Below are 121,896 nucleotides of genomic sequence, written 5' to 3'. Positions count from 1 at the left end.
TCCTTTAATCCTCTGTCAGGAAGCAACATGCTTCATCAATGGACTTCTTGGAATAGTGGTTTGGTCAATGCATTGACCAGAGTTCCTAAAACTTTCAAAGCTGCCTTTAAAATGTTGTTATAGTGATAATATTGATGGTGACATTAATAATAATTGCATTTATATAGCACTTAAGATTTGGAAGAGGAAAGATAAAAAATAAATAAATAAAAATAAATAATAAAATAATAATAGTAAATAAAAAATAAATTAAAAAAATAAAAGTAGTGATGGGAGGAACCCTCTTCATCATCTCCTCCCCAATCCCTACCTCAGTCTTTCTCTTCTACCCTGTATAGTGATAGAGTGAATAAAACCCCAGATATTCACTTCCTATAGATAGATATTCAGAAATTGCTGCAGCAGCTGAATGTTCATTTGGAACAGGAGTCTAGATGTCAACCAAAAGTCTATGACTGAAACTAATTGAATCTGCTCATAATAATGGTCTTGGATGACTGCAAGGCTGAGGGTCTTTGACATGAAAGACCTTATTAACCTAACTCAGTTCTTTGGTTTGTTTTTCTCTAGCTGTGAATTTAGTAGACATATTTCCTTTATTATTATTATTATTATAACTTTTTATTTACAAGAATATGCATGGATAATTTTTTAGCACTGACCCTCGCAAAACCTTCTGTTTATTAGACACATTTCTATCCATAATGAAGGTATATCCCAAATATCTTGGATGTGTAGGATTAGGTTGCTTCTGTCTGGCTATGAAATGGACAGAGGAAGAGAGAAATGTCCCATTAGCTACTTATTTGATCCGAATAAGCTAATACAAATTCAGCTTCTGATCTGATGAGAATGGAAAAAGTTCTATTAGAGAAAGTGTGTGGCAAAGTTAAAACTACTCCCATCTTTCTTTCTTTCTTTCTTTTTTTTTTTTTTCATAATTATAACTTTTTATTGACAGAACCCATTGCCTGGATAATTTTTTACAGCATTGTCCCTTGCACTCACTTCTGTTCTGACTTTTCCCTTCCTTCCCTCCACCCCCTCCCCCAGATGGCAAGCAGTCCTATACATGTTAAATATGTCACAGTATATCCTAGATACAATATATGTGTGCAGAACCGAACAGTTCTCTTGTTGCACAGGAAGAATTGGATTCAGAAGGTAAAAATAACCTGGGAAGAAAAACAAAAATGCAAACAGTTTCCATTCATTTCCCAGTGTTTTTTCTTTGGGTGTAGCTGCTTCTGTCCATCATTGATCAGTTGGAACTGAGTTAGGTCTCTTTGTCGAAGAAATCCTCCATCAGAATACATCCTCATACAATATTGTTGTTGAAGTATATAATGATCTCCTGGTTCTGCTCATTTCACTCACCATTAGTTCATACAAGTCTCTCCAAGCCTCTCTGTATTCATCCTATTGGTCATTTCTTACAGAACAATAATATTCCATAATATTCATATATCACAATTTATTCAGCCATTCTCCAATTGATGGGTATCCATTTATTTTCCAGTTTCTTGCCACTACAAAAAAGGCTGCCACAAACATTTTGGCACATACAGGTCCCTTTCCCTTCTTTAGTATCTCTTTGGGGTATAAGCCCAGTAGAAACACTGCTAGATCAAAGGGTATGCACAGTTTGATAACTTTTTGGGCATAGTTCCAAATTGCTCTCCAGAATGGCTGGATGTGTTCACAATTCCACCAACAATGTATCAGTGTCCCTGTTTTCCCACATCCCCTCCAACATTCCACATTATCTTTCCCTGTCACTCTAGCCAATCTGACAGGTGTGTAGTGGTATCTCAGAGTTGTCTTAATTTGCATTTCTCTGATTAATAATGACTTGGAGTATCTTTTCATATGGCTATAAATAGTTTCAATTTCTTCATCCGGGAATTGTCTGTTCATATCCTTTAACCATTTATCAGTTGGAGAATTACTCCCGTCTTTCAGTTTCTACATTTCTATTATTCACTCATTCACGAAAATTTTTCAGATTTTGAAAGACTGGAAGCTCAGCTTAAGACATGCTATTGTGTTCTAAGCAAAGCCTTTTTTCTATATATCCTTAATTGCAGCGGAGATTCAAGCACAGAAACATATAGAATTGACAGGAGTAGACTATCTTCAGAAACATTCCAAGATAAATTGCAGAGATCTGACCTTCTGGCAGGAACTTGTAGCAAAGTGCCTAACTGAACACTCATCAAACGAGTGTTCCAAACCAAATGTTCAGAAGTTGAAATAGACTGTGTCTGAACATACTGCATGTCAGTTGAAGCATAGTTATTACAAAATCGCTCATCTTCCAACAATCTTAATAGGATTCTTATAGTGAAGAAATTCAACTATTTGGAAGGCTTATTTTACATCAGAACTGTGGACTCCAATATTAGAATGGATTTAAACTGTGAAGCCTGAAACAGAGCAACTAGGTTAGCAATGATGTTTTCAGACTTAAGGGAAAACAGGCTATAGCTGAAAATTGATTATGTGTGCTGCAGCTGGAAGTGTGTTCAGGACTAAATTATGATCTTCTTTGAGGCAAGTTTGTAAAAACTAAAATTCAAATGTGAAATCCTAACATAGAATCAGAATGGGAGATTATGCTGTGAATTTATAGTTAATATTGATCTAATCTAGTAATATCTGGATTGGTATACTGATTATAGGTAGCATTGATAGCAAGATGTGATTGACTTTAATTGATGTTATTTGGATTGTGAAGCAAGTTCATATCAAGACAGATCAATTTCAGAAAAATGGTATGATACACTTTAGATAGTATGATTTTCTGTCTGACTGAAGTGAATTGTCTGTCCAGATTCAAGTAAACAGCAATTTAATTTACCAATTATGTGATAGTTGGAGCACTTAAGGCTAGTTTTAAGTTAATGAATCTAAATGAACATATTGGGTTGAGAAAGCTTATACAGCCTTTAGTTAATCAGGGCAATATATAGCTTTCACAATATATAATTTTCACAATAGCTGTAACTTGTTCAAATTTCTCTTTGACATCATATTCGGAAAAAACTTCCTTTTAAAGGTAAACTAAAAAACCACAGTATATATCTCGTCTTGTGCTTCATCATGTAAAGAATTTTTCAAATTCATTATTCAGTTACTTCCAAACATTTGATTCAATGAAGAATTTCCTTTCTAATTTATCAATCCAAACTTAAATTGGCTGAAATAATTTAAGAAAATACCATTATGTTCTGTAAGAAAATGATCTTTCAATAAAACTATTAAAATGCAAAAACAATAGCAGCAGCAACAAACAGTTGGTCAAATACCCAAGAGACACAAAAGTTCACTGAAGAAAATTTCCTTAACGATTAGAATTGATATGCCCAAAAAGTTATCAAACTGTGCGTACCCTTTGATCCAGCAGTGTTACTTCTGGGCTTATATCCCAACGAGATACTAAAGAAGGGAAAGGGACCTGTATGTGCCAAAATGTTTGTGGCAGCCCTGTTTGTAGAGGCTAGAAACTGGAAATTGAATGGATGCCCATCAATTGGAGAATGGTTGGGTAAATTGTGGTATATGAATGTTATGGAATATTATTGTTCTGTAAGAAATGACCAGCAGGATGAATACAGAGAGGACTGGCGAGACTTACATGACCTGATGCTAAGTGAAATGAGCAGAACCAGGAGATCATTATACACTTCAACAATGATACTGTATTAGGATTTATTCTGATGGAAGTGGATTTCTTTGACAAAGAGACCTAACTCAGTTTCAATTGATAAATGATGGACAGAAGCAGCTACACCCAAAGAAAGAACACTGGGTTGTCTTCCCGGGTTATTTTTACCTTTTGAATCCAATTCTCCCTGTGCAACAAGAGAACTGTTTGGTTCTGCAAACATATATTGTATCTAGGATATACTGCAACATATTTAACATATATAGGACTGCTTTGTCTGGGGGAGAGGTGGAGAGAGGGAGGGGAAAAATCGGAACAGAAGCGAGTGCAAGGGATAATGTTGTAAAAAAAAATTACCCTGGCATGGGTTCTGTCAATAAAAAGTTATTATAAAATAAAATAAAAAACAAAAGCAAAAAACCAAAGTGGTAACCCCCCCAAAAAAAAATTAGAATTGAGCAAATAAAAGCCAATGACTCCATGAGACTTCAAGAAATAATTAAAACAAAGTCAAAAGAAAAAAAAAATAGAAGAAAATATGAAATATCTCCCTTCACAGAAAAACAAATGACCTGGAAAATAGATTGAGGAGAGATAATTTAAGTTTATTGATTTTTAAAAAGAGCTTAGACATCATATTTCAAGAAAATATAAAAGATATATATTTCAAGAAAATATAAAGGAAAACTGTCCTGCTATTTTGGGTCCAGATGGGAAAATAGAAATTCAAAAACTACCAATCATCTGAGAGAGACCCTCAAATAAAAATTCTCAGGAATATTAGCTCCAATACCCATTTTTATATGAGATTTTTCCTGATTGCTATTATCTTAACTTTAAAATTACCTAGTATCAATTTTATATTGATGCCTGAATCTTGATTTTAACCTTCCTGTCTCTTTAGAATGTAAGCTCCTTGAGGGTAAAGCTATTTTATGTTTATCTTTAAGCCTGATAGACAGTAGGAACAAATATTTGATTTTAAAAAAATTGCAATGCTTTGTTTTATCATTTGATCCTCACAATAAGCCTGTGAGGAAGGTGATAGATATTATTATCCTCATTTTACAGATGAGGAAACTGAAGCAGAGAGGTTGTGCCCAAAGTCAAACAGCTATTAAGTGTTTGAGGCAGGACTAGAACTCAGGTCTTACTGAGTAGTCTTACTGACTACTGCTCTAACAACTTTCCAATTAGTTCTCTGCTCATTTCACTCTGTATCAGTTCATACAAGTCTTCCTAGGTGTCTCTGAAACCGTCCCCTTTGTCATTTTTTATAATACGATAGGATTCCATTACAAATGCCCAAATTGTCATTGCCCAAATACTGGTCATCCCTTTAGTTTCCAGTTTTTTAGCACCACAAATTTAACTGCTATAAATATTTCTGTATATATGGGTCCTTTTCCCTCTTTGATCTTTTTTGGGGTATATATTTATTAGTAGTGAGTCAAAGGGTATCCATAATTTAGTAAATTTTTATTCACACTTTCATATTATTTTCCAGAATGCCTGTGCCAACTTATAGCTCTATCAACAAAGCATTAATGTGACTGTTTTCCTGAAGCTCCTCCAACAATTATTTTTTTAAATTAATTTTGTCTTGAAGCAGAATTTCAGGATTGCTTTAGTTTGTATTTCCCCAATTAGTGTCTCAGACTATTTTTTCATATGGATATTGAAAACTTGAATTTCTTCCTATAAAACCTGCCTGTTGGATGTCTTTTGCTCATTTGTTAATTGGGAAATTATGAAAATATGAAGCAATCAAGTACTGGATTCTAGGAATACTTCTTTTGTCCTGCTGACCTAGTTTTAAAAAAATCAGATTGGTCATTAATTTGCTAAAATGAAATGTCTTTCTGGTGTAACTTCCTCACTACAGAAATGTCTCCCAGGTAAGCTCTAATTACATTAGAATTACTACAATCAAGCTGGAATTCTTCCTTTTTATGTACAACAGGACAAGAAAGAATTTCTTCCTAGCTTTGCTAAATCCAGGTGACAGCTTAAAGACCATTTCACCTGGAACATTTGAAAGCCTGCTAAGCTTTTCTACCTCCTTCAGGTGGGCAGCTTAGCAACAGTCCAAAACAGTCTTAATTAAGAGATAAACATCTTCATTTTTCAGAGTCCCAAGGGAGTTATGCATTTAGTTATTTGAGTAGAAACAAAGTGTTTTGTATTTGTGGATCTAACAGCATGTAGGTTTGTAATGATTGGACCATGATACCGCCATGTTACTATTTTCTTAATCTCCTCTAGTGTAGACTTTGCTAAGTGTTTATAGGGAAAGACAGTGTGACAGTGTAGAGAACCAGATTTGGATTCTAGAAAATCTTTCTTGGGTCCAAGTCTCATTTCAATAGAAACTAGCTGTGTTGAACATGGACAAAGCTCTTGGTATCCTGGTAACTCAATGTTGAGGGAGGAGATACCCCAACAGTGATGGGGGTCTCCAGTCTGGTGTCACAGGTTTTGTGAAAGAATTTGTAGTCCCAATATCCAGGCGAGATTTTTGGCAAAAAAAAAAAAAAAAAAGAAAGAAAGAAAGAAAGAAAGAAAGAAAGAAAGAAAGAAAGAAAGAAAGAAAGAAAAAAAGGGTTTATTTTCACTGAGACGCCTCAGTAGGCTAGTTCCTGGTTATGAAATTAGCAAAGGTTGGGATACAGGGTCTTGATTTTATTTAACCTTTTATGGCTCAGGGCTAGGGAACGATTGAGGGGCTAATTTTCAAATCAATAAGGGTGGTGATTGTTTGCCAGATTCAATTTCCCAGATCAAATGGAGGTGGGAGTTTCCTATGGAAACTAAGTAGTTTTCTCAGAGCTAGGAGGGGTTGAGATTGAGGGTTTTTCTAATCCAGGTTCTTCGCCCTTCCAAAGATCAAGGGGACACAGTTCTATTACATCATTAAGATTACAGGAGGTAGAACTAATGCAGATTTGCTATGGTAAAGCAAATTAGTTATCTAGACCAATGAAGAATTCACAAAAAAAAAAAAAAAAAAAAAAAAAAAAGAATTCTTACATAGTAGTTGAATACTATATTTAGTCAGGAAGAGCTAAGTAAAATCTGCCTGACACTAGCTGTGTGACTATGGCAAAGTTTTAATCTCTGTTTCATTTTCTTCATCTATACAATGAGACAGTTGGAACAGATAGCTCCAGGTCCTTTTCAAGACTATATATTCCATGTCTTTTAAACTTTTTCTGAGTGTACCCGTACTTACATCACTTAAGTCAATAAGACATTGAAAGAATCAACTAAAATTTACAGTGAAAAATAAGACTTAATGAATCTAACACTGGCAAAATGGGCACACATCCATTTGGCACTTAACCTTAGTCAAAAAGACCATTCTCTACTAAAATACGTACAGGTCGAGGTCTCTTAAAGAGATGAGTAAACCAACAAAGACAGAATAACTCCATAGTAAGTACAAGCAGAGATTTAAAAGGAAAAAGAACTATAAGGACTATACAAATACCTGGAATGAAGCAAAAGATCAAGAAAATAATTGTAAAATAAAACTTTGAAATACAAACACAAATCAAGAGAAACTGAGAAAGGTAAATTTATTTCAACAGTTAGGAGTTGTGATGTAGTGGTAACATTCTAATAGAAGGAAAAGAAATGAATCTCTACAGAGTCTGAATGTCTTCCAAGGAAAATGCGGCTATTAAGAAAAAAGATCCAGAGGTATAGGTTTGGTTCTGAGAAAGCAAAAGAGGACAAAGGAGAATATATGTAAAACAAATTTTACAATTCTGAAGAGGAAAAAAAAGAGGGATTGTAATTTAAATGGGGTGAGGTGGAGTTTCTTAAATTCTATTTTAAGACAATTGGGGAATAGTTGAACAAATTATGGTAAGAAGAAAACAAACATTAAGTACCAATTATGTGCCAGGCACTATATTAGGTGCTTTATAAATATTATCTTATTTGATCCTCCTGACAATCTCTATGAAGTAGGAATCCCCATTTTAGAGTTGAAGAAACTGAAGTGGAGGGTAACTTGTCTAGCATCACAAAGATAATGTGTGAGGCTGGATTTGAACTCTATGATGAAGTCAAATGGTCTATACACTGTGCTCCTAGCTGTCTCCTGGTATATGAATGCAATAGAATGTTATTATGCTATAAAGCAATGACAAAAGAAACAATTTCAACAATTTTTGTGGGTAGTTATAAACCGATGCAGAGTGAAACGAGTAGAACCAGGACAATTTGCATAAGGACAGAAATGCTACAAAGAAAAGTTACTTTTAAAAACTTGAGAATGCTTTTCTTTTTTTTTTTTTTTTCTTTTTTTATTAAAGCTTTTTATTTACAAAACATATGCATCGGTAATTTTTCAACATTGACCCTTGCAAAATCTGTTCCAAATTTTTCCCTCTTTCCTCCTACTCCCTCCCCTAGATAGTAGATAGTCCAATACATGTTAAATATGTTAAAATGTTAAATCCAATATGTGTGTATGTATTTATAGTTATCTTGCTGCACAAGAAAAATCGGATCAAGAAGGAAAAAAAAAACTGGGAAAGAAAACAAAATGCAAACGAACAACAACAGAAAGAGTGAGAATGTTATGTTGTGATCCACACTCAGTTCCCAGTTATCTCTCTGGGTATAGATGGCTCTCATCATCACTGCACAAGGGAACTGGTTTGAGTCACCTCATGTTGAAGAGAGCCACACCCATCAGAATTGATCATTGTATAGTTTTGTTGTTGCTGTGTATAATAAACTCCTGGTTCTGCTCATTTCACTTAGTTCAGGACTCTCTGAAATCATCCTGCTGGTCATTTCTTACAGAACAGTGATATTCCATGACATTCATATACCACAATTTATTCAGTCATTCTCCACCTGATGGGCATCCATTCAGTTTTCATTTTCTTGCACTACAAAGAGACCTGCCACAAACATTTTTGCACATACAGGTCCCTTTCCCTTCTTTAGTATCTCTTTGGGGTATAAGCCCAGGAGTAGCACTGCTGGGTCAAAGGGTATGCACAGTTTGATAACTTTTGGGCATAATTCCAGATTGCTCTCCAGAATGGCTGGATGTATTCACACTTCCATCAATAATGTATCAGTGTCCCAGTTTTTCCACATCCCCTCCAACATTCAGGATTATATTTTCCTGTCATCTTAGCCAATCTGACAGGTGTGTAGTGCTATCTTAGAGTTGTCTTAATTTGCATTTCTCTGATCAATAGTGATTTGGAGCACTTTTTCATACGACTACAGATAGTTTCAATTTCTTCATCTGAAAATTGTTCATATCCTTTGATCATTTGTCAATTGGAGAATGGCTTGATCTATTATAAATTTGAGTCAATTCTCTATATATTTTAGAAATGAGCCCTTTATCAGAATCTTTGGATGTAAAAATGTTTTCCCAGTTTATTGCTTCCCTTCTAAACTTGTCTGCATTAATTTTGTTTGTATAAAACCTTTTTAACTTTCATAATCAAAATTATTTTGTGATCAATAATGATCTCTAGTTCTTTGGTCACAAATTCCTTCTTCCTCCACAGATCTGAGAGGTAAACTATCCTATGTTCTTCTAATTTGTTTATATAATATAATCATTCTTTATATCCATTTCGACCATATCTTGTTAGATGTGGGTCAGTGCCTAGTTTGTGCCACACTAGTTTCGTTTTCCCAACAGTTTTTGTCAAATAGTGAGTTCTTATCCCCAAAGCTGGGGTCTTTGGGTTTGTCAGACACTAGACTATTATAGTCATTGGCTATTTTGTCCTGTGAACCTAACTTATTGCACTGATCAACCACTCTATTTCTTAGGCTGTACCAAATGATTTTGGTGACCGCTGCTTTATAATATAGTTTTAGATCAGGTACAGCGAGGCCACCTTCATTTGCTTTGCTTTTCATTAATTCCCTGAAGTACTTTTATTCTTCCAGATGAATTTTGTTATTTTTCCTAGGTCATTAAAATAGTTTCTTGGGAGTCTGATTGGTATAGCACTAAATAGGTTAGTTAGGGAGTATTGTCATTGTTATATTCATTCAACCTATCCAAGAGCACTTAATATTTTTCCAGTTGGGAATTATGCCCAAAAAATTATCAAATTGTGCATACCCTTTGATCCAGCAGTATTTCTATTGGGCTTATATCCCAAAGAAATACTAAAGGGAAAGGGACCTGTATGTGCCAAAATGTTTGTAGCAGCACTATTTGTAGTGGCTAGAAACTGGAAAATGAATGGATGCCCATCAATTGGAGAATGGCTGGGTAAATTGTGGTATATGAATGTTATGGAATATTATTGTTCTGTAAGAAATGACCAGCAGTACATTCAACAAAAAAGCAGGGGGAAGTAGACCAAAAAATAATTGGAAACTAAATAATCTCATACTAAAGAATGATTGGGTGAAACAGCAAATCATAGACATAATTAATAACTTCACCCAAGAAAACGATAATAATGAGACATCATACCAAAATGTATGGGATGCAGCCAAAGCGGTAATAAGGGGAAATTTCATATCTCTAGAGGCCTATTTGTATAAAATAGAGAAAGAGAAGGTCAATGAATTGGGTTTGCAATTAAAAATGCTAGAAAAGGAACAAATTAAAAACCCCCAGTCAAACACTAAACTTGAAATTCTAAAAGTAAAAGGTGAGATCAATAAAATTGAAAGTAAAAAAACTATTGAATTGATTAATAAAACTAAGAGTTGGTTCTATGAAAAAACCAACAAAATAGACAAACCCTTAGTAAATCTGATTAAAAAAAGGAAAGAGGAAAATCAAATTGTTAGTCTTAAAAATGAAAAGGGAGAACTCACCACTAACGAAGAGGAAATTAGAGCAATAATTAGGAGTTACTTTGCCCAACTTTATGCCAATAAATTCGACAACTTAAATGAAATAGAAAAATACCTCCAAAAATACAGCTTGCCCAAACTAACAGAGGAAGAAGTAAATATCCTAAACAGTCCCATCTCAGAAAAAGAAATAGAACAAACTATCAATCAACTCCCTAAGAAAAAATCCCCAGGACCAGATGGATTTACATGTGAATTCTACCAAACATTTAAAGAACAATTAACTCCAATGTTATATAAACTATTTGAAAAAATAGGGATTGAAGGAGTCCTACCAAACTCCTTTTATGACACAGATATGGTACTGATACCTAAACCAGGTAGGCTGAAAACAGAGAAAGAAAATTATAGACCAATCTCCCTAATGAATATTGATGCTAAAATCTTAAATAAAATATTAGCAAAAAGATTACAGAAAATTGTCACCAGGATAATACACTATGACCAAGTAGGATTTATACCAGGAATGCAGGGCTGGTTCAATATTAGGAAAACTATTAGCATAATTGACTATATCAATAACCAAACAAACAAAAACCACATGATCATCTCAATAGATGCAGAAAAAGCATTTGATAAAATCCAACATCCATTCCTAATAAAAACACTTGAGAGCATAGGAATAAATGGACTTTTCCTTAAAATAGTCAGGAGCATATATTTAAAACCATCAGTAAGCATCGTATGCAATGAGGAAAAACTGGAACCTTTCCCAGTAAGATCTGGAGTGAAGCAAGGCTGCCCACTATCACCATTATTATTTAATATCGTATTAGAAACACTAGCCTCGGCAATAAGAGTCGAGAAAGATATAAAAGGAATTAGAGTAGGCAATGAGGAAACCAAACTATCACTCTTTGCAGATGATATGATGGTATACCTAGAGAATCCCAGAGATTCTACCAAAAAGCTATTGGAAATAATTCATAATTTTAGCAAAGTAGCTGGCTACAAAATAAATCCCCATAAATCCTCAGCATTTTTATACATCACCAACAAAACCCAACAGCAAGAGATACAAAGAGAAATTCCATTCAGAATAACTGTTGATACCATAAAATATTTGGGAATCTATCTACCAAAGGAAAGTCAGGAATTATATGAGCAAAATTATAAAAAAGTCTCCACACAAATAAAGTCAGTCTTAAATAATTGGAAAAATATTAAGTGCTCCTGGATCGGCCGAGCGAACATAATAAAGATGACAATACTCCCTAAACTAATCTATTTATTTAGTGCTATACCAATCAGACTTCCAAGAAAATATTTTATTGATCTAGAAAAAATAACAACAAAATTCATATGGAACAATAAAAAGTCGAGAATCTCAAGGGAATTAATGAAAAAAAAATCAAATGAAGGTGGCCTAGCTGTACCTGATCTAAAATTATATTATAAAGCAGCAGTCACCAAAACCATTTGGTATTGGCTAAGAAATAGATTAGTGGATCAGTGGAAAAGGCTAGGCTCACAAGACAGAATAGTCAATTATAGCAATCTAGTGTTTGACAAACCCAAAGCCCCTAACTTCTGGGAAAAGAATTCATTATTTGATAAAAACTGCTGGGATAATTGGAAATTAGTATGGCAGAAATTAGGCATGGACCCACACTTAACACCATATACCAAGATAAGATCAAAATGGGTCTATGACCTAGGCATAAAGAACGAGACTATAAATAAATTAGAGGAACATAGAATAGTTTATCTCTCAGACTTGTGGAGGAGAAAGAAATTTGTGACCAAAGATGAACTAGAGACCATTACTGATCACAGAATAGAAAATTTCGATTACATCAAATTAAAAAGCTTTTGTACAAATAAAACTAATGCAAACAAGATTAGAAGGGAAGCAACAAACTGGGAAAACATTTTCACAGTTAAAGGTTCTGATAAAGGCCTCATTTCCAAAATATATAGAGAACTGACTCAAATTTATAAGAAATCAAGCCATTCTCCAATTGATAAATGGTCAAAGGATATGAACAGACAATTTTCAGAGGATGAGATTGAAACTATTACCACTCATATGAAAGTGTTCCAAATCATTATTGATCAGAGAAATGCAAATTAAGACAACTCTGAGATACCACTACACACCTGTCAGATTGGCTAAGATGACAGGAAAAAATAATGATGAATGTTGGAGGGGATGCGGGAAAACTGGGACACTAATGCATTGTTGGTGGAGTTGTGAACGAATCCAACCATTCTGGAGAGCAATCTGGAATTATGCCCAAAAAATTATCAAATTGTGCATACCCTTTGATCCAGCAGTGTTTCTATTGGGCTTATATCCCAAAGAAATACTAAAGAAGGGAAAGGGACCTGTATGTGCCAAAATGTTTGTAGCAGCCCTGTTTGTAGTGGCTAGAAACTGGAAAATGAATGGATGCCCATCAATTGGAGAATGGCTGGGTAAATTGTGGTATATGAATGTTATTGTTCTGTAAGAAATGACCAGCAGGATGAATACAGAGAGGACTGGCGAGACTTACATGAACTGATGCTAAGTGAAATGAGCAGAACCAGGAGATCATTATACACTTCGACAACGATATTGTATGAGGACATATTTTGATGGAAGTGGATTTCTTTGACAAAGAGACCTGAGTTTCAATTGATAAATGACGGACAAAAGCAGCTACACCCAAAGAAAGAACACTGGGAAACGAATGTAAACTATCTGCATTTTTGTTTTTCTTCCCGGATTATTTATACCTTCTGAATCCAATTCTCCCTACGCAACAAGAGATCTGTTCGGTTCTGCAAACATATATTGTATCTAGGATATACTGCAACATATCCAACATATAAAGGACTGCTTGCCATCTAGGGGAGGGGGTGGAGGGAGGAAGGGGGAAAAAAATCGGAACAGAAACGAGTGTCAATATAATGTAATTATTAAATAAAAATTAAAAAAAAAAAAAAAAAAAAAGAAATGACCAGCAGGATGAATACAGAGAGGACTGGCGAGACTTACATGAACTGATGCTAAGTGAAATGAGCAGAACCAGGAGATCATTATACACTTCGACAACGATATTGTATGAGGACATATTTTGATGGAAGTGGATTTCTTTGACAAAGAGACCTGAGTTTCAATTGATAAATGACGGACAAAAGCAGCTACACCCAAAGAAAGAACACTGGGAAACGAATGTAAACTATCTGCATTTTTGTTTTTCTTCCCGGATTATTTATACCTTCTGAATCCAATTCTCCCTACGCAACAAGAGATCTGTTCGGTTCTGCAAACATATATTGTATCTAGGATATACTGCAACATATCCAACATATAAAGGACTGCTTGCCATCTAGGGGAGGGGGTGGAGGGAGGAAGGGGGAAAAAAATCGGAACAGAAACGAGTGTCAATATAATGTAATTATTAAATAAAAATTAAAAAAAAAAAAAAAAAAAAAAGAAATGACCAGCAGGATGAATACAGAGAGGACTGGCGAGACTTACATGAACTGATGCTAAGTGAAATGAGCAGAACCAGGAGATCATTATACACTTCGACAACGATATTGTATGAGGACATATTTTGATGGAAGTGGATTTCTTTGACAAAGAGACCTGAGTTTCAATTGATAAATGATGGACAAAAGCAGCTACACCCAAAGAAAGAACACTGGGAAACGAATGTGAACTATCTGCATTTTTGTTTTTCTTCCCGGGTTATTTATACCTTCTGAATCCAATTCTCCCTAAGCAACAAGAGAACTGTTCGGCTCTGCAAACATATATTGTATCTAGGATATACTGCAACATATCCAACATCTAGGGAAGGGGGTGGAGGGAGGGAGGGAAAAAAAATTTGGAACAGAAATGAGTGTCAATATAAAGTAATTATTAAATAAAAATTAAAAAATATATATTTTTCCAGTTGGTTAGATCTGACTTTATGTGGAAAGTGTTTAGTACTTTTGCTCATATAGTTCCTGACTCTCCCTTGGCAGATACATTCCCAAATATTTTATCTTATCGACAGTTATTTTAGATGGAATTTTTGAGAATGCTTTTTAATGCCATGACCTATGTCTTCAGAGTATACACGATGAAGCCTGATGTTCACCCCCAGAATGGGAAGCACAAAAGTGACATAATTTTTGGACAAGGCTACTGTATGGATTCATTTTGCTTGACTATATTTATTACAAAGACTGTTCTTCACACCTCCACCCCACCTATTTTCCTTGGCTTTTAATTAGGTTGAGAGCTAACAATAGTGAATTTTAAGGAAGAGAACAGATGGAGGTTCAGAAGGAAATTACAAACAGCACTGGTGTGTGTGTGTAATATAAATAAATATATATTTAAATTAACAAATGTTTGTATTTTGTTTCTTTCCCATTTTCCTTTTCTCTAATGAAAAAACAAAACCAAATAGAACTCTTCTAACAAATATACATAGTCAAGCTAAACAAATTCCCATATTGGCTATGTCCAAAAACCTTAACTCTCATTTTGCATCTAAGCAGGACAGTTTTAAAAGTAACATGTAGAATTTATTATATGCTTAATAACAAAAAAAAAAAAAAAAGCAAGCAGCATGGAGATTCATTGTTTCATATAGAATCTTCTTTTTTTGTTCTACTCTATATAAAGAAAAAATGCTCTTTTTTTTGGTTAAGTTCAGAATAAAAATATAATTATTTTTTAAAAATTCACCAGATGGCAGGAGGTAATTTATGTTTGCTTTTTACAACAGTAAAGCAATAACTTTACATGTCAAGGCAGTACACAGGATCATAGTATTTAGAGTTGGAAGCTTCAGAAATCATCTAACCCAAACCTTTCAATTTATAGATGAGGAAACTGAGCCCCAGAGAGTTATTAAGAGGTTAAAGTACTAAGTGGCAAAATTGGGACTTAAATCCACATCTTCTGTTTGTAAATCCAGTGTTCTTCCCATGATACCAAGTGGCTATAAAGAATAATAAAAAGGGCTAACATAACTGTATATAGATGTAAATTTTATCACAAAAATTTACAAATGTGAGAAAATATATGCATTTGTATTTGAATTTTCCTTAATAATGCCTTCAAGGTCATACCACCTTTTTGGAACCTAATCTATCTCTATAAACATATTTATGTACAAACACATTCCTGAATTATTTCTAGTTCTGATATAAACATTCTGACTTTTCTAGTAATCATACCTAGGTAATAGTTGTCCGTTACTGTTTTAAATATGTTCTAAATGGCCATATAAGATTTTGTCAGTGCCCTGGCAAACCTCAACATTGGCAAAAACTGTGAAACATCTCTGCCTCTGATGGATTATGCCTCCATGCTGCCTTTTGGCTGGCTAAAAAGTATTAAGCACTTACTATATTCCAAGCTTTGTGCTAAATGTTGGGATATATCTAGAAAATAAAGTTACTTCCTACTCTCATGGGCTCACACTCTTATTTGAGGGAGACAACACATTGCAATAATCCAGCTGCACAAGGTGGATGTCAAGGCTGAGAAATCTTAAGGGCCATGGTAGACAATAAGTCCCAGGGGTTTTGAGGTTACATTGTTGGGTTAGATGGCAGCAGAGGATGAAGATGGAGTCTGGAGGGTTATAGAAGTGGAACAGATGGTGGGATCTAGTTGTCCTCCCTTGACTAGAAGGAATAGTGATTTCCATCTTATCCAAGCTGTGTGAGCTCTCAGCCTGGATGGATTGTGGGCAACCTAGGTGGGGAAGCAAAGGGGTGGTAAATATTCAATTCAACAAACATTAAATACCTATCCCAGTGGAAGGCTCTAGGGATAATAAGGGGGGAAAACCCAGCGGGCCGACTTATACGTGTCCTACCTACAAAATAGTTCATGAGTTAAAATTATCCTTATTCCTTTTTCTCCCAGTAAAAATTTCCATTCTAAGGCTACCCACTCACTTATCCACCCACAGAAAAATGAGGTATTTCTACAAAGTTGCTGATTTTTGCTTTAAACTATCTATTTATGTCATATTCTTAAACTATAGGCTCCCAAAGCAGCAGCATTCTTTTGAGTTTGCATCAATAAAAATTGAAATAAATATTGAGATGGCCAGAGGGGTAAATTAAAGGGATTTTGCTATGAATTCTTGGCAAAATGTAAGAAACTGGGCTTTAAGTAAAATGTTTGTTATCTATACTTCAGCATGCTAATTAAACATTTCCTAATACCTAAAGCAGTAACAGGTACTCATTGGGATCCTGTCAGAAGAACTTTCAGAGCTTGGGATAGATGTAATGATAGTCTACTTTTATGAAAGTGTTTTAACTTATACAAAGTACTTCCTCATAACCACCCTGTGAACTAGGTAGTGTTGGCAATATTACTTGCATTTTATAGATGAGAAAACAGAAAGGGATTAAGTGCCTTACATGTCTGAATCAGTTCTCCATCCAAGTCTGCTGACTTCAAGTCCAGTGTTTTCCAAGTTGACTTTAAATTTATAGATTATAATTTGTAATGGTCAAAGTACCAATTACCTTCATAGCTATGGCATGGATTTTATTACCTAGTAAAGGCAAATTAAAACTTGAGGCATTGAAGTACCAAATGAAATTTTATTTTTACAAAACAAACAATGATCATTAGTAAAAGGAACAGGGATACCTAAGGTGAAGTCAGGTAAAAGATATCCATATGCATTTTTAAAACCAAGAAACTTTTAAAAAGTTCTAAAAAAAAGAAAAAAGAAAAAAGCCAACATTGGCGACATCATTGTATCAAAAAATACCAGGTAACTAGGAGTATACCTCTAAAAAAAAAAAAAAAAAAAGAAAAAAGAAAAAAAAAAAAGGACCAAAGTGTTACCAGTGCAGTAGAACATATCCCAAAAGTAAATCATATTACAGTTTGTATTCTCCTTAGTAAAGTTAACCTTTATCTCTAGGGAGAAGAATGGGGGGGAGACAGTGACTGACCACCAGTTTGGGAGAGCAAAGCCCCTGAGTTAATCAGTTTTTCTATTTTCCATATAGCTCTGTCCAGGTGACTTTGAAAAGAGTCATCAAACATTCTACTTGTTTCTTCTTTAAGCTCTCTCAAAACAGACATAGTAGATTCATCACTGGCATTTAGAATCTGCCCAAAGAACTTGCTCCACAATTCGCTGTCTCTTAGCCTAAAAACACAAAAAGACTGTCAGTAAGATCAGATACACAACAGAGTTCAATTAAGATTTTTTTTGTATTTAGCCAACAGAATCTCTCCCCCTCCGCCCCCACTAAGATGTAAGAGAAAAAAAAAAAGTTACCAGGGTTGGATGCCAAAAATGAAAACAACAAAATATTAGTTTATCAAGCTGCTAGAATTCTATCTTTTGCTACAATAGGCCTATACACAGAGAATAATTAAAACAGTCCATCGAAAGCTCATATCCATAGATATACATAAATTTGAAGAGACCATCTGAAGAAAGAAACATAATGTACTTAAAGGGAAAGAAACTCTTCCATTGCAGTCTATAATCTCCTTTTCTGTTCATTGAGATGAGAACCATAGATACATTATAATGGGCCAAATGTAAGAAAATGGATCTTGTTTCCTCTTTTTTTTTTTTTTTTTTTTGAGCCCAATGAAAAGAACACTGAAAGCTCCTTTACTGCCTTCCCACTGTTTTACCATCTCCATTTTTATCATATTTTTTACCATAATTTTAGCAGAAACAGAAACCTATCACTAAAGGAAATCCCTCCTAGTATTGTATAAAATTGAATTGTCAGGAGACAAAGACTGACCCAACTTGTCTCTGGTTGTGTCAGCTGTGTCAATAATCAATTTGAGAATCACAGGAATCTCAAAGACAGCAAAAGATAAAAGACAGATCACCCAATCATTTTACAGATGAAGAAACTACAGCCCAGAGATTTGCTCAAAAGTACATAGCTAGCTAACTAACAAGAAAGAACTAGAATCCATAGCTGAGAGACCAATCCTATATATTTTAAATATTTTTGTCTACATACTAAAATAAAAAGAATACATATGGTCAAACTGTAAAACAAGAGCACTCTAATGGACTTGAGTATGCAATACCAGCCAATTATAAAAGTACTATTAACACTAGCCAATTACAATTACTTTCATTACTTCATTTAATCTTTAGAAATTTAAATTCAACAAGCATTTTATTGTTTATTTATATGTACAAGACATTTTGCCAGTTGTTGGGAATATAAAGACAAAAACAGTCCCTGCCCTGAAAGAGCTTATATTTTACTGCATTATACAACAAACAGATGATAGATACAAGAGAGATCAGGGAAAAAATTCCCTACAAAATGGCACCCAGGTTCTACCTTGGAGGAAACTAGGAGTAGAATTCTAGAAGGTAAAAAGAGAGCTATTATGTCTAGGAAGCAGCTTTTACCACATGTTGCTGCAGGAGACAGAAAGCTGAACAGCAAGTGTTTGATTGGAAAGAAAGTACATGAAAGGAAAAATAGGAATGAGTCTGGAAACATGGGTCAGAGCCAAAGAAGCAATAGAAGATCACAGAAAAATCATGGTCAGGAGAATGGGTTTTGTGATCTAAGTGAAGGGTAAATTGGAGAGGAGAAACAAATGAAAGCTAGGATGCCATCATTGAAATAGTCCAGATGAGAGGTGAGGTGATGAGGGTCTGTGTAAGCAGAGAAAAGAAAATGTATATATGATAATGAGAAGGGAGAATAAGAATAAGCAACTGGATATACACAATGAAGGAAGGGGAAGAGTGAAAAATGAGGATGGCCTCAGCAGAAAGAGGCAAAGGAAGGTAGGTTAAGGAGGAAAGAAGATAATCAGTTTCAATTTGGACATGTGGAGACTATGGAACACCCATGAAAATGTCTAAGAGGAAGTTAGTAATGCATGATTGGAACTAATGTTTTCTTTCCCAGTTCCAATTTAGTTAAGTATACAGAAAGAAAAATACAAAACATATTCTCAATCCTATATGGCCCACTCTTTCCACTTCTGCAATGATGGCTGAAGAACAGTGGGAAAAGGAACAAAGGATGCTATAACATTTGCTCATAAATGGTTTTGTCCTGAGTCAACAAGCTTTTTTCTGCTTATAGCTGCTTTAAAAAGACCATTCATAATAGGAACCTCTTATCTCTTCTCACTGTCTTAACTCCTTATAGTCTGACTTCTGACCTTATAATTCCACCAAAGCTATTCTGTCCAAAGTTATTAGTGATCTGTTGCCAAATTCAAATGCCCTTTCTCAGTCTTTATTCTCCTTGACCTTCCTGCAGTCTTTGTCATTATTAATCACTCTCTTTCCTCTTTGATATGTTCTTTAGTTTTTTGGGGAACATTCTCTGCTGGTTTTCCTCCTATCTATGTCTCTTTTGCTGGAACCCCCTTCAGACTATGTTCTCCAATCACAGGTGCTCCCCAGGATTTCTGATCCAATTCACTTCAAGATCTTATCAGCTTCCATGGATTTGATCATTTCTATGCTAATCATTCTCAAAATCTTGCCCTTACCTCTCTGCTGACCTCCAATCTCATGTCTCCAAGATGTCAGTAGACATCTTCCACTCCACATGTGCAAAACTAATTTATTTTCTTTCTCCCTATATCCTCCCTGCTTTTTAATGTCTCTATTATTATGGAGGATACCACTATCCTCTCATATCTTCAAGCTTGCAACCTAGGTGTCATCTTTGACTCCTCTCTACCTCTCACTCTATATATTGCTTCTTTGCAACATTTTTCTCAAAGAAACACACTCCCTTTCTCTCCTCTGACTCTGCCATCATCCTGGTACAGGCCCTCATCATCTCATACCTGGATTACTGCAAAAGCCCGTCTTAAGTCTCTCCCCACTTCAATCCATCATTCATTTAGCCATAAATTTCTCTAAAGTGCAGATCTGAATATCACCAATAATATTATCTCCAGGCTCAAACACAAAATGTTCTATTTGGCATTCAAAGCCCTTCATAACCTATCTCCTTTCTACCTTTCCAATCTTATATACACTTTGATTTGCTAACAATAACCTCCCCTGTTGTTCCATGAACAAGATACTCCATGTCTCCAACTAAGAGCATTTTCTCTGGTCACTGTGCCTAGTCCAGAGTAGGCACTTAATAAACGTTACTGACTGTTCTCTTATATATTGTGCTTTACATACAGTGAAATATCCATGTTTCTTATAACCTCCCCCCCATATTGTCTCATATAATCCTTATAACAACCCTATGAGGTATGCATTATTATGTTTGTTTTAAAAGAGAACACTAGGTTCAAAGAGGTCAGATAACTTGCCTGAGGTTATATATCCAAGGGATTAAAGAGATAGCTCAAAAAGAAAGACACTTGTATTTGGTAATACTTACTTGGAAAGGTTCTGAAGGAGTTTCCAGTGAGAACCATCCCAGGCAACTTGTAAATGCTCCTTAAACAACAGTAAATGTGCTAAATCGGCAATACCAATCAGGTCAACCTGAAATTACCAAAAAGATCTATCAACTAAAATAATTTCCTACTCATTAACATGGTAGCTAATTAAAAGAAAAAGAATTTCACGATCACTATTTCAATAGTCTAAGGCTAGTGCCCTACCCACCCCATCCCAAATGACCTTATATTTAATTACCTTAAACTTACATTTATGTCATTTAAAAAAGAGGTACTCGTATTTCTCATTAGAGTTTAATTTTCTAGCAAATAAAGCTTGTCTCATTCTTTGTCCCTGTATTGCGAGTGCTTTGCACAGTTTCTGACTAGTAAGTACTTAAGAAATACTTGATTGAGCCCTCCACGGAACTGAGTAGCATAAACAACTCCAGGGACTGGCCTTAAAAACAAGGACAAATACTTAAATTGCCAAACTTAAGAATTTCATATTCCAGATGATTTATATGCTTGGCAGCTGACATCTAGAAGCAGTACACACCATTATTGTTACAGGTTAGTTCATTAATTATAAATACCCAGGACATAACTAACAGAAATTAACATAACAGTAATAATGCCTTAATTTCTATATCACATTATTATTATCATCCTTATTTCTAATATACTTTCACATAGAGTAGATCTTTTGAGATAATAACAAAGTTTACTTTCATTTTATAGTAAAAGAAATAAGGTTCAGAAGTTATGGCTTGATCATGGTTACAAGACTTAACTGGCATAGGGGAAAAGAATTCATGCTCACTTGTATATGGTGGTGGGGAGAGGTGGGAAAGGAGTCTGTATGGTTGTATCCCTTAGTGAAATATTTAAACAGCCATGTTATATTTCACTTTATTTTATAATACAAGAACAGAGATAAAGAACAATAAATAAAGAGCTAGGTCATTTAGCTCTTACAGCATGCTCAAAAGAGGAAGAATCTAAGAAATTAGCTCTATTTTTGTTCATGACCATTTTATACACTTACTTGGTAAGGAGAAACACAGTTGGCAAAAATTTTTTGTTCTTCTAAGATCTGTACAGTCCGAAAGCCTTGTAGGGTAGGAAGTTCTGGCTGTACCTTCAGGTCTACACTGTAGGAGAAGTCCACTATCTTCAAAGCCTGGTCATTTTCATTACAGACACAGGCACTAATAATCCTGAGCACAGATTTCAAAAGGAAGAAAAGTGCTAAGTTATAGCATCCCCAAGTTGCCTAGGGGAGAAAACATAGAACAAAACAAAACTTATACTGCAGTTACTTAGCCATGCCTAAGGCCCCCTCCAATGGTTAGTTCAGAAACTACATCTCTAAGAGTATTCCAATGAAGAGCAAAAGGTTACTTGAAGAGGACAGTAAGAAAACCATTTCAAAAGGAACATTTAGATCATTACACAATTATTTGGAAACATTTTTACTAAGCTGCTACAGCACAATGGACAATGGGGGCAGTGTGTGGACAGTGTGTAGCAGTGTTCTCCACTGGACTTGAGTGACAACAAATTTCATAGGCTGATTAAGAGTTGTGACAGAGGAAATGAAAATGCATATAAAAGTAAGCCATGATTGTGTTCACAGCAATCGTACAGTATTTTCTAAGAATTGTTCACATTCTTCCTTCTTGAAATTATCCAGAAACAAAAGAAAGATGTTTTTCTTAAAAGTTAAATAGATGGAAGTTTTAGATGCTCACACTGTGAAACTTACTGGATTTTCTATTAATTTGACATTGTACATATCTTTGTTCTAAAATGAAGCATCCTAATATATTTTACTAGAAATAAAGATTTATTATAATGACTTCCTAACACTCAAATAATTGACTTATCTATATATCTATACTCATCTAAGGTATATATAGCTGTTCTCCAAATAGAGAAGCTTTCATGAAAACTTAAAAGTAGCTATTAACTCCTGATAGAAACAAATGAACTATGTTTCACCTTCAATTTGTTCTCTTCTTTTTATACAACTAGGAAATATCATATTTTCAAATAATTTGCATTTGTAGATCCAATTGCATATTTAGTTTCACTTAAAACCAGGACAGGCTCTTTCACTTTAAAGTTATTAACTGCAGAAGTTTTTATTGAGTATAGAACTTCACTTTTTAAAAATTATTAGAGTGAAATTCCGAAACACTTTTGGAATTGAAAGAGCTAGGGGGTTTAAAAAAAAAAAAAAAAAAAAGCTTTACAATGTTAATTCAGTTTCTTTATGGATCCATCTATGTATTTTACTGATGCCCCCTGGTGGCTTGGGGAAGAATTTCCTGTACCTGGCTAAGTTCAAATGCTATTTAAGCAAGGAGAGCTGTAGAAAGCTTACACAATTGTCATTAGCTGAGATCCTCAGCTTTGCATTGCAGTCCTGGCTGACTTGTAGGGCTACTTAGGATGAGCTGACACTGCCTATTTCATTCAAGGGTTTTATTATCTTGCTCTGGATTCTAGGGGTTCTTTAGATATCCACTTTATAGATATAGGCACATAACTGAAGGCTCTTCCCTCCTTTATGGTTATGATCATCTAGTCCAATCTCCATCCAAGAACACCAAAATCAATAACCTTCCCATAGATTAGAGTTCTATTGATTGTTATGTAATGTTGTGCCTTATTTATTTGAGGACATGGCCATATTTCTTTATTTCTTGAGACTCAAAATATTAATCTCAGACAGAAAAATAAGAAATTTCTAGAGGTGGTCCCAAATAGACTGTTCTTAACCATCACTGATTTTTAGTAAGCAGAAATTTTATTCTTAAATGCATTCACGTTCATCAAAAGACATGAGAAAGTAGCAAGAATTTCAAGTCTTAAGGCAGAGCACAAGTGAAACACAATGAAAAACAGTATCCAACCTGTTTCCAAGTATCAGACTTTGAGGACCCAAATCTCCATGTACTATTTCTGCTTTGTGCAGCTTCTCCACTAATGCCAAGAGATTGTGAATAAACAAAATTGCTACTCTAGAATCAACGGATTCACTGTGCTGCAGGAGATCCTGGAAACAGAAAACAGAAAACTAATGGGAACATGCCATAAGCTAAATTCTTGTTTCAGATATATACACCATGCATAAATTAAGAGTACACCTATCGATATTTCTAATAAGTTCAGAATTTGAACAAAAGTTTAAATTCCCAGGACATCTATCAATCATCCTCTCCCTTTCATCTTTCTTCAACTCCTTCCCTTATCTACAAACATCACTCAAAAAAACTCTGCTAAATCCTTCCCCTCCACTTCTCCCTCAGCATCAAGTTCTTCTTTTAACCCTTTGCAATCTGACTTCAATTCTAATCAGGATTTTCTAATGACCAACCCAATGATGTTTTCTTGGTATTTCTTCTCAAACCTTTGAACCTAATTCTTTTTGAAATACTTTCTAACACTTGATTCATGTGACACTCAACTCTACTGGTTCTTTCTGTCTGCTCCTCTCTTCTGTGAGCTCTCTTTTCTCCCAAAACCTAAATATGGGCTTTCTCCAAAGTTCTATCTCCTCTCTTCTCACAACTTTCTTTGCAATCTCATCTACTTCTAATGGCTTCAATTATCATCTTCCTGTGGATAACTTCTTGAAGTATAGCTCTAGCTTCAATCCTTCTTTCAAGATCCAGTCTGTATTTCCATTCACCTGTTGAACAGGTTATCAAATCCCACTGCTTCCTCAAAAACATGCTCAAAACCAAATTTAACATCCCTGCATTACCCTCTTGAATCACCACCTCCTCCTAACAATCTTACTTTTCTTATCACCATTTCGCCAGAAAGCAAAGTTCAAATCTTTAGTCATTCACTTTTCCCCACATAAAACCTAAGTCTACCCTGGTTGACAAGTCTTATATTTACCTCTTTTTCCATTCTTACTTCCATCATCCTAGGTTAGAAATTTTTTTTTTTGCCTAAACTATTATAATAACCCAAGTGGTTTCTCTATTCCAATTCATGCTAAACAAAACTGCCAGATGAATATTCCTAAAGTACAACATTGATCATCTTTTTTTGGCTTAAAAAAATTCAGAAATTTCTTCACTGTTTAAGTCCAAACTCATTATTCGGATATTCAAAGCTCCTTCAAACATGACTCTAATCTATCTTCCCAGTTTTACCTTGTATTACTTTCCTGTAAGTATTCTATGATCTAGGCAAACTGGATAACAGTAGAAATGTGGTATAATGGGGGAAAATTGAACTTGGAGTCTATAGACATGGATACAAAATTCAGTTTTGCTGCTCACTACTATATAATTAAATAACTATAAGTTATTTAATCTCCCTAGGCCTTAATTTTCCTGCCTGAAATTAGAAAGTTAGAATGGATAATTTCTAACATCCTTTTCAATTCTGCATCTTAGGATTTTATGGATCTTTTGCTCCCAAATATACTCCAAGAACTTTGACTCATTTTCTTTTCTCAACTGTGAATATTGTCCCACAACCCCATTGGACTACTAAGATCCTGCTCTATTCTTGAAGCCTGACATATAAACTCCTGAGGAATACTATACTCATCTCTGAATCCTCTGCAGCAGCCAGTATAGTAGGTTACATTCATAATACGTGCTAAACAAGTGACAGCTAAATTGAATGAAACTTCATTCCAATCAAACTCATATGCTTTTCCTGATGAATGTATATGCCAAATAGAAAAGAAACAGAACTAGTATCAGACACTTAATTAACAAAAACCTCTGCAGGTCATATTTCACTATATTTACTTGAGAAATATATACATGTTACAGTTTTAAAGAAAGTAATCCAACAAACCCAAAGTGTGAAAAAATTTATATTCTGATGCAAAATAATACAGCCATCTTGGTATAGATAACAGCTGCAGTCAGCACTGAAATTGTGATCAAACTCTTCATTCAGACGCTCTCTTAAGTTGAAGATGATATAATAATCCCATGGTACAGGCTGAGAATACACCTGAAAATGATTGTTTAAAAATAAAAAGACTAATTGTATCAATTAAATTAAATTCAAAGTCCCAACCTTTCCCTTCTTTCTTTTCTTCCCTCTACAGAAGTGGTGACTACAGATGAATAATGACAGATAATGTCAATAGTGGTTGGTTTTTATGAACTGCTTCCCTACCCTCTCCCCCCCGCACCTCCCCACACACTCTCTTTTATTCTATTATAAAGGAACTCCATTATAATTTATTCCCTTTTGGAAGCTACTCCTTTTGGGAGGGTGAAAAGCTATAAAAACAAAAGAAGCCAATCAAATTTATTTGAAATATATAAACAAATCAGTCTGTCTTAATTCCAACAGGGCTATGACCCAGAAATTTCAAGTCCTACAAACAACTGCAACAAAGATGTGGCCATAGCTAAGTCACTTCTATGATAGTTTCACTTCTAGAATGAACTAAATTTTGCTGATTCATTTGGAAAGGCAGATCAAAAAGTCAGTCAAGTGAAATCTTTTAGCATTCTAATGCTAATTATAAAAGTCTGGCATCTAAATTACTTAAGTACTGTTCATATACAAAAATGTATTATTTGAACCCCACTATGTCTATAAAGCTACATGGGGGCAACTCGGTGGCAATGTAGGGACAGAATTCACATCTGGTCTCAGACACTCACTTGTGTGTGACCCTGAGCATGTCCCTCAACCCTATGTGCTTCAAGTTTCCTCATCTGGGAAATGAGATGGAGAAGAAAATGGCCAATCACTCTAGTTTTCTTTGCTAAGAAAAGCCTAAGTGGGATCATGAAGAGTCAGGCAGGACTGAAAACTGAACAACAGCAGCAACACATTTGTAAGGATAAATTATGATTATTGATATGATCATCAAAACTCAGTGACCCAAGAGGTGCAGAGCAGAAAAGTAGCATCCTACTTCACCTCTTAGCCCATAACCTTAGTATTTCTGGGTATGCTGGGGTGGAGAGAAGGGTAGAGGAAACACTCCTGCAGCTTTTCTTTTGGTATATAGATAAAATTTTGGTATAAAAAGAGAAATTTTGTTTCCTTATAACTTGGTGAGCCAGTGGTTGGATTACTAACTAAATTACATTTCCTTCTTCAGCATACCTAAAAGTTAATGAAGCTCTTCTGAAATACTAATCTGAGCTAAATTCAAGTTTTCTTTTTTGTTTTCTACTTCCCAGGCTAGTGATGGGAATTTTTATCTAGCTTACAAGTCTCTGTGACATTGCCAGTTCCAAAATCTGGTAACTTAAAAGCTGAGAGGCTGACATTATCCTGACACATTTTGCTTGATGTCTAATTCCTATGATACTCAATTCCTGACTCCTATCCGCGAATCTCTAATTCTTTTTATTTGACCCCAATCTCACTCAAAATTGGTCTTTTTATCTATCCATGGACTTTGAGGAAAGGGAATTCTATACATTTCTGGAGAAGCTAAAAGCACCAAGTATCCCATATAATTACTAATGCTAGAAAAATCTATTCACATAAAATATTTAAGTTGAAATGGAGAATATAAACACTTTTTTCTTACCTTTATTAGAGTTAATTTTTCAGAGTTGCTAGGAACTATCCAAAATATCCTGTAATCTTCACCGATCAAGTTTTCCTGCTTGATATAGTAATCCTCATTGCCTGTTAAGAAATTTTTTACTTTTATGAATTACACTAAGCATTGCTACACTTAGCCTTAGTGTCTACCTTAAGTGTAAGAAATATCATATTCATATCAAGTAGCATTTAGAATAACTTTCAAAATCTTTTTTAATAGTACTTTTCCCACCAATTGCATATCAAAACAATTCAGTTTCTATCATTATATAATGCTGCTACCATGTACAATATTTTACTGATTCTGTTCATATCATTTTGCCACCACAAAAAGGGCTACTATAAATATTTCTGTACACAGTCCTTTTCCCTTTATGATTTCTTTGGGATACAGATAGTATTGGTATTGTTAGATCAAAAGATATGCAAAGTTTGGTTGTACTTTATAAATTGCTTCAAATTGCTCTCCAGAATGACTGGATCAATTCACAATTCCACCGACAGTGTATTAGTGTCACATTTTCCCCCATATCCTCTACGATTATCATTTTCCTTTTTTGTCATATTAGCCAATTTGATAAGCGTGAGATAGTACTTCAAAGTTGTTTCAATTTGTATTTCTCTAATTAGGATTCTCAGCACTTCTTCATATGCCTATAGAAAGCTTTGATTTCTTCACTGGAAAATTTCATTTATATCTTTTGACTTCTTATCAATTGGGGAATTGTTTGTATTCTCATTTATTTGATTCAATTCTCTATATTTAATAAATGAAGCTTTTAGCAGAGACACTTGCTGACAAAATTATTTCTCAGCTTTGTTTTCCTTCTAATCTTGGCTGGATTAATTTGTGCAAAAAGCTTTTAAATATAATCGAATTTGTCTGTTTTAAATTTCATAATGTTTTCCATCTCCTTTGGTTATGAACCTGTTACTTAATTTTTCCTTTTAGAATCTGGATGCTATACCAGTTAGTTGGTTCTTATGTTTTTTGTATTGCTATTACTTCATTTCCTTTGATAACTTTTAGCAAGATGTAATTTCCTTCCTTATCTCTTTTAATTAGATCTATTTTTTTTTTTGCTTTGCCTAACATCACAACTGCTAATCCTGCTTTTTTTTATTTCAGCTGAAGCATAGTAGATTCTTCTCTAGCCCACATGTTGTAAGATTCTGATTTTTGTTCCCTTCCACACTTTCCAGTTCCTTTTTATGAGATTCTTCATCCCATTCACTTTTACTTATGATAACTATTTCCCTCCATTCTATTTTCCCTCCTGTTTGCTTTGTTTTCTTTCACTCTTTCCCTCCTCAATAGTACTTTGTTTCTGCTACCACCTCCCCCAATCTGTCCTTTCTTCTGTTAGTCACTCTCCTCCTCTTTTTATCTTCACCACCTCTTATTTTCCTGTTGGGTAATATAGGTTTCTTTTTTCAATTAATTATGTATATTATTCCCTTTTTGAGCCAATACTGATGAGTAAGGTTCAAGGAATGGCTGGCTATCACAAATTCTCCCATCTTTCCCTCTACTATAATAGGTTTTTCTGCACTTCTTCATGTGAATAATTTACTCCATTCTACTGCTTCCTTCCTTCTGCATCCAGTGTATTCTTCTTTCTCATACCTTATTTTTTTTAATGTCACTTTAATTCACTCTATATCAAAACCTTTGATGTACTATCTGTACTAAATTTTAAAAAAATTTAAATTATTATAAGTATCATCTTCCCATGTAGGGATGTAAATAGCTCAACTCCATTGAAGTCTATGTTTTCTATTCTCTTTTTAACTTTTTAGGCTTCTCTTGGGTCTTAATACTGGAGATCCTATTTTTTGTTCAACTCTGGTCTTCTTATGAAAGCTTGAAATCTTCCTATTTCACTGAAGTACCATTTTTTCCCCTTGACATATTATGCTTAATTTTGCTGGATAGGTGATGCTTGGTTGTAGTCCTACTCCTTTGTCTTCTGGAATATAATTTTTCATGATCTCTGACACTTTGCTATTTTTATTTTATTTTTTCCTAATTATATTTTTTCTTTTTATTGAATAAGAAAAAACAGAATAGAAAAAAGACAGAAAAAGAAAATGTCTTGGGCCCAGCAGAACATCAGGGAGGATTCAAAGTATATAACAATAAATTTCTACTTCAAGAAAGCATATATAATAGAAGAAATAATATTAATGAGTATCCTTTTTTTTTTTTTTGTGCTTCCTTGTAGGTCATTATTTTGTTCTCTGCTGAGTACTTTTTATTCTTTTTCCCCCTTTTATTTGCTCCCTCTCCTAAGCAAGCTATAAGTTAAGCATAAAAATATTTATATAGACATATATACATATTCACACAGACCCAAACACATATACATATATCTATAAACATACATTTATAAACATAAACAATAACTATATGCCAACATACTCACATATATTCATACATATGCATCTAAAATAATATGGCTGACATATAATGTAGATTTCTTTCTTGACTCAATCTTTAATTTTGACTTTGTCTAATATAAACGATTACTATTCATAATAACAGTATTATCATGATACTATTTAGAGCAAAAATAGTAAATAAATTCTTAACTATTGTAGCTCCTTAAAGTCCTGTGTAATCCTTACTGTGGCTCCCTGATATCTGAATTATTTCTTTCTGCCTACCAGCAGTATTTATTCCTTAATATTCCTTGGAGTTTTTATTTTAGATCTCTTTCCCAAGGTGATTGGTAGATTCTTTCAATGCCTATTTTGTCCTCTAGTTCAAGAATATGAGAACGTTTTCCTTGATAAATTTCTTGAAAGATGCTGTGCAGACAAGAGAACTGCTCGGTTCTGCAAACATATATTGTATCTAGGCTATACTGCAACATATCCAACATATATAGGACTGCTTGCCATCTAGGGGAGGGGGTGGAGGGAGGGAGGGGAAAAATTGGAACAGAAATGAGTGCAAGGGATAATGTTGTAAAAAAAATTACCCTGGCATGGATTCTGTCAATATAAAGTAATTATTAAATAAAAATTAAAAAAAAAAAAAAAAGAAAGATGCTGTGCAGATCCTCCTTTTGATTATGGCATCAGGTAGCCCAATGATTCTGACATTGTCTCTCCTGTATCTATTTTCCAATGAAATATTTTACTTGATCTTCTGGGGGTTTTTTCATTCTTTTGAATTTAATTCTCATAGAGTCATTAGCTTTCATTTGCCCAATTTTAACTTTTTTAAGGAATTGTTTTTCTCAGTTAACTTTTGTACTTTTAACTTATTGGAGACAATAAAAGATCTGAACTTTTATCACCTGGCTGAGTTTTGGGTGATTATAACTCTTAACTGATACTAAGACTGCCTCCAGAAAATCTGCTTTCTCCCAGAGAGAACCACCATTATATTATTTTAAAGAAAAAGAACATCACAATCTTCCAAGGAGGATCAAATGAGTTAATATTTATAAAAATCTTTTTAAACCTTAAAGCATTACATAAAGGCTGACTATTATTATTATTATTATTATTATTATATCCATTTGACATGTAAGAAACAGATTGTGAATGATTGTAGAACATATTTGTGTTTACCTATCTAGCAAATATTAGATGAGGAATATTACAAAGCAGTACTTTTCCATTTGGCCAATTGTATTCAAGGAGTTGTTTTTGTCAATGGATTTTTGTATCCCTTTTTCCATTTGGTCCATTCTACTTTTTAAACAATTCTTTTTTCAAGCTATTGACCTTTTCCCCCATAACTCCTCTTGCATCACTTTCATTTCTTTTCCCATTTTTTCTTCTAATGTGATTTTTAAATTCCTTTTTGAGCTTCCATGAGTTCTGGGCCTGAGACCATTTCCTATTTTTCTCTGGGGTTTTGCCCATAGGTTGATACTGTTGTCCTCCTCTGAAGTTTGTGTCTCAGTCTTCCTTGTCACCATAATAACTTTCTATGTCAGATTCTTTTTTTGTTATTTTTGCTCATCTTTTTGGCCATTTCCCTTTCTCTTAAATTTAAGGCCTCTGCTCTCAAAATGAAAAGGGTACTCTCTCAGTACCCCTAGTGTGCTAGGGGATATCTATAAGCCCTTGGCTACTTACATGGTGCTGCACTGATATTACCCTGAGGGCCACCTTCATGTCTGGTGCTATATTGATAGGAGTATCATGGGGGGTGGTTGGTACTGCTGGAAGCTGTAGGAGTTTAGCAGCTTTCCTAAGGCTGAGCTGGGATCCCAATGCTGAGGTGAATGAGGTATTTCTGTGTTTGTCTGGGGCTACACTAAAACATGTGGTGGTTCTTGGAGCAGAAGTTTGGCTTTGCTGAGGCATGTGAGGGGGTTCTGGTGTTGGCATCTGCCTGCTCCATCTCACTGGGATGCTTCCTGTCCTGGATTGTGTTCCCCTTTGACCCAAGCAAGACAGACTTTCTTGCTGACCTTCCAAGTTTCTTTGGGCTAAAAGATTGGCTCACCCTGTGATTTATTTTATTTTTTGCAGAATGTGTTGTTCCAGAATGTAACTTGAGGCATGCATTTGAGTTGTTTGTAAGTGAAAACGGGAGAGTTATGGTGATTTACTGCTTACTCCACCACTTTGACTCCCAGAAGTCTGAGGATCATAATTTCTAATTAATTCATCAAAATCATGTTTTAATTAAAGAAGCTTACAGGATAAATGACAAACTGTTGTTGATTAAGCCCTGGTTCACCATTATTTTTTATTTCTATAGGTTTCTATAGGTTTTGTTTTCCTGTCCAAAAACTTCTAAGATATTTGCTATAGCATCCAAGTGTACCCAATCATCTCCAAGAGTTAAAAAGGGATGTAGGCTTTTAATGATACTTACCTAACTCAATCTCTTTTTCTACTTCTAACTCAGGCATGGATCTCTCCTCTAAATAGAATTCTGGAGAGGCCCTTAACTCTGGCAGTGAGTCAAGCAGTTGCTTACGTTGCTGTAAGCACCAGGGTGAAAGGGAAGAATTATCTGTAGGGGCAGAAGTGAAAGTGTTATCCAATACATCTGAAATTAAAAGAGAAATTTCAAATGAAAAAAAGAACAGAGTATGTTACCAATATTCACTTAACAAAGTGATTTCCCAGATTAAATCAGGGCCATGCTATACACTTTAGATATTTCAGGATTCATGGCCATTTCTTCATAACACATGCTAGAACTACTAAGATAGGTTTTTATTAGGCTTAGGAATCACTTACCCAAAGGATGAATGATACTCTCATCATTAGTAAGTTCTAATTTCTCAGGAATCTGAAGGTATTTAGTTGAGGAAATACTTCTAATTGAGGAAGCAGAAGAACCTGAGAATCCAGAGGAGTAGGTGTTTTCTTGACTGTTTTCCACAATTGGGCTGTAAGAAATACAGTAAGTCAACCTCCAGCAGAAGGAATAAATGCTAATTCTTTCTCATTTAAATGAAATTCATTAGTTAAAAAAAGAGGAAAGAATTCAACTCTAATTTCAATGGCCTTTAAAAAAAATTGTTTTCAACACTACCCCAAGTTATTAACAACATAAATTATTTCCAGATATACACTCTCAATGCCCTCCCTAAGTGAAACTTCCTTTATAATAAAGAAAAACAGTTAAGAAAAAAAGAATTGGCAAAACAACCATACACTTAGTCCCTCACCTCTACAAGGAAAAGGAGTTTCTCATCCCTTATCTAAGTTATCTTATAACAGTTATTTCTGAATTATACATCATTCAGCTTTACTTTAGTAGGAATTTCTTTTTACATTATTGTAGCTGTTGTATATGCTGTTTTTCACTCTGTATCCATTGACACAAATCTTCCCATTTTTTCCTCTAGATGCCTCATAATTTTAATGTCTTAAGGCCCAATTCAATTGGCTTGCAACTGGATTCCGATTCAACAGCAATTATTTCGCCATTTTAACATGACAAGCAAAGTTTGGATTTTTGAATAAACATTCAATTGTATTTATGGACCTTAATGATATTAAATACATTTTCAAAGGGCTCGTGATGAAAAATGCTATCCACCTCCAGAGAGAGAACTGATGAATTGTGAGTATATTATTTTTTACTGTTTTTCTTTCCTATTTTGGGGACAACATAGCTAATACAAAAATAAGTTTTGCATGACTTCACATATATGACGAGTATCATATTGCTTGCCTTGTCAATGAATGGAGGAGGGAATGGAAGAAAGAGAGGAATTTGGAATTCAAAATTAGAAAAAAAAAGAATTATGAAAATAAAAATTTGGCTCCCTATTAACATACATGAAAATAATTAGGTTTTTTGAATAATCTTCAGATTGTTGTTTCTGCAGCTAAGGAAGCAGAATTAGTCTTGGGCTTCCCACTGAGTTTGGTGCATCCTTAAATAAGGATGTACCTTTCTCCAAACCTCAAGAAATAAATTTCTTCCTTCCCATGTTATTTTCCTCTCCCCATTTTGGCTTAGTAGTCTCCTGAAGGCTGATTGTCATGAATTCCCATTTTGCTGCATAATTTCTATTTCTCCACAAATTTCCCTACTAACATGGTCTGAGCCCAAGCTTTATTATTTCCTCCTATTCCTTCATCTGTATTCCAATCAGATCTATTTCTTTTCCAGGTCAACTCAACCTGTATTACTCAGCTCCTAAATCCATTCTACTGATTCCTTTAGACTCCTACCCCAAACTTAACAGCCTTGAACTTTTCAACTACCACTTTCCACATTTATTCTCTCCTCAAATAACACCATATCTCTTGTAAACTTCACTGAAAATCATTCTTTTTCTAATTTTCCTTCAATTTACAAAACTAAGGAGAGGATGACACTGTTTCTCCACTTTCATACTATTCTTTTACCACTCTTTTCTCCTTGAGTTCACTCAGTGTTAACATCTTCTCTCCATCCTTGTGGCTGGCACCCTGAGTTACTTTCCAAAATTGTTCTGTAACTTTTGTACCTTATTTTTCCCTCATATCATTTCCTGCCATCACCCTCAGAGATCTCAATTTGAGAGTTAATTTTGGGGAGGAATGGGATGCATCAAATAGTTAAAATTACTGATATACCCACCAAAGAATAAAAGAATTTCTAACACTTTGGTTTACTCCTGATGAGAATATTTAAAGGCTTCTGGGTTTTCTTACTCTCTATCAGTGCTTCTCAAGTTATGGTATGCAGACCTCCAGAGGTCCCTAAGACCCTTGCAGGTTGTTAAAGTTATTTTCATAATAGCACCAAGATGTTGTTTGTCTATTAAAATACTCCTTCTTCTACCTACTTATCTGTGAGGTCCAATTTTTTCTATATATTCCCAACTAAAATGACATATTATAATACACTGAAAGCAGAAGCAGATTTGAGAAAACAACTATATTCTATTAGGTTATTTATTAAAGAGACTTGCAAAAATATCTAAAACAATGTCACTCTTGTTAATTTTTTTTTGTTTTGGAAGTTATTTTTTATGTAAATATGATAGTCATGTTAACATGTAATAGGTTTATTATTTTAAATGAATTAATGTTTTCCAAAAATTATCTCTTAATATATATCTCTTTTATACCATAAACATTAGCATAGCCACAAGAACAAAAGCCTTTTGGGGTCTTCTATAATTTTTAAGAATGCAAAGGAGTTCTGAGATCAAAAAGTTTGAGAACTGCACAACATGTACACTCTTATAAATGCTATTAATGCTTAGCCCAGGACCTCACACATATTAGGCATTTAACATTTATTGACTGATTGGTACCAGTGACCTCTCTCTCTATTCCTGAGAATAAAACCATGTAAATTCCCAAATTCAGTATACATAGTCATAATGTGATCCTGGTAAAACTAGCTATCTCCTCCTTGGATCTCACTTGGGCTAAGTTACGTCTCAGAAGAAAGATGTATAGAATCCAGGGGCCTACACCTCAAATGGGTATATGTTATCCTTTGTAGTGACAAATTAGAACTAGCTAAATTCCTTGTAAAGTTGAGCTTTACCTTTCCTTCCTCAAATCTTGAACTGAAAAGTATACATATTCACAATGACTCATTTAGTAGCCTTACAAATGCCAATGATTTCTCTATCAATTTCAGTTACAAACCTGACTTCTCTATCTACAATTTCAGCTCCTTTTTATATGCTGTCCTTCTCCCTTAGTATGTATACTCCTTGAAGGCCTGGGCTCTTTCCTTTTGCTAGTATTTACATTCCCATTATTTAGCACAATGTTTGGCATACAGTAAACGCTGAATAAAACTTTGTTGACTAAGATTCTATGATCTTTATTGCAAAGTTTCTTAACCTTTTATCTGTCCCTGACAACTTTGACAATCTATAAAGACATAATTATTTTCCCACCCAAGTCCTCAGATCCCAGATTAGGAATCTCTCTTGGAATAGGTACTTTGAAATAATACTTTCCCACTATAGCTTAGTTTCTTTCTCCCATTTACTCACACATTAAATTTTTTGTCCCTGACCATGATTTATTATCGCAGATCACCTCTCTCTTGTCAGTTATATTTGTCTCTCTAAATCAGCCTCATGATCTACCACTTTACTATTTCACAGCCTTTAATAACTCTCATAGGACAGCTCAGTGGCACAGTAGAGTTAGGAAGACTCATCTTCCCGAATTCTAATTCACCCTCATATACTTACTAGCTTTGCGATGCTGGGCAAGTTACTTAACCTTGTTTGCCTTAGTTTCCTCATCAATAAAATGAGCTGGAAAAGTAAATGACAAACCACTCCAATGACTTTGTCAAGCAAATTCCAAATGGAATCACAATACTGAAAGGACTAAATAATAACAAACTACTCTCATAGATCTTTGGGCTTTCTTGACATTCACTATTTCAACTCCTTACATATGAATAACCCTGCCACCTTATTTCTCTGCTCTTATCTCCATCTGCCAACCATCATTGAATAAAGTCATGAGATTAGTATAATCTCATCTACAACAAATTAGTCTACAGACTCAGCTAGGCCCTTTGCTATGACTCAACAATTTTTTTACTCTTTCCACTATTTACTTTTTATTTAATTTTCTACAGAAACTTTCAAATCTCCTTTTTGGTCTTACCACTTCCCTTTTCTTAACATTTATAGCAGCTGATTTATGCTTCCTACTTCACCAAGGGGATTAAGAAATACAACATGGCTTCTCCCGGGACCCCACCTCCTTTTCTCAAACTTCTTGGAGTTATTACTCTCTTTCTCTCCACTTTTTTCCTGATCACACTCATTCCAAGTCTTCTAAATGTGCCTTCATTTTATTTCCTGCCCATTTATGTTCCAGTTTTTAATCATCTCCTCCCTCTTTCATATAACTTATGTTACAAAATGAAGCATACATTGTCAAAGGGGCACACAAGTGTTGGTTTTGCTTAACTATGCTTCTCTGTTATAAGGGAGAACTGCACTTTTGGTCATGAAGGTGATAGATATTAGGAAGCAATAAAAAGTGTTTTTAAAAATACTAGATTTATCTCAAAATGCCTGCCTTTGACACTAGCTATGTAAGTTACTTAAACTTTGTAAACCTCAGTGTCCTAATTTGTAAAAGAGAAATTAATACCTGAAGTATTAAAACCTCATATTGTTGCTGGAAAGGTAAAGTAAGATAATGTATGTGAAACGCTTGTTAAATCTTAAATCACATACTGCAACATATCTAACATATATAGGACTGCTTGCCATCTTGGGGAGGGGGTGGAGGAGGGAGGGGAAAAATCGAAATATAAGCGAGTGCAAGGGATAATGTTGTAAAAAATTACCCTGGCATGGATTCTGTCAATATAAAGTTATTATTAAATAAAATTAAATTTAAAAAAATCTTAAATCACAGTCATCAACTGTTATTACTACAGGATAATGACAATACTATTATCAAGAATCTTCAGTAGCTTTCTACTAACTGTAAGAAAAACAACAGATTGCTGGGCTTGTTAGTCAAAGCCTACCCATGTATCCTTATTTCCCATTATTCTTTTTCATACATTCTATATCCTAGTCTATTTAATTTGCTTGATGATCCCAAACCTTTTCTCTCTTCATGCCAGTATGCTAACTGCCCCTTGTATCTGGAATGTACTTTTTCCTCACTTCTGTTTGGAAGCCTAACTGATGGACCACATCTCATTGAAAACTTATTTGATACCACTGGTTAATGATAACTAATCTCTTATTTAATTAGTTTGTATTTATCTGATACATGTTGTAAGCCTTAAGTGTAAGGCACTTAAATTCCATTGTTATTTTGAAATCACTGTCTCTTTCCCACATGATCATATGGTCAGAGTAATCCCATACTTTATGTTTGGGTCTCCTTAATTCTGAAATACCTGTTACTTGACTCATTTACTTTCTGCACCCACTGTCCCGTCTCTACTCTCCTTTGCCAAACGTCACAAAGTTGTCCATTTCTGTGGCTGTTAATCAATCAGTAAACATTTACTAAGTGCTTACTATGTGCCAGGTATCGTGCTAAGCCTTGGCGTTATGAGAAACTCATAATCTAGTGGGAGAGATAACAAACAAACAAACAAGATACAAACAAACTATATGGAAGATGAAAGCACTAGAGTTAAGGGGCTGGGAAGGTTTACTGGAGAAGATGGAATTTTAGTTGGGGTAAAGGAAGCTGGGGAAGGTAGTAGGCCAAGACGAGGAAGGAGAGAATTTTAGACATGGGAGACAATCAGAGAAAATGCCCATAGATGAGATGCAAAGTATCTTGTTCATGAAACAGCAAAGTGGCCATTGTTAGTGGCTCAGGGCCTATATCAGGGTAATGGCAGAGTCAGAGGAGGGAAAGGGAACATCTTTCTTTCTTGTCTGAGAGACAAGTTGCAAAGAGGAAACTAACTATGCCTTGACAACTGACTAGATATATGGGGTAAGAGAAGGGCAAGTCAAAGATAATGCCCAGATTGCAAGTCTGAAGGACTGGGAGGGTGTTCTTGTCTTCAACAATAATAGGGAAATTAGGAAGTAGGGAGGAGTTAGAGAAGGGGATAATGAGTTCAGTTTTGCATATGCCGAGTTGAAAATCCGTACTGGACATCTAGTTTGAGATGTCCCAAAGGCACATGGAGACGCAAGGCCTGCTGGGGAGTTGTTTCAGCCTGTTCTGACTCTTTGGGACCCCATCTATAGGACAGAGATTCTAGCAGTAATTTGCTGTTTCCTTTTTCACTCATTCTTAGAGTCCAAAACTTGAGGAAAACATAAATAGCTTAGGTCCTCCTGCCTCCAGACTTGGTGCTTAGCCCACAGCAGCACCAGCAGAGAGGTTAGGGAAGATAGATAGACTTGGGAGTGGTCGGTGGAGTAATGAAATCCATGAGAGCTGATGAAAGATCATTGAGTGAAACAGGATGGAGGGGCTGGGGCAGAGTCCTGAGAGACACCCAAGAGCAGAAGGCCTGAGCTGGGTGGGGACCCAAAGATTGACCAGTGGTTAGGAAGGCAAACTGGAAATATTGTCCCCCAAACTGAGATGGAAGTGTCACAGAGCTGAGATTAATCAGAAGTGAAAGAGGCTGCCGAGGGGTCGAGAAGGAGGCGGAAACAAGACCCTGGATTGAGCAATTAAGACATCCCAGGTAATCCCGAGGAGAGCAGTTTCAGGGGGATGGCGAGACCAGAAATCAGACTGTAAGAGGGGTGGGAGCCTGTAGGCAGCCTTCTCAAGGAATTTAGCTACAAGGGTAGAGGAGGTGTGGGACAATTGTTAGAGGGACCAAGGGAGGGTTTTCTGAGGCTGGAACAGTCATGGGCATGTTGGAGGCACAAGGAAAGAAGCCAAGAGACAACGAGAGATTGAAGATAGGTGAAAGCATGAGGATGGCATTTCCCTTATCACCCACTCTCTGATCTACTTGTTGCAATCTGACTTTCAGCTCCATCTACTTTCACTGCAATGGCTTTCTAAAGTGACCAATCACTACCTACCTGCCACCTACATGAGCTTTTTCTAGCTCATCCTCCCTGATTTTCTTCAACTTTTGAAAAACTCCTTAAACTGTAGATTTTATCTTTTCTAGTTTTAACAGAAATAGTTCCTCATAGGTCTGTTCTTGGTTTTCTTCTCTCTAATCATCCCCTAGACAATCTCACTCTTCACCTATTGCTTCTATATCTCCAGTTCTAGCCTTTCTTCTGAGTCCTAGACTAGAACTCCAAATACCTACACTCTGTCACTGTGACAGTCTCCTAGAATCTCCATCTCAGAATTTCCAAAAGTATGAATCATACTTTTCTGACTTCAATATTCCTATTAATAATATTAGCATTCACTCAGTCTCTTTATGAAATTTTACTGTTTTGATTCTTCTGTTTCTCACTTCTCATATCTAACTAGTAACCAAATCTTGTTCATTTTACTTGTGTAACATTTCTCAAATCCACCCTCTCCTGTCTATTCCCACTTCTCACATCCTAGTACAATTCCTCATTACCATTTGCCTAAACAATTTCAACAACCTTGTAAGAAATCTTCTTAGCTCTACTCTAATGCATTCATTATGCCATTGTCAGACTAACATAAACAGATATGATCACATCACCCCTCTACTCACTAGAAAAAGTATTGAATATTGGAGTCCACCAAAGTACTATTGGAGCTTTAAAATAATTCAAACATTTTAGAAAATAATTTGGAAATATATCCCAGAAGTCATTAAACTACAAATCCTTCGATGCAGCCATACCACTATACTAAGTATATATTGTCAGATATAAATAAGAGACAAAACAATATGAGAAGCACATTGTTGTAGCAAAAAACTGGGAAGGAAGTGCCCATCAATTGGAAAAAGATCAAATAAAAAATGGCATATGGATATAATAGAATATTATTACACCATATTAAATGATGAAAGGGATAGATTCAAATAAACCTGGAAGAACTTATATAAAAATGATACAAAACTGAAGTAAAGAGAACCAGAAGAACAATGTATACAGTGGCTAAAATACTGTTAAAAAGAAAGTACTCTGAAAGACAAAATAAGCTCTCTGTTAAATGAGATGGCCAATCATGTTTCTAGGGAATCTATGAAGAAATATGCTATTCATTTTCTAAAAGGGGATGGACTAAGATATGGAACAAAACATATCACAGGGCTAATATGTGGATTTGTTTTGCTTAATTATGCATTTTGTAATAAGGGACAAGTTTGGGGGTGGGATGGGTAGAGATAAGCCTGGGAGGTCAAGTAAGAATAGTAATAATATAGTCATGCAAAAAAACGAAAAAAGTTAAAAGGAACAGAACACAAAAAAAAGATCAGAAAAAAAAATTTCCCTACAGATAAACAGGCAGGATGGTTTTAAAACTAAGATGCTGAATCTTTATATTTTTTAGATATATGATCTTTAGGATAAACTTTAGCTTGACATTCAAAGTTCTCCACAATCTGGTTCTGCTTCTATCTTTTCATGCACATTCCTCCTCTGCAGTCCAGTTGAATTATCCTTTCTCCAAGAATATGTCCTATTATCCTTGTCTCTATATTACTGCTGTTCTACAACTTAACTTCCTCCTCCTCCTTTTGCAGCTGACTGACATAGTGAGTCCACTTTATTTCCTTGCTGGCCCTGGACAACCAATCACACTTGGCTTCAAATTCCAGTCAGCAGGTATTCTTCCCATCTGTCTGTTGCTCTCCAATGGGCCTTTAATTAGGAAAATAGTAAATGTTTGCTGAATGAATAACACTTGATTTTCCAAAGCTCCAAACCTATTTAGCTCACCTAGCTCAGGCTTTGATTTCCATTTCCATTTCTGCTTTCTGACTCCTACTTTGGTAATATTTCCCTTTCTCATACCTTAAGGAACTACTATTCCAATGTAGGGGGGAACTACTATTCCTCCCTTTCCCTATTACTAGTACAGGGAAAATGTGCTGAGGAAAATTCCTTCTACCAATGTAGATCATTCAATCAATCAATAAACATTTTTCAAACTCCAGCTCAGTGCCAAGTACTTACTGGATACTCTGGCACGACTGTTGTGACTACCTTTGCTAGTGACCTAAATTATCTTTGGTCAATGGTGATGAGTGTTTTTCAGTATCTCAGCATGTGTTGGGTAGACTAGGACACAGGTTTTAGATGACAAGCCAGGGCACAGGTCATTCTCTATGGTGACACAATTATAGACCCCTGTCTTTTTTACTAGATCCTGGTGCAAGCTCCTATCTTCCTGGCTCTGATCACAGCTTCACGCTTCCTTAACCTAACCCTAGTTCCTAAGCTTAGCTAGCCTTTTCTCTCTGAACACCTTCCCCAGTACTCATCTGCTGGCTGTCTCTGTGTAGATGTGGGCTGGCAAAATGCACTTACTTTTTCTTTAGATTTTTTTAAAAAATAATTTCTTCAGTCTTTTTTAAACTTCTTGTTGGAGTACTTGTGGGAGAACTGAACTGTTGTCGTCCCACTCATTCCATCATATTGAGTAGAGTTCCTCTTCACTCTATTTATATAATGAGTCTAAGTGTTGAACTGAAAGTTTAATTTTCTCTTAAGCTCCAGGACCACTAAGGAAATCTACTGCCTATTTCTCTAGCTCCTCCTCCTACTTCAGGTTTATCTGGACCTATTTTCCTAATTTCTCTGACTTTCTAAATAGGGACAAACAAATTAGTCTCTGACTACCACAAAAAAATGTTCCATTAAATTAATTGAATTTAGTCTTATCCTAATGCCAAAGTATTCAGTACTGCTAGGAAGGCATCTTTCAATCTCTCCTAGCCACTTGATTACCCATTAGCAATTAACTCCTAACAATTACTCTAGTCATTAGAATGTATAGTTATTTAAAATGATACACAAGAAGCAGTGAAACCAAAGATAGAAGGCACACATTGGAAATATGCAAATCAAGGCTTTTAAAATGGAATTTTCTTTATATTCAATATAACAATGCCAATCCTGCTAATTCAGTGGATAAATTGAAGGTAGAAGGGTCCTTGCTTAATCTTCAATGTTTAAACTATAGCACTGTCCTTCAGCATTCTTTGTTTAATAAAACCAAGTATTTGTTCAATTATTACTAACATAAGCCTCTCCCCATCTAAAACTGAAATGAATTAAGTGCAGCCAGAGATTAGAGAGAACAGAGAAAGATGAAGAGATTAGAGGCCCTCATGAATATGAAAAAGAGGTTTAGGAAGAGTGAGGAATCAAAGGACAGGAGAGAAGGGAATTCAGAATTCATGATCACAAAGTTCATGATCCCTAAGACATAACTGCACCTTTACATATCTGATACAAAGTGAAGAATTAATCTAAGTGAGAGGAGTTGAGACCCAGTGAATCAATAAAATGTATGCTGAGTGTTCCAAGTATAAAGGCAGGAGTAGAGCTAGCAACCTGCAGAACAGTGGAAGAGCTAGGTGAGACATAAAGTATGTATACATCCAGAAGTTGGAAAAGGTAGGAAAAAAGGATACTGCTCTTTGATAAGTGATGCTGTTTTCCAGAGCCCCTTCTTTTTGCTTTTCTCACTTAATGGCTAATCAATGTTTACAAATAAATTAAGTCCCAAAGTATGTCACTTCATTTACTGACATCACCCCTGAGAAATGACAGTAACCAAACAACGGATGATTATGAAAGGCTTAGATCATACCTATACAGAATCAATTAGAAAGTTGAGAAATACTAAACATAATGAACACTGAACAACTTGATAAAAAATATGAAACATTATATTCTGAGAAGAAACAACCATGTACCAATGTAGGACTCAATTCTACAGACTTCTTAGAGAACAGATCAAAATAATTATCAAATTAGAAGGATGAAAATAAGAAGATATGGCATGAAATTAAGGAAATGCTAATCTGGTTTACTAGTGACCTCAAAATGAGGAATTAATAAAAAGAGCAGACATCAACACTAACTATTACTATTTCCCAAGTGTAGAGATATAAATCAAACGTCAAAAGCAGAATTAAAGATTTTAGAAACTAGCCAATAAACATTTGACATCCTCATCAAATGAAAAGATACTGCACTCAAATCAATTTAGAATATAAATTTGTCTTATGGAGAAAGGGCAATCTGCTATAATGGATAGAGAGCTAGCCTCAAAGTCAGGAAGAAATATGTCTTGGACAGGTACTGTAGAAGGACAAAGAACTAGACCTGGAATTGAGTAAAATAAAAAGGAAGTTGAATTGTAATTTAGAAACTGCATTGGTGCTATATACTTACAAGTCACAAAGAATTAAAGTTGCAGCTCACTAAAAGGTCAATAGAGAGGCACAAAATAGATGTGAGCATATAACCTAAGAGGAACTGTTCTTAGGAGAAGTAGAATAAAGAAGAGTCCAGGAGAGAGATGTTAGGTGAGTCATAAAATAAGAGCAATGGAGTATGGTACTTGGGTGTTCCAATAGTTTTTGTGAAATGATGCGATCAAGAGAAAAGCCCCTAGCATGTTGCCCAATATATCTGTGAAAAATGCAGAGTGAAGTACAGACAAGAATCAGATAGGATAAGCAACATAGATCTGTACATTGTTGGATGGAACATGTACAATGAGGTAGATCACAGGATCACAGCAATAGAGCTCCAATAGGAGAAAACTGAGGCCCCAGGAAGTTAAGTGATTTGCTTAAGAGCTACAGCAAATATCAAACAGTAAAGAAAAAACTTACACCTACTATGTAATCAGTCATCATCTAACCAATGAAATTTTCTGTCCAGCATCCTCTCCATTAGACACCAAAATAAGTAAAGAGAAATTATTTTGTTAATAATAATTGGTTTCCAATAGTCTTAGGATGGAAAATACCATCTTCATCCAGAAAGAGAATTATAGAGACTGAATATTTTCACCTTAAAAAAAAAAAAAAAAAACTCTTTTGGAGACAGCTAGATGGCACAGTGGATAGAGCACCAGCCCTGAAGTCAGGAGGACCTAAGTTCAAATCTGACTTCAGACTTAACACTTCCTAGCTGTGTGACCCTGAGAAAGTCACTTAATCTCAATTGCCTCAGCAAAACAAACAAACAAAAAACTTTTTGGTTTGATTTTTCTTGCACAACATGACATATATAGCAATATGTTTTAAAAGATTGCACATGTTTAACCTATACAGATTATATGCTGTCTTGGGGAACAGGGAGGTAAAAGATGAGGGAAAAATTTTGGAACACAAAATCTTATAAAAATGAATAATGGAAACTACATGTATGTAATGGGCTGAGGCTTGAGTTGATGCACTGAGGTCCCAAGCACATGAGGCTAAATAGTAATTGGACCATACTCTATTAATATATAAGCTTGGAGAAAGAATGGCCCCCACCCACTCTTTGTGCAAGTCCTGATGTGTTGTATAGGAAATGACGATTTTGGTGGGTGGAGGCAGGGGAATGGAAAAGGAAGGGGAAGGAGAGACTTTTGGGATTGCCTTGCCACTGTTTGCTCAGCTCACATCTCTCTCTGTTAGCTGGCTTCCTGTCGCAACTGTCCATATTGCTATCTCAACCTTTCTTGCCTATATTTGCTATCGAAATCCTTTTTCACCTCTTCACTTCAATAAATATTGAAGATTTTTCCCTTAACCTGAATTCCTGACTCCGGCTGATTTTAAATATGTGGTCATTACATTTGGCACCCAAGCGTGGGAACCAAGGACCCTACTTTCACTGAAGAAGTCTCCAGTGACCAGGAACTTAGGTGAGTATAAGAAAACAGGGAACTTATTTTCTTAAAGACTAAAGCAGTAACTTTTTGGCTGAAATGGGACAGATCCTAGGTAAAGATTCTCCATCCCCCACCCCAACCCCCCCAACCCCAGCCCCACCCAGGAGTGGTGCTATAGAAAGCCTGCGTGACCTGATAAAAGAGGAAGGACTACTTGTAACTTGGGAACAGGCAGCTAAACTTCTGGGTATAAGAGCAAATCTCTCTAGATAACTGGGCATTGGTTGGTCAACAGCTCTCCGAATATAACATTGAAAATGGTCCTCAGTCAGTTCCCTTCGAGGCATTCTATTTATACAATACGATACAGTTGGCCTTAAAATACCGTATAAATTCTAGGAGAAAAGGAAAAAACTCTAAGAATAGCCAAATGCGGAAGCCTGAGATAAAGGAGGAAGACAAAGAACAGATTAATGGCCATATCCCCACAGGGCATGGAGACTTAAGTGAGGCTCAAGGGCAGGGTGAATCTGAGGCAGCTTCAGCCCCACCTGAGGAGCAGGTAATTGACTCTCCTCCATCAACTCCACCCTCCGGGATGGAGGGAGGAGGGGTAGTGGGGGGGGGGGGCAGTGACAGCACCAGCACCTCCCCCCCAGCGTCCAGCTGCTCCTTTGAGTAGATTGCGAAAGGGACTAATAAGGCCAAAGAAGAAGGGAGAAATGTATTGGAATTCCAACACCACATTTTTCCAGTAATTCAACAGTTTAATTCTTCAGGTCAAGAAAGTAGAAGATACACTCCTTTTGATATAGATATCCTCAAAGACCTGAAAAAAGCTTGCACTCTTTATGGGGCTACATCAGCTTATGTTAAGATGCTATTAAAAAATTTGGCCTTTGAAGTCTTAACCCCTGATGACTGGAAATCTATAGCAAAGATATGCCTAGAACCTGGACAAAACTACTTGTGGCTTTCTGAATATAGTGAGCTCTGTAGGATACAAGCCCAACAAAATAGTCAAAGTGGAGTTCATGCTGCAATCACCTATGACCTACTTACAGGTGTCGGTCCTTATGCAGATGTCGCAGCACAAATTAATTATTCTATGGCAGCATATGAGCAAATTGCTGCTAATGCTATCAAAAATGTGGGCTTCCCTCCACAATAAAGACGACAAGGGTGGGGCCTTCACAAAAATAACACAAGGGCCAAATGAACCCTTTGCTGACTTTGTGGGACGTTTGCAGACAGCTATCACAAGAACAAAGGGAGAAAATCCATTAACAGACATTTTGATAAGGCAACTTGCTAAGGAAAATGCTAATGAGGTTTGCAGAAGAATTATACTAGGACTGTGCAAGGATGCTCCTTTAGAGGAGATCATAAGACGCTGTGCCACAGTGGGCACAGATGCCTTTTATACCCAGGCTATGGTGCAGACTTCCCAAAATCCAAACATGGGAAGACAGAGTCCCTCTTGGCAAGGGACTTCCAGAGAGACTCGTAGATGCTTTCAGTGTGGAAAAGTAGGGCATCTGAAAGCTCAATGTTGGTATAGAGATAGAATGGGAAAACAAGGTGGGAGAACAAGACCCAGTACCCCATGTCCAAAATGCAACAGAGGCTTCCATTGGGCCTCAGAATGCAGATTCAGGGAAACGGGATGAGGGGCCCAGCCCCAGGGCCCAAGGCAAAAAACACTTGGGGCATGATGGCAGCCAATGGTGCACCCAGGGAGTGCCTAGAAGTCCAGTACCCAGACATGACCAATCAGCCAGAAAGCCATATGATGGGAGAAGGGGATTACACAGTCAACCAGCCAGGAAGCAACCTAATGGCAGAAGGGAATTACAATTGGGGAGAATAGAGCTGTATGCAGCTGGGACAACTGAGATACCCCCTGGAGAGGTGAAATCTGTTCCTCTCCAGCCTATGGATCCCCTACCTCCAGGCACAGTAGGCTTGACCATTTCACCTCCTTTTTGTACGTACAAAACAGTGTCCATCCACACACTGATGTGGGAAACTGGGGAATGTGTAGATAATATCCCAGTCACTAATACAGGTAGACAATGTGTGACTTATCATCCAGGAGAAGAGTAGCATCAGGTTTACTCATACAGAATCCTAATAAGCAACCTGGTGATAGTCACCTAGATTCTGACTCCAGACCACAAAATCCAGGAATATACTGGACAGCAGCTGTAACAGCTGACCGACCTATGCTCACGATCTATATAAATGGCCTACCATTGGAAGGATTGGTAGACACAGGTGCGGATCGTACAGTTATTAGAGGTGCCAATTGGCCCAGTCACTGGCCAAAGATTAAAGCAGACACCTATATGTCTGGCGTAGGAGGATCAATAGCAGCTGAAGTTAGTGCTGCCCCTATGAAATGGACCTTTGAAGGCAAAACAGGAATTTTTACTCCTTTTATAGTTGGAAAAATTCCCCATCAATCTGTGGGGAAGAGATGTTTTACAACAATTAGGGTTAAAAATGAGTACTTCGGTTTTTTAAGCAGGGCTGCTGTTGAAGGCCTGCCAACACTTTCACCCGTTCCTATCCAATGGAAAACTGATACACCAGTGTAGACAGAACAGTGGCCCTTAGGTAGCGATAAAATTCAGGCCTTATTAGATATAGTACAAGAGCAGCTTGAACAAGGGCATTTACAACCTTCTCTAAGTCCTTGGAATTCCCCAGTGTTCGTTGTAAAAAAGAAATCAGGAAAATGGAGGATGCTCACTGATTTAAGAAAAGTGAATGAACAGATGGAAACTATGGGAACTCTTCAGCCTGGACTTCCATCTCCTACTCAATTACCTAGAGAGTGGCCTCTTTGGGTCATAGATATTAAGGATTGTGTCTATTCTATCCCTCTGGATAAGGAGGATATGAAAAGATTTGCCTTTTCAGTGCCCAGCGTTAACTTAGCTGAGCCTTATAAAAGATATGAATGGACAGTTTTGCCACAGGGAATGAAAAACAGCCCCACTATGTGTCAAATGTATGTTGCTGCTGCTCTTGCTCCAATAAGAAAAGCATTTCCAAAAGTTATGCTATTACATTATATGGATGATATATTGGGATGTGCACCTGAGGAACAAATGTTAGAAGCATGTCTACAAAAGACCATAGAAACACTAAGATACTACAAATTATACATAGCTGAAGAGAAAATTCAAAGACATGCTCCTTTTCAATATTTAGGATATGAAGTATATCCTAAGGTGCTTACAGTACAAAAACTGTCCTTAAGAACAGAGAAGCTAAATACCTTAAATGATTTTCAGAAATTGATAGAGGAGATATCCAATGGATGCGACCAGTGTTAGGCTTGACTACCTATCAGTTACAACCATTATATGATATTTTAAGGGGAGACAGTGCTTTAAATTCACCACACCAGCTTACAAAAGAAGCTCAAGAGGCTTTGAGAGAAGTTGAACTGGCTTTATCCAATGTGGTTGAAAGAGTCACTCAAAAACCCTTGGAAATATCAGTTTTTGCCACACAAGAGGCACCCACAGCAGTCCTTCATCAAGGAGACAGTGTGATAAAGTGGGTGAACCTCCCGGCACAACCAGAACAAAGCCTTACTCCTTACCCAGTGCTTGTGGCTAGAATTTTGTTAAAGGCCATTAAGCGAGCAGTACAATTATCTGGGGCAAGAGCTGATAAGATACACACCTTTTACACCAATACACAAATTAATGTGTGTTGTGAGACCATTCCAGAGTGGCAAATTTTATTGGCCATGGCTCCAAATTTTACACATGGGTCTCCATTAACCAGACTTTTACATAATTGGTGATGGATTCTTGAAGAAAAAGTTTCTAAAGTTCCTCTTGAAGGACCAACTATCTTTACAGATGCGTCCAAACACAATATTTGTGCTGTATACTCTCATGACTTAATGATAAAGAGAGTACTCAGAACTCCTTTTCAGTCCACTCAGCAGAACGAATTATATGCAATCATGTTAGCTCTCACTTATTACCCAGGAGACAAATATAATATCTGATTCAGCCTATTCAGTAGGTGTGGTACAAAGAATTGCCACAGCCCAAATAAAATTTGCAGCTTCTAATATATATCAGCTCTTTAAGGAACTTCAGGAGCAAGTGAGAAAACATCCAGGTAAGATTTATATCTTGCATGTCCACTCACATAGTGGATTCCGAGGCCCTATTTTTGATGGGAATTCAAAGGCAGATAGCCTTTTAACTATGTTGGCCAGTACGCCTTTATTTCAGGAGGCCCAGGAATCCCATTCTAAATACCATCAGGCTGCTCGAGCTTTGCGTTTACAATTTGGGATTACAAAAGAAGAAGCTAGGAGCATAGTAAAAAGCTGTATAGCTTGCCTTCCTTTCCACGCTCCTACACTGCCTCCAGGGAAGAACCCTTGTGGTTTGAGACCCAATGAAATCTAGCAAATGGATGTGACCCATTATAAATCTTTCGGTCGTCTGTCTTTTATCCATGTTGTGGTAGACACCTTTTCAGGATTCACTTTTGCCATACCAGCAGCAAAAGAGACAGCCCGAGTGGTCACTGAATTCCTCACGCAAGCATTTGCCATTATGGGTGTGCCACAAGCAATAAAAACAGACAATGGTCCTGCATACACCTCCAAACATTTTGCACACTTTTGTGCACAGTATAAGATTTTACATACCACTGGCATACTCTTTAATCCTCAAGGACAGGCAATAGTAGAGAGGAGAAACAGAGACATTAAGATGCTGCTCCAAAAACAAAAGAAAGGGGGAGCCACAGGTAACCCTAGAGAACTATTAAATCTAGCACTTTATACTATTAACTTCTTGATTTTTGACAAAGATGCACTGGCTCCAGCAGACAGGTTTTATAACCCACCGGAAGGGCAGTGTCCAGTGCGAGCAGCTCCACTATCTTTAGATAATCGCCAGGTGATGTGGAGAGACCCAGAAAGTGGTGAATGGAAGGGACCAGGTAGGCTAACTGCTTGGGGAAGAGGGTTTGCTTGTATCTCTACAGGTGGAGAAGGAATCAGATAGGTGCCAACGAGCCGTATTCGCCTTGTCCATTGCAGAGAGACGGAGCAGACCCTTGAAACGAAGGAGAAGACCCAAGAAACATCGGGTGTTTCTGTTGCTGATTGTGCTCACCATTGAAAGTGTGTGGCAGTTATGGTGTTTGACTCATGGACATAGAAAATCATTGGACTTCAAAACCCTCAGAAATCATTGGATTCTCTGAGACATTAGATTGTTGTAGGACTTTAAATCCCTCAGGAATCATCGGATTCTTTGAGACATAAGACTTGAAAGTCCTCAGGAATCATTGGATTTTCTGAGAAATGATAAGACTGTTACAGGACTTCAAAATCCGCTGCAATCATTGGATTCCCTAGGACATAAAAAGGGTCTACCTTAACCAAAGTTCACTTTTTTTTCCCTTTTTAAATACCCACCAGAAGATTTTTTTTGTGAGTCATAGTTCATCTTTTTCCATCACTTCAAAAGCTTCTATATCTTCATTCCAGTCTGCTAATATGGATTCCATAGGCTGGACTTTATTATCCCAGCTAACATTAGGGCTAGATTCCTCCTCAGTTTTTGATTGTTCTTGAGGCTGGACTTCAAAAACTTGGGGGGATGATTGGATTCCCTGATATGTGAAGCAATGGACAATAGATTGGTTTTGGACTATCTCTTGGCTGCTGAAGAAGGTGTATGTGTTGACTGCTTTTTACATACTCTCCTTCTAGGACTTCTGGCAATCTTTTACAACACAATGTTGACTTATATTGTTTGTTATATCATTAGTTGGGTGTATACTTCATGTTTGTTATACCACATCAAGCCTGCACTGACTGTGGGGAGAGTCATCACTAATAGCCTCTGTGTTGTTGCTATGTGCTATATGTTCCCATGCTGATGGGTTTGTGCATAATAAGACCCTTGAGCCCAGAAACCTGCTAGCAACCCCCACTTCCCTTTGGTGCTTTTCATCTCCCTTCCTGAGATGTCAGGGAGGGCGTGATTATCTCCTTTTTAGTGCTTTCACCTCCCCTTGGGGGCTCTGACCTCCCTGAGGAGTCAGGGATGGCATGATCACCTGTGTTCTAAAACAAAAGAAAGCGGGAGATGTAATGGGCTGAGGCTTGAGTTGATGCACTGAGGTCCCAAGCACATGAGGCTAAATAGTAATTGGACCATACTCTATTAATATATAAGCTTGGAGAAAGAATGGCCCCCACCCACTCTTTGTGCAAGTCCTGATGTGTTGTATAGGAAATGACGATTTTGGCGGGTGGAGGCAGGGGAGTGGAAAAGGAAGGGGAAGGAGAGACTTTTGGGATTGCCTTGCCACGGTTTGCTCAGCTCACATCTCTCTCTGTTAGCTGGCTTCCTGTCGCAACTGTCCATATTGCTATCTCAACCTTTCTTGCCTATATTTGCTATCGCAATCCTTTTTCACTCTTCACTTCAATAAATATTGAAGATTTTCCCCTTAACCTGAATTCCTGACTCCGGCTGATTTTAAATACGCGGTCATTACACATCTACTTGAATAAAATACTATTGACAATTTTTTTTAAAAGAGAAAAATAACATTTAACTAATGCTGGTTCACTTAAAGGTTGAAAACATAGTAAAATAGTGATTTTAACATTATTTGGGAAAATAGAAACTGTCTCAATAATCATTCCAAACCACACTGGTTTATCTAACACTTTGGGTTTAGCATTATAATGAAGTTATAACAGTCTAACCCATGCTAATTTAAAAAATTAAGAATGTAATTTTGAACCATTAAAAAAAGTTAAGCATCCCTGAATAGTCAGAATATAGAGAAGCTGTATTCTTGGGAAATGACAAGATCCACAGGGAAGAAGAAAAAGTATAAATAAATAAGCAGATTCATGTATAGTCAGTCCACAATTACCTCAATTTCTTCATGCCAAGAGTTTGGTTGTAAGTAACTTCACAAACAGTTTGCTGGTTTATAGAAGTTCTCTTCAGCTGTAGATCTTCTGGTAGAATTCTCTCAGGATTGGTGGATGGTGGGTGCTTCTGTGTTGTTATTCCATGAAAAGGAGTTGATACAAAGCGGGCTGCCCTTACAAAGTCACAAGTATCTTCTGGATTGGGACATATAGGCATATTTCTAAAACCTGTGATAATGGCATCTTCACTCAAGGGCTCAATTCCAATGAACTCATCCTGAAATATTTAAGAGAAAAGATTTTTATGAGAAATATTTTAATCAGTTCATAAATTGATTTTAAGTTAAAAAAAAAAAAAGGCCTTGGACATTATAATAAACTACTTGAAGAACTTTTGTCATTAAAATGTGTTTATCCTAATGCATAATCTAACAAAAGTACCTATTATTAGCACTTCCAGATTGTGGCCTGTTTGCTATCATTATAAAACTTGAAGTGCTACAAAAATGTAAGGGATTTTGTACCTGAAATGCCAAGTCTAGAGTGTCATTGTGATACAAAAATATCCTTGGATTTTTAAAGGCTAACCTAGCAGAACGCAAGCTTTGACAGGAAAAGACTTCTACCTAACTAAAAAGACTTCAAAAATAAATTTAACAATGAAATGCAAGCATATCTTAGCCAAGTTCAATCACATATCACCAATTGATCGAATATTTAGTCAACTCACAAAAGCCGTTTACCAATGCATGGATAGGTGATGACCTGCATCAGCAAAGAAAGTACCTTTCTATACCTTTCTATCAAGACCAATGAAATCACAGAATCTTAGAAGAACTATTATTACTCACTCAGAAAAGGCTTCCAGTAAGCCTAAATATTCCCCATGGAATTCTTACTATTTCTATGCAGTGCACTTCAGGTATAAGAAGTTTGGTTTAATAAAATCAAATTGAAAAGCAGTGTGAGAAGGGAGGCAGAAAAATCTAGTAGTGACATTAAGCATTACTAAAGTTAGACTTTTAAAAGTACCAAAGAAAAGATCTACAGTCTTTGTAGATCTGTAAATATTTTATACTACTTTATAAACTTAAATGGATTTGTGGGGAAAATGTGAATGAATATTAAAATAAACATCAAAAACAGGTAGAAGTTATGAGAAAAGATATTAAAAACAGATGAAAAAGAATCCCTTCAATGTCTTATCCACCCCAATTAACTTGGGATAAAAGTCTTTTTGAATGCCCAGCAAAGCTATCTAGAAAAAAACAGCTAATCTTTTCTAGGCCTTATTCATTTTAAATCCAATTACTTTTTTCTTTATCCATTTGATAAAGCTCTTAATGTGCATGTGTGTTAAGTCTTTACTGAAAATACTTTTAGAGACTTGTTAAACAGAGTAAAATTTTGATAAAGAGGCAAACCCATTGGAATGTAAAGGAAAGATATAGTGAAGTTAGAAGGAACTTTAGAGATCATCTAATTTTAATCTCCTCCACAACTTCAGGAAACTTTTCTACAGTACCTTCCCAGGCCCCTCCATATAGTTACTTAGTCTTTTGCTTGAATATAAACATGTAAGAGCAGACTAATTGATTCATGGCAACCTCTTTGTTGGATGGCTCTTCATTACAAAGTTCCTTATAACTAAGGAGTTCTTTATACTCCCTTATAACTCCAACTCAATTTTAGGCTTCGATGAGAAAAAGAGAAAGCCCTTGAGCGCATAAGAAGAAAGAAATCAGATAGATGACTTAAAAAAGGGACTAGGTCTACCCAGGTAGGTCAGAGAATGAATCTGAAAATTTTGGGAGAGTAATCTCCAAGCCTAGATACTGTTCCGGATTCTATTTCTGGGTAGAAAGAGGTTATTAAAAGATTAAGCAGGATTTAAAAGGATCAGGGAGTAGGACCTGAAGAATAAGATGAAGAAGGGAAAGGTGTTTAAAAAAATGAGGGAAATTAAGTAAGAAAAAGTAAGTAGAAAAACTGGAGGATAAAAGCAAATTAATAGGATGGATTATTGGGTTGAGACAAAATGAGGAAACAGGAAGTTGGTTGAAAAGGCATTAAGAGAAAAAGAATGTGGCTATGTAGTTGTATGTCTAAAGAAAGGAAATTGAGTGAGGTTATTAAATTATTAAGAGTGGATAATTGACTATAATGTTTTAATTAAATATTTGGGGTAATCAGCCACAAACAGTTTAAAATAAAAACTAAGGCTGAAAATCTTAATTAGAATACCTAGACTTAATCTAGAAGGATGGAATTCAAAAGGGATAAAGGTAAGTTTTATAACTTGGATAACAACAACAATAACAAAAATCTATTTCACAAACAGAAGAGTGGAAATATGGCTAACTTGTATTTAATATTTAATTTTTCCCAATTACATGCAAAATGATTTTTTTTAAACATTTGTTTTTTAAAACTTTGAGTTCCAGATTTTCTCCCTTCCTCCACTGAGAAGGCAAAATATTTTCATAAAAGTCATGTTTTGAAAGAAAACAAAGACCTCCATCCCCCACTCCAATAAAATTAAAAAAAAAAAAAAAAGATGCTTCAATCTGTATTCAGTTACAATCAATTCTTTTTCTGATTATGGATAGCATTTTTCATCATAAGTCCTTCAGAGTAGTCTTGGATCACTATTGTTGAGAATAGCCAAGTCATTAACAACTGACCATCCCATAATACTGCTATTGCTTTGTACACAGTACATTTCACTTTGCATGAGATTTAAGAATTTTAATTGGACTACAACTCAATATGAAAAAGCAGTATAATGTGGTAGCCAAAAAAAAATTAATACAATTTTCAGCCACATTAATAGAAATACAGTTTCTAGGAATAGGAAGATGATAGGCCCATTATAACCTGCCCTTGACATACCTCACCTGGAATTTTGTATATTCAATTGTAGGTGACACTTTAAAAGATCGTTGATAAACTAGAGAGTAACAAACTAGCAAATGGGTCTTGAGTCCATGACAAACAAGGAAATGGGGATTGTTAGCTTGAGGGAGAAAAGGTTGAGGAGAGACTAGAATAGCTGTGTTCAAGTACTTGAAGGCCTGTCATATGAAGAAGAGCTGAAATTATAGTCCTAGAGAGCCAAATCAGGTGCAATAGATGGAAATGCCAAGAAGGGAATTTAAATGTGATGTCATGAAAAGCTTCCTAACAAAGAGTTTCCATAGGGAAATAATCTTCCCAGAGAGGATGGACGCTTATTTGTAGAGGGAGAAAATTCTTTCTATGTTGTTCTAGATAGATGCTGAGGTGCCTTCCAGGTCTCAAATCCTGTTCATCTATGATTCCTCTCTATTTGATCCCTACCCTAGGCAATCATTTGTGCCCTCAGGAGAATCAAAGAATAATCTAATAATTTTTTCCAGATGACAGAAATTCAGATATTTGAAGGTTTCTATTATGTCATTCTCTACAACATATATCTATATCTTGTCTATCTAAACACACACATATTTTACAGTTCATACATCGTTGACTTAGGGATCATATTGTGATGTGTATCCCACTCCTTATATTTTGAAATTTAGAGACAGCATTAATCCAAGATATTTTTGCTCATTTACTTAAGGAGATTGCTACTTATACAAACTTCTAGAGGAAGATGATCCCTTGGGGTCATGTCTTCTGAAGATTTTAGCACAGCAAGGGCTTTTCGTTGGCTTGATACCTGTAGAGGTTCTGCAGGAAGACTGAACAAAAAACAACACCACACCATCTGTTCAGTACATTTTTTTTCTGAGTTGGCATAGTTACCCCCAATTAAACCTCACACAAATATGAATATTTCTGAAGCAAATCAAACCTGATGTTCTGATTTTCTGAAGGAACAGATTCATCAAAAATGGAGAATGGTATAGCAGGCCCTATAGAACAAGACAGATTGAGTCACAAAGTTTTAATATAAATATAATTCCTCTCTTAAATCAGCTTCCCATAAGAATGATTCATAAAAAATTTCCTTAGTATTCCTTTAACACAATTGAAAAAGGAAATACAGTTTTAAAGTCAATTATATATAAAAACACCAAGCCAAATGACATCCTTGATTTTTCTCTGTAAAGGATTCCAAATCCCACCCCATGGCCTAGACTGCTGAACACCATCTAAAGGCTCTAGCAGCTATCCTGGCAGATCCTTTTCTGCCATTAGCTCAAGTTTACTTTATTTTATTCCAAAGATTTTCTAATTACATGTTAAGTAAAGTTTGTTTGAGTGCACCTATAACATACCAATCCTACAGTTCCAAATCCTGAATTCAAGAAGGTAGGATGTCATTAGCTCTCCTTCAAAAGTTGCTCCAATGATACCCTTCTCTCCTCTCCCCCCAAGTCAGTTATAAATGTTGACAGTCAGTTGAGAAGTATAGGAATTTTTGCTGTCCAGCCTCGGCTATCAAAGTCCATGAACCTTATATGGTTAGAACTCATAAGGCAAGCATGAGAGATCCTTGGTGACTAGAGAAGCCAAGTCCTTGGAAAACAGTAATTGGGTTTTCCCCCCTACCTATTATAACTTCTTTATCATATTCTCATCTACTTTTTCCTCTGGACCAGAAAGGTTTTCATTTTATAATTTGAGGGCAAAAAATGTAATAGAAAAATCGATCACACTGCTGAGTTTATATAAAATTTATATAAACATTAATATATTCCCTTTAAACAACAAGATTTAGAGATTTTAAGCAGAATCAAGACAATAAAGAGGCCTCCTTTTCCATTTCTTTTATCCTAATCAGGAAACTTTATGCTAACTATTCATTACTTTGCATGCATTTTCTCCCTCACCAGCAAAATTTCCATTTTAGAAATTTCTGAATATTACTTACCTTTAGAAGATAGATCCTTCCAAGTGTTTTCTACAAGTGAAGTTTCCCTGTTAACAAGTTTACATTGTAAAAACCACACTTATACTTTAAAACAGAACTGTGCTTTTATTAAGCTTAAACCTAGTCATATGAATTCCTCCCCCTTCTATGTAATTTCCAAGGCAATGAAACCATTCTAAATCTGTATCCCCACCCCCTCCAATAAGTTAGGACTATACCCTACCTTCTCTTCAGTTCTACTCTACATTCAAGATACAAAAAATACCTAAAAAACACTAACCTGTACTAGGAAAACATTGCAAGCTCTTAAGTCATGAGTACAGAGCTAGTTATATTTCAAAATGTTCTTCTGTGTTCCCCTTTCCATTAATGAAGCATTGGTCCCACCTGAAATAAGAGCTCAGTGAATAAAAGACAGACCTGAAAAGAACCTCCTCTCCTGGTATATCCTGAAGCCTGGAAGCACATCCTCCATCAGCTATCTCTCTTGTTGGCATACCTTCTTCAGGCTGTTAAACATTAAATAAACAAAATCAATGAATCACTACATTCTAAGAAAACATATTTTTGCTTTCAGAAATTCTTATTTTGTTAAAAAGCAGTCTTTGACAAAAATTAGAGAATCTGAGTTTTCTGCTATGACCTTGATGAAATATAACTCACTCTCAACCAACAATACCTCTTTTCCTTTGTAGATGCTCATGTACCTTCTCATGTCCACTCATATGCCATATGACAGGGGTTCTTCACTTTATTTTGTGCCATGGACCCCTTTTGCTATTGAAACCTACAAACTCCTCAGAAAAATGCTTTATAAAATGTACAAAACTGGAAATTGAATGGATGCCTATCAGTTGGAGAATGGTTGAATAAGTTATGGTATATGAATATTATTCCATAATTGTTCTATAAGAAATGATCAACAGGATGATTTCAGAGAGATCTGGAGAGACATATATGAATTGATGCTGAGTGAAATGAACAGAACCAGGAGATCATTTTAATACAGCAACAGCAAAATTATATGATGATCAATTCTGATGGACATGGCTCTTGTCAACAATGAGATGATTCAGATTAGTTCCAATGGTCTTATGATAAAGAAAACCATCTGCACCCAGAGCGAACAGTGGAAACTGAATGTGGACCAAAACATAGTATTTTCACTCTTTCTGTTGTTGTTTGTTTATATTTTGTTTTCTCTCTCATTTCCCCCCCCCTTTTGACCCGATTTTTCTTGTGCAGCTTGACATATATTGGATCACTTGCCATCTGGGGAAGGGGTAGTAGGAAAGGAGGGGAAAAAAAAAAATCAGAACACAAGGTTTTGTAAAGGTGAATGTTGAAAATTATCCAAGTATATATTTTGAAAGAAAAAAAAAAGCTTTAATGGTTAAAAAAAAAAAAATTGAGTTCTCTGAGAGCAGGAACTGTTTGTTTTTCTTTTTTATTGTGTGCCTGCATATTTGCTATGGTCAGGACCACAGTAAATAGATTTAAGAATTGTTGTTTGGTAAATGCTTCTTGATGTTAAACTATATTAGATTGCTTGCTGCATTGGGACAGGGCAAAGGGGGAAGAGAGGAAGAAAGGGAGAAAAATTTGGAACACAAGGTTTTGCAAAGGTGAATGTTGAAAACTATCTTTGCATGTATTTGGAAAAATAAAATACTAATAAAAAAAGATAAATATTTGTTGAAATATGCAACAATCATAATATATTATGAAAATATCTATGATTTCTATTGGTGATAAAGTCACAAGTTCTACTAATGCTGCTGTGGTTTGTCATCCACATTCCTAAAGGAAGAGTATTTTAAAGTTAGACCTTAATAATAATTAAGCTATTTTTAGGCAATAATAGTTTTCCCCATTCAAGATCACTGACACCTTGAAATTTCTCCATGAATCTCTTTTTAACCCAGGGATCTTAACAAAACTCTACTTTAGTGGGAAGCATGAAAAAATAAAAGTGTTTCTTAACAATTTGGATTTCCATCATGAAGAACTAAATATCCTCACAAATCTAGATTTAGCCTAATGATACCAAATAGTATGCTGTACTTTTTCAGAAAACTGAAATCTTCACAGATAGTGAATAAAATTCTATGAGGGACATAGGCCAAAATTACATCCCAAAATTCACTTTTTCAACTCAACTTTTGAAGCAATTTGCTGTTACTAGTAGCTAAGAAATTTACCTGATCACAGGGCCTTTCTTGCTGGGTTGTTTGGATTTCTTTTAGCATCTTCTCCATCTCCTCAATTTGTTTCCGCATCTCTGCTCTTTTCTGTGCTCCAGTCAACAACTCAGCTAGAGAAAAGGAAGACTAGTAAGACGTTATACCCTTTAACATCTCCATTTTCTTCATCAAACTTTTAAACTTAATATTTAATTTGATTCTAAAACCATCAATCAACATGCATTCATTAAGAACTTGCTATGTTTTGGGCATTGTGGTAGGCATCTGAGTTGGGGTACAAAGACAAAAATGAAAACAATCTTTGCCCTTAAGGAGTATATCTTCTTTTGGGGAAAAATGGTACACTCGCATTACACATATGTACAAAATAAAGGTAACTTGTGGGGAAAGACACTAGCAGCTGGAAATTCTAGGAAAGGCTTTACACAAAAGGCAGTATTTGAAGACTAGAATCTAAGAAATGGAAGTGGGAGATGGAGTGTTATGTGTGAACAGATTCAAACACATGAAAAGGAGCAGCATGTATTAATGAATGTTGTCTTTTCCATTATTACATAAGAGTTGGGGCTGGCTCTTTCCTGTAGTCTTAGCGTCAAAGCCTCTCTCATTTCACACATTCTTCATTTATCTAGTCCAGCATGACCAAGTGCTTATTGGATATTTCAAATTTCATACTTCCTATAGACATCTTAAAATTGACATGCTCAGAAGAGAAACTCACTGTCTTTATTTTCACTTTTTCCAAACATTTCTATTATTGTCAAGGGCATCATCTCCCTTTCCCTACCAAAATTCACAACCTCTGTGTCATCCTAAATTCCCGCTTCCTTCCTTGTATCCAATCAGTTGTCAAATCTTGTCATGTCTTACACACACACACACACACACACACACCCACACACACACACACACACACACACACTCTTTCTCTCCTCTCTACTTATATTATTATCATTCTAATTTAGGCCTTTCTAATTCTTTGCAGTAGTGTTTTTTTTTTTAATGAAATTCTTTATTTTTACACCATAAATTTCTTCCTCCCTCCCTTCCTCTTAGTCTTCCCAAATAATCATCTCATAATAAAATTGTTGGGAAGGGGAAAGCTGTAAAATTATCTGACAATAATTACAACATTCCATAGTCATGAAATCCCATTTATTCAAAGAGATGCTAGTGATGATGGTAAGCTGGGGACATCTCTTTTCTTATGTCTTCTTTACAGCTATTTCAATAGCCTTCGAATAAGATACTCGGTTTTTTTTGTTTTTTTTGTTTTTTTAAAGTTGAGGCAATTAGGGTTAAATGACTTGCCCAAGGTCACACAGCTAGGACGTGTTAAGTGTCTAAGGTTAGATTTGAACTCAGGTTCTCCTGATTTCAAGCCTGGTGCTCTATTCACTGCACTGCCTAGTTGCCCCGATATTCTGTTTCAAAGTACTCCCTGTTCCAATCTTTCTTCCACTTAACTGCCAGAGTGATTTTATTGACATCTAATGATATCACTCTTTTCTATTCTGTGAACCCCAATGGCTCAATTTTTATTCGGATTTTAAAACTCTTCAAACCTCTCCCTTCCCATTTTCATAATCTTTTCACATAAATCTCCCTGCCTTGTACCTAAAGTTACACTCAATACCTTATTATACCTCACAATGTTCCATTTTCTTTGTGCTTATGCATTGGTTGTCCACAACACCTGAAATACTCCCTTAACTTCTACCTTTAAGTCTCAACTCAAACACTACCTCCTCTGACAGGTTTTTTCTAATCCTCGACTTCTAGGGTTTTTGTCATAAGGCTACCTTCCATTTCTTTATGTTAGGTTTATGCATATATTGTGTCCTCATTCCTTGAGGCCAGGAATTTTTGCTTCTTTATGTAATCTTTGCTTAGCACAGTGCCAGATACAAAGTAAATGCTTAATATTTCTTGAATGATCTATTTTTATATTTTAAAATATAATAAACAATTACCAATAATAGAGTTGAAGAGTTGTCAACAATAAACTTAGAAAAAAATTACCAAAAGACTGACATAGAAACTACATAAAGTTGGCAATGAAGGAGTATAAAGATTAAAGTATAATGTAGGATATAAATCTGTATTTTTCATACTAAACTGGATACCACTTGGATATCAAATTCAATCTGTTTCTCAATCCATCACCTTCTCCCTAGATGAGAAGATCAAAATTCAAATTACAGACTGCTTCTATGACCATGATCCACTCTGGACTTTTCTTAAGCATCTTCTAACCACTAAGGAAACAGTGTTTTATCATTTCAATTTCATCAAATACATATTAGGTAATCACTATATGGCAAATACTCTGCTAGACTCCAAGAAAAATCACAATGTTTAAGGCATGCTACATAAAAATGCAAATTTTAGCTAATGCTTTTTGGGGATAAAACATACAGAGATAAATACTTAACAGAATAATTTGTGATAAGCCCACTGAAGAAGCGCAATCCAAAGTACTTTGTGAAGTAGAGGCTAGAGATAGTAACTGATTTGAGGTAGGTGAGAAACGGAACAGGAACTAGCAGATTTATGGATTACAGAAAGGTAGAAACCCAAAGGGTAGCAAAGGAAAACATAGGAGATTATAGGCCCAAGGAATAGTTTGAGCAAAGATATTGAGACAGAAAGGTGAAGAACTTGTTTAAAGAACAAGTTAGTCAGAAAAACCAATAGAGAATAGTCATGGCTTTTAGAACATTATTTTTATGTTTAAAAAGATAACCAAATCCAATATTACCAAGTCATGTCCAGGAATAGAGAACAGATGAAGAAGCTAACCAAAGTTTTTCTGGTTAAAAGTAAAATAACTGTGATAAATTTCCACCGTCAAAGAATTAATTAATCAGTCAACAAATAATTATTTGTTACATCTATTGTGTGTATTACATTGTATGCGGTGCCATTAGGGAAAGAAGAATCTAGGATCTCATTGTTCCATAATTAATTTAGACATTTTTACAACACACTTAAAACAACCACAATGAGAAACCACAACTATTTTAAAATCAGGTGGCATTTATGGAATAATTAACTTATGTCAAGGATTGAAAAATGAGGAATTGTTATTCTTATTTCTCTTTTAAGACTTTTACAGGTCTCATAATGTTGGCAAAAACTCTCCACACTTAGAGCAATTCTGTTCTATACAGTGTATATCTAAACTTGTATATTACAGAATGCTTTATATCTTTCAGACTATATTTATATGCCTGACAAAACATCACACTTTTATAGTGAGCCTATTTCCAGCCCAAGTTTCTTATAAGATTCACTCTAACTCATTTATTTCCTGTTCTCTGCCTACTAGTTAGATAGCTGAGGTTTTACTTCAAGCTAGAGTCTGAAATCATATCTTTTTTGATTGGTGATACCTATCACTAATAAATTTTTTAAAAATACAAGTTATACAACAATCATAAAATAAAGAAAAGCAAAAAACAACTTTGACCAATGATGACTAAAGATTGATGATGAAGCATGCTTCTTACTTCTGAGCAGAGATGATGAAGGAGGGCTGGAAAATGAGATCTTTTCAGACAGGGTTAATAGCTTATTTTATTTGACTATACTTACTTGTCACAAATACTTATTTGTCACATTCTATTGAGGGTGCGAGTTAGTAGGAAAATAAAGAAATGAAATGCACATCAAAATCAAAAACCCTATTATCAATAAAAGACATACACATACAACACTCCAAAAAACAAAATCAGAAAGGTACACAAATAGGACAATTTTGTTACCAACTTGCTAAGTATAATATCAATCTTCTGACAATTATTTTTATTTTTTAAATTAATAGTCACTTAAAAAAAAAAAACCCTTCCCACATCCAATAGGATGACAGCAAATCTGAAAAATAAAGCCCTCAACATGTAATTGACACAGACTATTAAACAAATGGCCACTATAGTCATGTCTGTAATATAAGTTCATCACCTCTGTCAGGAAGAAAGTAGCATTCCTTTGGACTTGTGGTTAACACTGTATGGATTAGAGTTCTAGAGTTTTTCAAAATTGTCTTCTCTAAAATTTTATTATCATATATAAATTGGTCTTCCATATCTGGTCACTTTGATCTGTTAAATTAGTTCATAGATACCTTCCCAATTTCCTAAGAAATTGTCCATTTCCATGGACCCACACTTAACACCATATACCAAGAAAAGATCAAAATGAGTCCATGATCTAGGCATAAAGAACGAGATTATAAATAAATTAGAGGAACATAGGATAGTTTATCTCTCAGATTTGTGGAGGAGAAAGAAATTTGTGACCAAAGATGAACTAGAGACCATTACTGATCACGAAATAGAAAATTTTGATTATATCAAATTAAAAGGCCTTTGTACAAACAAAACTAATGCAAACAAGATTAGAAGGGAAGCAACAAACTGGGAAAACATCTTCACAGTTAAAGATTCTGATAAAGGCCTCATTTCCAAATATATAGAGAACTGACTCAAATTTATAAGAAATCAAGCCATTCTCCAATTGATAAATGGTCAAAGGATATGAACAGACAATTTTCAGATGATGAAATTGAAACTATTATCACTCATATGAAAGAGTGTTCCAAAATCACTATTGATCAGAGAAATGCAAATTAAGACAATTCTGAGATACCACTACACACCTGTCAGATTGGCTAAGATGACAGGAAAAAATAATGATGAATGTTGGAGGGGATGTGGGAAAACTGGGACACTGATGCATTGTTGGTGGAGTTGTGAACGAATCCAACCATTCTGGAGAGCAATCTGGAATTATGCCCAAAAAGTTATCAAACTGTGCATACCCTTTGATCCAGCAGTGTTTCTATTGGGCTTATACCCCAAAGAGATACTAAAGAAGGGAAAGGGACCTGTATGTGCCAAAATGTTTGTGGCAGCCCTATTTGTAGTGGCTAGAAACTGGAAATTGAATGGATGCCCATCAATTGGAGAATGGCTGGGTAAATTGTGGTATATGAATGTTATGGAATATTATTGTTCTATAAGAAATGACCAGCAGGATGAATACAGAGAGGCTTGGAGAGACTTACATGAACTGATGCTAAGTAAAATGAGCAGAACCAGGAGATCATTATACACTTCGACAACGATACTATATATGAGGATGTATTCTGATGGAAGTGGATTTCTTTGACAAACAGACCTAACTCAGTTGCAATTGATAAATGATGGACAGAAGCAACTACATCTAAAGAAAGAACACTGGGAAATGAATGTGAACATTTGCATTTTTGTTTTTCTTCCCAGGTTATTTTACCTTCTGAATCCAATTCTCCCTGTGCAACAAGAGAACTGTTCAGTTCTGCAAACATATATTGTATCTAGGATATACTGCAACATATCTAACATATATAGGACTGCTTGCCATCTAGGGGAGGGATGAAGGGAGGGAGGGGAAAAATCGGAACAGAAACGAGTGCAAGGGATAATGTTGTAAAAAAAATTACCCTGGCATGGGTTCTGTCAATAAAAAGTTATTATAGAAAAAAAAAAGATTTCTGCTCTAAATCAGTCAAATTCACCAATTCAAAACTCCTAAAAAAAAGAAAGAAAGAAAGAAAGAAATTGTCCATTTCATTGTATATTATGGTATAAGAATACTACATTTATATAGTAAAATTCTACTAATTTTCAATTTTTGGATACCAGGAAAAGTCAGTATAACTATTTATATACTAATATAACTTTAAAAAGAAAGAACACAACTTTATCCAAATTTCTTTGTATAGAAAATTTCTTTGTATAGCAATGAATATCAAGCTCATAATAAAGAAAAATTAAAAAGCAAAAGCCAAAAATATATAGCTAATTCATAAACTGGGGAATGGATAAACAAATTTTGGCACTTGGGTATAACAGGATACATGCCATAAAAATAACGAAGTCAGAGAAGGATGGAAACATATGAGCTAGTGTAGATTGAGATAAGCATAAAGTTAATATATAAAAAAGACAACAGTTCTATAAATGAAACAAAAAAGAAACAAAGAATAGAAACCAAATGCTATATAAATATGACTCACTTTGGCCCTGGAGAAAAGTTGAAGGTACTTTTCTCCCAAAATACAGAGGATGGGAACTATAGATGTGAAATACTACATATACCACAAAAATCAAGATGATATTGGTTGGCTTTAATAAATTGTTTCCCCCCTTCTCCTTTTTTAAATAAGAGATGGCTTGATGTCTATATTTGAAAACATATAAAAACAAAGAAATAGCAATAAAAATAAAACCTAAAAAATCAAAGTACAAATAGATTTTGAGGATATAAACTTAGGAACTTGAAATACATTTTTCCAAAGCAACAATATTATCAGTACTAGTTAAGTTCCTAGGCCATCCCACAAAAGCTTCTTTAATTCATAATGTGGCTTAATTAAAGAATTAGTATTCTAAATCCTAAGATCTGGAGGCCATGTGGCTTAAGAGGAAAGAAATAGAAAGGTTTCTTCTTCTTGTTTTACTGGCATAGGACCCAGTGTTAAGAAAATTGTAAAACAAGTTAACTTATTTGGCACCTACCCACCTCAATTTCTTTATTCTTCCCAGTCTCATAACATTCCTCTTACCTTCATATTTCCTAAAGATTCCATTCTAAGAATGGATAGAAAAAGAGATAGACTTGTTCTATTTCCCTCAAACATTTTACTTGGGAAACTCATCTATCTACTCCATCAAGTCAGTAGTCCCATTCCCTCAATGACAGTAATATGCTAAAACAATCTGATTAAACTCACATTAATGTAATCTTCTAGACATATTTGCATTTTTAAAAGAGGATGCTAGTTAACTCAAGTTAATTTCTTAAATGATTGAATTTTAGATAGTTATGACAAGTGGAAAAACTTTAGGCAATAGAGAATATAATAATAACATAATAATAAAATTGTTGGAAAGGGCTGTTCAGATTTCTAGTAATAGACGGTAAATATGAAATAATGATACACACCTTCCCTTTTCTCCTTCAATTTCTTCCAGAAAACTTCAGCCCGGATTTCCTCAAAGGAGAACTCTCCAACTCCAGCATAAATCTTCTCCTTACAACACATCATCTTCTCCTTCTTTTCCTGAGCCTCTTGTTGATGACTTTGTACACGTTGCAAGGGATCTTCTTCTTCTTTTCCAGGTTTTCTAGTACTGAGGATATGATTTATGCTGGGTTCAATTTTACAAGGAGTCCTAAAAAGAGGGTTAGGGTTAGGGTTTGCTACTGACTGCAGTTTCAAAAAAGATCATAACATTGTTCACAGGTTAATTTGAGAACACCTTATTTATTTTACATGCTACCACGAAAAAATATATTCAGAAAATCAATAATTGTTACCAAAAAAATAAAAACACCTAACTAAATAATCAAGATTGCAGTGTCCTGCAAAGTTCTTTAACAACTATCACTGAAAACTATACTAGATTCTTCACTGGGGAGAGAAGAGAGGAAACAGGTTCTTTCCCTCAAGGAATTTTCTAACGTAGGTAATGATACATAGTATAGAGGCCCAGATATTATTTACTTTAGCCTAACCCAGTGCATAACACAAAAAAAATTAAACGATTTTTTAAAATATGACACATAAAGATTCAAAAGGTAACTTCAGAAAACTCATTTACATATATATATCTCCTTTAGTTTTGAGATATATATATATATCTCTATCTCTCAAATACTAAAAGATCTACATTAGAGACTAATGTCAATGTGATATTGAGGAGAAGTGATTGATTAGAAAAGTCTGAAAACCAGGAAGTTTATATTAGGTTTATAGTGAGCTACTTAAGGATTATGAGTGATAATGACTTTGGATGAATAAATTCCAGTCCCCAAATATAAAAAGACATAAGACTATATTAAGCTGAAAGTTTCTACACAAAATGAGAATGTCAGTCTTAAAAATATATGCATCTAATAATTCTGTAGTCAAATCTATGAAGAAACCCATTTACTATCTTTAAAAAAGAAAATTTTAAAAATAATAACAAATATGGGCAAACCACTTATATTAATATAAGTGCACATTATTCAGTAATGAAACAACAATCAAAGGACATAAACACAAAGTTTATAAATTAAGAAATACAAATCATTAATAATCCCAGATCTGTTTCCATCTATATGACCCAGGGTACGTTAATTAATTTTTCTGGTTCTCAGTTTTTAATCTATAAAATGATACTTAGATGTTTAGGGCTCACCAGATTCCCAAATGCAAACTATTTCAGTAAGGCCTCTCTTAATAATACCTATTGGAAAAACTGGAAAACCATAGGGCAGAAAATAGATTTAGAACATCATAAAATATATACTATATTCTATAGCAGTTTCCAAATGCATGTAACCTAAATAAAACCATAAAAAATTAGAGAAGAATGAAAGGGCATATCTTCTACAAACACAATTGGGGGGAAACCTCTAACCTAACAAAGGATAATAACTAATGATAATCCTAAAAGATAAAATAAACAATTTTAAATACATAAATCACAAAAGTGTTTTCATTACCAAAATCAATACATCTAAAAGGAAAAAAAAACCTTTCTGGGAAAGTTGGGGGCGGGGGGAAGTCATTACAGGAAATATCTATAATAAAAGTTAAATATGCAAAATAGAGAGAGAACTGATACAAATATATAAATGAGCTATTTCCCCAAAAATTAAGAAATCAAACCAATAAGTTTCCAAAAGAGAAACTGCAAATTTATAATCACCATATGAAAGAATGTTCCAAATCACTGAAAAGAAAAAGACAAATTAAAACTGAGGTTTTACTTGACACTAATCAGAATGACAAAAATGATGTTTAACTTTTTTACTGTAGATTTCTGTATTTCTAAAATCTCAAAACTTTTTTTTCCAGTTTTATATCCTTTTTCTGCCCCCACTGAGAAAGCAAGAAACACAGAACCACTACAAATATGAAGTCATGTAAAATAAATTTTCACATGAGCAGTTAAAGAAACAAGAGTGAGAGAAAGAAGCATGCCTCAATCTACACTGCATACATCAGTTCTCTCTATTAGAGGTAGATAGTATTTTGTATCATGAATCCTTTGAAACTGTAGTGAGTTATTGTGCTGATCAGTTACAAAGTCTTTCACAGTTGATTATCTTTACAATGTTGCTATTAAAGTGTATTTTCCTGGTTCTGCTCTTCACTTTCCATCAGTTTATAAAAGTCTTCACAAGGCTTTCTAAACTATATATAATTTTATTTCATTATTTCAGTTTTTTAGACACAGTTCGAAACTACTTTCCAGAATGTTTGAATTAGTTCACAGCTTCATCAACAATGCATTAGGGTACATATTTTCCCTTTCAAGAATGTAATTTTCTTTTTCTGTCATCTTAGCTAATCTGAGTGGTACCTCAACTTGTTTCATTTGCAGTTATCTAATTATTAGAGCACTTTTTCATGACAAATAGCACACACACAACGTGTGTGTATATATTATATGTATGTATATATCCTTTTAAATGAAATAATTTTTAGCTCTTTCTTATGTACGTAATAAAAGATTTGTGCCTGATACAATTCTCTATGCTTTCCAATTGCCTTTTGTTCTGCTATACAACCACGACAAATTTCTCTGAAAGAAGATGAAAATGGTTAAATGTTGGAGGTTCTATAATAAGACAGGCCCATCAATGCACTATTGGAGAAGTAATAAATTAGTTCAATTATATGGGAAAATAATTTGACATTATGCTAGAAACATTATATCCTTCAAGAGTGCTATCTCTACTAAGAATAAACTCCAAAATGATCAAAGTCAGATGGAAAGGTTCTATATATGCAAATATAATTTGTAGCAACTTTTCACTGCATCACTGCAACACTTTGCAAACAACTGATAATCAATAAGTAGTATCTATTACTATATGCCCAGGATTGTGTGAAGAGCTGGGAACAGAAAATAAACTAAACAGTTCCCATGTACAAGAATCTTTTATATTAGGGAGGAGAGAGAAGGGAAGGAGGACAGCCTTAGTTTTTGTCTGAATTGGCCAACTCATTACACCAAGTGCCTTTTGGATTCTGAACTAAAGCTTCTTTACCTATCTCAAACTCATTGTATGCAAAATAGAACTCATTATCTTCCACTATTTTGAACTATTCTCTCAAACACAGTTTTACAATCTATTTTTACTTTATTACTCACTCTTACACACACTACATATTCGATTTTCAAATTTTGTTTCAACATTCACACCTTCTTTTATACATGGTCCCTTTTCTTCACTCATACACCCAATATTCTAGTGTAGATCCCCATTATCTTTTGGCTGGACTACTTCATTAGCCTTTTCATTGGTCTCCCTGCCTCAAGAAGTCTTTTTATTACAATCCATTCTCCATTCAGCTGCCATATTTCCCAGATATGTTCATGCTCAATGCGCTCCAATTGTTTTCTTTTTCCTCCAAAATTAAACATAAAGACCTATGCTTGGCATTTAAGCTTTCCATAACTTTGCTCCTTCCTCCTTTTTGAGCCTCTCATCTCTTTGTCCTTTCCACTTACTGTCACACCGGCCTACCTGCAATTCCTTGAAAAAATGACTCTCACATTTCTGTGCCTTTGTCATGGCTGTCCTTCATGCTAAGAAAGCTCTGTCCCTTCACCTCTGCTTTCCTCTCAAAGCACACTTTCTGCAAGCCTTTATTAATCTTTTCAATTACTAATTCCTCCCCTTTCAGATTATCTACCATTTATTCTAAATACATTTTACATGTTCCTAATTATTTATCGGTTGTCTCTCTCCCTCATTACTCTTTCCTTCCATGATGAAAAATGCCATCCACCTCCAGAGAGAGAAAACTGATGAATATTGAGTGTGAACTGAAACACTTTAAAAAAATTTTGAAACAGAAATGTTTTGCATGACTTAACATGGTAAAAGCAATACTATATTGACTGCCTTCTCAAGGAATGAGGAAGGGAGAAAATTGGAACTCGAGATTTTTTTAAAAATGGACACTGCAAATTAAAAATATATATAATTGGGAAATACCTAACAAAACAAATATATAAATAACGTGTGTTCCTTGAGGACAAGGACTATTTTTTAATCTTGCTTTATATTTCCAACCCTTAGAATAGTGCCTAATACAAAAGAGCTGAACAAATGCTGATTCACAGGTAACAAGTTATAATTTAAGCTGAATTTTGAAGGGAACTAGAAATTTTATGAAGGGAGGAAGGATTAAGTAGTCCAAGCCTGATGGACAGTTTGTGCAAAAGCAGAGATAAGAGGTGGAATGCCATCTATGAAGACCAGAAAGCAGTTTGGCTGGCCTCTAGAATACATGAAGGGGAATATATAATAGGCCTACAAAGATATATCCACACTAGATGGTAAAGAGTTTAAAATGTCAAACAGTTTGCGATTTATTCTAGAGGCAACAAGCAAATATTAGAGCTTTTGAAAAGAGGGAGTGACATGATCAGACTCATGCACCTGGAAATTTCACCTTGGAAGTTATGCATAAAATAGATCACAAAGGGGAGAGACTTAAGGGAGAATGTGCCTTTATAGGTTAGAGAATAAACCAACCAGTACATAAATTTAATAGAATGCTACTGTGGTATAAGAAAGGACAAATATGAAAAATTCAAGGAAACTCAGTAGGATTTATATAAAATGATGCAGAATGAAGTACACAGAAGCTAGATAATTTATATACCTATCATAACAAAACAACTCTAAAAGACACCTAAACACTGATCAATGTATAGAATCAATCCTCCACATTGTTTTTATTACTTGCTAGTGAAGCCTTGCCTCCTCTTAAGGTAAGTGTGGAGTGAAGCATTTATTATCAGACATAAACAATGTATATTTCTTTTGGTTAGGCAAACTAAGGCAATATTTGTTTAGTTTCAGGTCTTTGCTGGGGAAGGAAAGGTTTATTGGTGATAGGGGCAGAAGATGGATATACTAGAAAGTGCTAGTATTTTTTAAATTAAAAAGTCCATCATAAAACACAGTTTAAAGATAAAGGGAAAAGATTAGATTATTTGATCTCTTCTAGCTTCAAATCTATGATGGACAAATTCCATAATAACCAGATAAATAATCAGATTCAGATACCATCTACCTCAATCTACTTGAATGGCAAAAATGTAAAAAAAAAAAAAAAAAAATTTTTTTAAAATCCCATATTGGTAAACCTCAATTTTTATCTATATTTATAATCTATATTTAGATAAACATTTCCTAAGAAGATCTACTACAGAAGAAAATAAAAAAGTTTAAGTGAATCTAAGTAATCAATGATTCAAGTAATAATCTAATAAACCTAAGAGTTTTTCACATTGCTAAAATATTTCAGACATGTAACTTCTTACATTCCATTCCAAGAATTGCAAAATAATTTTTATTACAGTAATAAAATACAGATTTCACAGTAATTTCAGAATTCTCAAACTTAGGGACTAATGGGACCAGAGGCATTAGTAAATAGTAGTTTCAAAGTATATTAAACAACTCATCTCTGTTTCAAAATTTTGAGCAAAGGAAAAACAAAACCCTACTTCTTTAAGAATTCTTATCTTAAGAAGGAAAACTATGGCTTCAAAAATAAGTTGTTTTGCATTAAATACCTGTGATATCTCATAATCAAGACATAGAGAATTTAAAACACCCACCCACCCACATGAATCACTGCCCGTAGAAGTCAAGAGATAACAGTTTTCAAAAGAATTGCAAAATGATAAAATTTAAGATTACTCCAAATCATTACTAAGAGACATGCGAATTAAAATTCTGAGGTTTCACCTCAGTCACAAAGAATTAGCAAAAATGGTTCAATAATCAATGTTAAAGAGACAGTGAGAAGATAAGCAAACTTATGGTGGATCTGTGAATCAGTCTAGTGGATCCAGAAAGTAGTTTGGAATAAAATACTAAAATATAGTGAGTAAAATATACACATTCTTTGATCCAGCAATCTTACTTCTAGAAATAAATTCCAAGGGGGTTCAAGACAAAAAGAAAGCTATCATATGCCCCTAAATATTCTCAACAGTATTTTTTGTTAACAAAAAATGGAAATGAATTAGTCACGCACTGATTGGGAAATGACTAAAGAAAACATGCTATATAAATGTTTTAAGAAAAGATAAATGAATTCAAAGAATCATGTGAATTGATGCACTAGTGAAGCAAACAGAACTAGAAAAAACATTAATGACTACAACAATACTATAAATCAAAGAAACAAACCATATGCTATGTAATTATAATGATCAAGTCTAGTTCTAAAAACAAGTTTGGAAAACACTTTTCCCTTACTTTGCTGCACAGGAAAGGGACTTTAGTTATGGAATACTTCAGACTGTCAAAGGAAGTCACAGACTGTCAAATGAAGTCAATGTGCTGGTTACTATTATTGAACTATTTTTTCTTTTCCACTTTGTAAATCTTTGTTTCAAAGGTAGACTTTTTTAGCAATGGAAGGAAGGGAGGATATAGTTGCAAACAAAAGTGACATACCTAAGCAACAGACATTAATACAAAATAACTAAAGATTTATATCTTTGATAACCTACTCATTCCTTAAAAGCAAAATTAAAAAAAACCATACTTTTAAATTAAAAAAAAAGAGCTGAAATGAAGTATGTTTTCAGTAGATACTCAAAAGTTACAATAAAAGAAGAAATTATCATGGTAACTTATCATCTGCCTTGAATAACATAGCCTATTGTAATGAGCTGAGGCTTGAGTTGATGCACTGAGGTCCCAAGCACGTGAGGCTAAATAGTTGGACCAAACTCTATTTATATGCTTGGAGAAACAATGGCCCCGCCTACTCTTTGTGCAAGTCCTGATGTGCTGTATAGGAAATGATGATTTTGGTGGGTGGAGGCAGGGGAGTGGAGAGGGAAGCGGAAAGAGAGACTGCTAGCTGGCATCTTTTCACAGCTGCTGGCATTGCTATCGGGGGATTGCCCTTCACCTCTGATCCCCCTCTGCTAGCTGGCTTCCTGTCACAGCTGCCCATATTGCTATCGCAATCCTTCTTCACCTCTACTGAGAATAAAGATAAGATTTTTCTCTTAACCTGAATTCCTGACTATGGCTGATTTTAAATACCCGGTTATCACAGCCTATTCTTAATATTTCCTCACTATGAAAAGTCAGATTTTAACAACTCAATCTGAGAAACTAAAAATTTTGATAGTTGCTAATTAATGAAAGCAAAACATTTATCATAAAACAAAAATGATTATCCTTGATTATCCTATATAAAAAAAGCTCAATTCCTTTAATAATGGTTCTTCCCCACTGAAGATACTGGCTGTTTCTAGAGTATGTGCAGGTATAAAGAAAACATCCAACATAGCTTAGGCTAAAATATGAGCAGTTCCCATTACTTACTAATTCTTATTTAAGAGCCTCTAAGAATCAAACTCACATTATTTGTTGTTGTGCAGACTCTTCCACATATGGGATAAAATTTGGTAGTGTGGTTGGCACAGTGGCCACAGAAGCTGGATTACTACGAAGCTGTTGGAGAGTAAAGTGGAAAAAGATTTAAAATGAACAGATATACTGGCAGTAGCTCTTTCATTCAAGATATTTTCAAAAACTTCTTCCTATCTTATTGAGAAGCCAGAAAATATAAAGGCAAAATTATTTCCATTTCTTTCCCCAATCCTAACCATCTACTAGCCCAATGCAGCCAAGGTGTGTCCTTACACGGCCTTTAGTCCAAGGTCCCGCCTGCAGCTCATTTTCTTTGGCCCTCCGAACTGGTGGTGCCTTCCATGGTTCAGCCGTAACCATAGGCAGCTCTGTTCTAGAGGCTCCATCAGCATTTTCATCAAAAACAGCAAATTTAGAGCTACTCAACATATGCTGATTAACCGGATTTGGAAGCCCCCGGACCTGGTTTGAAGCTAAAGGTAAAAAAAAAAGGTAATTTGTATATTTTCAATAATTGTTAACTTAATAACAACTACAACTAAACAAAAATATGAATTTTTTAACCTCAAACTACTATTAACTATATTTAACAATAACAATGATTTATTTGCTTTTTGTCTTATGCTGATCTCTTCTGTCAGCATACTAAAACAATGTTCTGGTTTAGAGTTTTGTTTTTTTTTAATATAGTCATAGGTAATATGTATATACAATAACAATATACATTGTTATTCTAATTCTGATAGTTACTTTGCAGAAAAATAAGCTTTTGAATAAAAACTATTATTTATAAATCAGAATACCTATTCTTGAAATTAAAGATATTCTATTTTGTAGCTATAAGTAATTTTGTCTATTAGCAAAGAATTAATGATGGAAAGCTTTTCCACTAATCTACTAATTAATTCATCACTCTTTTTTGGCAGTCCTTTCCAAAACTTATCAACTTCCATAAAGAGATCACACACTTCCTCCAGGCACCCTGCCAGCAAATCTTTTGTGCTCACCTAAGGTCCAGGATTGCAATCTAAGCCATTTTTCTGTCAATGAAGACAAAGAGGTCTTGTCTAGTTATTCTTCATCTGTTCAAGACCCTAAATCACTTTTTACCCTTTTATCTACTGTGGACTAAGAAAAAAGAAAAAAGCTGTTGTTTTAGCCTGTCTTCTTGTATTAATTTTCCAGGTCTTTCACTAAGTCTCATGATTTTCTCCTGAATTCCTTATGAGTTCTTTACTCGCCTCAAGTTAGAAATCTTAGAAATGAATAAATATAATGCCTCTAAAAAGGGTCTATTGCTTTTGCCAGTGCCAAGCATAGAGACACTAATGAATCATCACTATCAGCTTAAAACCCAGAGCTTGTTTGCAATGGCACAAAAATTCCTGACCTGTAGTACTAGTACATGCCTACCTTCCCTCTGCTCCCAAATGCCATACAGTGTGCAGTACAGAGTTACTTTAAGTCCCAATTTTGTATTTTTGAAATCATGATCTTTTCCTAAGTCAGTTTGCCATTACCTGTTTCCTCATATTAAGTATTATTCACAAGACTGATGCCCTTATGCTGAGCTTACCCTTAAGAGCACCTCCTACACGATTAATGGGGACTTTTGCTATTTTTTTCCCTTTGCTTTTCAAATCAGCCAGAGTGCTTCGCTGAGGTCCAGAAGCCTCAGGGATATCTTCTTCCTCCTCTTTTTCAAGTGCCAACAGAGTATGTCGAGACACACGAAACTGGAATTGCCTAAAGAGAACGGATAATGGGTTGAAGTAATGTGGAGTGCCATGGGAAAATTGTAGGCCCTGGAGTCAGCCATTCAGGGTCTGAGTATCAGTTCTGCCACAGATGTTTGTCTCACACTTTTGTGACCCTGGCCAAGTCACTTCCCATCTTTAGATCTTAATTTCTTCTTCTTCTCATCATAATCCCATTTGCAGTTTTCTTGGCAAAGATATTGAAGTGGCTTTCCATTTCCATCTCCAGATCATTTTATAGATAATGAAAGTGAAGCAAACAGAGGTAAGTGACTTGCCCAGGGTCATACAACAAATAAGTGTCTGAGGCCAGATTTGAATTGAGGAAAATAAGTCTTCTTGATTCTATGTCCAGAGCTCCATCTCCTGTGTCACCTAGCTAATCTTAGCTAGAAGAAGCTTTTCTCAATTCCTTTTCTTTCTTTCCTTCTCAAATTATTTTGCATACATGCTTTTGTTCACATGTTCTATCTCCCAGTAGAAATTAAGCTGGAGAGCCAGGGCTTGTTTTTGATCCCATGGCCTCCAACACGATATTTTGCACAAAACAAGTGCTAAATATTTGTTTAACTGGATTATGTAGTTGCAACCACAGTAAAAAATCAAAGGAGTGGCCACCCAAAATATGAGGATTAAACATTTGTCAAAGATGGTCTCTATCACAGATTAGCATGCATTTACAAGTGAAAAATACTAGGTCTCTACTAGTTCTTTATACAACTGCTTTTATAATAGTTATCTCCATTTTATTTAAGACAGTAACTTACCGATGATGTGACTGCAGTTTGTCCAGTGGCTCAGCCTTGCACTGAAATCCTTCTTGGAATATCAAATCTGCTTTCTTATAGTTTTCTCTGGCCTCATATTCTTCAGCCCATGAAATGTACAACTGGGCTAATGAAATGCCGATCCCCTGACTGTGTAAGTAACTATACATATCCAAAGGTTCGTTGCATAAACGTCCCTGAAATAATTTTAACATTTTAAGTTTTTTTTTTCCAAATTTTAATAATGCACCAAACCAAAAATACACAAGCCAAAAATTTACCCAGACAAAAAAATAATTTAGATATCAGATAACAGACAAGTAATGAGGGTACTAGAGAATCAGGGTTAAGATCATACAAATCTTGGATTTAATAAGTGATAGTAAGATAGAAAGCTTTCAATTCAGTAGCCAGCCACTACTAGCTTTTCCCTTATAACACAAAGACCAGGTGGATTGGACAAGGGAGAGGGTAGCTGCTGGTTTTTCTGGCTTAAGTAAGTAACCTTTAAAAGACACAGTGGAAGGGAAAATAAAGTAATCCAAGGTTAATTTTTATTTATTTAAATGGTATAAAAAGAAAAGAGTCAAGAATTTTCCCAATAGGTAGTAAAAGTATTATTTCCTTAGGATAACTGAGCAAAGTGAAGCAACTTCAACAGTACTAAATGTTAGAAGTGAGCCTCAAATAGAAATATTCTGTGTTCTTCCCAATATGAAACACTATTCCATTACCTGGCTCTAAGCCCTGCTTTTCAATCAACCATAGACAGACACAATTGGCCCACGTATCCAAAGAATCTAAGGCCCATGAGCATTCTTATGCTTCATACCTTATTAACCTGTAGAAAACCTATGTTATGGCTACCTTCAAAGTACTTTATCATTCCAGTCTTCCACATTATCTACTATATTCCTCTGTAAAAATTCATTCTCCATTTTGTCTCATTTCCCCAACATATCTTTTTAATAAAGATTTTTTTCTCCCCCTCTTTTCCTCAGTGGAAAAAAAAAAATCCCCCAAACAAAATACTTCTAACAAATACTCAGCAATGTATTTCTATGTGGAGAGGCTTCTGAGTATGTCCTACTATTGAAAATAGCGCTCTCCTTACTGAAATTTTTTAATTTGTCACCTATAACCCTCCCTAGAGTTGGCTTTATATTTTACTCTTAAAGCTCATGGTACAGATAGAGCTAAAACAAGGATAGAGAATGTCTGACCTGCAGACCATATAAGACCCAAGAAATCATTTGGTCTGACCCAGCCACAGCAACAGCAGGTGATAATGAACTGAAAGCTAGGTCCAACAATCTTCTACTGCTTGACTTTTTAAGATGGTAATTTTGTATGGCTTGCAAAGATGTTATAAATATCCAAATCGCCCTTGGCAGAAAAAAAGATTCCTCACCCTGGACTGAAGTTTTCTTTGTTAATATTTGAATGCCACTGATCCATTGAGTCTTAGGATTTTTTTCTAGAACAAAAGTAGAAAAGTTTTTCCTTCTCTAAAACTATTTGCTAAAGAGATGACTGTTCAATTATACAAATATTGTTATCTCCAGAAAAGCATGCTTTTATGCCAATAATGATTTGTTTAGGAAACTTTTAAAAATAAAATTTATTTCAGTTTCACTCTTACAGTATTAGATCTAAATGTTAATAGGAACTCCACAAAAATACCACTTTTCATATAAATTATAAAAACAGCCTTGCCTGATTTAAAGTTCAAGTTTCTATTTTGCTTACAAAGAATATTTATTAAAGGATAGAACACGGCTCATTGTAGAGGCTGAATAAATGCTTGTTGATTTATTATAACTCATTTGAATGGGAAAAGCAGAAGATAGCAAAAGAGTAGCCTATACAGTTATTGAAGATGACAGTACATACAGAGATAGGACTATAGAGCAAGAGCAACAGAGCAGTGCTCAGTCAACAAAGAAAATGTATCTCTTGGAAACAAAAGATAAAAACAGCAGTGTCTCTAGTAGAATATAAATTGAGAAAATAGCATCTCCTTAGATTATGCTGGAGTAGGGCAATGGCCTCTAAAAGGAGATCACCCACAGTCTGTGATAATAATGAAAAGGCTTATTTGAAGTTTATTTTTCCAAAACACATATAACAACAGGTTGCCGAGCAAATTAAAAATTCCTCTGGCAATTGTGTTATATTATTATACTACTTAATCCAGAAGTATAATTTTCAAAGATTTTCAATGTAGCAGAGGTATTTTAAAAACAAGCATTGCATACAATCAATATCTTAGTACCACAAGAAAGAGAGAGTGCTAGTTACTTCATGATCTAAAAAGCAATACAATTGAAAAATTTTTTGACTGCAATTTAAAAAAAAAAATATATCATTCAGGTTGATTAACCAAATTAGTGAAATTTGGTGAGTCCTCTTAGTTTTTTTGGAAAATGCTCTGCCCTCTATTGGCTGTCAGTGTTAGCTCTAGTCACAGACAAAGCCCATCAAGTGAATTTTGAAAATAAAAAAAAACCCAACCCTCCTCTTTAAATTTACTATACCCCCAGATTTCTGAGAGTTCCTGTAACATAGGGTTATTTAATAAGTTATTCCACAGTTTTCAACTAGAACACTTTAAAAGAATAAACTCTTGAGAAATACAGCCACGTAAGGTTCGTCTAAGTTTGAATAATACAAAATTTTGATTTAGTATAAGTTACATAATGTCTCAGAAGTGATTGGTACATATGAGGATGTAGCTAAAGATACCAATGTTTTCTGAAGAAAATAATTAATGGTTTATACATTGAACAACACATTTTTTATGTAGATGAGATTCCTTTTAGAACCTAGAAAAAACTCAAATCTGGGATTTTTAACTAAAATCAATGCTTGGTCTCAAAATTCTTGGGCTCTGAAAAGGTACAACAATCAATCACTTCTATTTCATTAGTGATCAGATATGAAAGCACCAGTGAATTAAATTATTTTTTGAAGATTGGTTTTCAAGTTTTTTAAAAATTTCGCTTTCATAACTACTCTGAAATATCCTTTTCTTATCCTTTGGTATTATATTAGTAAACAGAACTTTACTTTTTAAAAATTCATTATATATTTTCAGTGAGCTGGAACTAATTATCATATTTTAAATACAAAATGCAACTACTCTGGAAGTAGCTTATTTGCACTAATCAGTAACTTAACTGTGCTGAGAATACTTAAAGGGAATAGAAATTTCTCTTCTCCAAATTTCCAAAGTTAAGTAAATACAAAATTTATAAATATTGGCCTTTAGTACTCTAGGTTTCTGACATTTACTTTTATAAGATTTTGATTAAATCTTTAATCAAAGACTTTTATCTCCCTCCCTCCCCAAGATGGCACTCAATCTGACATTAACATATACATGTATAATCATATTAAACTATTTCTGACTCTAGGAATACTAGAGGTGTTCCCTAAGTAAAGGATGTAAAAGGAAAGCTTACAGGTTTTTTTGACTGAAGGTACAATTTGCTTTTGGCAACAAATTTCTTTTACTTAAAATGAATGGAATTTTTAATGTGAAAAACAAATATAAACTCTGGTGGCTATTCCAGTAGTTATATTAGCCATATATGACTATTACTTTGAGCAAAATGATGAAGCCTCAGGTACAAGGGATTGGGAATATGCTACTCACTATGCTCATACCTAATCCATACAATATTACCTTCCAGATTTAAAAAAAAAAAAAAAAACCTAACAAAACAAAAAATACAGTTTATTCCTGGCTTGATAATTCAGTTTTGTGCATCTGGGACCTAAGTTTCTTCTTATTTTTCTTTTGATTATCTTTTTACTACTCATAAATAACTCCAATGGTCAGCAAGAGAAATGAAGATTTCAAGTTAAACATATATTGAATTACTTGCTGTCTAGGGGAGGTAGTGGAAGGAAAGGGGAGAAAAATTTGGAACAAAAGGTTTTGCAAGGGTCAATGTTGAAAAATTATTATGTTTTGAAAATAAAAAGCTTTAATAAAAATTTTTTTAAAGATTTCAAATTTAAAAAAGCAGCAGAAAAAAAAGGTATCTATAATTAACACTAGAAAGACCAATACTGCCCCCCCCATTACAATAATTTTATTTTGTAATAAAAATTTTCATCTCTATTTTCTTTGCCTTAGGGATTTAAAAAAAAAAAAAAAAAGGCCCTGTGCCGATCGATATAGCTTAGTCCTTAGAAGTATTCTCAAATGCACTCTTTCTAGTATTAAAATTAATTCTTAAAAATTATCTTGCATTTTAGGCATTCTCATGTTCTCATAGTTTTGATCAGATCATTAACTTACATATACTCTCATTCCAAACCAACTGGCTTCCTTGGCTATTCTCCATAAACAAGAAGTCATTCCAACTCTTTCTGTCTTTCCACAGATTGTTGGTCCCCTATCCTGGAATGTTTTACCCTCTTTACCTCCACCTTATAGAATTCCTATCTTAAGTATAGCAAAGGCCACATCCTAGAAGAGGTTTTTATACCTCATCCTCCTAATCGTTAATATTCTCTAGCACACTTCTGAAAATCAGTCTATATTTACTTTGTCTATAGTCACATGTGTCTTGGATAATGCAGCTATTAGCATTATCCTCATACCCCCATCTCCACCCTCACCCTCGAGGCCAAGGACTATTTTGTTTTTGTCTTTGCAAATTGAGCCCAGCTCCTAAAACTTAACAAAGGCTCAAATGTTTGTTGAATAGCATTGAAATCATGAGCAGTGATCATATGAGGACATAAGATCCCTTTTCCTTATAATATTATGACTCATTCTGTCAATCTTCAAAAAAATTACTCTAACAATGTCATTCATCAAGTATTTATTGAGCATCTACCATTTGGCAAAGCATTGTGTTAATTACTGCCATAGTAAACAGAATCCTGATTTAAATTTTTTCCATATAAATTAGGTTTTACCATTTTTATAATATATTAGATATCTCTAAAGAGTAAAACTATTTTAAAATAGTTGGTCCTTGACAATTACTCACCAATTTAAGCCAAAGACTGAGAAACCGGGGATCATTATAATATCGTTTTTCCTCCTGAAGGGCTTCCACAGCTCTTTCTAATAATGTTGACATATTACTTTCCTTTCCACCTTGAGGAAAGTTCTGCTCTGTCCAGTTAATATACCTAAATTAGTACAAAAGGGGATAAAAATTAAACAATTCTCAGCTAAGTATTTTTTTTTGTTCTAAGACCTGTTCTGAATAGAGATGCTATTCTAATTTAGAACAAAAATAGTTTTTAAAGGGTAGTTCCTAGCCTCCATCTGTCAAGGTATTTCATTGGATGATCAAAGTAACAAGAGCACCTACCTCATCCAAACATCTAGTGGATCATCACCCGTATAAAAGCGAATTTCAGATTCAAATGCTCTGCAACAAACAGGCAATGACTTGTTAGCACTTCTTACATTAGAGAAAAATAGTTAAATGAACATCCTAATGAAAATGGATTATTAGGATATATTGATGAGCTATTGTGTGCCTGGCATAGTACTAGGAATTATAAGATTTTAAATTTCAAAATGTGCATGCTCTATGCTAGACAGTAAATACAAAGAAAACTCAAGTCATAGAGGTCAAGAGATTATCATAGAATTCAACAGACATATGTACAATATATACACTGAGAAGGACTGAGAAAAAAATTTGATACCCTTTTAATACCCCTTCTGCCACCTGGCATTTTCCTACCCAAGTAGTTGGTTTATTATTACTTAGAATAAATGGAAGCCACAAAGAAGCTGAAGAACTGATTTTTGACAGTTCCACTTACCTTTTTTGCTGATGGAGAGCAGTATGACTGGCAGTATCCTGCTGTGCCAATGCTTCCTGCAGTGTGGACACAATACGGCCTTGCCTCAAGGGTAGTACATTTTCTTTACTCAGCTCCCATTCCTCCCCCTCCATGGCTTTACTCTATAGAACAATAACTAAAATCAGATTCCTCTCCAAGAATCATTATTGATTTGTTAAAATAATTTCACTTATTACAGAAATAGAATTTATAGATTCTTTTTAAAATCCTAAAAGTCATTCTTGCTGCATAGGTTGAGCAAAAAGTATAGACAGACTGGCATTAATGTGAAGTCATTATCCTACTGAAGAGCAGATTCTTTCTTTTCGTTAACTTGTTACAATGTCTAATGGAGTTTGGCAAAAGGCATTATTATTTGCTAGTACTATTGGACCACAGTTGAGGAGAGGTAAGCAAAGTGAGTTACTATTTTGATATACAAACAATAAAATAAAACTTCTGTACCTATCCCTGAAAGTAAAACATTGTTTAGTTAAAAATGGACAGTAATGAAACTGTATGGAGTCTTTGACCCCGTAAAACCCCTACTAGTACTACACTCCAAAAAGATCAAGGGAAAAGGATCTATATACACAAAAATATTTATAGTTCTATTTGTGGTGATGAATAATTGGAAATTGAAGAGATGCGTATCAACTGGGGAATCGTGAACAAGCCATGGAATATGACTATGATGGAATATTATGGTACTATAAGAAATGACAAAAAGGATGGATTCAGAAAAACCTGGGAACACTTTTAAGAACTGAAGCAAACCTGGCAGAAACAGGGAAACATTGTACACAATAACAGCAATATTGAAATGAGGATCAACTGTGAAAGACTTAGCCCTTCTGATCAAGACAATGATCCAAGCCATTTCCAAAGGACCCATGATGACAAAACTATCCAACTCCAGAAATAGAATTTGCAGACTCTTGAGAACTGATTGAAGCATTTTTTTTTCTGCAACATGACTACTACGTAAATATTTTGCATGACTTCACATGTATAACTGATATTATAGTGCTAGTCTAGACTTAAATGTTTTTTTTTAATGAATGCTAAAAATAAATTTAAAATTAAAGGAGAAAAAAATGAAAACAGTGGTAGTCAATCAATAGCTGCTCTTTCATCTGATGACTTAAAGATGTTAATTCTGTTAAATATGTAAGCATATTTAACATATTAATAAACATAATTAAAAATATATATACATGTAAATAAGTAACCATAGCACATGAACAGAAAAATAGTTAATAATCAGAGTTGGCCACCAAAGTTCTTTTTATTCATCTCACTTAGGGAAGCTCGTATTATTTTGTTTTATAACAAGGTAATTACATAATTCTGTGCTACACAAAGAGAAGTCTGGGAACCCTGGGGAGGAAAGGGGGAAGAAAAGGGTGTCTCTCCAAGTTTCCTTTTGAGCATCTACTAGATCAAAATTCTTTTCGTGATAATACTAAAATATTTAATTTTTATTTAAGAAAATATCAAAACATAATCCACAAAAACAAAAGTTTGGGGAAGTCTTCAATAATTTTTTGGAGTTGTAAGGAAGTACTGAGCCCAAAATGTTTGAGAACTGCTACCACCATAACTCATTACACTGACAGAATCTCAAAGCTCCCCAAAACAATCAAAAGGCCCTCAGATTAATTAACCACTCATTTATAATTAAATCTACTTAAAAAAAAAATACAACACTGAAATAAAAAGAACATTCTTCAAAACCCAAGGACTGGTTGTCTCAGAGACCCTTTTAGGGTTCTCTGAGATCAGAACGATTTTCATAATACTAAGATGCTTCAATTGCTAATACAGTTAATACCAATAGATATAACCCTCTTAAACAACAGTTCTTTGGGAGGCTCTCAACAATAATAAATAATAAAAATGTAAAGAAAAGAGCCTAAGCCCCTAAACTGTTGCTTTACATCAACCCATACTCTTTTTCACATGGTTCTTGTGAAGGTCAAGTGAAATACAGTGCTTTGCAACTTTTAAGCACTAAAAACTCATCATTATATATATATATATATATATATATATATATATATGAAACGTGAACTTTAAAAAAAATCTAAAATCACTAATCTCAAAGGACTGCTGCCAAATTGTGTAAGGTTCATTTGATTCAAACAACACCCATACCTTTTGGGTAATTAGTAATTCATGAATTCCTATGTATATAGGACATGCTAGTTTTGTGATATTTATTTTCCTATCCCTTATCTATGGCCTGTCTGCCCAGGATCTGCAGGTTATGACTTCAAATTTTTAATTTCTCTCACTATTCAATCACTGCTTCTACACCCTCTCTTAAGAAAAAAAAAAAAAAAAAAAAAAGCCAGATGAGGCTGTTAGGGGAAGTTGGAAGGGAAGAAGGGAAGGACATATGTGTGCTTATGGGGGGAGAGGGAGAGAGGGAGAGTGTGTTTGTATGCAATAGGGAGAAAGAAGGGAGTTAGGAGAAAGGGCAGGAGAATTCAGAGGGCCTACACAGGATCTGGCCTTCTATTTACCCACACCACATCCCCCTTGTAGTCTCTCGCCACATACCCTTTTGCCCCTCACTACTTCCTCGGCCTTCTCAGTCATACAACCCCTTCCCCCATTGCCTCCCTTCACAGATCCAAACACTCTCCCGATTCCCCACCCCCACTCGCCCCCAACCCCAACTTGAATGCCTTTCCCCAATGCCACAAACAGCTGAATTCCCATCCTACTACTGGTTCAAAAGGCCTCCCCTTGACCCCAGCCCAATGACTCTCGTCCTAATTAGGGTTCAGTCCCTCCACTTCCCTCACCATGAGGGATCCACCAACGACGGTCACCAACCAGCCTCCTCCAACATACAGTCCAAGCAGCTTCCTAGTTTCAAATTCAACGGTCCCGCGGCAAGTGAGGCCCCGCCCCTTACGTCCTCTCGCGACACCTCATTGACTCCGGACTGGTGGAGAGAAAAGAGCGACTGGAAGGTAGCATTGTGGGACTTGTAGTTTTCTTTGGGGGGAGTTGCCTACGAAATCAACTGGCTGGTTCGTGCCGGATGCATGATGGGAATTGCAGTTTCTAGGGTTCTGGATTACGGGACTGCTGTCCTTCAGGGGTGAGGATTAGAAGAAACTTTAAAGAACATGCGTTTCTAGGTAGAAAAGGTCCTTAGAGGTCATTAAATATGGTATAGAATGCTGCCGTGGATTAAAATCCTGCTGCAGACATTTACTAGCTAGTTATTAAGCATTTATTGAGTGATTGTTGTATGCTGAGGCACATGGTAAGGCATTCTGCTAAATCCAGGGGAGGGGCAGAAAATCCCCCGCCCACAAGGAATTTCCAGTCTGTTGGGGGAGTACAGTATACAAACAGTGTATATGCAAAGTGTAGACAAGGTAAATTGGAAATCACGTTACTTGCCTCAGTTTCCCCATTTGTAAAATGGGCATGATGATAACCTCACAAGGTCATTGTGAAGATCAAATAAGGCAATCATAGAATCCTAGACTGCGCTCTGAAAGAGCCCTGAGAACTCATCTCATCTGTCCCCCGTTTTACAGATGAAGAGACCAGCCCAGAGAGGTTATTTGATGTGCCTGGGATAGTAGAGCTGAGTTTCCCCGTTAATTCCTCAGATCCCGTATTTTCTGTTCTTTCCAATTTACTAAACTGAGCTATCTCTTTAAGGCTTGGAATCTTTGGGCTCTGGCCTGAAGTGAGCGTTGATCTCTGTAAACCACAGTTAGATGAGGAGCTTGGCTTGGGGTTCTAGGCTCCAAACCCCACCCCTGTCATGGCCTGCTGCCTCAGGACTCTTGTCCATTAACGATTTGTCCTATGTCGAAGCTTCTGGGCAGGGGAGTCTGCTTATTTATAACGGTTTTTCCCTATCTTCTCCCTCTTCCTCCATCCATGCCAGAATTCCTGTCCTTACTCCCATTTATCCTCCTCTGGAAACTGTTATCCCTTAATCATTAATTTCAGATCCTGGATTAGTAGCTCCTCAAGAAAGGTTCTGATGTTTCAAAGGGTGTTGAGACATCTTCTTCCCTAAAAAATAAACAAACAAATGAATAAATTAATAAATAAATAAATTAGAACTCAATTCCATATATATTCAATTCAACATTTATTGCATGCCAGCTGTATTTAGGGCACTGAATTACTGACCATTTATTCTATGAAAGTACTTACTGTGTTCCAGAACCTTATTTGAGAACAACAGAAAGAGCATTAGTTTTGGAATCAGAAGACTCAGATCTAAATCCCAGAGGGAACACCCACTCACTATCTGTGTGACATTAAGTAGAATCTTACTCTCTCTGGGTCCCAAGTTTGTCATTTGAAAAATGAGGGCTTGTATTTTTGAAGATGGGCAGAGTGAAAGGAGAGAGAGAATAGAATAAATAGGGAGCAATACAGTTAGTAACAGTAATTGTAAAAAGTATTTTGAAGCAAGTTTCTCTTTTAAGGCCTTATTTCTCAAACGAAGGAACTGAGTCAAATTTATAAAAAATAAGAGCCATGACCTAACTGATAAAAGATCAAAAGATAATAATCTATGCCCTTAGGGCTACAAATTCATGCATATCCTTTGACCTAATAATACCATTATTAGGCATGAACACCAAAAGAGATTTTTTAAAAGTGGGGAATAAAGGAAAATGACCTATCTGTAAAAAAATATATATTTATAGCAGTTCTACTGCTGAATAAATTGTGGTGTATGGTTGTCATGAAATATTGTTGTTCTATGGAAAGTGATGAGCAGAATGATCTTAGGAAAAAAAACTGGAAAGCCCTACATGAATTCAAGCAAAATGAAATGTACTGTATACAAAGTAATAGCAATGTTCTGGAATGACCAGTTGTAAATGACTTTAATATTCTCAATAGTACAATGATCCAAGATTACTCAGAAGGGCTTCTGATGAAAAATTCTATCCACATCCAGAGAAGAAACTGATTGTGTCTGAATACAGATTTGATGTGGGAAAGATTCCTATCTTTGATTCCCCCCACCCCCAAATTAATGTAAATTACCCTTTAACTCACAAATACTGGTTCCTTTGAATTCTAATAGAAGATCTGGATCTGTCCCAGCCCCACCCGGATCTGAGCGAACTTTGGGGCTATACCCAAAAGCCCCTCGAGCTAAATCTCCTATTATAAAAAGGCCACCCTGGGAACCTCTCTTTGCAGAGATTCCAAGCATGCTAGCTATGTGAGCATCCTCTGTCCACTGGACCCTCTGTCCGGTGCCCTCCTTATCTCTACCTTCATCTATCTCCTTACTTCCAAACCCAATAATAAACCTCTTTTATCAGTCTAGCTCTTGGGCCAATAAATGCTTTTATTGGGGACTCGCGCTGCTACTAGACCTCATTTACTGCCATATCCTTGTGCCGAATCCAGGGGGATTGCAGGGGAGCTCCATTTGGCTCCCTGCCACTAGACCTCAACTAAACCCTAATTTCATTTAGGTACCTCAAATCTAGACCTCAACAGATTGAATCATTCTCTCTCTCTCTCTCTCTCTCTCTCTCTCTCTCTCTCTCTCTCTCTCTCTATTTCTCTCTTTCTCTGTCTCTCTCCTTTAAACTTTATTTTTCTTGAATTTTTTTTTTGTTAGGGTGGAAGATCTATGTTTTCTTTCATAACATGACTTTTATGGAAATGTTTTGCATAACTTCACATTTCTTATTTGATTTCTTATTGGGGGCTGGAGGTGGGGATAAGGGCTCTCCCTTATCTGGAATCTGGAACTCAAAAGTTTTTATTGTAATGCCGGAGAAACTGAGGCAAGATAGAGATTAGAGAGTATTTAATATTTTATTTGAAAGGGAACGATTTACTGGGACCAAATGGATCCATGGTTTGGTTCCAGGGCTGAATGAGACTATTTCCAAAAATCCAGCAAACAATGTGAGTTGTCAATGACATAAATGGCTCAGATTTAGGGGGTAGCCTGAGGCAGATGTGGAGTCAGGGTGCTGAGAGTGGAAATGAGACTCTGACAGGGTGGGGAGAGGCACTGGAGATGGGGAGAGACATCTGATAAAACAGTATCTGAGATTTTGATAGATTGGGATGGGGACAGGCATTCTGTTATTTTAAAATATAAGATCTTTTATCCTTATCAAATATTCTGATGATTAAGAGGGAGGGGTGCTGTTGCAATATTGATCAGAACAATTAGGAACTGAGGCAGAACAATTCAGGGAAACCGAGGCAGGATAATTTAAGGAAACTGAATCAGGACAATAAAAGAGAACTGTGGCACATTATAAAAATATGAAAAAAATTGTTTTAAATGTAAAAATATTAAATAAATAAATAAAATTAAAAGAAAAATGAGGTGTTGTGATGACCTTGAGGTTCAGCACCAAATGATAAGATTGGTGAGAGCAACTGGCATCAAATGATGGGGTTTCCTAGAAACTGACATATGAAAAACCCAATGGAACTTAAGTTAACCAAGAAAAAGGGAGATGGGTGTATGCCATTAACTGCCAGACTAAATCCATAGAGAAATTTAGCACCCTAAGAGTTAGCTATTACAAGGAGTAGGACACCATGAGGCATGTGGAGGAGGAAGGTTGAGAGGAAAGAAAGCATGAGGCAGAACACCATGTTGGGCAAACCCAAAAGAGATTCAGCAAAGACAGTGTGAGCCATGGACAGATTTATAGAAGAAATTTAACCTCAGGAGTTTGACATCACAACTTGGCTTTTTGATTGGATGCAGTAAAGTGGGGTTACTTAAGACTTCCATATGGTGGGACTGTAAGGTTAAATTGATCCCCCATCAGTGCCCTTTCCTGCTTGCCTCAAAGAGTAATCTTATCAGTACTTCAGGCAGTCTCTACCAACTCCACCCAAGCCCTCATCAGTTGAACTAAAAAAATAATAATAATAATAGCTAGAACTTATAAAGTGCTAAAGGGTTGCAAAGTGCTTTCTGTATATTATCTCATTGGACCCTCACAACCCTGTAATATTATTAATACCATTTTACAAATGAGGACCCTGATGCTGAGGTTAAGTGACTTGGTCAAAGTCACATCACTAATATGTCAAAGAATCACAAATATACTCACCAGACTGTGCTCCTGTGAACTTGTGTCGATCACGCCCTGTCTTCCATACTCCTTTCTGGGTCCTTTCTCCTACTCTTTAGATTTTGGACTATCTTTTATCTTCCCCATTAGAGCACATGCTCCTTGAGCACAGAAATTTTTTTTCCTATTACATTTATATCATAAGCATTTAGCACAGTGCCTAAGCACTTAATATATATTGGTTAATTTGACAAATAGGATTCAAATTCAAGTCTTTCTGGCTCTATTGTACCTGTTGTTGTTCAGTTGTATGAGATTCCTCAGGACCCCAATTTAGATTTTCTTGTCAAAAATACAGGAGTGGTTTGCCATTTTCTTCTCCAGCTCTTTAAACCGATTGAGGAACTGAGGCAGGAATTGACTCTTCAGTCAATTGGTACTTTATCTAACTGGGCTAAAGTTCTTTTATCTTTTAAGTACATCCACTGGAGCTTTCAGTTGTTTTCTATTTAGATCTCAAAGCCCCACCCAATCCACAAAAGGTCCCCTTTGGAGGCTGTTTGAATATGCCCTGTCTGCACCAAGGACTAGTTAAGAAATAACTTGACTGGAACTTGGTCACATAGTGTGAAAATCCCACTGTTGAGGTCTAGCTTTGGGGTACCTAAATGAAATTAGAGTTAAGGTCTAGTGGCAGGTTTGGGGTACAGATTCGGCCCAAGGTGGTCTAGTAGCGGCGCGAGTTCCCAATAAAAGTATTTATTGGGCCAGAGAGCTAGATTCATAAAACAGGTTTATTATTAGATAAGCAAAGTTAAAGTATAGGCGAAGGTAGAGATAAGGAGGGCACTGGACAGAGGGTCCAGTGGACAGAGGGTCCTCACATGGTAGCCATGTTTGGAATCTCTGCAAAGAGGGGTTCCCAGCGTGGCCTTTTTATAATAGGAGACTTAGCTCGCGGGGCTTTCGGGTATAGCCCCAAAGTTGGCTTATATCCGGGTGGAGCTGGGAACAAGTCAGATCTTCTATTGGAATTCAAAGGGACCAGGATTTGTGAGTTAAAGGGCAATTTACATTATTAACTAGGAGAGGGTGGGAATCTAGAAAGGAAGCTTTCCCGCATCACCACCTCTGGTGAATGACTGTAGGAAGTCATTTTTTCCTCTTTTAGCATCATCTATAAAATGGGAATAATATTCCCATTTATCTCCCATTATTGTTGCCAGGATCAAATGAAAAAATGTATCAAGACTAAATACAAGCTACAAAGATATCAACCCTTATTATTTCTACTCCAATCCAATTTAGATTAATTTACCCCGTTATCTCCTCCTTTACCAAAAACCCTCTCTTTGACTTCAGATGGGTTAATATCCTCTCCAGGATCTTTCTGAGATTTAGAAGGCATGCATACCTGACCATTTTTCTCACCTTCCCCTACCAGATGGGTTAGAGTCTTACAAATTCCTCTCTTCTTATGTAAGTGTTTATAACCCAAACACGGAGAAGGAAAATCTGTTCTGATGGTGACAGGAAACTTAAGAATGAAGATTCATGCACACAGGTTTCAATTAGCTGTTCTGGAGACCTGCCTGACACAATGATATTTGATCTCTTCATATTAGGTTTTACTTGCAATTCAGCCAGACACCTGATAAATTATGGTACTTCATATGGCACCAACAGGCTAGCTCTTTTACCATCTATGTCAGAAAACTGGGGGAGGTGACAAGGCAAAACAGGGAAAAGGTTCTTCCTATGTTTGGAATATCTCTAAATTAGTAGTCAGGGCATATAAAATCAATTCAATGCCTAGGTCACTGTGGATATTCCATAGTTATTCAGTGATGCTGATAAAAGGGTTCAGAATTATTTATACCTTTCACTGTATATTAAAGGTTACCAAATTTTAGATGTTACATACAAGGCTCCTGCCTTGGGGTTGTAATAGATACAAAGTTTGTCTTTGGGGCTCTATCACACTTCCCTCCCCTCTATCTTCCTCCCCGCAATTTACCGGGGCTTCCTTGTATTTCCAGGTATTTCCTCTCTTCCTCATCCCTCCATTTCCCTCAATCAATGAATCATTCTGGGCTTCTTTCCTCTTCTTTTTCTTCTCTTTCTCTCTTTTTTAACTGTCGCTCCTCTCTGTTCTTTCTCTCTTCTCCTTTCTCTTTTCTCTTTCATCTCTCTTTTCTTCTTTTTTTTTTCTCTCTTGCTTTTCGTCTCCTTTTTTTCTCTATATTCTCCTTTCTCCACACTTTCCTCTTCTTTTTTCTCTCAGCTCTTCCTACTTTTCCTCTTTTTTATTTCTTTCCTCTCTTCCTCTTTCCTCTGTCTCAATCCTCTTTTCCCTCCTCCCTCTTTTTCTTTTCTCTCTCTTCTTCTCTTCCTCCTCCTCTTCCTTATTTTCCTCTTCTTCCTCTTCTTTTTCTCTCTCTTTCTCTTTGTTTCTCTGTCTCTATCTGTCTCTGTCTCTCTCCTTCTCCAAGCAATAACAGATATTTACATAGATTTATATAGTTCTTTAAAATGTACAAAATATTTTATATACTCCATATATTTTCATATACTCACAACAGGTAGGTAAAGTAGGTATTCTAGTATTGTTATCATTTGCTAAATTGTCATCTTTAAAGCGTACATAATGCTTTTCTTATATAATCTTATTTGAGCTTCACAACAACCTCACTAGCAGGGTGTACTGGCAAAGATTTAACAACCAGCTCTTTGAGGACAGGGATGGGGCAGATGTATACTTAACACATTTGTATGTTCAGTCTGAATTATTACTATTCTTCTTTATCAATTTTTTAAATCAAAACAATTAACAAAATAATATATTAAGTCCCTATCACTTGCATTTTAAAGATATAAATACGCTGCAAATTTAACAATAAGTTCTGGTAGGAACCAGCTCTAGTACTTCCACTACCATTGAGGTAGGTGCTACCATTACTCCCATTTTACAGAGGAGAAAATTGAAGCTCAGAGAATTTGTGTGACTAAACCAGTTACTTAAATATCTAAGATCAAAGGCAGAATTTGAACTCAAGTCATCATGAGTTCAAATCTGACATTCTCTCCATTTTAGCAAACCAGTTCATGAAAATTTAACCATCTTGTTTCTTATTTTCCACTAGCTACTATTTTAGAAAACAACCCAATAAAATCCTTCTAATAATGATTTCACATGTTCCCGTCCTCAAGAGGTATTCTTATTTTAACAGGAGACTCCTTCAAGAAGGAGACATAATGCCTTAATCTCAGGATCTTGATCTCTAATAATGGTGTTTCAGGTACCATGTCAAGATGATGAAAATAGGAATCTTTTATTTCAAAATAGATGGGCAACTGCAGACTCCATTTAAGAATAAACTCAGTCCTCAAAAAACGACTGAGAAACTCCTATTTCTCAACTTTATCAACACGGATTGTAGAAAATGCTAAGGCTCCTAAAAGATAAATCTTCCAAAGATGAAAACCTCTGTTTGGGTCTCCAGGGAGTTCAATGACCATTTGTTTACTGTGCTATTGCAAGAGGTGGGAGGGAGTAGTGGGGGGCAGGGAGAGGGGGATGGGAGATAGGGCAAGAGTAGAGAGGGGAAAGGGTTTCATTCAGAGCCAGATGGAATCCACATCTGGGAAAGTAGCATCACAATGCTGGACTTTCCCCCAGCAACTGATCAGCCAATCAGAACACTATCTACATCCTAAATTCACCAAGGATAAGGTGTCTGGAAGTGGAAGAACCAATGAAAAGTGTTTAAGCAGAAACCAATTTGTGTTGCCAGGAGGAAGGGAGGTGAAGGGTGAAAAGATGCATTAACTCAGGCCTGGGGCAACTGACTTCTGAACTGTGGTATCTGACTGCTGGCCTGCTGGAATTCTCCAGAAAGTTGAATTCCTCTTTTTTTTTTTTTTATTCAAAGTAGTCACCTTTTTATCCTTAAGTTTGAGATTATCTATAGGGCACCTTACCTTTCATAAAGCTTCTCCGAGTGATAAATATTTTGAAAACGTAAATTGCATGCCGTGCATAAGGCAAACACACCCACACCTACACCCAAACACACACATGGAGGAGGTGGCACATGAGTTGCACTTGGTAGGAAGAAAGGATGTTGAAAGGCTGAAGAGGTATTAATAACAAAGAAGGCCTGTGGAAGTTGGAGGGAGTGGATCCAATTCGTGGGAACAAGCAATAATCCAGTTTGTATGGAACATATTTGAGTAGCTAAAGAGAAGTAATGTGAAATAAGTTAGGTGGAAATTAAATTGTGAAGGGACTTAAATATCAAGTTAATAAAGAATTTTTGCTTTATTCCTTTTTAAAAATAGCTTTTTACTTTTTCCAATTACATATAAAAACAATTTTTAGTGGGAAGTAACTGGCATTGAGACTTGCCCAGGATCACACAGATTGAACAGAGGCTGTATTTGAGCTCAGGTCCTCCTGATTCCAAGATGTAAAGACAATCTTAAACATTTATGTAAAAAAAAAAAAAAAAAAAAAAAAATCTGAGTTCTACATTTTTTTCCCACTCCCTAAAACAGTAAGCAATTTGATATAGGTTACATATGTACAATCTTGCAAAATATATTTCCATAATAGTCATGTAAAAGAAGAAAGATCAAAAAGGAAAAAAAAAAAAAACCTTGAAAAAAATAAAGTGAAAATTGTATGCTTCAATCTGCATTCAAACTCCATCAGTTATTTTTCTGGATGTGGATAGCATTTTCCACCATTAGTCCTTCAGAATCATTTTGGATCATTGTATTGCTAAAAAGAACCAAGTAATTCAAAGTTGATCATCACACAATGTTGCTGTTACTATGTATGGTGTTCTCCTGGTTCCGTTCATTTTACTTTGCCTCAACTCATGTAAGTTTTTCCTGCTTCTAACATTTTTGAGTTTAAGGTGTGAATGATTAAATGTAAACTAGTCTTACTAGGAATTTTGGAGAAGGTACATATGGAACAATAGCTTAATGGAATAACTGTCAAGAGAATTTTTTTTTTTTTTTTGCTGAGGTCACTGGTGTTAAGTGACTTGCCCAGGGTCACACAGCCAGGAAGTGTTAATTGTCTGAAGTCATTCAGAACTCAGGTTGTTTGGATTTCAGGGCTGGTGCTCTATCCACTGCGCCACCTAAGAGAAAATTTTGTCAAAAGGATCTTGAAGATCTGAGGATTTTTATAGGCATTGGGGAAGAAGGCAATCAAAAGGAAAAGACTGAAAATGTGTGAGAGAAGGGACAGGGAGAATATCTATTTAGAGGATAGAATCAGCAGTACATCATTTTGGGGGGCCTCAGTTTTTTCCCCAAAATGAGGGCTATTATATAGAAGAGAAATGACCCCTGCTCTATTTGACCCCAAGAGGTAGAATTAGAAGCAATAGAATTGTAAAGGGACAAATTGACTGAATGCAAATCAATATATATCATGTTCACTTTTTTTTTCTTTTTCTTTTTCTTTTTTTCCTCTCATGATTCTTCCCTTTTGTTCTGGTTGTTTTCTTCTCCCAACATGATTCATAAAGAAATGTGTATTAAAAAATGAATATACATGTATAATCAGAAAAAAAAGACAATTAAAAAAGAGAGACAAATTGAAATTTAGCATTAGGAAAAATTCTGAATATTTAGAGCTATCAAAAAGTATGATGTGGCTATCTCAACAGGTAGATCTATTCTTCCTCCTTGGAAGTATCCAAGTAGAGGATGGACAGTCACTTGTTTCATAGGGTTATAGTAGATTCTTTAATGTACAGGGATTTCCTTGTTTTTTAGTTATGTCCGACTTCATAATCCCATTTGGGGTTTTCTTGGCAAAAATACTGCTCCAGCTCATTTTACAGATGAGAAAACTTAGGTAAATAGGTTTAAGTGACTTGCCTGGATCACACAGCTAGGCAGATTTAAATTCAAGTAGATGAGTCTTTCTGATTTCAGGCCTGACACTGTGTCACTGAACGGTCAGCACTTTATATGAGATGGCCACTAATGTCCCTTCCAACTGTAAATTCTGTGATTCTGTGATCATCTCTAAAGTTTCTTCCTCCCGGTTTTAATGGTATCTGGGGGCAGGAGCAATTTATGGACTTTTATATTAAGAGACTCTCAGAAAGAATTGTGAGATACATGAAATTATAAACCCCTACAAAATCTTACTGCTATATCTTATCTGATATGGAAGCAGAAATCTGACTAGCAAATTTGGCCCTCAGAAGTGGGGCAAATGAGATGCTTTGAGATGGGAAAGAGTTAGGCCATTAGTCGTTTCTTATTTTAACTAACTATTCATTCTGACAAGGTGCTAAGTTCATTTTTTTTTTGTTCCTATTTTAGAGAATGTTAGAATCTTCTAAATTTCACCACTGTAGATCCAAGCCCCATTCCTCTGACCTAGTTTAGTGGTTCTCTGTGGATATCACTCTGAGTTCTCATAAGTTATGCAAAAGGAAAATGTATCTTTTGGCAAGTTTTATCTTCTTTGTACTGGTCCAGTGAAGACTGTCTATCTGTCATTTAAGTACCAGACAGGAGTGACTCATTGTTAAAAAGCTGGCCACCAGGTGATTAATTCATTCATTTGTTTATTCATTCATTTCAATACTAAAATGGTTCTGTGCTCTCATTGAGTTGCATCTTCCCTCCAACAAGTATAGATGACAATTCTTGCCTGACCATCCTGTATATATTCTTTCTACATCCACCTATAAATTTACTCTACGGAGTCCATTCTACATGTTTTCTTCTGATATTGGGATGATATCAATTTGATTGTTTATCTTCCTTTCATCATGTGAACAGTTTATCTTTTCTTCCTATCATACCTTTCATTGATAACATCTTTTACTTGTATTTTTTTCATCAGGTTCCTCCCTGGTTATGTACTGGAGCTCACTAAACTAAGATCATTTGTGTATTGGCCAATGGAACTCCAAATCCATCTTTTCTTTTCATTGGTGGTAGAGGTATAGATACCCTTATAAAGATCCTTGAAACAAGAAAAGAAAGAGACTAGATTTATGATTTTCTTGATATAGGGAGCTCCGTTATCACACTGTTGTTCTAAGTAGCTTGGAGCAGGAGTATGGGGGAGGAACATCTAGTATGACCTGGATCCCTCCCAGGGGGTATTGCCAGTGTGGCGATTGTGATGATTTGGACAGAAGGGCAGCAGAGCTCTGGAGACAAGCTTCTTCTTTCTCCCTGAAACTAGAGTCAGGCTCTGCTTTTTGTCCCCTCCCAGACCCTCTGGGCTTCTTGAGGCTGGGCCACAGATGGTGGGAGGTTTTGAGTTAGTGTTTGTGTCTGACTGAGGGGCCCAGCAGGAGGCATCTCTGTAGACATGGCAGGGGCCCAGCACTGCCCTTCATTCCCCTTTCTGGAGGAAAAGTCATAGAGGTTAGAGGCCCCTTGTCTGAAAGGGGATGGAGCAGGCTGGCCAGAAATTATGTTTGTCTGAATGCAGGAGCTAAGCAAGTGAAATGTTAAAGGGAGAGGCATAAACATGTGTCCTGAAACACTTGAAAAAAATACAATTAGATGAAGTCATTTATTCTCTGCTGGTATTTTCTGTCCTTAAAAACTGGTCCAATTACTGTCTGATTCTAAATAGACCACTCCTCAATTCACTGCTGACTGTCAGATAGCTTCTGGCCTCAGAATAGTCCCAGGAACCAAACTCCTGAGACAATAGTGATAATTTGTTGGTCAGAGATGACCACTACTAGGTCCTACCTGTGGGCCATAGAATTTAGCATGTCAATGATAGAAAGTTGGAAAACAGTGTCTCCTTTCTCTTAGCACTTTGCTAAATTCTTTTGGAACTTCAATTGGCATTACTACAATAAACCTTGCCCCTTGACTAGAAAATGGGTTCAAGCCTGAAAATTCTTTTGAGACATCTTGTTATACCGGTTTGTGACTCCAAACTTTTGGGGTCCCTTTCCCAACCTCAACAATAACAATGGATATACAAGGTTATATTCATTAAATTACACAGTCATAGATGGGATCATAGATTTAGAGGCCAGAACCTGGGCCCAGAACATTCAAGGCAATGGCTTGGACATGTTATTCCTCAGTTATGAGGGAGGGCTCATTTGAGAGAAAATGAAGGATGGTGGTAGGGAAGTAGGGAGAAGTGCAACATATATATCCCCAAATGACTGTAATACCTCCCAAAAAAGAAATTTGAAAAACTTATTTTTAAAACAATAAAATTCCTTTTGTTTAATGTAAAAGCCTTCAAGATAAAAAAGGACAAAAAGAGACCTCAAAACTTCCTTCCTTATTTGTGTATTATCTCCTTTGCTTTTCTGGAGACAGTTAGAATTTATTAATATTTCTTATAAGTAACAGTATTGGAGTTCAACACTTCTCAAGATTTCATACACTCATTAGAGGGGTTGTTGTTTGTCCTTTGTTCTTGAAAAAAACCATGACTTTAGGGAGGTGATGTTATGACATGAAAGTGAATTGGATTTAAATGAGAGAGGACTGTTTGAGGTCAGCTGCCTCAGTTTTTCCCTCCAGAGCCATCTGGGTCCAGTGGCCAGATACAGATCACAAGAGAAGAGATGGCAAAAGCCATCTCCCATCTTCTGAGGGAAGAATCTACCTTAACTTTTTACTATGAGGGCTTATGTAGATATACTGAGTCATCACAAGAGAATGAAGGAAAAGCAATAAGCATTTATATAGGACTGATTGTACCTGGCATGGTGGTACATGCTTTTATAAATATTATCTCCTTTGATCCTCATGTTGAAGTTTAAAAGGAGACCCCCAAATTGCACAAGAATTTGCATCTCTACGTCGTGTGGAAAAGGTGAAGAACTTACAGATTAAGCACATATTGATCAGAGACTGTTAGCTAAATTAATTGAAGCCTATAGGCCTCAGTTACATTCCATTGCCCAAAGAAGGGATTAAAATAGTATATGTGGCCAAAGAAGCTATACATCACCTTATCTACTGCGTTCCACTGACCAAATAGGGGAATAGAGACTTATGTAACCAATCACAACATATAGACGGTGGGATTTTGGGGGTTCTTTGTTTGAAATGTATAAAAACTGTGAACACTCTCAAGGGAGTGGGCCCTCCTACTGTGAGTCTCTATCTCCCAGTGGGACTGCCCCACCTCTCATGAGATGCTATAATAAATAATCTGCTTTTTATGAGTGATCTCTGAGTAGTCATTTTTGGGTAGGAGTCTTTTTATGTCTCACACAACGTCAAGGGGCAAAGTTTATTATAATTGTAACACCAATTGAAGCAGGCTAAGTTCCAAAAGGATTTAGCAAAGAACCAGGAGCAAGAAGATAAATTTATAGTAAAAGACAGAGATCTGGTTCATGTCACTGATATGCTAATTTTATGGTTTAGGTAGAACTAAGGAGTAGTCTGGTGTACACTCCAGTATTGAATTATGTGGTTTAGAGGTGAGTTGAGGAGTAATCTGGTATGCACCTCATCATTGTCTCAGAAACCCTGTTATCACTGATCAGCAGATTGTTATCTGACAGCCAGAAATATTTTAGGAATACTATAGTGTTCCTAAGGCTAAGAGACTTTAGGATCATTGACAGATTATTAGAACAATAGAATAGGACAAACAGAATTATTAAAACAATAGAATCAGGTGCCTCCAGATTACTGCTATATATTTCCTAAAGTCTTCGGGATGAAATTTGATAGTTCTTTATTATTATATTCCTAAGGCCAGGAGACTTTAGGATCATTGACAAGCGTTGTTAGAACAATAGCACTAAAGGTCTGGGGGCCTCAGGATTACTGCTACATTTCTCTTAGATTCTGTACTCTAGTACTCAAAATATCCTGCTAGATAGGTGCTGTTATTATTCCCATTTTGCAGTTTAAAAAACCGAGGCAGACAGTGGTGAAATGACTTGCCCAGACTCACATAATTAGTAAGTATCTGAGGAATAACCAGAGCAGTCTCCCGATTCTGAAAAGGTCAAGCCAAGCCCATTTCCAATTTTCTCTCTGACTCCTATAGCTGTGTGACCCTCAACAAGCCTCTCCCGAGTTTTGAATTCTTAATATGAAAAATAACATTATTGTAAGAATAAAATGAGAACATATAAGTAATTGTTGTTCAGTCATATCTCTATGTGACTCTCTGTGACCTCATTTGTGATTTTCTTGGCAAAGATACCAAAGTGGTTTGCTATTTCCTTCTCTAGCTCATTTTATAGATGAGGAAATGGAGGAAACAGGGTTAAGTGACTTGTCCGGGGCCATACTGCTAGTAAGTGTTTGAGGCCAGCTTTCAGTTCAGGTCTTCCTGACTTCAGATCATGTGAGAGAAATTATTGCTAATTACTATTATTAATAACAATTTATTATCAATTAATGTTATTATTAATAACCATGATTTGGAGAGATTCAGAGTTTCCCCCTTTTTTCTATAAGGCTCAGTTTCTGAAAGAAAGGATTGATGATAGAAGATAGGATTAACATTCTCCTCAATATACCTATTTGATTTGCCAACCTACCAACCCTACAAAGAATTTAATCTAAGATGAAACTTCCAGCCTGTTGTATTCTGCTCAGGCTTGGGTTAGGGGATATAGACCCTTTATCTAGATTTCCCCTAGACTGGGGGTAATTTGGAAGTAAATGATATGATCAAAGTTATATCTCCCAGCCCCTCATTATAATAGGTCCATCTCTCATTGTAATATTCATTGTCTCTCATTAATGTTATCCAATCAGAGTTGACTGCCACCTTCAGGAACATCCACTTCCAATGGCATATAAACTGTGAGCTCACAACCATGAGTCATCTTTGGTATAAGAAAGATGAGAAAATGACCGTTCTTCTTATTAATAAACTAGCATTATTAACAAAGTGATTAATTACCCAGAAATTATGTCTCTCAAACCTTTAAAATGTCAAACATTTAAGAGTATTGCAAATGTTCCCCCCCCCTTTTAAAAATTATACATGTGCATTCATTTTTTACATATTTCCATATGAGTCATGTTGGGAGAGAAAAATCAGAACAAAAGGGAAAAACCACAAGGAAAATAAAAAGAAGGGAAAAAAAGATAAAAATAGTAAGTTGATTCACATTCAGTCTCCATAGTTTTCTTTTTGAATGTGGATGGTATTTTCCATTCAAAGTTTATTGGAATTGTCTTGCATCATTGAATTGCTGAGAAGAACCAAGTCTATCATAGTTGAACATCACACAATCTTTTTGTTGCTGTGTACAATGCTTTCCTGGTTCAGTTTGCTTCACTTACCATCAGTTTATGTAAATCTTTCCAGGCTTTTCTAAAATTAACCTGTTCATCAATTTTTTATAGAATAATAATATTCTATTACTTTCATATACCATACTTTATTCAGCCATTCCCAACTGATGGGCATCCATTCATTTTTCAATTCCTTGCCACTACAAAAAGGATTCCTACTAACATTTTTGCACATGTGAGTCCTATTCTCTCTTGTATAATCTCTTTGGGATATAGACTTAGAAGTAACACTGCTGGATCAAAGGATAGAGCATTGCAGATCTTAAAAGGAGACATAAATGTAAGCTATTATTATTGTAATTATAACTGTGCAGAGATGATAGTAACAAAGTTTTTTGATGTTAGCATCTTCAGGGATTCTGGGTACAACTAGAAGGAAGAGAAAGGGAAAGGAAAGGGAATAAACATTTATTAAGCACTTATACATTAAGGCTAAACACTTTAATCCTCACAATAACCTGGTAAGGTAGGTACTATTATAATCCTGATTTTACTGTTGAGGAAACTGAGGCAAACAGAGGTTAGCATTAAAAATGAGTTAACATTTATATAGCACTATATGCCAGGCACCATACTTTATTTTTTTAAATGCTTTATAAGTGTTCAGATAGGACACTTCTGTAATACCTTCTATTGAAGTGGTGGGACTGGTTTGGCTTTATAATTATCTTATTTGAGCTTCATAAAAAACCTGGTATATAGATGCTATTATTATTCTCATTTTACATATGAGGAAACGAGGCAAAGGTTGTGACTTGCCTAGCATCATACAACCCAGGCCTTGTTAGTTAGTTGGTCCAGCATTCTATCCACTATGTTTAACTTTCTCAATTATAGAGAGGCAATATGGAAGAGAGGAGAAAGAATTGTGCTTTAAGTCAAGAGGACCAAGTTCAAATCCTGCTTCAAATGTTAACTGCTTCATCCTAAACAAGCTACTTAACTTCTCTGACTCAGTTTCTTCATCTATAAACATGGGAATGATAATAATTCCTATACCAATTACCTCAGAGGATTGTGGGAAGATTAAACATAAGATAATTTTGCAGCTTTAATGTACTATGTTAATGTCTGTTCTTAATTATGATGTCACATTGAGTCTCAAGTACTGGGTATCAGGAAACTCTATTTTCCCTTTTATCCTCATTTAATCATGAGGAGTCCCTAAGGACCCTACCAGAGTTGCAATATTCCCAATGATGGGAAGCCACCAGGTATAGAATGAGGTTATTACCTATGAAGAAAGGTATAGTGGAAAATAATGCAGAGTAAAAAGGACTTTTTCCTCATCCAAAAAATGATGTTTGGCTGAATGACTTCCGACTAGCACTGATCCTTTAAGCACAGTTGTAAACCTGAACAACCTTTCCCCAACCAGGAAGCTGATTTTTTACTTAGCTCTGGTCGGCCTAAAACAGAGAAACTTCTTCCTTTTCTCCTAAAATAATTCTCAGGAACTGGAGCAGTCCAATTCAACAACTCTTCTTCCAGTTTCCTGATATCCAGGGCTGGCCCAGGGGAAATTATGAAAAAGACTAATTTTAATTTTTGTCTCCTCCATATTCCTTCACACTCCCAGCACCCTCACTGATACCCTTTTGTTTAATGCTCTTTTAAGTAGGGTTCCCTCTAGGTCTGAGCTCCCAAGACAGCTTACATTAGACCCCTTCTCACATCCAAATTTACCCCATTTCTTCATGACTGCTTTCAGAGATTAGCTAAATTTGACAAATAAAGCCATGCTGACCTGTTTATTGACACAAAACTCTCCCAGATTAAAATTTTAAAAGGAATACTTTTTCAATTTAGTCAGCACAAGTATTATGGTGATTTCAGGTAGTTTGTTCAATAATCATCAAATCAATTATAAGCTGGGCTTTATAACCCTGGGACTTAACAGCATACTCTTTTCCAGCCCTGAAATCAGGAGGATCTGAGTTAAAATCTGCCTCAGACACTTAATACTTCCTAGCTGTGTGACCCTGGGCAAGTCACTTAACCCCCACTACCTCAGTAAAAAAGAAAAAAAAAATCTGTTATGCTTTTTGTTTTCTCTACTTTTTTCATGTTCCCTCTTCCCTCTTTTTTTGTCTTTAATTGGGTAATATACCATTTAAGTTTGCCACTAAAATATTTCAGAGGGCAAAAAAGCTAAGATTACAAACAAGAATTACCTACCTAGAAAAACAGATTATAATCTCTCAGGGGGTAAATGGATAGTCAACGAAGTAAAGGACTTTTAAGTATTCTTGATGAAATGACCAGCTCTGAATAGAAAATTTTACTTTCAAATGCAAGATGCAAAAGAAGCATAAAAAGGTTATAAAGCATAAAAAGCATAAGGTTAAATGGTTTATATCCCTACATGGGAAAATGATATTTATAATTTATAATTACTGAGAAAGTTTCTCATTATTAGTGCAATTATAAGCAACATAGACAGAAAGCAGAAATGTGAGTTGAAAGTGATGATAGGATTATCTAAAAAATAAATTAAGGGATGAGAAAGAAGAATGTATAAGGAAAAGGGAAAAGAGAGAGGTAGAAGAGAACAAATTGTCTGACATAAAAGAGGCCTGAAAGAGATTTTATGATGGAGAGGAAAATGAGGGAAATGAGGAAGGAAGCACATGAATCTTACTTTCATTGAATTGGCTCAAAGAGAGAATAATATATACACTCAGTTTGGTGTAGAAATTTATTTTGACATACACTAAAGTAGGAAGAGAAAGACAAGAGAAATAAGAGTAGGGGGTGAGGGGAAGGAGGGAGCTAATAGAAAGGAGGACAGTTTTGGGGAGGTAAAAGTCAGAAACAAAAGAGAATGGGAAAAGTAAAAGAAAAGAGAACATAGGATAAATAGAGAGATAATAGGATGGAGGAAAATACATAGTAATCTTTACTGTGAAAAAAGATTTTACAGTGGGTTTCTCTGATAAAGACTTTATTTCTCCAACATATAGAAAACTGAGTTAAATGTATAGAAATAAAAGACATTCCTTAGTTTATAAATAGTCAAAGGATATTTACCAGCATTTTTTGGACAAAGTAATCAAAGCTATCTGAATTATCTAAATCACTATAGATGAGAGAAATGTAAACTAAAACAACACTGAGATTGGCTAATATAACAGAAAAGGAAAATGTAAGGAATGTGAGAAAATTTAAACACTAATGTACTCTTAGAGAAGTTATATACTGATTTAACCATTCTGGAGAGCAATTTGCAAGTACTAAATTTGCAACTAGCCAAAGGGCTAGAAAACTATATATACCCTTTGACCAAGCAATATCACTACTAGATTGGTATCCCAAAGAGATAAAAAAAAAAAAAAAAAAAAAAAAAAAAAGGTTTATGAGCACAAAAATATTTATATCAGCTCTTTAGTGGTGACAACAAATTGGAAATTGAGAAGTTATCCATCAATTGAGGAATGGCTGAACAAGTTGTACATGACTGTGATAAAAAGACATGATATGCAGAGTATTCTCAGAAATACATGGAAAGATAAATATGAACTAATGAAAAATGAAATTAACAGAACATTGTACCCAGTAACAGAAATATTATATGATGGCCTACTATTGACAACTTAATTATTCTCAGCAATACAATGATCTAAGACAATTTTATGGGATTTATGATGAAAGTACTGTCTATCTCCAGAGAAAGGGCCAGAGCCTGAATGTAGGTCAAAGATACTTTTTTAAAATTTTCTTTAGTTTTCTTGTTTGTTTGTTTTGCTTTGTTTGTTGGTTTTTGGTTGGGGGGGAGGGGGTTGGTCTGTGTTTTTTTTCACAGAATGATTGTGTTTTGCCTGACTACACATGTATAACTTATGTCAAATTGCTTGCTCTTTCAATGAGTGAGGGAGAGAGGAGAGAATTTGGTACCCAAAATTGGGGGGGAAGAAATGTTAAAATTGATTTTATATTTAATTGAGAAAAAAATAAAATATTAAATAAGATTTTTAAAATATGTAATATAATTAAAATGTATTATATGAAGATGTGAAATATCAATAACTCAGAGATCTTAAGGATATTTAAAACCAGGAAATTCAGATTAACATGTGTCCCAATAGTAGAGGTGGACTTCACTTTGAGCTTTTGCCATCTGCTTAGTTGACATTTAGCCATTTTGAGCAGAGTTCTATAATTCATTTTGTGAATTTATGCCTTTAGAAAGCTGACATGTGGTCCTAATGTAAACTATTTATCTCTTTCTGACACAAAATAATATTGAAATAAATAGTATATGGGGCAGTTAGATGATACAGTAAATAGAGCACTGTTCTTGGGATCAGGAAAACTTATCGTCATGGGTTCAAATCTGGCCTCAGACATTTATTAGTTGTGTGACTCTAGACAAGTCACCTAGCCCTGTTTGCCTCCTTTTCCTCATCTGGAAAATGAGCTGGAGAAAGAAATGGCAACACACTCCAGTATTTTTGCCGAGAGAACCCTAGATGGACTCATGAAGAGTCATACGTGACTGAAACAACTCAACAACAAAATAGTGTATTTACAGTAATGTCCCAGGTCACTGAGCTCTCCAAATTAAAACTAACCTACATTGTCCCCCAAGAGCAAGTGGATAGAATTGTAGACATATGATTTCTTCTTAAATGAAAGATCAGGGCAAATTCCCACAAAATGTTCCCTCCATGCTGGGTAAATTCAGAAAGGACAAGTTTTTTCCTAAGATCTTTGTGGCATCCTGATAATTGGCACTCTGGTGGTTTGGTCCTTGGTAGTTTCTCTGACTCCTATCTCAAGGGTTATTCTAGACTGCTTAAGAGTAGATATTCAAGACTTAAAGGTCATGAGGATCCTCAGCTAATGGTCCAACTCTTGCTTCAATACAGATAGGTCTCACATATTTTCTTAATATTTCTTTAATTAATTAATTTAATTGATAGCTCAGCTTTCTCTCTGCATGAATCCCTTTCTTTCAAAGGATAGATTCCAACCCTAGTCAGATTAAGGTCCCTCACATGATTTCCATTCTCCTTTAATTAATTGATAGACTGATGAAAATCGTGATTTCTAAATGCTTTTGTTTCAATCATATTTTCCCATAATTAAATGGGCCTAGAACTAGGGAATTGATATAATTTTTCATTGTCTTTTAATGTTGGGCTTCCCCCGCCATCTTTAAATTGTCACTGTTAAAATTGTTGAAATACATTGTTGAAACACACATTTCTTCTTCTTTTCTCCCCCATCTCTATTCCATCTGCTCTCAGTCTCCAGTTTTGAAACCATAATCAAATCAATTCTGCAATTTTTCTTGGAAGGGTTGTCAATCTACTCCTTTTCTTTGGTGTGCTGGTAAATGTTTAACAGCCAGATTTCTGGGGAATTTTTTTTTTTACAGGACACACTTTTAAGCTTAATCTATTTATTTTTAAAATTTTTTATTTTTCAACACTCATTTTTAAAATAAAATCTTGAATTCCAATATTTTCTCTCCCTTCCTCTCCTTCTTAAGACAACAATCAATTTGAATAGATTTTATATATACAATCATGTAAAACACTAGTCATGCTGTGAAACATGAGTTTTACAGCAAAAGGAATAAAGAAACAACTATAAAAAATAAAGTGAAAATATTGTGCTTTGATCTACATTAAGACTCCATAAGTTCAATGGATATAATAACATTTTCCATCATGAGTTTTTTGGAATTGTTTTGCATCATTGTATTGCTGAGGAGAGTTAAATCTATCATAGATGATCATCACACAATATTGCTATTACTATGTACAATGTTCTCCTGCTTCTGTTTACTTTACTCAGCATTAGTGCATGTAAGTCTTCCCAGGTTTTACTGAAATCTGCTTGCTCATCATTTTTTATAGCTCCATAATACTCTATTACATTTATATATCACAGCTTGTTTAGCCATTTCCCAATTAATGAACATCCCTTCAATTTCCAATTCTTTGCCATTACAAAAAGAGTTGCTATACATGTAGTATGTATGTATGTATACATGTAAGTCCTTTTCCCTTTTTCATGATCTTTTTGGGATTTAGACCTAGTAGTGGTATTGTTGGATAAGAGGATATGCACAGTTTGATTGCCCTTTGGACATAGTTCCAAATTGCTTTCTTGAATGGTGCATCTGTTCACCACCAATGTTGTAATATGTATTCTTAATATTTTCTTCATCATTAAATGTATTGACAGTAAACAATATAATAAATCAAGGTTTGATTTGTAGTGTTTACTGATTTCTAAGATATACATGCTCACCCTGAAAAGCTAATAACCAGATTCTTGGAACAGGTTTACTTCTGCATCTCCATCATCATCCCAGCAACAATCTATATCAAAAGGACCTTCTTGAACCTTCACTATGTGTGCTGTTTTCACATATTAGAATATAAGCTCCTTAAGGGCAGGGACTGTCTTTACTTTTGTGTTTGTATTTTTAGCACTTAACACAGTTCTTGGCTCATAGTGAGCAACTTAATGTTATTTCATTCATGTTTACTATACTGCATTTGATAACCCCTCTGACTTGTGTAGCCCTGGCCAGAAGTTCTTCCATCCAGTGCCCATTTCTAGCTCTGCCATCTTTCTTACCTACCAACAGTTTGTTAAATTAATTGCCTATTTTGTTCACAGTCACTATGCATCCCATTGGCCTCAAGTATGCATGACTGCCTGAGAGGTGATGGGTTGCCAGCTGCTGTTTCTGTCCCTTTCATTTATTTATGTGCCTTCTGGATCTCATCTCCCTCCAGAATCTTTTGGCATCATCCAGCGCCAGCCACCTGGACATGTCACTGGGGTTCAGGCTCTGGCAGAGGCACAGATGCAAATAGAACTTAAACAGAAGCTCAGGGCCAGACTTTTTCTTGTTATAAAAAACAAAGAGAAAAGGCCTGAATTCCTTCTTTCAAATAGCATGGGGAGAATCAGGTTCTAATGTCCATCATCTATAACAAATCTTTCCCTCCACATCCAATTGCAGTTTCTCCTTTAGCAAGAGCTATGGAGCCTACATACTCACCCCCTTAGCATGGGTGGACCATTTGCTAAAAGTCTGGGACACACTTAGCAGTGGATGGGGCAGCAAAAGAGAGAAATCAGCTGTAGGCTTTCCAGCCTGTCATGAGATATTCAGTTCACATTTATGTTTTGGATTTTAGTAGCATCTTATAAATAAGAAAAATGATCTTAGATTTAGAGCTTAAGGTCATCTACTACCTTCTCATTTTACAGATGAGGGAACTGAGGCTCAGAACCCCAAATCTTACAGGCAATCACAACAAACATTCATTACCTGCTTAACATGCATGAGGTTCTGTGCAAAAACTTGAGGATTCAAAGAAAGGCAAAAACAAGCCCTGTCCTCAAGGAACTCACAGTGTAAGGGAAATAACATGTAAATAAGTAGATACATATAAGTGAGTGGCAAAACTGGGCTTTCCATCCAGCTCTTCTGTCCCTAGATATCTCTTTGCATTGTGCATGCTACTAATGATCTAACTAGAATTACATGACTTGTAAATGTTATATAAATGGGAATTAACCCTAGACCCTCCTGAGTTTAAATAAAGTACTTTTTATGATGTTGCTTCTAGTTCCATCCTTTTGTCTCAAGATCAAGAGGCAGAACAACAGGTTATCTCACTATCCTGTGTCCCTACTAGGGACTATTCTATTACATTTATATTGGGAGCCCTTTATGAGCTTCATGGGCAATGCTAATTGAATCCTAAACAGAATTTCAGGTAGTATGCTCTCTTTGGCAGCAAATATATTAAAATTGGAATGATATAAAGATTAGCATGGCCTTTGATCAAAGATAACACACAAATTTTTGGGGGGTTTTGCTTACTTGTTAGATCAGGGAGGAGAGAGAAAAATTGTTTGTTTTAAATTTGATTTATTTATTTAATATTTTCCCCCAGTTACATTCAAAACAATTTTTTCACATATGTTTTGAAAATTTTTGAGTTCTAGGTTCTCTCCCTTATCCCCTTCCACAATTAAGAAACCATGTGTGAAGTTATGCAAAACATTTCCATAAAAGTCAGTTGGTAAAAAAAAAAAAAAAAAAAAAAAAAAAAAACCTAGATCTCTCATCCTAATGAAAATAAAAACCAGGAGGGAGAAAATTTAGAGCTAAAAAAATTTCCAAAAAAGTCTGTGTTTTAAAATTTTTTAAAATCCCAAATATTACTGGGATTGAGATTAGAGGCCATTAATAATCAGAAAGTCCCTATATACCAAAAAATTTAGCAGCCCTTTTTGTGCAAAGACTTAGAAACAAATTAGATGCATATTGGAGAATGTAAAACAAATTGTTGTATGTAGATACAATGAAATATCTATGCTGTAAAAATGATGAATGTAGATGAATATAGAAAAGCATGGAAAGATCTATGTGATTTAATGCAAAATGAAGTAAATAAGCTTAGTCAAGAAAACAAAATACTCAATAACTGCACCAATGTAAATGAAAAGAACAACCATGATACATTAAAAGTAAATGTTGCAACAAGACTATACGATGATCAATTCTGATGGACATGGCTCTCTTCAACAATGAGATGATTCAAATCAGTTCCAATTGTTCAGTGATGAAGAAAGCCATATACCCAGAGAGAAGACTATGGGAACTGAGTATAGACCACAACCTAGCATTCTCACTCTTTCTGTTGATGTTTGCTTGTATTTTATTTTCTTTCTCAGGTTTTTTTTCCCTTCTTGATCCAAATTTTCTTGTGCAGCAAGATAACTGTATAAATATGTATACATATATTGATTTAACATATATTTTAATATATTTAATATGTATTGGACTACCTGTCATATAGGAGAGGGGGTGGGGTAAGGAGGGAAAAATTTGGAATAAAAAGTTTCATAAAGGTCAATGTTGAAAAAATTATTCATGCATATGTTTTGTAAATAAAAACCTTTAATAAAAAATTTTTTAAAAAGTAAACGTTGCAATTCCAAAGAGATAAGAGAAGAAACTTCCTCCCACTCTTCTCTAGAGGTGAGAGTCATGGTTGTTGGACATTGCATATATTTTCAGACTTTTTTGACGTATTGAACTGTATTGATGTATTGAATCTTTGATGATTTTTCCCCTTTTTTTACTAGTATTTTTTTCCTTTGAAAATATAGTTTTCATTATGTGGAATGACTCTGGGAGAAGGGAAGAAAAAGGATACCAGGAGAAATTTAGGTGAAAGAAAAATGAAAGTTAACAATGCACTTAAAAAAAAAAAAAAGAGTTTCTGAGGTTTTGGTAGTGATCAGAGAATGATTTGGGAGCCCAAGCCTTCCAAAAAGAGAAAAAGACATTCTGCTATTGGCGAGCTGGACCTTAATACCTACTGGAAGAGCATCTCTCTAGATACAGTGGCCTAACTGTAGTGTAGGACATTAATGTTCATCATCCTAGCTCAATCTATCAATTGAACAATTAATAAGCAGTTATTAAGCCACCTTCTATAGGGCAGAAATTATGATCAATGCTAAGGATACAAAGATAAAAAGAAATTATCTACCCCTGCCTTCAAAAAGCTTATATTTTATCAACGTGTGTGTATATATATATATATATATATATAATATATATATATATATATATGTATGTATGTATGTATGTATATATATATACATATTGGACATATCTACATGTATATATTTGTTGTTATTCAATTACTCATTTGTGTCTGCCTCTTTGTGACTTCATGCATCACCTCATATACACCCAGGTCCTTTTATCCTCTACTAATTCCCAAGTCAGTCCAAGTTCAGGTTTGTTGCTTCCATGACAACTATTTATCCATCTCATCCTTTGTCCTCTCCTTTTCCTTTTGCCTCAATCTTTCCCAACATCAGGATCTTTTCCAATGAGTCCTATCTTCTCATTATGTCACCAAAGTATTTAAATTTCAGCTTCAGTTTCGGTATTTGACCTTTCAGTGAATAGTCTTTGTTAATTGACTATTTTGATTTCCTTGCTGTCCAACAGACGTGCACAAATTTTCTCAGGGACAGCTAGGTGGTGAAATGGATAGAGTACCATCTCTGAAGTCAGGAGGACCTGAGTTTGAATCTGGTCTCAGACACTTAATACTTTCTAGCTGTGTAACCCTGGGCAAGTCACTTAACCCTAATTGTCTCAGCAAAAAAGAAAAAAAAGAAAAGAAAAATTTTCTCCAGCACCACAATTTGAAAGCATTTTATTCTGTAGTGCTCAGTTTTCCTTTTATAAGACCAACTCTCATAGCTACATATTACTTCTGGGAAAAAAATATATATATAACTTTGACCATACAGACCTTTGTCAATGAGGTGATGTCTCTGCTTTTTAATATGCTGTCTAGATTTGCCATAGCTTTCCTTCCAAGGAGCTTCCACTTTCAAGCCTGCAGTTGCTCTCTTCAGTGATCTTTGAGACTAAGAATATAAAATTTGATACTGCTTCCATTCTTCTCTATTTTCCAGGAAATGATGAGATCAATTGCCAAGATTTTCATTTTTATTTTTTTAAGTTTCAAGCCAACTTTTATTTTCTCTTCTCTCACCTTATCAAAAGGCTTCTTAATTCTGTACATCTGCATATTGTTGGTATTTCTTCTAGCAAGCTCATTTCCAGCATTTGATTCAATCAGCCTGGCATTTCACATCTACTCTGCATATAAGTGATAACATACAGCTTTGTCATACTTCTTTTCCAATCTTAAACCAATTAATTGTTCCATGTTCAGTTCTAACTGTTGCTTCTTGATCCACATACAAGTTTCTTAGTAGACAATTAAGAAAATCTATTATTCTCATTTCTTTGAGGACTTGCTACATTTTATTGTAATTTACACAAAGGCTTTAGTATAGTTAATGAAGCAGAAGTAGACATTATTTGCTTTCTTCATAATCCAGTGAATGTTGACAATTTGGTCTCTAGCTCATCTGCCTCTTCAAAAACTCACCTGCTCTTCTGGTAATTCTCAGATCACATATCACTAAAGCCTAGATTGAAGAATCTTAAGCATAACCTTGCTGTGAAATAAGTACAATGGTTTGCTAATTTAAACATTCTTTGGCATTGCTTGTCTATGCCTTGAGCATAAATTGATCTTTTCTAATCTAGTGACCACTACTGAGATCCCCAAATTTGTTGGCATATTGAATGCAGCATTTTAATAGTGCCATCTTTTTTTTTTCTAACAGTTTTTTGTTCTTAAACATAAATAACATGAAAATTTTAATAAACAAAGAGAATTGTATATAAGCCTGTGAATTTTTCTGCTTTGAAAGTGTAGATTTCAATAGAGTGACAGTAACCATTGTCCATCTGATTAGTGTTTCTTGACCTTCTAAAAGGATATCTTCCTTTTGTCTGAACCTTGCCAAAACCTTAATGCAGCTGCCCAGCCCTGAAGAGATTGACAAGACAAGCATGGGTTACTCACCTGATCTCTGGGCCTCTCCAGCAAGCCAGAAGAAGACCTGAGCTCCTGGGGAGCTGCCCCATCTCCAAAAGCTTCTGTTATACATGCTCATTTAGTCCCACTAATATCTCAAATCTTCATCTGACAAAGGAGGAGGTTGGACTGAATGGCCTGGGAGGACCCTTCCAGTTCTCTGGCTAACTATAATCATTTAAAATCACTTCAGAGAAAATAGAAAGAGGAGTGGGTGGAAGTTTGGCGCTCCCCTGGAAGGGGAATGCCATGCCATACAACTGAGGGGTGTGTGTATATAGCACCATCTTTTTAGATTTTAATTAACTCTGCTGAAATTCTATTACCTCCACTAGCCTTATTGTTATCAATGCTTCCTAAGCCTTTGTAGACTTCTTTTTTTTTTTTTTTTTTAAGCTTGTCTGGCTCTAAATCAGTAATCATCCCATCATGGTTATCAATGATGTTAAGATCTTTTTTATATCCTTCTTCTTTATATTCTTGCACCTCTTCTTAATTTCTTCTACTTCTGTTGTCTTTACCATTTTTGTCTTTTATTATTTCCATTTTTAGATGAAATATTTCTTTTATATCTCTAATTTTTTGAAAGAGCGCTCTTGTTTTCCCATTCTATTGTTTTCTTCTACTTAGTTGCTTTGCTAATAAACAAAACAAAAACATCTTTCTTCATAGAATTTTCTTGGTAAAGATAATGGAGTAGTTTTTTATTTCTTTCTCCAGTGGATCACCTTTGTCACAATTCTCTACTTAGGACTTGTCTATCTTGGTTAATCCTGCACATTATAGCTCATAGTTTTATTGAGCTGTATAAGACAAATATATATATAATTTATTATTTATTGTATATGTGTGTGTATATATATAATTTATTACTTATTGAATATGTGTGGGTGTATGTATATGTATGTGTATATATATATATATTACCTTACTCCTTATATTAATGGTTTGGACCTCCAGGGAATTTCTACTACTCCACCAGACTCAAAGTCTATAGATCTATATGCTTAATGCTATAACTCACTAGTGCTCACCAATGGACTTTTCTTTAAATAGTGCAAAGAAAAAGCATTTACAAAGATAGTAAGAGGACAGTTTAGCAGGTCTGGAATAAGGAATACCTTGGTTCAAATTAAGCCTTAGACACTTACTCTATTTGCCTTAGTTTCCTTCTCTGTAAAATGACCTGGAGAAGGAAATGGTAAACTATTCTAGTATCTTTGCCAAGAAAACCTAAATGCTTTCACAAAGAGTTGGATACAATTGAAGAATATATTTTAAAAATAGTAAGAAAAATAGCTTTGAAACATGCTCCCCTCAAAACTAGGATGCATTCTCCCAAAAATGTCTATGGTGTCCATAGAAGAATTGGGGAAAAAAGTTAAAGTTTACTAGTGGTGAACCCTTCACACATAAGTCACATATGATTGAGTCAACTCTCATCTGTGGCACTTTAGAGCTCCAATATTCTTTTTTGTTCTTATGGTCTCCACACCTATCCCCCCTCTCCAACTTCATTCTTTACCCCCATCATAGTACATCTGCTGGGTGGTTCTCTCAATTGGACCTTTTGGGCCGTTAGCGCAATTCTTAATTATCAGAACCAGCAGGTGCATCTCTTAAAATCTCTGGATTCTCTCTGATGGATGCCATATTTTCTATTGGGCCAGAAGCTTTAATGCAAGATTCCATGGCTGATGGGGGAGGAAAAGATTAGACAGACAGTATGGCTGAAGACCATACTGATTCCTGATTTTTAACTGACTCCATGGCTGGCAAAGGTTGCTACTCAAAAATCACCAGTCTGTAGGTAAATACTGAAAAGCCACCTTTTTAGTTTCCAATAGGAAAACTTCATGCTTTGTAATGGGTAACAGGTTAAAATTTGTCTTTGCATGTTTAATACATTAATGCTTCGTTTCTTTTACCTGTCTCTTACTTTCTGTGATTAATTACATCAAAAATGCTAAGATTAAAAAAAGAAACAAACAGCTCCCCTTCCCATCATACAAACAAAACATATATTAGGTGAGGGAGGGTTTGAGTGGGGAAAAGAATGTGCACATAAGCACCTGGGGAGGGGATCAGGAAAGGCTTCATGTAAAAGGTGGATTTTGTGTCATGTGTGTATGTGTGTGTGTGTGTGTGTGTGTGTGTGTGTGTCTGTCTGTCTGTCTTCCAAGAATGTCTTCCAGATGGTTGTTGAGATTCTTTTGGCAAAGAAAGGTTTTCCATTTCTATCTCCATGATTTCCCTATTTTTATATGAGAGACTGAGAAAAACAAGGAGTTAAATAATTTTCCCAAAGTCACACAGCTAGATATGTGAGGCCAGATTTAAATTCAAGTCTTTTTGATTCTAAACCTGATGCTCTATTCACTGTACCATCCAGCTGCCTTTAAAACTGAGACAGACCGCTTGCATTTTTTATTTCCTTCACAGGTTAATTGTACACTATTGTGTACAAAAACTCAGCACTGAATTTTTGTAGGTTGAATGAACTTTAGTCTTCTTGTCTGTAAAATGGGTATGACAATAATTTTTATACAATTTTATTGGTTAATAATGAAGGCTTCATAAATTGAAAAAGGTTATATAAAAGTATGTTATTATTGTTATTATCTATTCCTCTTAGAGTTTTCCTTTTCTGAAGTGAGTCCTTGGATTTTATTACATCCTAAAAAGTTACACCCATAAAGCTTGAATCCATATACCTGGCCACCCTAGATATTTACTAGTTGTATGATCATGGACAAATATCTGTCTCAGGTTTGTTTGTTTTTTTTTTTTAATAACTTTTTAGTTACAAGTAATATGCATGGGTAATTTCACAGCATTGACAATTGCCAAACATTTTGTTCCAATTTTTCCCCTCCTTCCCCCCATCCCCTCCCCTAGATAGCAGGTTGACCAATACATGTTAAATATGTTAAAATATAAATTAAATACAATATTAGTATACATGTCCTAACAGTTATTTTGCTGTTCAAAAAGAATCGGATTTTGAAATAGTGTACAATTAACCTGTGAAGGAAATAAAAAATGCAAGCGGTCTGTCTCAGTTTTAAAGGCAGCTGGATGGTACAGTGAATAGAGCATCAGGTTTAGAATCAAAAAGACTTGAATTTAAATCTGGCCTCACATATTTACTAGCTGTGTGACTTTGGGAAAATTATTTAACTCCTTGTTTTTCTCAGTTTCTCATATGAAAATAGGGAAATCATGGAGATAGAAATGGCAAAGTTCAAAGGGGCTTGATCCCAGGCTCTGATGTTCTGCTTACTGCTTGTTCCTGCCTTTCTAAGCTTTCTGAATGCTAATGAGGATGATATTTGCAGGTCTTCTCTCTGTTACCTGATGGATACCTTAAACAACATCCATCAGATGCTCCTTTCAGGTCTCTCAGAGTCATGTGTATTCCTTAAAGTGTGTATTCCAAGTCTCACTTCAATTATTCACAAGACCCTGGATGGCTCTTCTCCCAAGACAGGGATTAAATCCCCAGAATCACAGTCTTTATGGTGAGGTTGAAGTAGCAATATCTAATTCAAAATAAACATATGACAAATTCACAATGGTCATTTTCTTTCTTTTTATTTATTTATTTTAATAAAGCTTTTTATTTTCAGAACATATGCATGGATAATTTGACAACATTGACCCTTGCATAGACTTGTGTTTCAGATTTTCTCCTCCTTCCCCCCAACCTAGCTGGCAAGCAATCTATTATATGTTAAACATGTTAAAATATATGTTAAATCCAATATGTATAAAAATATTTATACAATTCTCTTGCTGTATAAGAAACAGATCAAAAAAAGAAAGTAAATGAGTAAGAAAACAAAATGCAAGCAAACAACAACAAAAAGAGTGAGAATGTTAGGTTGTTATCCACATTCAGTTCCCATAGTCCTCTCTCTGGGTGTAGATGACACTCTTCATCACAAGATCATTGGAACTGGCATCAATCATCTCATTGTTGGAAAGAGTCACGTTCATTAGAATTGAACCTTGTAGAGTATTGTCAATATTGACAATATTGTTCCCTTATACAATGATTTCCTGGGTGTGCTCATTTGCATCACTTTGCATCAATTCATATAAGTCTCTCCAGGCCCCTCTAAAATCATCCTTCTGATCATTTCTTATAGAACAATAACATTCCATAACATTCATATACCATAACTTATTCAGCCATTCCCTAACTGATGGACATCCACTCAATTTCCAGCTTCTTGCCACTATGAAAAGAGCTGCCACAAACATTTTTGCGCACTTGGGTCCCTTTCCCTTCTTTAGTATCTCTTTGGGGTATAAGCCCAATCGAAACACTGCTGGGTCAAAGGGTATGTACAGTTTGATAACTTTTTAAGCATAGTTCCAAATTGCTCTCCAGAATGACTGGATCAGTTCACAATTCTACCAACAATGTATTAGTGTCTCAGTTTTCCCACATCCCCTCCAAAATTCATTCTTGTCTTTTCCTGTCATCTTAGCCAATCTGAGAGTGATGAGGTGAAGTCTAGTTTTGGGGGTTCCCAGTCAGGGAACCAAAAATATGATGAGGTTTAGGTTTTGGGGTTCCCTTTAGTAGGGAACCAAATGATGAGATCTAGATTTAGGGAACCAAAATGAGATTAGGGTTTCTGGTGGTCAGGAGTTAAATGACGAGGTCTAATGGCAGGTTCGGGGTTCAAGGAGCCAAATGGAGAGGTTTGGCTCCCCTACATCCCCCTTGGGATCCAGCACAAAGGTAGGGAGTTTAGGGACTTCCTTCTGGTGGTGCAGAGATTCTTTGTAAAGGAATTTACAAACCCAGAAACCTAGACTGAGGAAAAAAGTTTATTACAGGAATTGGGAAGTAAGGTTAGAAATCCTGATAGGCATAAAGTCTTGTTAGGGAAATAGGTAAGGATAAAGAGAGTGTGGCACTGGAAAAGAATATTATCCAGTGGACGGAGGCCTCCTTGGCATAGCAAGAGCATGACATAGCTGGCATGTCTAAAACCTCTGCAAAGAAATGAGTTTTTAATTGCCATTTTTATAAAGAAGTCTTTGGCTGCAAGCTGGGTTTCAGCTTGAGCTGAATTTGAATAGAATTGTATGAATTTCTTTAATTGCTTAGGATTGGAATTCTTTTAGCTCAGGACTGAACCAACCCCACCTAGATAACAGAATGAAGCTGTTTATTTTGTATCCCTCGGGGTCCCTTACTGAGGCAGAGTCCAAGGAAAATTTCTCTTCAAGGATTTTTAGAGTTTCGGGGTCCCTTCTTCAAGAGGTGTGTAGTGGTATCTCAGAATTGTCTTAATTTGTAACAATGGCCATTTTCTTTGCCAAAAAAAAGAAGTTTATTTAGGAGAAGAGTTTACAGACAAAAATAAAAGGTAAAATAGACACCAGAAATGGCAAATATGAAATAAATTTGAGAGATGTTATAGTTAGCAAAGAAAAAGACAAGTTCCCCTAGGGAACTCACAATTAACCAGGAGAAAGGAAGTACCTATGAGCTGAGAGAAAGCCATCGACTGGCAGATTAAACTAATTAGACAGAATTAACTAGAGTAAGAAGAAAACCACCATTAAATCGGAAAGCACTATGAGAGAGAGAAATAGAGTACCTCACAGTAGACTTAGTCCTGAAGAGTACTTAGCAAAGATCTTCATCATAAACAGATTTTTTACAGGGAAAATATAGCCTTGGGAGTCTTTCAGTTGCAAAGGTGGGAACTCAAGGGACAGTCAAAGAGCAAGATGGTCTACACCTATCAAAACATGTTCTAGACCTGTCTAAAAATATCCAAATCAAGATTATTGTATGCAATTATGGTTGAGAGTTTATATTATTACTGTCTTAGCTTATGGTAATAAGACAGTCTGGGAAAGCTAAGTTTCATCAAGGTTGTCTCAAAGGTTGCTATGAATATCTTTAAAAATGCTAACTAGATTGCAGACAAAATGGATGAATTAACAAGGCTCTGACGTCACATTATTCTATAGGAAGAGGATTTGGCAGTTCACATCACTTATGCAGACTCCAATGAATGGTCTTAGAAAGGGAGAAGGAAGGAAGAAGTCGTTTCCTTGACTAGAAACACTTATGCCATGTGTCAGAAAATTTTCTGATTTTTAAAGAGAAATCTAAGATGGAAGACTATGGATATGGAATGCCACATATACTGTCGGACATGGTGGACACGTTAGTTTGTCTTCTTGAACTATTTGTTTTTCCTTCTTTCTTTTTTATTTTTTGTTACAAAGGAAGGCTCACTGAACGGGGTAGGATGAAAAATATATTTAAAAGTAAAGGTATTGCAAAAACAAAAGATTATCTATCACAATTGAAAAAAAGAAATCAGTTAGTTCCCTAACCAAATGATGCAGTTAGTGGCAGTCAGAGAGTTGTGGGAACCCCTCTTTGGTTGGTGCAGGTCCAATGTGAAAGAATTCACAAACCTGAGATTTTAGACTGGCAAAAGGAAGTTTATTGTTGGCACTGCAGAAGTCCACTTTTGCTAGGAAGACTGACTTCTGAGTGACAAAGTCCTGGAAGAGAGATAAAGGTCCTAACAGAGAAATCCTGGCAGAGAGATAAACAAATGTTAACACTGAAAAGAGAATGTCTTCACAGCAGGCAGGAGTCCTCATAGGCAGCTATGCCAAGGAGAGAGAGAGAGAGAGTGTTTTCTTGACAGGAGTGATCCTACTTTGGGCCTCTGGAAATAAATGAGCCCCAAATTGCCCTTTAATAGGAAATCTGAGACTGAAGTTTCAATTGAATGAAATTTCTTCAATGTTGTCACTGCCCCCTGGCCTAGATTTCTAATTGAATAAGACCACTTAAGTTCCAGCTAAGTATGAGTGGTCCTGAACCAATTTTAAATGAGACCACTTAAATTGGAGCTAAGTAGGGAGTGATCCTGGGGCAATCTTAATGAAACCACTTAAGTGCCCTAAGGGTGGGGCAAAGTCAGGAGAGTTTCAGGGCTCACCCCAAAAGTCAAGGACAGTTTCAGGGTTCACCTCATCACTATGAATGTCAGATCCTGAGCCAGTTCCCTTGGCCCAGTTTCCAGGTCCTACTTTTTAAAGGGATCCTTCCTGAGTTAAGAACAGCTCCTCTGCCTTACCTATTGGCCTCTCAGTGTCATAAACCATCTCCTAGGATTGCTGGTATGAGAAGTGGATGGGTATTTGTTTGGTTTCCACAGTCATAGAGGTTGAATTGGAGAAATGGGACTTGAATTGGAGGGTTGAAACCCACAGGGACATTAGGTTATAGAATTCCTTCTTAATGTTTGACAGGATAAAGGTTTATCCATTTTAGATGTCATTAGAATATCAGTAACCTCCCTCCATTGTGTCATCCTAGGGTCCTCTCTTCCATTAGGTTATCCCCACCCAGGGTACCTCCCTCATTATGCCATTGTTCTTATTATCCTATAAAAGGCTTGTCCTCTGATACTTCAGGGCTGGACTCTTTGAGATGATAGTCTCGTCCAGCCCCTGGGACCAACCATGGATCCATTGGTCCCAGTATCTCTCTCCATTTAATAAACTATTGAATTGGTCTTGTGTGGATCAGAAACCATTTAATTAAAAAAAAAGGCTGGAGAGATCTCTAGAAGCAAAGTTTATTATACATTGTCCCACCCATCGAGCAGATAATTGAAGGGAGGAAGCACCTTAGGGGGCAGGGTCAACGCTTTTAATCCCTAATGCAAATTCCCCCTCCCATCACTGACCCTCATCCTTATTGGCTGAGGATCTTACATTCTAAATGGGGGAACTACCCAAGAAATTGAACTTGACCAATAAGTACATAGATGCCCATATTTGGTTGAAATAGGGAGGATAACAAGGAGACTTAAGTATGCCCTTAGGAGGATGGCAGGGAGGAGACTTTAAGTATGTCCTTAGGAGAATGGCAGGAAGGGGACTTAAGTATGTCCTTGACTTAATGCTTAAAGTCCTTCAGGCCTACTCAAACTTGAAATAGATGAAACCTTACTCGATTTTCACAACTGTCTTGAAAGATCTCCACCTTATCTCGTTCAGTCCCCCTCTTATTTATACACTGAGATCTCTTCAAATTCTTGTATCATAACTTCACATTCCCTATCGAATCCCTCATCCTCTTCTGGTTCCTGTCTGTCTCCTTGGGCCACTGGATCCCACTCTTGTCCTTTTAACACCATCAATCTAACAGACCCTTCAGCTTTCTCTTCCAACCTAATCATTCTAGGTAATGAGTTTGAACTATTCTGGTTATCAATCGAATCAAACAAGGTATGCAGATAGAGAGTAATATAACACTACTGAGAGCTATAAGGCCAAATCAAAGGAGCTGCTTCCCCCAGCTTCCCCCAAACCAGGACCACCAAGAAGTATTGAACGGTGAGGTCCAGGTCTGTACTTGAACATGAGCAAGTTTCCTAATGTTTTTAATGACTTTTTACTAGATTTCCATTGTCATCTTTATACATCTTTATACAACAAATATACAAATTTAGTTTCACACAAACTTCTCCTTCTGGTGTTAATTTCTACAACTGCTTGAAGCTTAATTATCCTGTTCAACATATATATTGGGGTTCTATATCCCCAACTTCCATCTTGAGCCCAAGTGTCTGGCTCATACTCTTTAACTATTCTTTCTGGAAGCCCAACCATTTGCATCTTCAGTCCGAGTAATGGAGGTATCTAAACCCCATTTCCCTCTTCCCAAATCATCATACAACTGAATCCCTAAATATTGGTTTGCCTATTCAGGAAGAAAGAAAAATTGTGGCCTTATTAGTCCAATATAACAAATCCCTGTCCAATTAAGAGGTAGGTGAATATAAGCAGTTAAGCCACAGATCCAATAATGACCCATTAGAATAGATTGTTCCCTCGAAAAATTCTGAACTATTCCTTGTAAAAGGGCAATATTGCTGGTCTCTTGTCCCTAGGGGACCTTCCCCTACAAAGGTGACATACTGACATTTCCATAAACCCTGATCCTTCCTCCTCCAGTTGGCAACTGGCCATTGATCTATTAGGTTAGAGGTATTCCAAAATGTGGGAAACAGAGTCCCATGTTTCCCAGGTGTCCCTGGGGTGACATGGTACCAACCCCATTGATGTCTAGACAGGTAAAAATCTAAGTTTTCCTCCTTGCAGCCTCCCTCGTATCTCCTAGAGACAGAGCAGACAAAGAAAATCTTTTGTAAATCCGCAGCAATTCCTAAGGAATTGTGCCAGAGCTCCCAAGAGCTCCAAACGACAACTGCAGTGTCCACTTGACAACTGCAGTGTCCACTACAAGATAAGGAAAGAAAAAGTCTTTTACCTTGTCCAGAGTTAAGTCCACTCACATACACTATTTCCCAGCTTCAAACTTTGCCCTATTTAACAAATCCTATCTTCTGTCAATGGCTACTGATATTTCTCTTCTAAGTTCCAGAAACCAGTCCCATTATGAATTTGGGATCAGTTACTAAGGATCCAGGCTGGGCTTAAGGGGACAGGTACACATGGCCATTAGCTCAATTGTTGGAATCCACCACAGATCCAACAATTTGATAAGTTAAAAGTGCTCCCTAGATTCTGCATGAGCAGGAGGAGCTGGTTCTCATCTCTGGAAGCTAAAGGTTTCTATGGCTATCATGAGGAAATAGGCAAACCCAAAGCTCAGGAAAAGCCCCATGAGAGTTTTCCAAAGTAATTAATGTAAGAAAAGTCATACAGTTACAATGCACTGGATTCAGAATTTGTGTCCCATTCAGTGGAGGTCCCCTCCTCAAATGTAATTTGAGGTCTCCCCATCTTCAATTGTCCACTTGGATAAAGGTGGCGTCACAGGTCCTTTTGTTCTGGTGTGGTATGTCCAGCCTCGCTCCCAGGTGTGAATTGCAGTGTCCAAGAGGTCAGTATTATCTGGTAGGGTCCGTCCCAATACAGAGTCAGCATCCTTCCAGGAACGGATCAACACCCAATCTCCAACTGAATTCTATGAACAGGGAAACCTAGAGGAGTCTGAGCCTTTTGTTCAAGTCCTAGCAATGACTTAACATATCTCTTAAGAAAGAAATCCTTTGTCTCTAAGATAGGGTCCCAATTTCCCATAGGACAAGCCTGGAGAGGATGATTGTACAATAATTCATAAGGTGAAAGCCCTCTATCTCTACGTGGCTTGGTT

At 35.7% G+C, this 121,896-nt stretch overlaps 1 protein-coding gene, 1 non-coding gene and 1 pseudogene across 2 annotated transcripts; 2 read left to right on the top strand and 1 right to left on the bottom strand.

Annotated features, from left to right (window-relative positions):
* The first annotated feature begins 493 nt into the window (after positions 1–493).
* On the top strand, positions 494–2,257 carry LOC127546266 (cyclin-G1-like; annotated as a pseudogene).
* Positions 2,258–17,069: 14,812 nt separating this feature from the next.
* On the bottom strand, positions 17,070–84,774 carry BUB1B (BUB1 mitotic checkpoint serine/threonine kinase B). Its single transcript, XM_051977068.1, has 23 exons — positions 84,700–84,774; positions 81,866–82,008; positions 81,403–81,462; positions 81,073–81,217; positions 76,064–76,260; positions 75,116–75,285; positions 73,813–74,012; positions 73,529–73,620; positions 66,067–66,296; positions 59,074–59,186; positions 57,293–57,381; positions 56,873–56,919; positions 55,850–55,910; positions 55,637–55,736; positions 52,014–52,291; positions 32,637–32,788; positions 32,266–32,406; positions 27,406–27,506; positions 25,695–25,856; positions 23,783–23,925; positions 21,910–22,081; positions 20,861–20,967; positions 17,070–17,649 (listed from the first exon to the last, which is right to left on the bottom strand). The coding sequence occupies exons 1-23, from the start codon at positions 84,700–84,702 to the stop codon at positions 17,415–17,417; spliced, it is 3,141 nt and encodes a 1,046-aa protein (XP_051833028.1). The 5' UTR covers positions 84,703–84,774; the 3' UTR covers positions 17,070–17,414.
* A 23,233-nt stretch (positions 84,775–108,007) lies between these two features.
* On the top strand, positions 108,008–108,111 carry LOC127552617 (U6 spliceosomal RNA). Its single transcript, XR_007951478.1, has one exon. It is a non-coding gene; the product is annotated as a U6 spliceosomal RNA (small nuclear RNA).
* Positions 108,112–121,896: the final 13,785 nt, after the last annotated feature.

Source organism: Antechinus flavipes, chromosome 2, assembly GCF_016432865.1.
Source record: "Antechinus flavipes isolate AdamAnt ecotype Samford, QLD, Australia chromosome 2, AdamAnt_v2, whole genome shotgun sequence".
Lineage (NCBI taxonomy): Eukaryota > Metazoa > Chordata > Mammalia > Dasyuromorphia > Dasyuridae > Antechinus > Antechinus flavipes.
This window is presented reverse-complemented; position numbering and strand designations above follow the sequence as displayed.

Coding starts and splice junctions, on each gene's coding strand:
- BUB1B (XM_051977068.1), bottom strand. Junction 52,292..55,636: donor GGGATCATCTTCCTCTAGAA/GTTTGTATAAGT, acceptor TAAATATTTCAG/GATGAGTTCATTGGAATTGA. Junction 32,407..32,636: donor GAGTATCATTCATCCTTTGG/GTAAGTGATTCC, acceptor CTGCCCCTACAG/ATAATTCTTCCCTTTCACCC.